The 144,179-nt window shown below is 50.5% G+C and overlaps 1 protein-coding gene across 4 annotated transcripts; it reads right to left on the bottom strand.

The window, feature by feature from the left end:
• Positions 1-77,548: 77,548 nt before the first annotated feature.
• LOC140394210 (interleukin-21 receptor-like) lies at positions 77,549-134,019 on the bottom strand. Of its 4 annotated transcripts, none has more exons than XM_072481204.1 (8): positions 133,871-134,019; positions 126,140-126,233; positions 107,887-108,095; positions 105,445-105,590; positions 104,419-104,593; positions 101,831-101,927; positions 84,622-84,706; positions 77,549-82,907 (listed from the first exon to the last, which is right to left on the bottom strand). In XM_072481204.1, exons 2-8 carry the CDS (start codon positions 126,196-126,198, stop codon positions 82,266-82,268), a joined length of 1,413 nt encoding a protein of 470 aa, XP_072337305.1. In that variant the 5' UTR covers positions 126,199-126,233; positions 133,871-134,019; the 3' UTR covers positions 77,549-82,265. The 4 variants fall into 4 exon arrangements, with proteins under 4 accessions (XP_072337305.1, XP_072337301.1, XP_072337303.1 ...); XM_072481200.1 differs by having other exon boundaries at positions 133,897-133,997; XM_072481202.1 differs by having other exon boundaries at positions 104,419-104,584; positions 133,897-133,997.
• Positions 134,020-144,179: the final 10,160 nt, after the last annotated feature.

The raw sequence follows: 144,179 nt of genomic DNA, 5'->3' as shown, positions 1-144,179 counted from the left end.
TCTCCTGTACTTATCTCCTCACTGGGGTTCAGTCACTCTCCCATACTAACCTCCTCACTGGGATACAGTCACTTTCCTGAACTGACTTTCTCACTGGGATACAGTCACTCTCCTGAACTGACTTTCTCACTGGGATACAGTCACTCTCCTGTACTTATCTCCTCACTGGGATGCAGTCACTCTCCCGTACTAACCTCCTCACTGGGATACAGTCACTCTCCTGTACTGACCTCCTCACTGGGATACAGTTACTCTCCTGTACTGCCTTCCTCACTGGGCTACAATCACTCTCCTGTACTGACCTCCTCACTGGGATACAGTCACTCTCTTGTACTTACCTCCTCACTGGGATACAGTCACTCTCCCGTACTAACCTCCTCACTGGGATACAGTCACTCTCCTGAACTGACTTTCTCACTGGGATACAGTCACTCTCCTGAACTGACTTCTTCACTGGGATACAGTCACTCTCCTGAACTGACTTTCTCACTGGGATACAGTCACTCTCCTGTACTGACCTCCTCACCGGAATACAGTCACTCCCCTGAAGTGACTTTCTCACTGGGATACAGTCACTCTCCTGTACTTACCTCCTCACTGGGATACAGTCACTCTCCTGTACTTACCTCCTCACTGGGATACAGTCACTCTCCCGTACTAACCTCCTCACTGGGATACAGTCACTCTCCTGAACTGACTTTCTCACTGGGATACAGTCACTCTCCTGAACTGACTTTCTCACTGGGATACAGTCACTCTCCCGTACTAACTCCTCACTGGGATACAGTCACTCTCCTGAACTGACTTTCTCACTGGGATACAGTCACTCTCCTGTACTGACTTTCTCACTGGGATACAGTCACTCTCCTGAACTAACTTACTCACTGGGATACAGCCACTCTCCCGTACTAACCTCCTCACTGGGATACAGTCACTCTCCTGTACTTACCTCCTCACTGGGATACAGTCACTCTCCCATACTAACCTCCTCACTGGAATACAGTCACTCTCCTGAACTGACTTTCTCACTGGGATACAGTCACTCTCCTGAACTGACTTCCTCACTGTGCTACAGTCACTGTCCTGTACTGACCTCCTCACTGGGATACAGTAACTCTCCCGTACTTACCTCCTCACTGGGATACAGTCACTCTCCCGTACTAACCTCCTCACTGGGATACAGTCACTCTCCTGAACTGACTTTCTCACTGGGATGCAGTCACTCTCCTGTACTTATCTCCTCACTGGGGTTCAGTCACTCTCCCATACTAACCTCCTCACTGGGATACAGTCACTCTCCTGAACTGACTTTCTCACTGGGATACAGTCACTCTCCTGAACTGACTTTCTCACTGGGATACAGTCACTCTCCTGTACTTACCTCCTCACTGGGATGCAGTCACTCTCCCGTACTAACCTCCTCACTGGGATACAGTCACTCTCCTGTACTGACCTCCTCACTGGGATACAGTTACTCTCCTGTACTGCCTTCCTCACTGGGCTACAGTCACTCTCCTGTACTGACCTCCTCACTGGGATACAGTCACTCTCCTGAACTGACTTTCTCACTGGGATACAGTCACTCTCCTGAACTGACTTTCTCACTGGGATACAGTCACTCTCCCGTACTAACTCCTCACTGGGATACAGTCACTCTCCTGTACTGACTTTCTCACTGGGATACAGTCCCTCTCCTGTACTTACCTCCTCACTGGGATACAGTCACTCTCCCGTACTAACCTCCTCACTGGGATACAGTCACTCTCCTGAACTGACTTTCTCACTGGGATACAGTCACTCTCCTGAACTGACTTCTTCACTGGGATACAGTCACTCTCCTGAACTGACTTTCTCACTGGGATACAGTCACTCTCCTGTACTGACCTCCTCACCGGAATACAGTCACTCTCCTGAAGTGACTTTCTCACTGGGATACAGTCACTCTCCTGTAAATACCTCCTCACTGGGATACAGTCACTCTCCTGTACTTACCTCCTCACTGGGATACAGTCACTCTCCCGTACTAACCTCCTCACTGGGATACAGTCACTCTCCTGAACTGACTTTCTCACTGGGATACAGTCACTCTCCTGAATTGACTTTCTCACTGGGATACAGTCACTCTCCCGTACTAACTCCTCACTGGGATACAGTCACTCTCCTGAACTGACTTTCTCACTGGGAAACAGTCACTCTCCTGTACTGACTTTCTCACTGGGATACAGTCACTCTCCTGAACTAACTTACTCACTGGGATACAGCCACTCTCCCGTACTAACCTCCTCACTGGGATACAGTCACTCTCCTGTACTTACCTCCTCACTGGGATACAGTCACTCTCCCATACTAACCTCCTCACTGGAATACAGTCACTCTCCTGAACTGACTTTCTCACTGGGATACAGTCACTCTCCTGAACTGACTTCCTCACTGGGCTACAGTCACTCTCCTGTACTGACCTCCTCACTGGGATACAGTCACTCTCCCGTACTTACCTCCTCACTGGGATACAGTCACTCTCCCGTACTAACCTCCTCACTGGGATACAGTAACTCTCCTGAACTGACTTTCTCACTGGGATACAGTCACTCTCATGAACTGACTTTCTCACTGGGATACAGTCACTCTCCTGTCCTTACCTCCTCACTGGGATACAGTCACTCTCCTGTATTGACTTCTTCACTGGGATACAGTCACTCTCCTGAATAGACTTTCTCACTGGGGATACAGTCACTCTCCTGTACTGACCTCCTCACTGGGATACAGTCACTCTCCTGAACTGACTTTCTCACTGGGATAGTCACTCTCCTGAACTGACTTTCTCACTGGGATACAGTCACTCTCCCGTACTAACTCCTCACTGGGATACAGTCACTGTCCTGTACTGACCTCCTCACTGGGATACAGTCACTCTCCTGTACATACCTCCTCACTGGGATACAGTCACTCTCCTGAACTGACTTTCTCACTGGGATACAGTCACTCTCCTGTACTTACCTCCTCACTGGGATGCAGTCACTCTCCCGTACTAACCTCCTCACTGGGATACAGTCACTCTCCTGCACTGACCTCCTCACTGGGATACAGTTACTCTCCTGTACTGCCTTCCTCACTGGGCTACAGTCACTCTCCTGTACTGACCTCCTCACTGGGATACAGTCACTCTACTGTACTGTCTTTCTCACTGGGCTACAGTCACTCTTCTGTACTGACCTCCTCACTGGGATACAGTCATTCCCCTGTACTGACCTCCTCACTGGGATACAGTCACTCTCCTGATCTGACCTCCTCACTGGGATACAGTCACTCTCCTGAACTGACTTCTTCACTGGGATACAGTCACTCTCCTGAACTGACTTTCTCACTGGGATACAGTCACTCTCCTGAACTGACTTTCTCACTGGGATACAGTCACTCTCCTGTACTGACTTTCTCACTGGGATACAGTCACTCTCCTGAACTGACTTTCTCACTGGGATACAGCCACTCTCCCGTACTAACCTCCTCACTGGGATACAGTCACTCTCCTGTACTTACCTCCTCACTGGGATACAGTCACTCTCCCATACTAACCTCCTCACTGGAATACAGTCACTCTCCTGAACTGACTTTCTCACTGGGATACAGTCACTCTCCCATACTAACCTCCTCACTGGAATACAGTCACTCTCCTGAACTGACTTCCTCACTGGGATACAGTCACTCTCCTGAACTGACTTTCTCACTGGGATGCAGTCACTCTCCTGTACTTATCTCCTCACTGGGGTTCAGTCACTCTCCCATACTAACCTCCTCACTGGGATACAGTCACTCTCCTGAACTGACTTTCTCACTGGGATACAGTCACTCTCCTGTCCTTTCCTCCTCACTGGGATACAGTCACTCTCCTGTATTGACTTTTTCACTGGGATACAGTCACTCTCCTGAATAGACTTTCTCACTGGGGATACAGTCACTCTCCTGTACTGACCTCCTCACTGGGATACAGTCACTCTCCTGAACTGAATTTCTCACTGAGATACAGTCATTCTCCTGAACTGACTTTCTCACTGGGATACAGTCACTCTCCCGTACTAACTCCTCACTGGGATACAGTCACTGTCCTGTACTGACCTCCTCACTGGGATGCAGTCACTCTCCCGTACTAACCTCCTCACTGGGATACAGTCACTCTCCTGTACTGACCTCCTCACTGGGATACAGTTACTCTCCTGTACTGCCTTCCTCACTGGGCTACAGTCACTCTCCTGTACTGACCTCCTCACTGGGATACTGTCACTCTCCTGTACTGACTTCCTCACTGGGCTACAGTCACTCTCCTGTACTGACCTCCTCACTGGGATACAGTCACTCTCCTGAACTGACTTTCACACTGGGATACAGTCACTCTCCCGTACTAACTCCTCACTGGGATACAGTCACTCTCCTGTACTGACTTTCTCACTGGGATACAGTCCCTCTCCTGTACTTACCTCCTCACTGGGATACAGTCACTCTCCCGTACTAACCTCCTCACTGGGATACAGTAACTCTCCTGAACTGACTTTCTCACTGGGATACAGTCACTCTCCTGAACTGACTTCTTCACTGGGATACAGTCACTCTCCTGAACTGACTTTCTCACTGGGATACAGTCACTCTCCTGTACTGACCTCCTCACCGGAATACAGTCACTCTCCTGAAGTGACTTTCTCACTGGGATACAGTCACTCTCCTGTACTTACCTCCTCACTGGGATACAGTCACTCTCCTGTACTTACCTCCTCACTGGGATACAGTCACTCTCCCGTACTAACCTCCTCACTGGGATACAGTCACTCTCCTGAACTGACTTTCTCACTGGGATACAGTCACTCTCCTGAACTGACTTTCTCACTGGGATACAGTCACTCTCCCGTACTAACTCCTCACTGGGATACAGTCACTCTCCTGAACTGACTTTCTCACTGGGATACAGTCACTCTCCTGTGCTGACATTCTCACTGGGATACAGTCACTCTCCTGAACTGACTTTCTCACTGGGATACAGCCACTCTCCCGTACTAACCTCCTCACTGGGATACAGTCACTCTCCTGTACTTACCTCCTCACTGGGATACAGTCACTCTCCCATACTAACCTCCTCACTGGAATACAGTCACTCTCCTGAACTGACTTCCTCACTGGGATACAGTCACTCTCCTGAACTGACTTCCTCACTGGGCTACAGTCACTCTCCTGTACTGACCTCCTCACTGGGATACAGTCACTCTCCTGAACTGACTTTCACACTGGGATACAGTCACTCTCCCGTACTAACTCCTCACTGGGATACAGTCACTCTCCTGTACTGACTTTCTCACTGGGATACAGTCCCTCTCCTGTACTTACCTCCTCACTGGGATACAGTCACTCTCCCGTACTAACCTCCTCACTGGGATACAGTAACTCTCCTGAACTGACTTTCTCACTGGGATACAGTCACTCTCCTGAACTGACTTCTTCACTGGGATACAGTCACTCTCCTGAACTGACTTTCTCACTGGGATACAGTCACTCTCCTGTACTGACCTCCTCACCGGAATACAGTCACTCTCCTGAAGTGACTTTCTCACTGGGATACAGTCACTCTCCTGTACTTACCTCCTCACTGGGATACAGTCACTCTCCTGTACTTACCTCCTCACTGGGATACAGTCACTCTCCAGTACTAACCTCCTCACTGGGATACAGTCACTCTCCTGAACTGACTTTCTCACTGGGATACAGTCACTCTGCTGAACTGACTTTCTCACTGGGATACAGTCACTCTCCTGTACTAACTCCTCACTGGGATACAGTCACTCTCCTGAACTGACTTTCTCACTGGGATACAGTCACTCTCCTGTGCTGACATTCTCACTGGGATACAGTCACTCTCCTGAACTGACTTACTCACTGGGATACAGCCACTCTCCCGTACTAACCTCCTCACTGGGATACAGTCACTCTCCTGTACTTACCTCCTCACTGGGATACAGTCACTCTCCCATACTAACCTCCTCACTGGAATACAGTCACTCTCCTGAACTGACTTCCTCACTGGGATACAGTCACTCTCCTGAACTGACTTCCTCACTGGGATACAGTCACTCTCCTGTAGTGACCTCCTCACTGGTATACAGTCACTCTCCTGAACTGACTTCTTCACTGGGACACAGTCACTCTCCTGAACTGACTTTCTCACTGGGATGCAGTCACTCTCCTGAACTGACTTCCTCACTGGGATACAGTCACTCTCCTGTCCTTACCTCCTCACTGGGATGCAGTCACTCTCCTGTACTTATCTCCTCACTGGGATTCAGTCACTCTCCCATACTAACCTCCTCACTGGGATACAGTCACTCTCCTGAACTGACTTTCTCACTGGGATACAGTCACTCTCCTGAATTGACTTTCTCACTGGGATACAGTCACTCTCCTGTCCTTACCTCCTCACTGGGATACAGTCACTCTCCTGTATTGACTTCTTCACTGGGATACAGTCACTCTCCTGAATAGACTTTCTCACTGGGGATACAGTCACTCTGCTGTACAGACCTCCTCACTGGGATACAGTCACTCTCCTGAACTGACTTTCTCACTGGGATGCAGTCACTCTCCCGTACTAACCTCATCACTGGGATACAGTCACTCTCCTGTACTGACCTCCTCACTGGGATACAGTTACTCTCCTGTACTGCCTTCCTCACTGGGCTACAGTCACTCTCCTGTACTGACCTCCTCACTGGGATACAGTCACTCTCCTGTGCTGACTTCCTCACTGGGCTACAGTCACTCTCCTGTCCTTACCTCCTCACTGGGATACAGTCACTCTCCTGTACTGACTTCTTCACTGGGATACAGTCACTCTCCTGAATAGACTTTCTCACTGGGGATACAGTCACTCTCCTGTACTGACCTCCTCACTGGGATACAGTCACTCTCCTGAACTGACTTTCTCACTGGGATACAGTCACTCTCCTGAACTTACTTTCTCACTGGGATACAGTCACTCTCCCGTACTAACTCCTCACTGGGATACAGTCACTCTCCTGTACTGACTTTCTCTCTGGGATACAGTCACTCTCCTGAACTGACTTCTTCACTGGGACACAGTCACTCTCCTGAACTGACTTTCTCACTGGGATACAGTCACTCTCCTGTACAGACCTCCTCACCGGAATACAGTCACTCTCCTGAAGTGACTTTCTCACTGGGATACAGTCACTCTCCTGTACTTACCTCCTCACTGGGATACAGTCACTCTCCTGTACTTACCTCCTCACTGGGATACAGTCACTCTCCCGTACTAACCTCCTCACTGGGATACAGTCACTCTCCCGTACTAACCTCCTCACTGGGATACAGTCACTCCCCTGAACTGACTTTCTCACTGGGATGCAGTCACTCTCCTGTACTTATCTCCTCACTGGGGTTCAGTCACTCTCCCATACTAACCTCCTCACTGGGATACAGTCACTCTTCTGTACTGACCTCCTCACTGGGATACAGTCATTCCCCTGTACTGACCTCCTCACTGGGATACAGTCACTCTCCTGATCTGACCTCCTCACTGGGATACAGTCACTCTCATGAACTGACTTCTTCACTGGGATACAGTCAATCTCCTGAACTGACTTTCTCACTGGGATACAGTCACTCTCCTGTACTGACTTCCTCACTGGGCTACAGTCACTCTCCTGTACTGACCTCCTCACTGGGATACAGTCACTCTCCTGAACTGACTTTCTCACTGGGATACAGTCACTCTCCTGAACTGACTTTCTCACTGGGATACAGTCACTCTCCCGTACTAACTCCTCACTGGGATACAGTCACTCTCCTGTACTGACTTTCTCACTGGGATATAGTCACTCTCCTGTCCTTACCTCCTCACTGGGATACAGTCACTCTCCCGTACTAACCTCCTCACTGGGATACAGTCACTCTCCTGAACTGACTTTCTCACTGGGATACAGTCACTCTCTTGAACTGACTTCTTCACTGGGATACAGTCACTCTCCTGAACTGACTTTCTCACTGGGATACAGTCACTCTCCTGTACTGACCTCCTCACCGGAATACAGTCACTCTCCTGAAGTGACTTTCTCACTGGGATACAGTCACTCTCCTGTACTTACATCCTCACTGGGATACAGTCACTCTCCTGTACTTACCTCCTCACTGGGATACAGTCACTCTCCCGTACTAACCTCCTCACTGGGATACAGTCACTCTCCTGAACTGACTTTCTCACTGGGATACAGTCACTCTCCTGAACTGACTTTCTCACTGGGATACAGTCACTCTCCCATACTAACTCCAGACTGGGATACAGTCACTCTCCTGAACTGACTTTCTCACTGGGATACAGTCACTCTCCTGTACTGACTTTCTCACTGGGATACAGTCACTCTCCTGAACTAACTTACTCACTGGGATACAGCCACTCTCCCGTACTAACCTCCTCACTGGGATACAGTCACTCTCCTGTACTTACCTCCTCACTGGGATACAGTCACTCTCCCATACTAACCTCCTCACTGGAATACAGTCACTCTCCTGAACTGACTTTCTCACTGGGATACAGTCACTCTCCTGAACTGACTTCCTCACTGGGCTACAGTCACTCTCCTGTACTGACCTCCTCACTGGGATACAGTCACTCTCCCGTACTTACCTCCTCACTGGGATACAGTCACTCTCCCGTACTAACCTCCTCACTGGGATACAGTCACTCTCCTGAACTGACTTTCTCACTGGGATGCAGTCACTCTCCTGTACTTATCTCCTCACTGGGGTTCAGTCACTCTCCCATACTAACCTCCTCACTGGGATACAGTCACTTTCCTGAACTGACTTTCTCACTGGGATACAGTCACTCTCCTGAACTGACTTTCTCACTGGGATACAGTCACTCTCCTGTACTTATCTCCTCACTGGGATGCAGTCACTCTCCCGTACTAACCTCCTCACTGGGATACAGTCACTCTCCTGTACTGACCTCCTCACTGGGATACAGTTACTCTCCTGTACTGCCTTCCTCACTGGGCTACAGTCACTCTCCTGTACTGACCTCCTCACTGGGATACAGTCACTCTCCTGTACTTACCTCCTCACTGGGATACAGTCACTCTCCCGTACTAACCTCCTCACTGGGATACAGTCACTCTCCTGAACTGACTTTCTCACTGGGATACAGTCACTCTCCTGAACTGACTTCTTCACTGGGATACAGTCACTCTCCTGAACTGACTTTCTCACTGGGATACAGTCACTGTCCTGTACTGACCTCCTCACCGGAATACAGTCACTCTCCTGAAGTGACTTTCTCACTGGGATACAGTCACTCTCCTGTACTTACCTCCTCACTGGGATACAGTCACTCTCCTGTACTTACCTCCTCACTGGGATACAGTCACTCTCCCGTACTAACCTCCTCACTGGGATACAGTCACTCTCCTGAACTGACTTTCTCACTGGGATACAGTCACTCTCCTGAACTGACTTTCTCACTGGGATACAGTCACTCTCCCGTACTAACTCCTCACTGGGATACAGTCACTCTCCTGAACTGACTTTCTCACTGGGATACAGTCACTCTCCTGTACTGACTTTCTCACTGGGATACAGTCACTCTCCTGAACTAACTTACTCACTGGGATACAGCCACTCTCCCGTACTAACCTCCTCACTGGGATACAGTCACTCTCCTGTACTTACCTCCTCACTGGGATACAGTCACTCTCCTGAACTGACTTTCTCACTGGGATACAGTCACTCTCCTGAACTGACTTCCTCACTGTGCTACAGTCACTCTCCTGTACTGACCTCCTCACTGGGATACAGTAACTCTCCCGTACTTACCTCCTCACTGGAATACAGTGACTCTCCTGAACTGACTTTCTCACTGGGATACAGTCACTCTCCTGAACTGACTTCCTCACTGTGCTACAGTCACTCTCCCGTACTAACCTCCTCACTGGGATACAGTCACTCTCCTGAACTGACTTTCTCACTGGGATGCAGTCACTCACCTGTACTTATCTCCTCACTGGGGTTCAGTCACTCTCCCATACTAACCTCCTCACTGGGATACAGTCACTCTCCTGAACTGACTTTCTCACTGGGATACAGTCACTCTCCTGAACTGACTTTCTCACTGGGATACAGTCACTCTCCTGTACTTACCTCCTCACTGGGATGCAGTCACTCTCCCGTACTAACCTCCTCACTGGGATACAGTCACTCTCCTGTACTGACCTCCTCACTGGGATACAGTTACTCTCCTGCACTGCCTTCCTCACTGGGCTACAGTCACTCTCCTGTACTGACCTCCTCACTGGGATACTGTCACTCTCCTGTACTGACTTCCTCACTGGGCTACAGTCACTCTCCTGTACTGACCTCCTCACTGGGATACAGTCACTCTCCTGAACTGACTTTCACACTGGGATACAGTCACTCTCCCGTACTAACTCCTCACTGGGATACAGTCACTCTCCTGTACTGACTTTCTCACTGGGATACAGTCCCTCTCCTGTACTTACCTCCTCACTGGGATACAGTCACTCTCCCGTACTAACCTCCTCACTGGGATACAGTAACTCTCCTGAACTGACTTTCTCACTGGGATACAGTCACTCTCCTGAACTGACTTCTTCACTGGGATACAGTCACTCTCCTGAACTGACTTTCTCACTGGGATACAGTCACTCTCCTGTACTGACCTCCTCACCGGAATACAGTCACTCTCCTGAAGTGACTTTCTCACTGGGATACAGTCACTCTCCTGTACTTACCTCCTCACTGGGATACAGTCACTCTCCTGTACTTACCTCCTCACTGGGATACAGTCACTCTCCCGTACTAACCTCCTCACTGGGATACAGTCACTCTCCTGAACTGACTTTCTCACTGGGATACAGTCACTCTCCTGAACTGACTTTCTCACTGGGATACAGTCACTCTCCCGTACTAACTCCTCACTGGGATACAGTCACTCTCCTGAACTGACTTTCTCACTGGGATACAGTCACTCTCCTGTGCTGACATTCTCACTGGGATACAGTCACTCTCCTGAACTGACTTTCTCACTGGGATACAGCCACTCTCCCGTACTAACCTCCTCACTGGGATACAGTCACTCTCCTGTACTTACCTCCTCACTGGGATACAGTCACTCTCCCATACTAACCTCCTCACTGGAATACAGTCACTCTCCTGAACTGACTTCCTCACTGGGATACAGTCACTCTCCTGAACTGACTTCCTCACTGGGCTACAGTCACTCTCCTGTACTGACCTCCTCACTGGGATACAGTCACTCTCCTGAACTGACTTTCACACTGGGATACAGTCACTCTCCCGTACTAACTCCTCACTGGGATACAGTCACTCTCCTGTACTGACTTTCTCACTGGGATACAGTCCCTCTCCTGTACTTACCTCCTCACTGGGATACAGTCACTCTCCCGTACTAACCTCCTCACTGGGATACAGTAACTCTCCTGAACTGACTTTCTCACTGGGATACAGTCACTCTCCTGAACTGACTTCTTCACTGGGATACAGTCACTCTCCTGAACTGACTTTCTCACTGGGATACAGTCACTCTCCTGTACTGACCTCCTCACCGGAATACAGTCACTCTCCTGAAGTGACTTTCTCACTGGGATACAGTCACTCTCCTGTACTTACCTCCTCACTGGGATACAGTCACTCTCCTGTACTTACCTCCTCACTGGGATACAGTCACTCTCCAGTACTAACCTCCTCACTGGGATACAGTCACTCTCCTGAACTGACTTTCTCACTGGGATACAGTCACTCTGCTGAACTGACTTTCTCACTGGGATACAGTCACTCTCCTGTACTAACTCCTCACTGGGATACAGTCACTCTCCTGAACTGACTTTCTCACTGGGATACAGTCACTCTCCTGTGCTGACATTCTCACTGGGATACAGTCACTCTCCTGAACTGACTTACTCACTGGGATACAGCCACTCTCCCGTACTAACCTCCTCACTGGGATACAGTCACTCTCCTGTACTTACCTCCTCACTGGGATACAGTCACTCTCCCATACTAACCTCCTCACTGGAATACAGTCACTCTCCTGAACTGACTTCCTCACTGGGATACAGTCACTCTCCTGAACTGACTTCCTCACTGGGATACAGTCACTCTCCTGTAGTGACCTCCTCACTGGTATACAGTCACTCTCCTGAACTGACTTCTTCACTGGGACACAGTCACTCTCCTGAACTGACTTTCTCACTGGGATGCAGTCACTCTCCTGAACTGACTTCCTCACTGGGATACAGTCACTCTCCTGTCCTTACCTCCTCACTGGGATGCAGTCACTCTCCTGTACTTATCTCCTCACTGGGATTCAGTCACTCTCCCATACTAACCTCCTCACTGGGATACAGTCACTCTCCTGAACTGACTTTCTCACTGGGATACAGTCACTCTCCTGAATTGACTTTCTCACTGGGATACAGTCACTCTCCTGTCCTTACCTCCTCACTGGGATACAGTCACTCTCCTGTATTGACTTCTTCACTGGGATACAGTCACTCTCCTGAATAGACTTTCTCACTGGGGATACAGTCACTCTGCTGTACAGACCTCCTCACTGGGATACAGTCACTCTCCTGAACTGACTTTCTCACTGGGATGCAGTCACTCTCCCGTACTAACCTCATCACTGGGATACAGTCACTCTCCTGTACTGACCTCCTCACTGGGATACAGTTACTCTCCTGTACTGCCTTCCTCACTGGGCTACAGTCACTCTCCTGTACTGACCTCCTCACTGGGATACAGTCACTCTCCTGTGCTGACTTCCTCACTGGGCTACAGTCACTCTCCTGTCCTTACCTCCTCACTGGGATACAGTCACTCTCCTGTACTGACTTCTTCACTGGGATACAGTCACTCTCCTGAATAGACTTTCTCACTGGGGATACAGTCACTCTCCTGTACTGACCTCCTCACTGGGATACAGTCACTCTCCTGAACTGACTTTCTCACTGGGATACAGTCACTCTCCTGAACTTACTTTCTCACTGGGATACAGTCACTCTCCCGTACTAACTCCTCACTGGGATACAGTCACTCTCCTGTACTGACTTTCTCTCTGGGATACAGTCACTCTCCTGAACTGACTTCTTCACTGGGACACAGTCACTCTCCTGAACTGACTTTCTCACTGGGATACAGTCACTCTCCTGTACAGACCTCCTCACCGGAATACAGTCACTCTCCTGAAGTGACTTTCTCACTGGGATACAGTCACTCTCCTGTACTTACCTCCTCACTGGGATACAGTCACTCTCCTGTACTTACCTCCTCACTGGGATACAGTCACTCTCCCGTACTAACCTCCTCACTGGGATACAGTCACTCTCCCGTACTAACCTCCTCACTGGGATACAGTCACTCCCCTGAACTGACTTTCTCACTGGGATGCAGTCACTCTCCTGTACTTATCTCCTCACTGGGGTTCAGTCACTCTCCCATACTAACCTCCTCACTGGGATACAGTCACTCTTCTGTACTGACCTCCTCACTGGGATACAGTCATTCCCCTGTACTGACCTCCTCACTGGGATACAGTCACTCTCCTGATCTGACCTCCTCACTGGGATACAGTCACTCTCATGAACTGACTTCTTCACTGGGATACAGTCAATCTCCTGAACTGACTTTCTCACTGGGATACAGTCACTCTCCTGTACTGACTTCCTCACTGGGCTACAGTCACTCTCCTGTACTGACCTCCTCACTGGGATACAGTCACTCTCCTGAACTGACTTTCTCACTGGGATACAGTCACTCTCCTGAACTGACTTTCTCACTGGGATACAGTCACTCTCCCGTACTAACTCCTCACTGGGATACAGTCACTCTCCTGTACTGACTTTCTCACTGGGATATAGTCACTCTCCTGTCCTTACCTCCTCACTGGGATACAGTCACTCTCCCGTACTAACCTCCTCACTGGGATACAGTCACTCTCCTGAACTGACTTTCTCACTGGGATACAGTCACTCTCTTGAACTGACTTCTTCACTGGGATACAGTCACTCTCCTGAACTGACTTTCTCACTGGGATACAGTCACTCTCCTGTACTGACCTCCTCACCGGAATACAGTCACTCTCCTGAAGTGACTTTCTCACTGGGATACAGTCACTCTCCTGTACTTACATCCTCACTGGGATACAGTCACTCTCCTGTACTTACCTCCTCACTGGGATACAGTCACTCTCCCGTACTAACCTCCTCACTGGGATACAGTCACTCTCCTGAACTGACTTTCTCACTGGGATACAGTCACTCTCCTGAACTGACTTTCTCACTGGGATACAGTCACTCTCCCATACTAACTCCAGACTGGGATACAGTCACTCTCCTGAACTGACTTTCTCACTGGGATACAGTCACTCTCCTGTACTGACTTTCTCACTGGGATACAGTCACTCTCCTGAACTAACTTACTCACTGGGATACAGCCACTCTCCCGTACTAACCTCCTCACTGGGATACAGTCACTCTCCTGTACTTACCTCCTCACTGGGATACAGTCACTCTCCCATACTAACCTCCTCACTGGAATACAGTCACTCTCCTGAACTGACTTTCTCACTGGGATACAGTCACTCTCCTGAACTGACTTCCTCACTGGGCTACAGTCACTCTCCTGTACTGACCTCCTCACTGGGATACAGTCACTCTCCCGTACTTACCTCCTCACTGGGATACAGTCACTCTCCCGTACTAACCTCCTCACTGGGATACAGTCACTCTCCTGAACTGACTTTCTCACTGGGATGCAGTCACTCTCCTGTACTTATCTCCTCACTGGGGTTCAGTCACTCTCCCATACTAACCTCCTCACTGGGATACAGTCACTTTCCTGAACTGACTTTCTCACTGGGATACAGTCACTCTCCTGAACTGACTTTCTCACTGGGATACAGTCACTCTCCTGTACTTATCTCCTCACTGGGATGCAGTCACTCTCCCGTACTAACCTCCTCACTGGGATACAGTCACTCTCCTGTACTGACCTCCTCACTGGGATACAGTTACTCTCCTGTACTGCCTTCCTCACTGGGCTACAGTCACTCTCCTGTACTGACCTCCTCACTGGGATACAGTCACTCTCCTGTACTTACCTCCTCACTGGGATACAGTCACTCTCCCGTACTAACCTCCTCACTGGGATACAGTCACTCTCCTGAACTGACTTTCTCACTGGGATACAGTCACTCTCCTGAACTGACTTCTTCACTGGGATACAGTCACTCTCCTGAACTGACTTTCTCACTGGGATACAGTCACTGTCCTGTACTGACCTCCTCACCGGAATACAGTCACTCTCCTGAAGTGACTTTCTCACTGGGATACAGTCACTCTCCTGTACTTACCTCCTCACTGGGATACAGTCACTCTCCTGTACTTACCTCCTCACTGGGATACAGTCACTCTCCCGTACTAACCTCCTCACTGGGATACAGTCACTCTCCTGAACTGACTTTCTCACTGGGATACAGTCACTCTCCTGAACTGACTTTCTCACTGGGATACAGTCACTCTCCCGTACTAACTCCTCACTGGGATACAGTCACTCTCCTGAACTGACTTTCTCACTGGGATACAGTCACTCTCCTGTACTGACTTTCTCACTGGGATACAGTCACTCTCCTGAACTAACTTACTCACTGGGATACAGCCACTCTCCCGTACTAACCTCCTCACTGGGATACAGTCACTCTCCTGTACTTACCTCCTCACTGGGATACAGTCACTCTCCTGAACTGACTTTCTCACTGGGATACAGTCACTCTCCTGAACTGACTTCCTCACTGTGCTACAGTCACTCTCCTGTACTGACCTCCTCACTGGGATACAGTAACTCTCCCGTACTTACCTCCTCACTGGAATACAGTGACTCTCCTGAACTGACTTTCTCACTGGGATACAGTCACTCTCCTGAACTGACTTCCTCACTGTGCTACAGTCACTCTCCCGTACTAACCTCCTCACTGGGATACAGTCACTCTCCTGAACTGACTTTCTCACTGGGATGCAGTCACTCACCTGTACTTATCTCCTCACTGGGGTTCAGTCACTCTCCCATACTAACCTCCTCACTGGGATACAGTCACTCTCCTGAACTGACTTTCTCACTGGGATACAGTCACTCTCCTGAACTGACTTTCTCACTGGGATACAGTCACTCTCCTGTACTTACCTCCTCACTGGGATGCAGTCACTCTCCCGTACTAACCTCCTCACTGGGATACAGTCACTCTCCTGTACTGACCTCCTCACTGGGATACAGTTACTCTCCTGCACTGCCTTCCTCACTGGGCTACAGTCACTCTCCTGTACTGACCTCCTCACTGGGATACAGTCCCTCTCCTATACTGACTTCCTCACTGGGCTACAGTCACTCTCCTGTACTGACCTCCTCACTGGGATACAGTCACTCTCCTGAACTGACTTTCTCACTGGGATACAGTCACTCTCCTGAACTGACTTTCTCACTGGGATACAGTCACTCTCCCGTACTAACTCCTCACTGGGATACAGTCACTCTCCTGTACTGACTTTCTCACTGGGATACAGTCCCTCTCCTGTACTTACCTCCTCACTGGGATACAGTCACTCTCCCGTACTAACCTCCTCACTGGGATACAGTCACTCTCCTGAACTGACTTTCTCACTGGGATACAGTCACTCTCCTGAACTGACTTCTTCACTGGGATACAGTCACTCTCCTGAACTGACTTTCTCACTGGGATACAGTCACTCTCCTGTACTGACCTCCTCACCGGAATACAGTCACTCTCCTGAAGTGACTTTCTCACTGGGATACAGTCACTCTCCTGAACTTACCTCCTCACTGGGATACAGTCACTCTCCTGTACTTACCTCCTCACTGGGATACAGTCACTCTCCCGTACTAACCTCCTCACTGGGATACAGTCACTCTCCTGAACTGACTTTCTCACTGGGATACAGTCACTCTCCTGAATTGACTTTCTCACTGGGATACAGTCACTCTCCCGTACTAACTCCTCACTGGGATACAGTCACTCTCCTGAACTGACTTTCTCACTGGGATACTGTCACTCTCCTGTACTGACATTCTCACTGGGATACAGTCACTCTCCTGAACTGACTTTCTCACTGGGATACAGTCACTCTCCTGAACTGACTTTCTCACTGGGATACAGTCACTCTCCCATACTAACTCCTGACTGGGATACAGTCACTCTCCTGAACTGACTTTCTCACTGGGAAACAGTCACTCTCCTGTACTGACTTTCTCACTGGGATACAGTCACTCTCCTGAACTAACTTACTCACTGGGATACAGCCACTCTCCCGTACTAACCTCCTCACTGGGATACAGTCACTCTCCTGTACTTACCTCCTCACTGGGATACAGTCACTCTCCCATACTAACCTCCTCACTGGAATACAGTCACTCTCCTGAACTGACTTTCTCACTGGGATACAGTCACTCTCCTGAACTGACTTCCTCACTGGGCTACAGTCACTCTCCTGTACTGACCTCCTCACTGGGATACAGTCACTCTCCCGTACTTACCTCCTCACTGGGATACAGTCACTCTCCCGTACCTACCTCCTCACTGGGATACCGTCACTCTCCTGAACTGACTTTCTCACTGGGATGCAGTCACTCTCCTGTACTTATCTCCTCACTGGGGTTCAGTCACTCTCCCATACAAACCTCCTCACTGGGATACAGTCACTCTCCTGAACTGACTTTCTCACTGGGAGACAGTCACTCTCCTGAACTGACTTTCTCACTGGGATACAGTCACTCTCCTGTACTTACCTCCTCACTGGGATGCAGTCACTCTCCCGTACTAACCTCCTCACTGGGATACAGTCACTCTTCTGTACTGACCTCCTCACTGGGATACAGTTACTCTCCTGTACTGCCTTCCTCACTGGGCTACAGTCACTCTCCTGTACTGACCTCCTCACTGGGATACAGTCACTCTCCTGTACTGACTTCCTCACTGGGCTACAGTCACTCTCCTGTACTGACCTCCTCACTGGGATACAGTCACTCTCCTGAACTGACTTTCTCACTGGGATACAGTCACTCTCCTGAACTGACTTTCTCACTGGGATACAGTCACTCTCCCGTACTAACTCCTCACTGGGATACAGTCACTCTCCTGTACTGACTTTCTCACTGGGATACAGTCCCTCTCCTGTACTTACCTCCTCACTGGGATACAGTCACTCTCCCGTACTAACCTCCTCACTGGGATACAGTCACTCTCCTGAACTGACTTTCTCACTGGGATACAGTCACTCTCCTGAACTGACTTCTTCACTGGGATACAGTCACTCTCCTGAACTGACTTTCTCACTGGGATACAGTCACTCTCCTGTACTGACCTCCTCACCGGAATACAGTCACTCTCCTGAAGTGACTTTCTCACTGGGATACAGTCACTCTCCTGTACTTACCTCCTCACTGGGATACAGTCACTCTCCTGTACTTACCTCCTCACTGGGATACAGTCACTCTCCCGTACTAACCTCCTCACTGGGATACAGTCACTCTCCTGAACTGACTTTCTCACTGGGATACAGTCACTCTCCTGAATTGACTTTCTCACTGGGATACAGTCACTCTCCCGTACTAACTCCTCACTGGGATACAGTCACTCTCCTGAACTGACTTTCTCACTGGGATACTGTCACTCTCCTGTACTGACATTCTCACTGGGATACAGTGACTCTCCTGAACTGACTTTCTCACTGGGATACAGCCACTCTCCCGTACTAACCTCCTCACTGGGATACAGTCGCTCTCCTGTACTTACCTCCTCACTGGGATACAGTCACTCTCCCATACTAACCTCCTCACTGGAATACAGTCACTCTCCTGAACTGACTTCCTCACTGGGATACAGTCACTCTCCTGAACTGACTTCCTCACTGGGCTACAGTCACTCTCCTGTACTGACCTCCTCACTGGGATACAGTCACTCTCCTGAACTGACTTCTTCACTGGGACACAGTCACTCTCCTGAACTGACTTTCTCACTGGGATGCAGTCACTCTCCTGTACTTACCTCCTCACTGGGATACAGTCACTCTCCCGTACTAACCTCCTCACTGGGATACAGTCACTCTCCTGAACTGACTTTCTCACTGGGATGCAGTCACTCTCCTGAACTGACTTCCTCACTGGGATACAGTCACTCTGCTGTCCTTACCTCCTCACTGGGATGCAGTCACTCTCCTGTACTTATCTCCTCACTGGGATTCAGTCACTGGCCCATACTAACCTCCTCACTGGGATACAGTCACTCTCCTGAACTGACTTTCTCACTGGGATACAGTCACTCTCCTGAACTGACTTTCTCACTGGGATACAGTCACTCTCCTGTCCTTACCTCCTCACTGGGATACAGTCACTCTCCTGTATTGACTTCTTCACTGGGATACAGTCACTCTCCTGAATAGACTTTCTCACTGGGGATACAGTCACTCTCCTGTACTGACCTCCTCACTGGGATACAGTCACTCTCCTGAACTGACTTTCTCACTGGGATGCAGTCACTCTCCCGTACTAACCTCCTCACTGGGATACAGTCACTCTCCTGTACTGACCTCCTCACTGGGATACAGTTACTCTCCTGTACTGCCTTCCTCACTGGGCTACAGTCACTCTCCTGTACTGACCTCCTCACTGGGATACAGTCACTCTCCTGTACTGACTTCCTCACTGGGCTACAGTCACTCTCCTGTCCTTACCTCCTCACTGGGATACAGTCACTCTCCTGTACTGAGTTTTTCACTGGGATACAGTCACTCTCCTGAATAGACTTTCTCACTGGGGATACAGTCACTCTCCTGTCCTGACCTCCTCACTGGGATACAGTCACTCTCCTGAACTGACTTTCTCACTGGGATACAGTCACTCTCCTGAACTGACTTTCTCACTGGGATACAGTCACTCTCCCGTACTAACTCCTCACTGGGATACAGTCACTCTCCTGTACTGACTTTCTCACTGGGATACAGTCACTCTCCTGAACTGACTTCTTCACTGGGATACAGTCACTCTCCTGAACTGACTTTCTCACTGGGATACAGTCACTCAGCTGTACTGACCTCCTCACCGGAATACAGTCACTCTCCTGAAGTGACTTTCTCACTGGGATACAGTCCCTCTCCTGTACTTACATCCTCACTGGGATACAGTCACTCTCCTGTACTTACCTCCTCACTGGGATACAGTCACTCTCCCGTACTAACCTCCTCACTGGGATACAGTCACTCTCCCGTACTAACCTCCTCACTGGGATACAGTCACTCCCCTGAACTGACTTTCTCACTGGGATGCAGTCACTCTCCTGTACTTATCTCCTCACTGGGGTTCAGTCACTCTCCCATACTAACCTCCTCACTGGGATACAGTCACTCTTCTGTACTGACCTCCTCACTGGGATACAGTCATTCCCCTGTACTGACCTCCTCACTGGGATACAGTCACTCTCCTGATCTGACCTCCTCACTGGGATACAGTCACTCTCCTGAACTGACTTCTTCACTGGGATATAGTCAATCTCCTGAACTGACTTTCTCACTGGGATACAGTCACTCTCCTGTACTGACTTCCTCACTGGGCTACAGTCACTCTCCTGTACTGACCTCCTCACTGGGATACAGTCACTCTCCTGAACTGACTTTCTCACTGGGATACAGTCACTCTCCTGAACTGACTTTCTCACTGGGATACAGTCACTCTCCCGTACTAACTCCTCACTGGGATACAGTCACTCTCCTGTACTGACTTTCTCACTGGGATACAGTCACTCTCCTGTACTTACCTCCTCACTGGGATACAGTCACTCTCCCGTACTGACCTCCTCACTGGGATACAGTCACTCTCCTGAACTGACTTTCTCACTGGGATACAGTCACTCTCCTGAACTGACTTCTTCACTGGGATACAGTCACTCTCCTGAACTGACTTTCTCACTGGGATACAGTCACTCTCCTGTACTGACCTCCTCACCGGAATACAGTCACTCTCCTGAAGTGACTTTCTCACTGGGATACAGTCACTCTCCTGTACTTAACTCCTCACTGGGATACAGTCACTCTCCTCTACTTACCTCCTCACTGGGATACAGTCACTCTCCTGTACTGACTTTCTCACTGGGATACAGTCACTCTCCTGAACTAACTTACTCACTGGGATACAGCCACTCTCCCGTACTAACCTCCTCACTGGGATACAGTCACTCTCCTGTACTTACCTCCTCACTGGGATACAGTCACTCTCCCATACTAAACTCCTCACTGGAATACAGTCACTCTCCTGAACTGACTTTCTCACTGGGATACAGTCACTCTCCTGATCTGACCTCCTCACTGGGATACAGTCACTCTCCTGAACTGACTTCTTCACTGGGATATAGTCAATCTCCTGAACTGACTTTCTCACTGGGATACAGTCACTCTCCTGTACTGACTTCCTCACTGGGCTACAGTCACTCTCCTGTACTGACCTCCTCACTGGGATACAGTCACTCTCCTGAACTGACTTTCTCACTGGGATACAGTCACTCTCCTGAACTGACTTTCTCACTGGGATACAGTCACTCTCCCGTACTAACTCCTCACTGGGATACAGTCACTCTCCTGTACTGACTTTCTCACTGGGATACATTCACTCTCCTGTACTTACCTCCTCACTGGGATACAGTCACTCTCCCGTACTGACCTCCTCACTGGGATACAGTCACTCTCCTGAACTGACTTTCTCACTGGGATACAGTCACTCTCCTGAACTGACTTCTTCACTGGGATACAGTCACTCTCCTGAACTGACTTTCTCACTGGGATACAGTCACTCTCCTGTACTGACCTCCTCACCGGAATACAGTCACTCTCCTGAAGTGACTTTCTCACTGGGATACAGTCACTCTCCTGTACTTAACTCCTCACTGGGATACAGTCACTCTCCTGAACTGACTTTCTCACTGGGATACAGTCACTCTCCTGAACTGACTTTCTCACTGGGATACAGTCACTCTCCCGTACTAACTCCTCACTGGGAAACAGTCACTCTCCTGTACTGACTTTCTCACTGGGATACAGTCCCTCTCCTGTACTTACCTCCTCACTGGGATACAGTCACTCTCCCGTACTAACCTCCTCACTGGGATACAGTCACTCTCCTGAACTGACTTTCTCACTGGGATACAGTCACTCTCCTGAACTGACTTCTTCACTGGGATACAGTCACTCTCCTGAACTGACTTTCTCACTGGGATACAGTCACTCTCCTGTACTGACCTCCTCACCGGAATACAGTCACTCTCCTGAAGTGACTTTCTCACTGGGATACAGTCACTCTCCTGTACTTACCTCCTCACTGGGATACAGTCACTCTCCTGTACTTACCTCCTCACTGGGATACAGTCACTCTCCCGTACTAACCTCCTCACTGGGATACAGTCACTCTCCTGAACTGACTTTCTCACTGGGATACAGTCACTCTCCTGAATTGACTTTCTCACTGGGTTACAGTCACTCTCCCGTACTAACTCCTCACTGGGATACAGTCACTCTCCTGAACTGACTTTCTCACTGGGATACTGTCACTCTCCTGTACTGACATTCTCACTGGGATACAGTGACTCTCCTGAACTGACTTTCTCACTGGGATACAGCCACTCTCCCGTACTAACCTCCTCACTGGGATACAGTCGCTCTCCTGTACTTACCTCCTCACTGGGATACAGTCACTCTCCCATACTAACCTCCTCACTGGAATACAGTCACTCTCCTGAACTGACTTCCTCACTGGGATACAGTCACTCTCCTGAACTGACTTCCTCACTGGGCTACAGTCACTCTCCTGTACTGACCTCCTCACTGGGATACAGTCACTCTCCTGAACTGACTTCTTCACTGGGACACAGTCACTCTCCTGAACTGACTTTCTCACTGGGATGCAGTCACTCTCCTGTACTTACTTCCTCACTGGGATACAGTCACTCTCCCGTACTAACCTCCTCACTGGGATACAGTCACTCTCCTGAACTGACTTTCTCACTGGGATGCAGTCACTCTCCTGAACTGACTTCCTCACTGGGATACAGTCACTCTGCTGTCCTTACCTCCTCACTGGGATGCAGTCACTCTCCTGTACTTATCTCCTCACTGGGATTCAGTCACTGGCCCATACTAACCTCCTCACTGGGATACAGTCACTCTCCTGAACTGACTTTCTCACTGGGATACAGTCACTCTCCTGAACTGACTTTCTCACTGGGATACAGTCACTCTCCTGTCCTTACCTCCTCACTGGGATACAGTCACTCTCCTGTATTGACTTCTTCACTGGGATACAGTCACTCTCCTGAATAGACTTTCTCACTGGGGATACAGTCACTCTCCTGTACTGACCTCCTCACTGGGATACAGTCACTCTCCTGAACTGACTTTCTCACTGGGATGCAGTCACTCTCCCGTACTAACCTCCTCACTGGGATACAGTCACTCTCCTGTACTGACCTCCTCACTGGGATACAGTTACTCTCCTGTACTGCCTTCCTCACTGGGCTACAGTCACTCTCCTGTACTGACCTCCTCACTGGGATACAGTCACTCTCCTGTACTGACTTCCTCACTGGGCTACAGTCACTCTCCTGTCCTTACCTCCTCACTGGGATACAGTCACTCTCCTGTACTGACTTTTTCACTGGGATACAGTCACTCTCCTGAATAGACTTTCTCACTGGGGATACAGTCACTCTCCTGTCCTGACCTCCTCACTGGGATACAGTCACTCTCCTGAACTGACTTTCTCACTGGGATACAGTCACTCTCCTGAACTGACTTTCTCACTGGGATACAGTCACTCTCCCGTACTAACTCCTCACTGGGATACAGTCACTCTCCTGTACTGACTTTCTCACTGGGATACAGTCACTCTCCTGAACTGACTTCTTCACTGGGATACAGTCACTCTCCTGAACTGACTTTCTCACTGGGATACAGTCACTCAGCTGTACTGACCTCCTCACCGGAATACAGTCACTCTCCTGAAGTGACTTTCTCACTGGGATACAGTCCCTCTCCTGTACTTACATCCTCACTGGGATACAGTCACTCTCCTGTACTTACCTCCTCACTGGGATACAGTCACTCTCCCGTACTAACCTCCTCACTGGGATACAGTCACTCTCCCGTACTAACCTCCTCACTGGGATACAGTCACTCCCCTGAACTGACTTTCTCACTGGGATGCAGTCACTCTCCTGTACTTATCTCCTCACTGGGGTTCAGTCACTCTCCCATACTAACCTCCTCACTGGGATACAGTCACTCTTCTGTACTGACCTCCTCACTGGGATACAGTCATTCCCCTGTACTGACCTCCTCACTGGGATACAGTCACTCTCCTGATCTGACCTCCTCACTGGGATACAGTCACTCTCCTGAACTGACTTCTTCACTGGGATATAGTCAATCTCCTGCACTGACTTTCTCACTGGGATACAGTCACTCTCCTGTACTGACTTCCTCACTGGGCTACAGTCACTCTCCTGTACTGACCTCCTCACTGGGATACAGTCACTCTCCTGAACTGACTTTCTCACTGGGATACAGTCACTCTCCTGAACTGACTTTCTCACTGGGATACAGTCACTCTCCCGTACTAACTCCTCACTGGGATAAAGTCACTCTCCTGTACTGACTTTCTCACTGGGATACAGTCACTCTCCTGTACTTACCTCCTCACTGGGATACAGTCACTCTCCCGTACTGACCTCCTCACTGGGATACAGTCACTCTCCTGAACTGACTTTCTCACTGGGATACAGTCACTCTCCTGAACTGACTTCTTCACTGGGATACAGTCACTCTCCTGAACTGACTTTCTCACTGGGATACAGTCACTCTCCTGTACTGACCTCCTCACCGGAATACAGTCACTCTCCTGAAGTGACTTTCTCACTGGGATACAGTCACTCTCCTGTACTTAACTCCTCACTGGGATACAGTCACTCTCCTCTACTTACCTCCTCACTGGGATACAGTCACTCTCCCGTACTAACCTCCTCACTGGGATACAGTCACTCTCCTGAACTGACTTTCTCACTGGGATACAGTCACTCTCCTGAACTGACTTTCTCACTGGGATACAGTCACTCTCCCATACTAAATCCTCACTGGGATACAGTCACTCTCCTGAACTGACTTTCTCACTGGGATACAGTCACTCTCCTGTACTGACTTTCTCACTGGGATACAGTCACTCTCCTGAACTAACTTACTCACTGGGATACAGCCACTCTCCCGTACTAACCTCCTCACTGGGATACAGTCACTCTCCTGTACTTACCTCCTCACTGGGATACAGTCACTCTCCCATACTAAACTCCTCACTGGAATACAGTCACTCTCCTGAACTGACTTTCTCACTGGGATACAGTCACTCTCCTGAACTGACTTCCTCACTGGGCTACAGTCACTCTCCTGTACTGACCTCCTCACAGGGATACAGTCACTCTCCCGTACTTACCTCCTCACTGGGTTACAGTCACTCTCCCGTACTAACCTCCTCACTGGGATACAGTCACTCTCCTGAACTGACTTTCTCACTGGGATGCAGTCACTCTCCTGTACTTATCTCCTCACTGGGGTTCAGTCACTCTCCCATACTAACCTCCTCACTGGGATACAGTCACTCTCCTGAACTGACTTTCTCACTGGGATACAGTCACTCTCCTGAACTGACTTTCTCACTGGGATACAGTCACTCTCCTGTCCTTACCTCCTCACTGGGATACAGTCACTCTCCTGTACTGACTTCTTCACTGGGATACAGTCACTCTCCTGAATAGACTTTCTCACTGGGGATACAGTCACTCTCCTGTACTGACCTCCTCACTGGGATACAGTCACTCTCCTGAACTGACTTTCTCACTGGGATACAGTCACTCTCCTGAACTGACTTTCTCACTGGGATACAGTCACTCTCCCGTACTAACTTCTCACTGGGATACAGTCACTCTCCTGTACTGACTTTCTCACTGGGATACAGTCACTCTCCTGTACTTACCTCCTCACTGGGATACAGTCACTCTCCCGTACTAACCTCCTCACTGGGATACAGTCACTCTCCTGAACTGACTTTCTCACTGGGATACAGTCACTCTCCTGAACTGACTTTCTCACTGGGATACAGTCACTCTCCTGTACTTACCTCCTCACTGGGATCCAGTCACTCTCCTGCACTAACTTCCTCACTGGGATACAGTCACTCTCCCGTACTAACCTCCTCACTGGGATACAGTCACTCTCCTGAACTGACTTTCTCACTGGATACAGTCACTCTCCTGTACTTACCTCCTCACTGGGGTACAGTCACTCTCCCGTACTAACCTCCTCACTGGGATACCGTCACTCTCCTGTACTGACTTTCTCACTGGGATAAAGTCACTCTCCTGTACTTACCTTCTCACTGGGATACAGTCACTCTCCTGAACTGACTTCTTCACTGGGATACAGTCACTCTCCTGAACTGATTTTCTCACTGGGATACAGTCACTCTCCTGAACTGACTTTCTCACTGGGATACAGTCACTCTCCTGAATTGACTTTCTCACTGGGATACAGTCACTCTCCTGTACTTACCTCCTCACTGGGATACAGTCACTCTCCTGAGCTGACTTTCTCACTGGGATACAGTCACTCTCCTGAACTGACTTCTTCACTGGGATACAGTCACTCTCCTGAATTGACTTTCTCACTGGGATACAGTCACTCTCCTGTACTTACCTCCTCACTGGAATACAGTCACTCTCCTGAACTGACTTTCTCACATGGGATACAGTCACTCTCCTGAACAGACTTTCTCACTGGGGTACAGTCTCTCTCCTGTACTTACCTCCTCACTGGAATACAGTCACTCTCCCGTACTAACCTCCTCACTGGGATACAGTCACTCTCCTGTACTGACTTTCTCACTGGGATACAGTCACTCTCCTGAACTGACTTTCTCACTGGGCTACAGTCACTCTCCTGTACTGACTTCCTCACTGGGCTACAGTCACTCTCCTGTACTGACCTCCTCACTGGGATACAGTCACTCTCCTGAACTGACTTCCTCACTGGGCTACAGTCACTCTCCTGTACTGACCTCCTCAGTGGGATACAGTCACTCTCCTGAACTGACTTTCTCACTGGGATACAGTCACTCTCCTGAACTGACTTTCTCACTGGGATACAATCATTCTCCTGAACTGACTTTCTCACTGGGATACAGTCACTCTCCCGTACTAACCTCCTCACAGGGATACAGTCACTGTCCTGAACTGATTTCTTCACTGGGATACAGTCACTCTCCTGTACTGACTTCGTCACTGGGATACAGTCACTCTCCTGTACTTATCTCCTCACTGGGGTTCAGTCACTCTCCCATACTAACCTCCTCACTGGGATACAGTCACTCTCCTGAACTGACTTTCTCACTGGGATACAGTCACTCTCCTGTACTGACCGCCTCACTGGGATACAGTCACTCTCCTGAACTGACTTTCTCACTGGGATACAGTCACTCTCCTGAACTGACTTTCTCACTGGGTACAGTCACTCTCCTGTACTTACCTCCTCACTGGGATACAGTCACTCTCCTGAACTTACCTCCTCACTGGGATACAGTCACTCTCCTGTACTGACTTCTTCACTGGGATACAGTCACTCTCCTGTACTTATCTCCTCACTGGGGTTCAGTCACTCTCCCATACTAACCTCGTCACTGGTATACAGTCACTCTCCTGAACTGACTTTCTCACTGGGATACAGTCACTCTCCTGTACTGACCTCCTCACTGGGATACAGTCACTCTCCTGAACTGACTTTCTCAAGGGGTTACAGTCACTCTCCTGTACTTATCTCCTAACTGGGATACAGTCACTCTCCTGAACTGACTTTCTCACTGGGATACAGTCACTCTCCTGTGCTTACCTCCTTACTGGGATACAGTCACTCTCCTGTACTGACCTCCTCACTGGGATACAGTTACTCTCCTGTACTGCCTTCCTCACTGGGCTACAGTCACTCTCCTGTACTGACCTCCTCACTGGGATACAGTCACTCTCCTGTACTGACTTCCTCACTGGGCTACAGTCACCCTCCTGTCCTTACCTCCTCACTGGGATACAGTCACTCTCCTGTACTGACTTTTTCACTGGGATACAGTCACTCTCCTGAATAGACTTTCTCACTGGGGATACAGTCACTCTCCTGTCCTGACCTCCTCACTGGGATACAGTCACTCTCCTGAACTGACTTTCTCACTGGGATACAGTCACTCTCCTGAACTGACTTTCTCACTGGGATACAGTCACTCTCCCGTACTAACTCCTCACTGGGATACAGTCACTCTCCTGTACTGACTTTCTCACTGGGATACAGTCACTCTCCTGAACTGACTTCTTCACTGGGATACAGTCACTCTCCTGAACTGACTTTCTCACTGGGATACAGTCACTCAGCTGTACTGACCTCCTCACCGGAATACAGTCACTCTCCTGAAGTGACTTTCTCACTGGGATACAGTCCCTCTCCTGTACTTACATCCTCACTGGGATACAGTCACTCTCCTGTACTTACCTCCTCACTGGGATACAGTCACTCTCCCGTACTAACCTCCTCACTGGGATACAGTCACTCTCCCATACTAACCTCCTCACTGGGATACAGTCACTCCCCTGAACTGACTTTCTCACTGGGATGCAGTCACTCTCCTGTACTTATCTCCTCACTGGGGTTCAGTCACTCTCCCATACTAACCTCCTCACTGGGATACAGTCACTCTTCTGTACTGACCTCCTCACTGGGATACAGTCATTCCCCTGTACTGACCTCCTCACTGGGATACAGTCACTCTCCTGATCTGACCTCCTCACTGGGATACAGTCACTCTCCTGAACTGACTTCTTCACTGGGATATAGTCAATCTCCTGCACTGACTTTCTCACTGGGATACAGTCACTCTCCTGTACTGACTTCCTCACTGGGCTACAGTCACTCTCCTGTACTGACCTCCTCACTGGGATACAGTCACTCTCCTGAACTGACTTTCTCACTGGGATACAGTCACTCTCCTGAACTGACTTTCTCACTGGGATACAGTCACTCTCCCGTACTAACTCCTCACTGGGATACAGTCACTCTCCTGTACTGACTTTCTCACTGGGATACAGTCACTCTCCTGTACTTACCTCCTCACTGGGATACAGTCACTCTCCCGTACTGACCTCCTCACTGGGATACAGTCACTCTCCTGAACTGACTTTCTCACTGGGATACAGTCACTCTCCTGAACTGACTTCTTCACTGGGATACAGTCACTCTCCTGAACTGACTTTCTCACTGGGATACAGTCACTCTCCTGTACTGACCTCCTCACCGGAATACAGTCACTCTCCTGAAGTGACTTTCTCACTGGGATACAGTCACTCTCCTGTACTTAACTCCTCACTGGGATACAGTCACTCTCCTCTACTTACCTCCTCACTGGGATACAGTCACTCTCCCGTACTAACCTCCTCACTGGGATACAGTCACTCTCCTGAACTGACTTTCTCACTGGGATACAGTCACTCTCCTGAACTGACTTTCTCACTGGGATACAGTCACTCTCCCATACTAACTCCTCACTGGGATACAGTCACTCTCCTGAACTGACTTTCTCACTGGGATACAGTCACTCTCCTGTACTGACTTTCTCACTGGGATACAGTCACTCTCCTGAACTAACTTACTCACTGGGATACAGCCACTCTCCCGTACTAACCTCCTCACTGGGATACAGTCACTCTCCTGTACTTACCTCCTCACTGGGATACAGTCACTCTCCCATACTAAACTCCTCACTGGAATACAGTCACTCTCCTGAACTGACTTTCTCACTGGGATACAGTCACTCTCCTGAACTGACTTCCTCACTGGGCTACAGTCACTCTCCTGTACTGACCTCCTCACAGGGATACAGTCACTCTCCCGTACTTACCTCCTCACTGGGTTACAGTCACTCTCCCGTACTAACCTCCTCACTGGGATACAGTCACTCTCCTGAACTGACTTTCTCACTGGGATGCAGTCACTCTCCTGTACTTATCTCCTCACTGGGGTTCAGTCACTCTCCCATACTAACCTCCTCACTGGGATACAGTCACTCTCCTGAACTGACTTTCTCACTGGGATACAGTCACTCTCCTGAACTGACTTTCTCACTGGGATACAGTCACTCTCCTGTCCTTACCTCCTCACTGGGATACAGTCACTCTCCTGTACTGACTTCTTCACTGGGATACAGTCACTCTCCTGAATAGACTTTCTCACTGGGGATACAGTCACTCTCCTGTACTGACCTCCTCACTGGGATACAGTCACTCTCCTGAACTGACTTTCTCACTGGGATACAGTCACTCACCTGAACTGACTTTCTCACTGGGATACAGTCACTCTCCCGTACTAACTCCTCACTGGGATACAGTCACTCTCCTGTACTGACTTTCTCACTGGGATACAGTCACTCTCCTGTACTTACCTCCTCACTGGGATACAGTCACTCTCCCGTACTAACCTCCTCACTGGGATACAGTCACTCTCTTGAACTGACTTTCTCACTGGGATACAGTCACTCTCCTGAACTGACTTTCTCACTGGGATACAGTCACTCTCCTGTACTTACCTCCTCACTGGGATCCAGTCACTCTCCTGTACTAACTTCCTCACTGGGATATAGTCACTCTCCCGTACTAACCTCCTCACTGGGATACAGTCACTCTCCTGAACTGACTTTCTCACTGGATACAGTCACTCTCCTGTACTTACCTCCTCACTGGGGTACAGTCACTCTCCCGTACTAACCTCCTCACTGGGATACCGTCACTCTCCTGTACTGACTTTCTCACTGGGATAAAGTCACTCTCCTGTACTTACCTTCTCACTGGGATACAGTCACTCTCCTGAACTGACTTCTTCACTGGGATACAGTCACTCTCCTGAACTGACTTTCTCACTGGGATACAGTCACTCTCCTGAATTGACTTTCTCACTGGGATACAGTCACTCTCCTGTACTTACCTCCTCACTGGGATACAGTCACTCTCCTGAGCTGACTTTCTCACTGGGATACAGTCACTCTCCTGAACTGACTTCTTCACTGGGATACAGTCACTCTCCTGAATTGACTTTCTCACTGGGATACAGTCACTCTCCTGTACTTACCTCCTCACTGGGATACAGTCACTCTCCTGAACTGACTTTCTCACATGGGATACAGTCACTCTCCTGAACTGACTTTCTCACTGGGGTACAGTCTCTCTCCTGTACTTACCTCCTCACTGGAATACAGTCACTCTCCCGTACTAACCTCCTCACTGGGATACAGTCACTCTCCTGTACTGACTTTCTCACTGGGATACAGTCACTCTCCTGAACTGACTTTCTCACTGGGCTACAGTCACTCTCCTGTACTGACTTCCTCACTGGGCTACAGTCACTCTCCTGTACTGACCTCCTCACTGGGATACAGTCACTCTCCTGAACTGACTTCCTCACTGGGCTACAGTCACTCTCCTGTACTGACCTCCTCAGTGGGATACAGTCACTCTCCTGAACTGACTTTCTCACTGGGATACAGTCACTCTCCTGAACTGACTTTCTCACTGGGATACAATCATTCTCCTGAACTGACTTTCTCACTGGGATACAGTCACTCTCCCGTACTAACCTCCTCACAGGGATACAGTCACTGTCCTGAACTGATTTCTTCACTGGGATACAGTCACTCTCCTGTACTGACTTCGTCACTGGGATACAGTCACTCTCCTGTACTTATCTCCTCACTGGGGTTCAGTCACTCTCCCATACTAACCTCCTCACTGGGATACAGTCACTCTCCTGAACTGACTTTCTCACTGGGATACAGTCACTCTCCTGTACTGACCGCCTCACTGGGATACAGTCACTCTCCTGAACTGACTTTCTCACTGGGATACAGTCACTCTCCTGAACTGACTTTCTCACTGGGTACAGTCACTCTCCTGTACTTACCTCCTCACTGGGATACAGTCACTCTCCTGAACTTACTTCCTCACTGGGATACAGTCACTCTCCTGTACTGACTTCTTCACTGGGATACAGTCACTCTCCTGTACTTATCTCCTCACTGGGGTTCAGTCACTCTCCCATACTAACCTCGTCACTGGTATACAGTCACTCTCCTGAACTGACTTTCTCACTGGGATACAGTCACTCTCCTGTACTGACCTCCTCACTGGGATACAGTCACTCTCCTGAACTGACTTTCTCAAGGGGTTACAGTCACTCTCCTGTACTTATCTCCTCACTGGGATACAGTCACTCTCCTGAACTGACTTTCTCACTGGGATACAGTCACTCTCCTGTGCTTACCTCCTTACTGGGATACAGTCACTCTCCTGTACTGACTTCTTCACTGGGATACAGTCACTCTCCTGAACTGACTTTCTCACTGGGATACAGTCACTCTCCTGAACTGACTTTCTCACTGGGATACAGTCACTGTCCTGTACTGACCTCCTCACTGGGATACAGTCACTCTCCTGTACTTACCACCTCACTGGGATACAGTCACTCTCCTGAACTGACTTTCTCACTGGGATACAGTCACTCTCCTGTACTTTCCTCCTCACTGGGATGCAGTCACTCTCCCGTACTAACCTCCTCACTGGGATACAGTCACTCTCCTGTACTGACCTCCTCACTGGGATACAGTTACTCTTCTGTACTGCCTTCCTCACTGGGCTACAGTCACTCTCCTGTACTGACCTCCTCACTGGGATACAGTCACTCTCCTGAACTGTCTTTCTCACTGGGCTACAGTCACTCTTCTGTACTGACCTCCTCACTGGGATACAGTCATTCCCCTGTATGACCTCCTCACTGGGATACAGTCACTCTCCTGATCTGACCTCCTCACTGGGATACAGTCACTCTCCTGAACTGACTTCTTCACTGGGATACAGTCACTCTCCTGAACTTACTTTCTCACTGGGATACAGTCACTCTCCTGTACTGACTTCCTCACTGGGCTACAGTCACTCTCCTGTACTGACCTCCTCACTGGTATACAGTCACTCTCCTGAACTGACTTTCTCACTGGGATACAGTCACTCTCCTGAACTGACTTTCTCACTGGGATACAGTCACTCTCCCGTACTAACTCCTCACTGGGATACAGTCACTCTCCTGTACTGACTTTCTCACTGGGATACAGTCACTCTCCCATACTTACGTCCTCACTGGGATACAGTCACTCTCCCGTACTAACCTCCTCACTGGGATACAGTCACTCTCCTGAACTGACTTTCTCACTGGGATACAGTCACTCTCCTGAACTGACTTCTTCACTGGGATACAGTCACTCTCCTGAACTGACTTTCTCACTGGGATACAGTCACTCTCCTGTACTGACCTCCTCACCGGAATACAGTCACTCTCCTGAAGTGACTTTCTCACTGGGATACAGTCACTCTCCTGTACTTACCTCCTCTCTGGGATACAGTCACTCTCCTGTACTTACCTCCTCACTGGGATACAGTCACTCTCCCGTACTAACCTCCTCACTGGGATACAGTCACTCTCCTGAACTGACTTTCTCACTGGGATACAGTCACTCTCCTGAACTGACTTTCTCACTGGGATACAGTCACTCTCCCGTACTAACTCCTCACTGGGGTACAGTCACTCTCCTGAACTGACTTTCTCACTGGGATACAGTCACTCTCCTGTACTGACTTTCTCACTGGGGTACAGTCACTCTCCTGAACTGACTTTCTCACTGGGATACAGCCACTCTCCCGTACTAACCTCCTCACTGGGATACAGTCACTCTCCTGTACTCACCTCCTCACTGGAATACAGTCACTCTCCCATACTAACCTCCTCACTGGAATACAGTCACTCTACTGAACTGACTTTCTCACTGGGATACAGTCACTCTCCTGAACTGACTTTCTCACTGGGATACAGTCACTCTCCTGAACTGACTTCCTCACTGGGCTACAGTCACTCTCCTGTACTGACCTCCTCACTGGGATACAGTCACTCTCCTGAACTGACTTCTACACTGGGACACAGTCACTGTCCTGAACTGACTTTCTCACTGGGATACAGTCACTCTCCTGTACTTACCTCCTCACTGGGATACAGTCACTCTCCCATACTAACCTCCTCACTGGGATACAGTCACTCTCCTGAACTGACTTTCTCACTGGGATGCAGTCACTCTCCTGTACTTATCTCCTCACTGGGGTTCAGTCACTCTCCCATTCTAACCTCCTCACTGGGATACAGTCACTCTCCTGAACTGACTTTCTCACTGGGATACAGTCACTCTCCTGAACTGACTTTCTCACTGGGATACAGTCACTCTCCTGTCCTTACCTCGTCACTGGGATACAGTCACTCTCCTGTACTGACTTCTTCACTGGGATACAGTCACTCTCCTGAATAGACTTTCTCACTGAGGATACAGTCACTCTCCTGTACTGACCTCCTCACTGGGATACAGTCACTCTCCTGAACTGACTTTCTCACTGGGATACAGTCACTCTCCCGTACTAACTCCTCACTGGGATACAGTCACTCTCCTGTACTGACTTTCTCACTGGGATACAGTCACTCTCCTGTACTTACCTCCTCACTGGGGTACAGTCACTCTCCCGTACTAACCTCCTCACTGGGATACAGTCACTCTCCTGAACTGACTTTCTCACTGGGATACAGTCACTCTCCTGTACTTACCTCCTCACTGGGATCCAGTCACTCTCCTGTACTAACGTCCTCACTGGGATACAGTCACTCTCCCGTACTAACCTCCTCACTGGGATACAGTCACTCTCCTGAACTGACTTTCTCACTGGATACAGTCACTCTCCTGTACTTACCTCCTCACTGGGGTACAGTCACTCTCCCGTACTAACCTCCTCACTGGGATACAGTCACTCTCCTGTACTGACTTTCTCACTGGGATAAAGTCACTCTCCTGTACTTACCTTCTCACTGGGATACAGTCACTCTCCTGAACTGACTTCTTCTCTGGGATACAGTCACTCTCCTGAACTGACTTTCTCACTGGGATACAGTAACTCTCCTGAATTGACTTTCTCACTGGGATACAGTCACTCTCCTGTACTTACCTCCTCACTGGGATACAGTCACTCTCCTGAACTGACTTTCTCACTGGGCTACAGTCACTCTCCTGTACTGACCTCCTCACTGGGATACAGTCACTCTCCTGAACTGACTTTCTCACTGTGATACAGTCACTCTCCTGAACTGACTTTCTCACTGGGATACAGTCACTCTCCCGTACTAACTCCTCACTGGGATACAGTCACTCTCCTGTACTGACTTTCTCACTGGGATACAGTCACTCTCCCGTACTTACCTCCTCACTGGGATACAGTCACTCTCCCGTACTAACCTCCTCACTGGGATACAGTCACTCTCCTGAACTGACTTTCTCACTGGGATACAGTCACTCTCCTGAACTGACTTCTTCACTGGGATACAGTCACTCTCCTGAACTGACTTTCTCACTGGGATACAGTCACTCTCCTGTACTGACCTCCTCCCCGGAATACAGTCACTCACCTGAAGTGACTTTCTCACTGGGATACAGTCACTCTCCCATACTAACCTCCTCACTGGGATACAGTCACTCTCCTAAACTGACTTTCTCACTGGGATACAGTCACTCTCCTGAACTGACTTTCTCACTGGGAGACAGTCACTCTCCTGAACTGACTTTCTCACTGGGATACAGTCACTCTCCTGAACTGACTTTCTCACTGGGATACAGTCACTCTCCTGTCCTTACCTCCTCACTGGGATACAGTCACTCTCCTGTACTGACTTCTTCACTGGGATACAGTCACTCTCCTGAATAGACTTTCTCACTGGGGATACAGTCACTCTCCCGTACTGACCTCCTCACTGGGATACAGTCACTCTCCTGAACTGACTTTCTCACTGGGATACAGTCACTCTCCCGTACTAACTCCTCACTGGGATACAGTCACTCTCCTGTACTGACTTTCTCACTGGGATACAGTCACTCTCCTGTACTTACCTCCTCACTGGGGTACAGTCACTCGCCCGTACTAACCTCCTCACTGGGATACAGTCACTCTCCTGAACTGACTTTCTCACTGGGATACAGTCACTCTCCTGTACTTACCTCCTCACTGGGATCCAGTCACTCTCCTGTACTAACCTCCTCACTGGGATACAGTCACTCTCCCGTACTAACCTCCTCACTGGGATACAGTCACTCTCCTGAACTGACTTTCTCACTGGATACAGTCACTCTCCTGTACTTACCTCCTCACTGGGGTACAGTCACTCTCCCGTACTAACCTCCTCACTGGGATACAGTCACTCTCCTGTACTGACTTTCTCACTGGGATAAAGTCACTCTCCTGTACTTACCTTCTCACTGGGATACAGTCACTCTCCTGAACTGACTTCTTCTCTGGGATACAGTCACTCTCCTGAACTGACTTTCTCACTGGGATACAGTAACTCTCCTGAATTGACGTTCTCACTGGGATACAGTCACTCTCCTGTACTGACCTCCTCACTGGGATACAGTCACTCTCCTGAACTGACTTTCTCACTGGGCTACAGTCACTCTCCTGTACTGACCTCCTCACTGGGATACAGTCACTCTCCTGAACTGACTTTCTCACTGGGATACAGTCACTCTCCTGAACTGATTTTCTCACTGGGATACAGTCACTCTCCCGTACTAACTCCTCACTGGGATACAGTCACTCTCCTGTACTGACTTTCTCACTGGGATACAGTCACTCTCCCGTACTTACCTCCTCACTGGGATACAGTCACTCTCCCGTACTAACCTCCTCACTGGGATACAGTCACTCTCCTGAACTGACTTTCTCACTGGGATACAGTCACTCTCCTGAACTGACTTCTTCACTGGGATACAGTCACTCTCCTGAACTGACTTTCTCACTGGGATACAGTCACTCTCCTGTACTGACCTCCTCACCGGAATACAGTCACTCACCTGAAGTGACTTTCTCACTGGGATACAGTCACTCTCCCGTACTAACCTCCTCACTGGGATACAGTCACTCTCCTGAACTGACTTTCTCACTGGGATACAGTCACTCTCCTGAACTGACTTTCTCACTGGAATACAGTCACTCTCCCGTACTAACTCCTCACTGGGATACAGTCACTCTCCTGAACTGACTTTCTCACTGGGGTACAGTCACTCTCCTGAACTGACTTTCTCACTGGGATACAGCCACTCTCCCGTACTAACCTCCTCACTGGGATACAGTCACTCTCCTGTACTTACCTCCTCACTGGGATACAGTCACTCTCCCATACTAACCTCCTCACTGGAATACAGTCACTCTCCTGAACTGACTTTCTCACTGGGATACAGTCACTCTCCTGAACTGACTTCCTCACTGGGCTACAGTCACTCTCCTGTACTGACCTCCTCACTGGGATACAGTCACTCTCCTGAACTGACTTCTTCACTGGGACACAGTCACTCTCCTGAACTGACTTTCTCACTGGGATACAGTCACTCTCCTGTACTAACCTCCTCACTGGGGTTCAGTCACTCTCCCATACTAACCTCCTCACTGGGATACAATCACTCTCCTGAACTGACTTTCTCACTGGGATACAGTCACTCTCCTGTACTGACTTTCTCACTGGGATACAGTCACTCTCCTGTCCTTACCTCCTCACTGGGATACAGTCACTCTCCTGTACTGACTTCTTCACTGGGATACAGTCACTCTCCTGAATAGACTTTCTCACTGGGATACAGTAACTCTCCTGAATTGACTTTCTCACTGGGATACAGTCACTCTCCTGTACTGACCTCCTCACTGGGATACAGTCACTCTCCTGAACTGACTTTCTCACTGGGCTACAGTCACTCTCCTGTACTGACCTCCTCACTGGGATACAGTCACTCTCCTGAACTGACTTTCTCACTGGGATACAGTCACTCTCCTGAACTGATTTTCTCACTGGGATACAGTCACTCTCCCGTACTAACTCCTCACTGGGATACAGTCACTCTCCTGTACTGACTTTCTCACTGGGATACAGTCACTCTCCCGTACTTACCTCCTCACTGGGATACAGTCACTCTCCCGTACTAACCTCCTCACTGGGATACAGTCACTCTCCTGAACTGACTTTCTCACTGGGATACAGTCACTCTCCTGAACTGACTTCTTCACTGGGATACAGTCACTCTCCTGAACTGACTTTCTCACTGGGATACAGTCACTCTCCTGTACTGACCTCCTCACCGGAATACAGTCACTCACCTGAAGTGACTTTCTCACTGGGATACAGTCACTCTCCCGTACTAACCTCCTCACTGGGATACAGTCACTCTCCTGAACTGACTTTCTCACTGGGATACAGTCACTCTCCTGAACTGACTTTCTCACTGGAATACAGTCACTCTCCCGTACTATCTCCTCACTGGGATACAGTCACTCTCCTGAACTGACTTTCTCACTGGGGTACAGTCACTCTCCTGAACTGACTTTCTCACTGGGATACAGCCACTCTCCCGTACTAACCTCCTCACTGGGATACAGTCACTCTCCTGTACTTACCTCCTCACTGGGATACAGTCACTCTCCCATACTAACCTCCTCACTGGAATACAGTCACTCTCCTGAACTGACTTTCTCACTGGGATACAGTCACTCTCCTGAACTGACTTCCTCACTGGGCTACAGTCACTCTCCTGTACTGACCTCCTCACTGGGATACAGTCACTCTCCTGAACTGACTTCTTCACTGGGACACAGTCACTCTCCTGAACTGACTTTCTCACTGGGATACAGTCACTCTCCTGTACTAACCTCCTCACTGGGATACAGTCACTCTCCCGTACTAACCTCCTCACTGGGATACAGTCACTCTCCTGAACTGACTTTCTCACTGGGATGCAGTCACTCTCCTGTACTTATCTCCTCACTGGGGTTCAGTCACTCTCCCATACTAACCTCCTCACTGGGATACAATCACTCTCCTGAACTGACTTTCTCACTGGGATACAGTCACTCTCCTGTACTGACTTTCTCACTGGGATACAGTCACTCTCCTGTCCTTACCTCCTCACTGGGATACAGTCACTCTCCTGTACTGACTTCTTCACTGGGATACAGTCACTCTCCTGAATAGACTTTCTCACTGGGGATACAGTCACTCTCCTGTACTGACCTCCTCACTGGGATACAGTCACTCTCCTGAACTGACTTTCTCACTGGGATACAGTCACTCTCCCGTACTAACTCCTCACTGGGATACAGTCACTCTCCTGTACTGACTTTCTCACTGGGATACAGTCACTCTCCTGTACTTACCTCCTCACTGGGATACAGTCACTCTCCCGTACTAACCTCCTCACTGGGATACAGTCACTCTCCTGAACTGACTTTCTCACTGGGATACAGTCACTCTCCTGAACTGACTTTCTCTCTGGGATACAGTCACTCTCCTGTACTTACCTCCTCACTGGGATCCAGTCACTCTCCTGTACTAACCTCCTCACTGGGATACAGTCACTCTCCCGTACTAACCTCCTCACTGGGATACAGTCACTCTCCTGAACTGACTTTGTCACTGGATACAGTCACTCTCCTGTACTTACCTCCTCACTGGGGTACAGTCACTCTCCCGTACTAACCTCCTCACTGGGATACAGTCACTCTCCTGTACTGACTTTCTCACTGGGATAAAGTCACTCTCCTGTACTTACCTTCTCACTGGGATACAGTCACTCTCCTGAACTGACTTCTTCTCTGGGATACAGTCACTCTCCTGAACTAACTTTCTCACTGTGATACAGTCACTCTCCTGAATTGACTTTCTCACTGGGATCCAGTCACTCTCCTGTACTTACCTCCTCACTGGGATACAGTCACTCTCCTGAACTGACTTTCTCACTGGGATACAGTCACTCTCCTGAACTGACTTTCTCACTGGGGTACAGTCACTCTCCTGTACTTACCTCCTCACTAGAATACAGTCACTCTCCCGTACTAACCTCCTCTCTGGGATACAGTCACTCTCCTGTACTGACTTCTTCACTGGGATACAGTCACTCTCCTGAACTGACTTTCTCACTGGGCTACAGTCACTCTCCTGTCCTTACCTCCTCACTGGGATACAGTCACTCTCCTGTACTGACCTCCTCACTGGGATACAGTCAGTCTCCTGAACTGACTTCCTCACTGGGCTACAGTCACTCTCCTGTACTGACCTCCTCACTGGGATACAGTCACTCTCCTGAACTGACTTTCTCACTGGGATACAGTCACTCTCCTGAACTGACTTTCTCACTGGGATACAATCATTCTCCTGAACTGACTTTCTCACTGGGATACAGTCACTCTCCCGTACGAACCTCCTCACAGGGATACAGTCACTCTCCTGAACTGACTTTCTCACTGGGATACAGTCACTCTCCTTTACTGACCTCCTCACCGGAATACAGTCACTCTCCCGTACTAACCTCCTCACAGGGATACAGTCACTCTCCTGAACTGACTTCTTCACTGGGATACAGTCACTCTCCTGTACTGACTTCGTCACTGGGATACAGTCACTCTCCTGTACTCATCTCCTCACTGGGGTTCAGTCAATCTCCCATACTAACCTCCTCACTGGGATACAGTCACTCTCCTGTACTTGCCTCCTCACTGGGATACAGTCACTCTCCTGAACTGACTTTCTCACTGGGATACAGTCACTCTCCTGTACTTACCTCCTCACTGGGATACAGTCACTCTCCTGTACTGACCTCCTCACTGGGATACAGTCACTCTCCTGAACTGTCTTTCTCACTGGGCTGCAGTCACTCTTCTGTACTGACCTCCTCACTGGGATACAGTCTCTCTCCTGATCTGACCTCCTCACTGGGATTCAGTCACTCTCCTGAACTGACTTCTTCACTGGGATACAGTCACTCTCCTGAACTGACTTTCTCACTGGGATACAGTCACCCTGCTGTAATGACTTCCTCACTGGGCTACAGTCACTCTCCTGTACTGACCTCCTCACTGGGATACAGTCACTCTCCTGAACTGACTTTCTCACTGGGATACAGTCACTCTCCTGAACTGACTTTCTCACTGGGATACAGTCACTCTCCCGTACTAACTCCTCACTGGGATACAGTCACTCTCCTGTACTGACTTTCTCACTGGGATACAGTCACTCTCCTGTACTTACCTCCTCACTGGGATACAGTCACTCTCCCGTACTAACCTCCTCACTGGGATACAGTCACTCTCCTGAACTGACTTTCTCACTGGGATACAGTCACTCTCCTGTACTGACCTCCTCACTGGAATACAGTCACTCTCCTGAAGTGACTTTCTCACTGGGATACAGTCACTCTCCTGTACTTACCTCCTCACTGGGATACAGTCACTCTCCTGTACTTACCTACTCACTGGGATACAGTCACTCTCCCGTACTAACCTCCTCACTGGGATACAGTCACTCTCCTGAACTGACTTTCTCACTGGGATACAGTCACTCTCCTGAACTGACTTCCTCACTGGGCTACAGTCACTCTCCTGTACTGACCTCCTCACTGGGATACAGTCACTCTCCTGAACTGACTTTCTCACTGGGATACAGTCACTCTCCTGAACTGACTTTCTCACTGGGATACAATCATTCTCCTGAACTGACTTTCTCACTGGGATACAGTCACTCTCCCGTACTAACCTCCTCACAGGGATACAGTCACTCTCCTGAACTGACTTTCTCACTGGGATACAGTCACTCTCCTGTACTGACCTCCTCACCGGAATACAGTCACTCTCCCGTGCTAACCTCCTCACAGGGATACAGTCACTCTCCTGAACTGACTTTCTCACTGGGATACAGTCACTCTCCTGTACTGACCTCCTCACTGGGATACAGTCACTCTCCTGTACTTACCTCCTCACTAGGATACAGTCACTCTCCTGAACTGACTTTCTCACTGGGATACAGTCACTCTCCTGTACTTACCGCCTCACTGGGATGCAGTCACTCTCCCGTACTAACCTCATCGCTGGGATACAGTCACTCTCCTGTACTGACCTTCTCACTGGGATACAGTTACTCTCCTGTACTGACCTCCTCACTGAGCTACAGTCACTCTCCTGTACTGACCTCCTCACTGGGATACAGTCACTCTCCTGAAATGTCTTTCTCACTGGGCTACAGTCACTCTTCTGTACTGACCTCCTCACTGGGATACAGTCATTCCCCTGTACTGACCTCCTCACTGGGATACAGTCACTCTCCTGATCTGACCTCCTCACTGGGATACAGTCACTCTCCTGAACTGACTTCTTCACTGGGATACAGTCACTCTCCTGAACTGACTTTCTCACTGGGATACAGTCACTCTCCTGTACTGACTTCCTCACTGGGCTACAGTCACTCTCCTGTACTGACCTCCTCACTGGGATACAGTCACTCTCCTGAACTGACTTTTTCACTGGGATACAGTCACTCTCCTGTTCTGACCTCCTCACCGGAATACAGTCACTCTCCTGAAGTGACTTTCTCACTGGGATACAGTCACTCTCCTGTACTTACCTCCTCACTGGGATACAGTCACTCTCCTGTACTTACCTCCTCACTGGGATACAGTCACTCTCCCGTACTAACCTCCGCACTGGGATACAGTCACTCTCCTGAACTGACTTTCTCACTGGGATACAGTCACTCTCCTGGACTGACCTCCTCACTGGGATACAGTCACTCTCCTGAACTGACTTTCTCACTGGGATACAGTCACTCTCCTGAACTGACTTTCTCACTGGGATACAGTCACTCTCCTGTACTTACCTCCTCACTGGGATACAGTCACTCTCCTGAACTGACTTTCTCACTGGGATACAGTCACTCTCCTGTACTTGCCTCCTCACTGGGATACAGTCACTCTCCTGAACTGACTTTCTCACTGGGATACATTCACTCTCCTGTACTTACCTCCTCACTGGGATACAGTCACTCTCCTGAACTGACTTTCTCACTGGGATACAGTCACTCTCCTGTACTTACCTCCTCACTGGGATGCAGTCACTCTCCCGTACTAACCTCCTCACTGGGATACAGTCCCTCTCCTGTACTGACCTCCTCACTGGGAAACAGTTACTCTCCTGTACTGCCTTCCTCACTGGGCTACAGTCACTCTCCTGTACTGACGTCCTCACTGGGATACAGTCACTCTCCTGAACTGTCTTTCTCACTGGGCTACAGTCACTCTTCTGTACTGACCTCCTCACTGGGATACAGTCACTCTCCTGATCTGACCTCCTCACTGGGATACAGTCACTCTCCTGAACTGACTTCTTCACTGGGATACAGTCACTCTCCTGAACTGACTTTCTCACTGGGATACAGTCACTCTCCCGTACTAACTCCTCACTGGGATACAGTCACTCTACTGTACTGACTTTCTCACTGGGATACAGTCACTCTCCTGTACTTACCTCCTCACTGGGGTACAGTCACTCTCCCGTACTAACCTCCTCACTGGGATACAGTCACTCTCCTGAACTGACTTTCTCACTGGGATACAGTCACTCTCCTGAACTGACTTTCTCACTGGGATACAGTCACTCTCCTGTACTTACCTCCTCACTGGGATCCAGTCACTCTCCTGTACTAACCTCCTCACTGGGATACAGTCACTCTCCCGTACTAACCTCCTCACTGGGATGCAGTCACTCTCCTGAACTGACTTTCTCACTGGATACAGTCACTCTCCTGTACTGACCTCCTCACTGGGGTACAGTCACTCTCCCGTACTAACCTCCTCACTGGGATACAGTCACTCTCCTGTACTGACTTTCTCACTGGGATAAAGTCACTCTCCTGTACTTTCCTTCTCACTGGGATACAGTCACTCTTCTGTACTGACCTCCTCACTGGGATACAGTCACTCTCCTGATCTGACCTCCTCACTGGGATACAGTCACTCTCCTGTACTGACCTCCTCACTGGGATACAGTCACTCTCCTGAACTGTCTTTCTCACTGGGCTACAGTCACTCTTCTGTACTGACCTCCTCACTGGGATACAGTCACTCTCCTGAACTGACTTTCTCACTGGGATACAGTCACTCTCCTGTTCTGACCTCCTCACCGGAATACAGTCACTCTCCTGAAGTGACTTTCTCACTGGGATACAGTCACTCTCCTGTACTTACCTCCTCACTGGGATACAGTCACTCTCCTGTACTTACCTCCTCACTGGGATACAGTCACTCTCCCGTACTAACCTCCTCACTGGGATACAGTCACTCTCCTGAACTGACTTTCTCACTGGGATACAGTCACTCTCCTGGACTGACCTCCTCACTGGGATACAGTCACTCTCCTGAACTGACTTACTCACTGGGATACAGTCACTCTCCTGAACTGACTTTCTCACTGGGATACAGTCACTCTCCTGTACTTACCTCCTCACTGGGATACAGTCACTCTCCTGAACTGACTTTCTCACTGGGATACAGTCACTCTCCTGTACTTGCCTCCTCACTGGGATACAGTCACTCTCTTGAACTGACTTTCTCACTGGGATACAGTCACTCTCCTGTACTTACCTCCTCACTGGGATACAGTCACTCTCCTGAACTGACTTTCTCACTGGGTTACAGTCACTCTCCTGTACTTACCTCCTCACTGGGATGCAGTCACTCTCCCGTACTAACCTCCTCACTGGGATACAGTCCCTCTCCTGTACTGACCTCCTCACTGGGATACAGTTACTCTCCTGTACTGCCTTCCTCACTGGGCTACAGTCACTCTCCTGTACTGACCTCCTCACTGGGATACAGTCACTCTCCTGAACTGTCTTTCTCACTGGGCTACAGTCACTCTTCTGTACTGACCTCCTCACTGGGATACAGTCACTCTCCTGATCTGACCTCCTCACTGGGATACAGTCACTCTCCTGAACTGACTTCTTCACTGGGATACAGTCACTCTCCTGAACTGACTTTCTCACTGGGATACAGTTACTCTGCTGTACTGACTTCCTCACTGGGCTACAGTTACTCTCCTGTACTGACCTCCTCACTGGGATACAGTCACTCTCCTGAACTGACTTTCTCACTGGGATACAGTCACTCTCCTGAACTGACTTTCTCACTGGGATACAGTCACTCTCCCGTACTAACTCCTCACTGGGATACAGTCACTCTCCTGTACTGACTTTCTCACTGGGATACAGTCACTCTCCTGTACTTACCTCCTCACTGGGATACAGTCACTCTCCCGTACTAACCTCCTCACTGGGATATAGTCACTCTCCTGAACTGACTTTCTCACTGGGATACAGTCACTCTCCTGTACTGACCTCCTAACCGGAATACAGTCACCCGCCTGAAGTGACTTTCTCACTGGGATACAGTCACTCTCCTGTACTTACCTCCTCACTGGGATACAGTCACTCTCCTGTACTTACCTACTCACTGGGATACAGTCACTCTCCCGTAATAACCTCCTCACTGGGATACAGTCACTCTCCTGAACTGACTTTCTCACTGGGATATAGTCACTCTCCTGAACTGACTTCCTCACTGGGCTACAGTCACTCTCCTGTACTGACCTCCTCACTGGGATACAGTCACTCTCCTGAACTGACTTTCTCACTGGGATACAGTCACTCTCCCGTACTAACCTCCTCACAGGGATACAGTCACTCTCCTGAACTGACTTTCCCGCTGGGATACAGTCACTCTCCTGTACTGACCTCCTCACCGGAATACAGTCACTCTCCCGTGCTAACCTCCTCACAGGGATACAGTCACTCTCCTGAACTGACTTCTTCACTGGGATACAGTCACTCTCCTGTACTGACTTCGTCACTGGGATACAGTCACTCTCCTGTACTTATCTCCTCACTGGGGTTCAGTCACTCTCCCATACTAACCTCCTCACTGGGATACAGTCACTCTCCTGAACTGACTTTCTCACTGGGATACAGTCACTCTCCTGAACTGACTTTCTCACTGGGATACAGTCACTCTCCTGTACTTACCTCCTCACTGGGATACAGTCACTCTCCTGAACTGACTTTCTCACTGGGATACAGTCACTCTCCTGTACTTGCCTCCTCACTGGGATACAGTCACTCTCCTGAACTGACTTTCTCACTGGGATACAGTCACTCTCCTGTACTGACCTCCTCACTGGGATACAGTCACTCTCCTGTACTTACCTCCTCACTGGGATACAGTCACTCTCCTGAACTGACTTTCTCACTGGGATACAGTCACTCTCCTGTACTTACCGCCTCACTGGGATGCAGTCACTCTCCCGTACTAACCTCCTCACTGGGATACAGTCACTCTCCTGTACTGACCTCCTCACTGGGATACAGTTACTCTCCTGTACTGCCTTCCTCATTGAGCTACAGTCACTCTCCTGTACTGACCTCCTCACTGGGATACAGTCACTCTCCTGAACTGTCTTTCTCACTGGGCTACAGTCACTCTTCTGTACTGACCTCCTCACTGGGATACAGTCATTCCCCTGTCCTGACCTCCTCACTGGGATACAGTCACTCTCCTGATCTGACCTCCTCACTGGGATACAGTCACTCTCCTGAACTGACTTCTTCACTGGGATACAGTCACTCTCCTGAACTGACTTTCTCACTGGGATACAGTCACTCTCCTGTACTGACTTCCTCACTGGGCTCCAGTCACTCTCCTGTACTGACCTCCTCACTCGGATACTGTCACTCTTCTGAACTGACTTTCTCACTGGGATACAGTCACTCTCCTGAACTGACTTTCTCACTGGGATACAGTCACTCTCCCGTACTAACTCCTCACTGGGATACAGTCACTCTCCTGTACTGACTTTCTCACTGGGATACAGTCACTCTCCTGTACTTACCTCCTCACTGGGATACAGTCACTCTCCCGTACTAACCTCCTCACTGGGATACAGTCACTCTCCTGAACTGACTTTCTCACTGGGATACAGTCACTCTCCTGTTCTGACCTCCTCACCGGAATACAGTCACTCTCCTGAAGTGACTTTCTCACTGGGATACAGTCACTCTCCTGTACTTACCTCCTCACTGGGATACAGTCACTCTCCTGTACTTACCTCCTCACTGGGATACAGTCACTCTCCCGTACTAACCTCCTCACTGGGATACAGTCACTCTCCTGAACTGACTTTCTCACTGGGATACAGTCACTCTCCTGAACTGACTTCCTCAATGGGCTACAGTCACTCTCCTGTACTGACCTCCTCACTGGGATACAGTCACTCTCCTGAACTGACTTCTTCACTGGGATACAGTCACTCTCCTGAACTGACTTCTTCACTGGGATACAGTCACTCTCCTGAACTGACTTTCTCACTGGGATACAGTCACTCTCCTGTACTTACCTCCTCACTGGGCTACAGTCACTCTCCTGTACTGACCTCCTCACTGGGATACAGTCACTCTCCTGAACTGACTTTCTCACTGGGATACAGTCACTCTCCTGAACTGACTTTCTCACTGGGATACAGTCACTCTCCTGTACTGACTTTCTCACTGGGATACAGTCACTCTCCTGAACTGACTTTCTCACTGGGATACAGCCACTCTCCCGTACTAACCTCCTCACTGGGATACAGTCACTCTCCTGTACTTACCTCCTCACTGGGATACAGTCACTCCCCCATACTAACCTCCTCACTGGGATACAGTCACTCTCCTGAACTGACTCTCTCACTGGGATACAGTCACTCTCCTGAACTGACTTCCTCACTGGGCTACAGTCACTCTCCTGTACTGACCTCCTCACTGGGATACAGTCACTCTCCCATACTAACCTCCTCACTGGGATACCGTCACTCTCCTGAACTGACTTCTTCACTGGGAAACAGTCACTCTCCTGAACTGACTTTCTCACTGGGATACAGTCACTCTCCTGAACTGACTTTCTCACCGGAATACAGTCACTCTCCCGTACTAACCTCCTCACTGGGATACAGTCACTCTCCTGAACTGACTTTCTCACTGGGATACAGTCACTCTCCTGCACTTACCTCCTCACTGAGATACAGTCACTCTCCCGTACTAACCTCCTCACTGGGATACAGTCACTCTCCTGAACTGACTTTCTCACTGGGATGCAGTCTCTCTCCTGAACGTATCTCCTCACTGAGATACAGTCACTCTCCCGTACTAACCTCCTCACTGGGATACAGTCACTCTCCTGAACTGACTTTCTCACTGGGATACAGTCACTCTCCTGAACTGACTTTCTCACTGGGATACAGTCACTCTCCTGTCCTTACCTCCTCACTGGGATACAGTCACTCTCCTGTACTGACTTCTTCACTGGGATACAGTCACTCTCCTGAATAGACTTTCTCACTGGGGATACAGTCACTCTCCTGAACTGACATTCTCACTGGGATACAGTCACTCTCCTGAACTGACTTTCTCACTGGGATACAGTCACTCTCCTGTCCTGACTTCCCCACTGGGATACAGTCACTCTCCCGTACTAACCTCCTCACTGGGATACAGTCACTCTCCTGAACTGACTTTCTCACTGGGATACAGTCACTCTCCTGAACTGACTTTCTCACTGGGATACAGTCACTCTCCTGTCCTTACCTCCTCACTTGGATACAGTCACTCTCCTGTACTGACTTCTTCACTGGGATACAGTCACTCTCCTGAATAGACTTTCTCACTGGGGATACAGTCACTCTCCTGAATAGACTTTCTCACTGGGGATACAGTCACTCTCCTGAACTGACTTTCTCACTGGGATACAGTCACTCTCCTGTACTGACTTCCTCACTGGGGATACAGTCACTCTCCTGAACTGACTTTCTCACTGGGATACAGTCACTCTCCCGTACTAACCTCATCACTGGGATACAGTCACTCTCCTGAACTGACCTTCTCACTGGGATACAGTCACTCTCCTGAACTGACTTTCTCATTGGGATACAGTCACTCTCCTGAACTGACTTTCTCACTGGGATACAGTCACTCTCCTGAACTGACTTTCTCACTGGGATACAGTCACTCTCCTGAACTGACTTTCTCACTGGAATACAGTCACTCTCCTGTACTGACTTCCTCACTGGGGATACAGTCACTCTCCTGAACTGACTTTCTCACTGGGATACAGTCACTCTCCTGAACTGACTTTCTCACTGGGATACAGTCACTCTCCTGTACTGACTTCTTCACTGGGATACAGTCACTCTCCCGTACTAACCTCCTCACTGGGATACAGTCACTCTCCTGTACTTACCTCCTCACTGGGATACAGTCACTCTCCCATACTAACCTCCTCACTGGGATACAGTCACTCTCCTGAACTGACTCTCTCACTGGGATACAGTCACTCTCCTGAACTGACTTCCTCACTGGGCTACAGTCACTCTCCTGTACTGACCTCCTCACTGGGATACAGTCACTCTCCCATACTAACCTCCTCACTGGGATACCGTCCCTCTCCTGAACTGACTTTCTCACTGGGATACAGTCACTCTCCTGAACTGACTTTCTCACCGGAATACAGTCACTCTCCCATACTAACCTCCTCACTGGGATACAGTCACTCTCCTGTACTGACTTCTTCACTGGGATACAGTCACTCTCCTGAATAGACTTTCTCACTGGGGATACAGTCACTCTCCTGAATAGACTTTCTCACTGGGGATACAGTCACTCTCCTGAATAGACTTTCTCACTGGGGATACAGTCACTCTCCTGAACTGACTTTCTCACTGGGATACAGTCACTCTCCTGAACTGACTTTCTCACTGGGATACAGTCACTCTCCTGTCCTTACCTCCTCACTGGGATACAGTCACTCTCCTGTACTGACTTCTTCACTGGGATACAGTCACTCTCCTGAATAGACTTTCTCACTGGGGATACAGTCACTCTCCTGAACTGACTTTCTCACTGGGGATACAGTCACTCTCCTGAACTGACTTTCTCACTGGGATACAGTCACTCTCCTGAACTGACTTTCTCACTGGGATACAGTCACTCTCCTGTACTGACTTCCCCACTGGGATACAGTCACTCTCCCGTACTAACCTCCTCACTGGGATACAGTCACTCTCCTGAACTGACTTTCTCACTGGGATACAGTCACTCTCCTGAACTGACTTTCTCACTGGGATACAGTCACTCTCCTGTCCTTACCTCCTCACTGGGATACAGTCACTCTCCTGTACTGACTTCTTCACTGGGATACAGTCACTCTCCTGAATAGACTTTCTCACTGGGGATACAGTCACTCTCCTGAATAGACTTTCTCACTGGGGATACAGTCACTCTCCTGTACTAACCTCCTCACTGGGATACAGTCACTCTCCTGAACTGACTTTCTCACTGGGATACAGTCACTCTCCTGAAGTGACTTTCTCACTGGGATACAGTCACTCTCCTGAACTGACTTTCTCACTGGGATACAGTCACTCTCCTGTACTGACTTTCTCACTGGGGTACAGTCTCTCTCCTGAACTGACTTCTTCACTGGGATACAGTCACTCTCCTGAATAGACTTTCTCACTGGGGATACAGTCACTCTCCTGAACTGATTTTCTCACTGGGATACAGTCACTCTCCTGTCCTTACCTCCTCACTGGGATACAGTCACTCTCCTGTACTGACTTCTTCACTGGGATACAGTCACTCTCCTGAATAGACTTTCTCACTGCGGATACAGTCACTCTCCTGAATAGACTTTCTCACTGGGGATACAGTCACTCTCCTGAATAGACTTTCTCACTAGGGATACAGTCACTCTCCTGAACTGACTTTCTCACTGGGATACAGTCACTCTCCTGTACTGACTTCCCCACTGAAATACAGTCACTCTCCTGGACTGACTTCCTCACTGAAATACAGTCACTCGCCTGTACTGACCTCCTCACTGGGATACAAGAAATCCGGGTACGACCTCCGCAAAGCCATTCGGAATGCCAAGAGAGAATATCAGACCAAGCTAGAATCACAGACAGACTCTCGGCAGTTGTGGCAAGGAGTAAACAACATAACGGGATACAAAGCGAAGCCGAACAGTATCTCTGGCAGCAGCGCACCACTCCCCGATGAACTCAATGCATTCTATGCCCGGTTCAAGCAGGTGACCAACAATCCGCTGGCGAGTGCCCCAGCAGCCCATAATTCACCCATACCCACCATCACAGCTTCCGAAGTCAGATTGGCCTTCCTGAAAGTGAACCCTCGGAAGGCGACGGGCCCGGACGGGATCCCTGGTCGTGCACTCAGAGCCTGCGCAGACCAGCTGGCAGAGGTATTCGCGGACATCTTTAACCTGTCCCTACTCCACTCCGAGGTCCCCACCTGCTTCAAGAGGACCACCATCATACCGGTACCAAAGAAGAACCAGGCAACGTGCCTCAATGCCTACCGACCAGTGGCCCTGACTTCAGTCGTAATGAAGTGCTTCGAGAGGTTGATCATGAAGCGCATCACCTCCATTCTCCCAGAACGCCTTGATCCACTGCAATTCGCATACCGCTGCAACCGGTCCACATCAGACACCATTTCCCTGGCTCTATACTCATCCCTAGAGCATCTCGAAAACAAGGACTCCTACATTAGACTCCTATTTATTGACTACAGCTCCACCTTCAACACCATAATCCCAGCCAAGCTCATATCAAAGCTCCAAAACCTATGACTTGGCTCCCCACTCTGCAACTGGATCCTCGATTTTCTGACCAACAGACCACAATCAGTAAGAATGAACAACAACACCTCCTCCACAATAGTCCTCAACACCGGCGCCCCACAAGGCTGCGTACTTAGCCCCCTACTCTACTCCCTATACACACATGACTGCGTGGCAAAACTTGGTTCCAACTCCATCTACAAGTTTGCTGAAGATACGACCATAGGGGGCCGGATCTCGAATAACGATGAGTCCGAATACAGGAGGGAGATAGAGAACCTAGTGGAGTGGTGTAGCGACAACAATCTCTCCCTCAATGCCAGCAAAACTAAAGAGCTGGTAATTGACTTCAGGAAGCAAAGTACTGTACACACCCCTGTCAGCATCAACGGGGCCGAGGTGGAGATGGTTAGCAGTTTCAAATTCCTAGGGGTGCACATCTCCAAAAATCTGTTCTGGTCCACCCACGTCGACGCTACCACCAAGAAAGCACAACCGCGCCTATACTTCCTCAGGAAACTAAGGAAATTCGGCATGTCCACATTGACTCTTAACAACTTTTACAGATGCACCATAGAAAGCATCCTATCGGGCTGCATCACAGCCTGGTATGGCAACTGCTCGGCCCAGGGCCGCAAGAAACTTCAGAGAGTCGTGAACACCGCCCAGTCCATCACACGAACCTGCCTCCCATCCATTGACTCCATCTACACCTCCCGCTGCCTGGGGAAAGCGGGCAGTATAATCAAAGATCCCTCCCACCCGGCTTACTCACTCTTCCAATTTCTTCCATCGGGCAGGAGATACAGAAGTCTGAGAACATGCACAAACAGACTCAAAAACAGCTTCTTCCCCACTGTCACAAGACTCCTAAATGACCCTCTTATGGACTGATTTTGTGAACACTACACCCTGTATGCTTCATCCGATGCCAGTGCTTATGTGGTTACATTGTATATGTTGTGTTGCCCTATTATGTATTTTCTTTTATTCCCTTTTCTTCTCATGTACTTAATGATCTGTTGAGCTGCTCGCAGAAAAATACTTTGCACTGTACCTCGGTACACGTGACAATAAACAAATCCAATCCAATCCAATCACTATCCTGTACTAGCCTCCTCACTGCGGTACAGTAACTCTCCTGTACTAACCTCCTCATTGGGGTACAGTCACTCTCCTGTACTGACCTCCTCACTGGGATACAGTCACTCTCCTGTACTGACCTCCTCATTGGGATATAGTCACTCTCCTGTACTGACCTACTCACTGGGATACAGTCACTCTCCTGTACTAACCTCCTCATTCGGGTACAGTCACTCTCCTGTACTGACCTCCTCAGGGTACAGTCACTCTCCTGTACTGACCTCCTCAGGGTACAGTCACTCTCCTGTACTGACCTCCTCAGGGTACAGTCACTCTCCTGTACTAACCTCCTCATTGGGGTACAGTCACTCTCCTGTACTGACCTCCTCAGGGTACAGTCACTCCCCTGTACTAACCTCCTCATTGGGGTACAGTCACTCTCCTGTACTGACCTCCTCAGGGTACAGTCACTCTCCTGTACTGACCTCCTCACTGGGATATAGTCACTATCCTGTACTGACCTCCTCACCGGAATACAGTCACTCTCCTGTACTGACCTCCTCACTGAGATACAGTCACTCTCCTGTACTGACCTCCTCACTGGGCTACAGTCACTCCCTTATACTGACCTCTTCACTTAATAATAATCTTTATTAAGCGTCACAAGTAGGCTTACATTAACACTGCAACAAAGTTACTGTGAAAATCCCCCAGTCGCCACAATCCGGCACCTGTTCGGGTACACGGAGGGAGAATTCAGAATGTTCATTTCACCTAACAAGCACGTCTTTCGGGATTTGTGGGAGGAAACCGGTGCACCCGGAGGAAACCCACACAGACACGGGGAATTGCACCCAGGTTCCTGTCACTGTGAAGCAACAGTGCCAACCACTGTGCTACCATGCGCCTTATAGATGCAGTCACTCTCCTGTACTGACCTCTTTACTGGGATATAGTCACTTTCTTGTCTTGGCCTTCTACTGGCCAACCTTCTGGACCTACGGCGGCCGAAATTTGCGACACTCGGCAGCCGACCTTCACGACCCATACTGACCGACCTTCGCAACACATGTCACATTCTTACCCTTAATGTGAAAGGGAGCTGTTCGGTCGTCACGATCTCACTGCAATCAGGTTCACAGGAGGAGAGGGCAAAGCACATATCAGGTGCAGACTTCAGCCAGTTACTTTGTGCCATCTTTACATTCGTGAGAACGGAAAATTCAACCTCGCACATGTAGGTCGTTGAGAATGGCAATAGCAACAAAATGCTTGTTTTACTTAGCATTGGATATTTTGGGAGATGCTACTCCAGAATTCTGGCGGCACGGTAGCACAGTGGTTGGCACTGTTGCTTCACAGCACCAGGGTCCCAGCTTCGATGCCCGGCTTGGGTCACTGTCTGTGCGGAGTCTGCACGTTCTCCCCTTGTGCGTGGGTTTCCTCCAGGTGCTCCGGTTTTCTCCCACAAGTCCCGAAAGACGTGCTGTTATGTAATTTGGACATTCCGAATTCTCCCTCTGTGTACCCGAACAGGCGTCAGAGTGTGGCGACTAGGGGCTTTTCACAGTAACTTCATTTCAGTGTTAATGTAAGCCTACTTGTGACAATAATAAAGATTAAGATTATTATATTTTGGCTTGTTTTTAATGTGCTGTCACAAACAAGGTACAGCGGCATAGTCTTTTAATTTGGAGTCAACTGTAAGTTAATAACTGACTCTGGCGTCTCAACCTCAACCTCCACCACTTCTCTTTCAAAATCTGAAACCCTTCCTCTCATTTACCATACTTCTCTGCATATAACACACATGGGGCGCGATTCTCCGCTCCCACGCCGGTTTGGAGAATCGCCTGGCGCGCCATTTTTCCCCACGTCGCCGGTCCAACACCCTCCCGCGATGCACCCAAGTGGCGGGAACGGCCCCGTCGAGTTCTGCGCGGAGAAGGCCGGAGAATCGCCCGGGACACCCAAAATGGCGATTCTCCGCTACACCCGCTATTCTCCGGCCCGGATGGGCCGAGCGGCCTGCCCAAAGCGACGGCTTCCCGCCAGCGCCATCCACACCTGGTCGCTGCCGGTGGGAAAAGCGCGGGAACGCTGGGGGGGCGACCTGTAGGCAGGCGAGGGGGGTTCTTTCACCGGGGTTGCACTCAAAAGGGGTCTGGCCTGCGATCGGTGCCCACCGATTGGCGGGCCGGCCTCTCTGAAGGAGGACCTCCTTTCCTCCACCGCCCCGCAAGATCCATCCAACATCTCCTTGCGGGGCGGCCTCGGGGAGGACGGCAACCACGCATGCACGGGTTGACGCCGGCTGGCGCCGGCCAACCCTCGCATGCGCGGGTGACGGCAGCAAGGCGGCGGATGACGTGGCGCCGCTTTAATGCGGCGCCAATGCCCGGTGCGCGCTGACGATGCTGCTTTAGCGACACGCCCCCCCGAGTTTCTCACGGCCCCGATCCTAGCCCATTTTCGGGCCCTGAATCGGTCGACATCGGGGCCGTTTCGCGCCGTTGTGAATCTAGGCGCCGTTCACGACGGCGTGGGCACTTAGTCGTGGGAGCGGAGAATCGCGCCCACTGGCTTTGGATCCTTATTTGCATTGACACAATTGTCAAAATGACACCTCAAGAAATCATCTTTATACTGCTTTGTCGACTGTTAACCAGAGGCCCTCGAACTTTGTACAGAGCTAAACTAGCAGTGCCCTGGACTCTCCTGTGCAGTTCTCGCCAGCAGATTCTGTTGTGAGACCCTGGCCAACAGGTCCACTGCCTATTTGTTTATCTGGCCCTCTCTCTTGTGTAAGAAAATTTGTCTTCACAGTCCTCTTGCCTTGCTTCCCAGCAGCTAGAAAATGGAAGAAGATCTCCGTGATTTGGTGCAAAGAGGATGTAGATACAGGGCGCTGTACGTGCAGGACGCATGACTTGTTCACTGGCCGGAGTGCCGCACACAGCCTCATTTCGTCTCATTTAAATGGCGGCAGCGGCTGCCATTCTCAATAAAAATGCCGGTAGTGGCTGTTGGCTGCTTCTCCCATGATCAGAACCACTGTGGGAATGCCACCACTGATAGCTCTGCCATCCTCCCGACACCTACCCCAACCTACACTTTGAAAAACCCTGCTCTGTAGAATAAGATCAGCAGACACATGGGAACACCACTCTCTGAAAGTTCCCTTCCAAGTCACTCACAGAATCACTGAATTGTTACAGTACAGATGGAGGTCATTTGGCCCATTATGTCCACACCATCTCTCCTAATGAGCGTTATAATCCAAATAATCAACTCACCTCCCAGATTTGGAAATATATTGCCGTTCCTTCACTGTCACTGGGACAAACTCCTGGAACTCTCTCCTTAACAGCACAGTGGGTGTATCTACAGCACAGGGGCAGCAGCGGTTCAAGAAGGCAGCTCACCTTCTCGAGGGCAATTAGAGATGGGAAATAAACGCTGGCCTAACCAGCGACTCCCACATCCCATCAGTGAATTTTTTAAAAATTTGCATCGGCAAAGACAAACAGAAGAGGCATGAAGGGAATGCACAAGGATTATTAGTTTACTTTTGCTTCCTTAAGGCATGTTTTAAGTTAGAATTTTGGACTGGAATGTACAAATGTGTTGTTGGCAAGAGGAATATGTGAAGATCATCAATGAAGGAAAGTTAACGAGTGCGAGACTGTTGGAGAAAAGGGAGTAATTGGCGAAGTTACTTGTATCACTTGTTAATTATTTGATCACATAGAGACTGAATATATTTGCAGTAGTTAAAAAGGTAGCAGTAGTTAGGGACCTCCATGCAAGCTGCTGCATGAAGATGGTCCAGTGTACATCCCATAGGAAGTGCACAAATGCATCTAGCATCCTATTTTTGACTGTGAGGGGGCTGGCAAGTGCCTAAAAAATGGGTGCTACAAAGTGAAATTCCTCCCCAACGTCTCTGAGAAAGAAGCGCAATTCTTCATTGTGCCCTGGATAGAACTAAACTTAGTCTAATCCTTTTGATCCTGTCTCTGAACAAATTGTGAAGGAAAGCCCAAGGTTTTTATAAGTACCTAGCTGCACTTTATCCTTGATGATACATTATGATCCTGATAGTTATTGTGAAATGAGGTAGTTCCTACATAATACCAGGCACCAACCTGTTTACTACAGAGGCATGGAATGAATCATCTTGGTCTATTGTTCCTCTTCATTTTGCTATATTGAGCTTTTTCTATTTCTAAAAATAACGCACAAACAGGAATAAACATCCTGCACTTTCAGAAGAAGTTAAGCAGAGTCAACTAAATTATACCCCATTAAATCAAACCCTAACACATTCTGGAAATCAACAATTTAACATTTTCATTATTTCTGGCTATGGTACACATCCATAAGGCTATTGTAACTTTAAAAAAAGGTTTAAACCATTATCATCATAATTTAAGTCAAATCCTCCCCCAGGTTTATAGTACTCACCACAATGGGTACAGTTACTCTCGAGTACTGACCACAATGGGCACAGCTACTCTTTCATACTGACCGCAATGAGTACAGTCACTCTTTAGTACTGACCATAATGGGTAAAGTCACTCTCGAGCACCGACCACAATGAGTACAGTTACTCTCGAGTACGGACCACAATAGGTACAGTTTCTCACTAGTACTGGCCAAAATCAGCATGGGCACTCTCTAGTACTGACCACAATGGGTACAGTTACTTTTTAGTACTGTCCACAATGGGTACAAATACTCTCTACTATTCGCCACAATGAGCATGGTTACTCTCCAATACTGAGCATATTGGGTACACTGACTCTCTAGTACTGATCACAATGGCTAGAGTTACTCTGTAGTACTGACCACAATGGATACAATCACTTTCTAGTACTGACCGCAATAGGTACAGTTACTTTCTGGTATTCACCACAATGGTTCCAGTTATTCTCTAGTACTCACCAGAATGGGCAGAGCTACTCTTTAATACTGACCATAATGGATAGAGTCACTCTTTACTGGTGACCACAATTGGTACAGCCACTCTCTAGTACTGACCACAATGGTTCCAGTTACTCTCTAGTACTCACCAGAATAGGCACAGCTACTCTTTTGTACAGCCACAATGGATAGAGTCACTCTTTAGTACTGACCACAATGGACACAATTACTCTCTAGTACTGACCACAATGGGTACAGTTACTCTTTATTACTGAGCACAATGAATACAGTCATTCTTTAGTACTGAGCATAGTGGGTAAAGTCACTTTCTGGCACTGACCACAGTTATGTTCTAGTACTGATCACAATGTGTACAGTTACTCTTTAGTACTGACCACAATGGGTACAGTTACTCCCCAGTACTGACCACAATGGGCACCATTCCTCTCCAGTAAGGACCATAATGGCTACAGTCACTCTCTCATACTGACCACAATAGGTACAGTTGCTTTCTAGTACTGATCACAATGGGCAACAGTTGTGTTCTAGTACTTATCACAATGGGTACAGTTACTGTTTGGCACTGACCACAATGGGCACCATTCCTCTCCAGTAAGGACCGTAATGGGTTCAGTCACTCTCTGGCACTGACCACAATACGTACAGATGCTCACTAGTATTGACCATAATGGGTACAATTATCCACTAGTACTGACCACAATAGGCACAATTACCCACTAGTACTGACCACAATGAGCACAGTTACTCATTAGTACTGACCACAATGGGTCCTTTACCCTCTAGTACTAACCACCAAGGGTGCAGTCACTCATTAGTACTGACCACAATGGCCGCAGTTGCTCCCCAGTACTGACCACAATGGGTACCGTTATTCACTAGTACTTCTGTGTTTTTACCCCCCTCCCTCTCTAGTACTAACCACAATGGGTACAGTCACTCTCTAGTACTGACCACAATGGGTACAGTCACTCTCTAGTACTGACCACAAAGGGCATGGTCACTCTCTAGTACTGACCACAATGGGTACAGTCACTCTCTAGTACTGACCACAATGGGCACAGTCACTCTCTAGTACTGACCACAATGGGTACAATCACTCTCTAGTACTGACCACAATGGGCACAGTCACTCTCTAGTACTGACCACAATGGGCACAGTCACTCTCTAGTACTGACCACAATGGGCACAGTCACTCTCTAGTACTGACCACAATGGGCACAGTCACTCTCTAGTACTGAGCACAATGGGCACAGTCACCCTCTAGTACTGACCACAATGGGTACAGTCATTCTCTAGTACTGACCACAATGGGTACAGTCACTCTCTAGTACTGACCACAATGGGCGCAGTCACTCTCTAGTACTGACCACAATGGATACAGTCACTCTCTAGTACTGACCACAATGGGTACAGTCACTCTTCCGTACTGACCACAATGGGCACAGTCACTCTCTAGTACTGACCACAATGGGCACAGTCACTCTCTAGTACTGACCACAATGGGCACAGTCACTCTCTAGTACTGACCACAATGGGTACAGTCACTCTCTAGTACTGACCACAATGGGTACAGTCACTCTTCCGTACTGACCACAATGGGCACAGTCACTCTCTAGTACTGACCACAATGGGCACAGTCACTCTTTCGTACTGACCACAATGGGCACAGTCACTCTCTAGTACTGACCACAATTAGTGCAGTTACTCTCTAGTACTGACCTCAATGGGTACAGTTCCTCTCTAGTACTGACAACAATGGGCGCAATTACCCTAGTACTGACCACAATGACCATAGAATACTCTTTAGTACTGACCACAATGGGTGCCTTTACCCTCTAGTACTAACCACAATGGGTACAGTCACTCATTAGTACTGATGACAACAGTATAGTTACTCTTTTGTACTGACATCGATGCTTACAGTCACTCTCTAGTACTGACCACAATGGGTTATTTACCCTCTAGTAATGACCACAATGGGTGCAGTTGCTCCCCAGTACTGACCACAATGGGTACCGTTATTCTTTAGTACTGATCGCAATAATTACAGTCACTCTCATAAACTGACCACAATGGGCACAGTTACTACTTAGTACTGACCACAATGTTTGCAGTTACTCTTTAGTTACTGACCACAATGATTACAGTTACTGACGACAGTAGGCAAAGTTATTCACGAATACTTGTGGACTTTTACCCCCGCACTTCCTTCTCCATCCCCAGGGGGGAAGAAGATGGTATAGATCTTAACAGGAAGAGGAACCTGGGCAGTATGTTCATCTTGATCGTCTGCACCCTCCCCACCAGGTAGAGTGGGAGTGTGTCCCACTTCTTTACCTCCTCCACCAGACTAGTCAGGTTCCATTTGTGGATCCATGTCCAGTCGTGGGAAATTTGGATCCCCAGGTAGTGGAATTTGTTTTGGGCTTATTTAAATGGCAGTCCCTCCAGCTCTGCCCCGTCCTTTGCGGGTTCACTGGGAAGATTTCACTTTTGCTCAAGTTGAGTTTGCAGCCTGAGAAGGCCCCAAACTCTTTCAGGAGTGTCATGATCCCCTACATGCTGCTTTGGGAATCCGAGACATAGAGGAGCAGGTCAACCGCATAGAGTGAGACTCTGTGCTCTCTGACCCATCTCTAGATCCCCTTCCAATTTTTCACCACTTTAAGGGCGATCATCAATGGTTCGATTGCCAGGTTGAATAGGGATGGGGACAGCGAGAAACCCTGCGTGGTGCCCCTGTGCAGCTGGAAGTATTTAGAGTTGGTGGTGTTGGTCCACATTGTACAGGAGTTTCACTCAAGTGATGAAACCTGCTCTGAGCCCAAACCGCTCTGGTACCTATGAGGTACTTCCATTCGACTCTGCCGAAGGCCTTTTCTGCATCCAGGGAGATGATCACCTCTGGTGTTCTCTCCCCAGATGGGGTCATCATCACGTTTAACAGGCGACTGATGTTTGATGTTAGCTGTCTACCCTTAACAAAGCCCATCTGGTCCTCTGCGACCACCTCTGGCACGCAGTTCTCCAATTGTCTGGCCAAGATCTTGGGCCAGTATTTTCGTGCCTACATTGAGTGGTGAGATGGGCCTGTAGAACCTTTATTCAGTCGGGTTTTTGTCTTTCTTGGGTATCAGCGAGACTGAGGCTTGCGCTAGTGTTGGTGGCAGCGTGCCCCTTGCTAGCGAGTCTGTGAACATCTCCCGCAAGTGCGGGGCCTGTGCTAGTGCAAATTGTTTGTAGAAATCCGCCGGGAATCCGTCTGGTTCCCCCAATTCCCATGCCGTTTCCAGCCCCCATTTTCTAACCTCCCGCATGACTGGCATGTCCAGAACATCGAGGAACTGTTTAATCCTCGAGTCCCCTTTGGCGCGAAGCATAGAATCCAGCCCAGGATCGATCAAGCCAGAGTCCACCTTTGTCTTGCAGGAGCTGAAATTTTAGCACACACCAACTAAAATCAACATAATTAAAATATTAACAGGTGAAGGATAGTTCATGTATAAAAGGCAGATTTCATTTTAAATAGTTGATACAACAAAGATATGCCTCACATATTTACAAGCACTCGCATTACTTCTGCACCAATGGGGGACCACATGTAAACTCACTCTCTTTTTTTCTAGGGTTTCTCATTTCGCATCCAATTATTTTGGCTCCTGAGTCATGTATTACCATAATGATTTAATACCTATTGCTTGACCAGAAGCTCCAGGTTCGAGTCCAATGCCAAGACTTATTTGCCATGGAAGGAGTGTTCATAGCACGGTTCAATGGGCTGATAATCAGAAATTATCTGCTCTGCAGAAATTTTAAAGATAATGGAGTCGGTTCAGCTTTTTGTATGTTGCATGCTCCCAGACCTTTCTGTGAAGTGCCGATGCTTCTGGTAATGGCTGTTTTAGTACTTTGAAGAGGCATTGATCATCTTCGTACCACAGGAAAGGCACGTCCTTTCTCAACAATTTCCTTTTTTGAGTGAAATTGAAAACATAGAGATAAAGAGGCCTAGACATTTCCAAAGATCGTCCTTATCTTGAGGAGTTAGGTTGGTCTTACTATCTGCTATTTTACTTAGATTGGGACATATGCCAGTACTGGAATAAATAAAACCTAGGAAATTGATCTGTTGCACATTGATGTCGCATTTCAGAATACATTATGTGGTGCTTGCATCAATAAGTGCACATTGTGGTCATGTTCTTGTTTTGATCTTCCTACCACGGAGATGTCACTTGTGACACAGGTGCATCCTGGTTCAGTGCATGAATTGTGGTCCATGCGAGCTTGAAAGAGATCCTGGCTAACAGAGAGCTGAAAGGAAATCATTCAAAATAGTGTCAACGGTGTCATCCAAATGGGAATGGGACTTCTCGAGATGCATGATCAGTAACCACACTTGGCATCAAGATTTCAGAAGGGTTCTGCACCTGCAAATCTCAGATTTAACTCTTCTAATGTGGGTATTTTGTAAGGACAGCATATCTTAGGATAGCCCATTTGAATCTTGGCAAATACCTCAGAAAATTGCATCCATGAAAACACTTTTTCTTTTTTTTTTCTAAATTTAGAGTACCCAATTGATTTCTTTCCAATTAAGGGACAATTTAACGTGGCCAATCTGCCTAGCCTGCACATAGAACATAGAACCCTTCGGCCTTCGATGTTGCGCCGACCTGTGAAACCACTCTAAAGCCCATCTACACTATTCCTTATTGTCCATATGTCTATCCAATGACCATTTGAATGCCCTTAGTGTCTTTGGGTTGTGGGGGCGAAACCCACGCAAACACGGGGAGAATGTGAAAACTCCACATGGACAGTGACCCAGAGCCGGGATCGAACCGGGGACCTCGGCGCCGTGAGGCAGCAGTGCTAACCACTATGCCATCATGCTGCCCCTCATCCATGAAAACACAAAGAAAAATCAAGAAACCATTGTTCTGTACACTGTTTGAATATTTTGAATTTGGATAGTAGTGCAGCTGCATCCCAATTCAAACTAAAACAATTTGTGGACATTCTGACAATATCTATTCCTTCGAACTTCCTCTTTTGTATTACTTGGGATGAACATAGAACATAGAACATTAGACTTCCGGTTGCGGTGATGCCTTGCTAGCTGCACGTTTCGGCGGCTCCAGCTCCGACGGACCTTCGGGCTCTTTTAAGAGCCCCAACGGGGAATTTTTTGACCACGCAACCCGGTGTAGGGTGTGTGAGAAGGGATTCCCCCCCCAACGAAGGAGGAAAAAACCGGCGGCGGCGGCTGCAGGGCGAGGAATCGCCGACCAAAGGGTCAGAAAGAGAGAAGTACAAGATGGCGGCGGAGAAAGTGCAGGCGACATGGGGGCCTGAGCAGGATGAAATTGTGAGACGGTGCGTGGAGCTGCTGAAGAGGGAGGTGCTGACCCCGATGCTAGAGGCAATTGAGGGGCTCAAGGAGACACTAAAGACCCAGGAGACAGAGCTCCGCGTGGTGGAGCAGAAGGTGACAGATATTGAGGACGAGATCCTGGGCCTGGCGGTTAAGACACAGACGCACGAGACACTTCATAAAAAGTGTACTGAAAGGATCGAGGCCCTAGAAAACGGAGCGCGAAGGAAGAACCTTCGGATACTGGGTCTCCCTGAGGGTGTGGAAGGAGTGGACTGTGGAGCGTATGCAAGTACGATGCTGAGCTCACTGATGGGCCCCTTGGAGGTGGAGTGGGCAAATCGGATTCCGGCGAGAAGACCAAAAGCAGGAGAACCACCCAGGGCGATAATCGTGCGATTTTACCGCCTTAAGGATAGAGAAGAGGTCCTGAGTTGGGCTAAAAAGGTGCGGAGTAGCAGATGGGAGAATGCAGTGGTACGGGTGTACCAGGATTGGAGTGCGGAGGTGGCGAGAAGGAGGGCGAGCTTTAACCGAGCCAAAGAGGTGTTGCATAAAAGGAAGGTGAAGTTCGGGATGCTGCAGCCGGCAAGACTATGGGTCACGTATCAGGAGAGACACCATTATTTCGAGACTGCGGAGGAAGCATGGACCTTCATCAAAGAGGAGAAATTGGATCAGAACTGAGGGACTGATGCTGCAGGAAATGTTATTATTAATGTTATGGTTGAAGTTAATTGAGAAGTAAATTGGGAAGGGGGGAGACATTGGGGAAATGTGGGCGCCGGTGAGGGGGGAAAGACGGGACACAGTTGGAGAATGGAGAAGGGGAGGGGGAGGGGAAAGGGAGCTGCACCATAAGAGGCGGGTCAGGTAAAGGGATGTTCCCGCGCCAGAAAGAATAAGGCGGGAAGACAGGCGCAAGGCGGATTGGAGTTCCCCACACGGGGGGGTCGAGGAGTGAGCAGGAGAAGCCGGGGTCAGTTGAAGTCAGCTGACTTACGGAAGTAATATGGGGGGAGCAATCACGCTAGAAAGAGATCTAGCGGGGGGGGGGGGGGCAACTGGGTTGCTGCTGCGGAAATCCAAAAGGAAATGGCTAAAGAGTGGGTGGGCGGGGATGGTGTGCGACGCTGGGGGAGCGAGCGGGAGCGCGGAGGCGGGATATGGGACTGGCCTAGAGAAGGTAATGGCTAGTCGACACGGGAGGGGGGTAGGTAGCCCCCTAGTGAGGCTGATCACGTGGAACGTGAGAGGCCTGAACGGACCGATAAAAAGGGCCCGAGTGCTCGCGCATTTGAAAGGACTAAGGGCAGACGTGGTTATGCTCCAAGAGACGCACCTAAAGGTGGCGGACCAAGTTAGGTTAAGGAAAGGATGGGTGGGACAGGTGTTCCACTCAGGACTGGACGCAAAGAATAGAGGGGTGGCCATTTTGGTGGGGAAACGGGTAGCATTTGAAGCAAAGAACATCGTAGCAGATAGCGGAGGTAGATATGCAATGGTGAGTGGCAGGCTGGAGGGAATGGAGGTCGTGTTGGTTAATGTGTATGCCCCAAACTGGGACGATGCGGGATTTATGAGACGGATGCTGGGGCGTATACCGGACCTGGAGGTAGGAAACTTGATTTTAGGAGGGGACTTTAATACGGTGCTGGACCCGGGGCTAGATAGATCCAGCTCAAGGACCGGAAGAAGGCAGGCAGCGGCCAAGGTACTTAAGGGGTTTATGGACCAAATGGGGGGAGTGGATCCATGGCGATTTCTTATCCTAGGGCTAGGGAGTTCTCCTTCTTCTCCCATGTCCATAAAGTGTACTCCCGGATAGATTTTTTTGTTTTAGGAAGGTCGTTGATCTCTAGGGTGGAAGAAGCTGAGTACTCAGCCATAGCGGTTTCGGATCATGCCCCACATTGGGTGGACCTGGAATTAGGAGAGGAAAGGGAGCAGAGAACACTCTGGCGATTAGATGTGGGACTGATGGCGAATGAGGGAGTGTGTGCAAGAGTGCGGGGGTGTATTGAGAGATACCTGGAGGTCAATGACGACGGCGAGGTCCCTGTGGGAGTGGTATGGGAAGCACTAAAAGCGGTGGTCAGAGGAGAGCTGATCTCCATTGGGGCCCACAAAAGGAAAACAGAGGCCAAGGAAAGGGAAAGAGTACTGGGGGAGATTTTAAGGGTGGATAGGGAATTTGCAGAGACCCCGGAGGAGGAATTGTACAGGGAGAGGAGACGACTCCAGACGGAGTTTGACCTTCTGACCACCAGAAAGGTGGAGGTACTGTGGAGGAAGGCACAGGGGAGGAGGTATGAATATGGGGAAAAGGCTAGTCGCCTGTTGGCTCATCAATTGCGAAAGAGGGCAGCAGCGAGGGAGATAGGAGGAATTAGAGACGAAAGGGGAGACACGGTGCGAAGGGCAGGAAAGATAAATGAGGTGTTCAAGACCTTCTGTGAGGAACTGTATAGGTCTCAACCCCCAGGGGGAGAGGAGGGGATGCGGCAGTTCCTGGACCAATTGAGGTTCCCGAAAGTGAAGGAGCAGGCGGTGGCAGGCCTGGGGTCACCGATTGGGGTGGACGAGGTTATCAAGGGACTGGGAAGCATGCAAGCAGGGAAGGCCCCGGGACCAGACGGGTTCCCGGTGGAATATTACAGAAAATATGTGGACTTGCCATATGATGGTGAGGACGTTCAATGAGGCCAGGGAAGGGGGGACTCTACTCCCGACGATGTCGGAGGCGACGATATCGTTAATTTTGAAGAGGGATAAAGATCCGTTGCAGTGCGGGTCCTATAGACCTATTTCATTATTGAACGTGGACGCCAGATTGTTGGCAAAGGTACTGGCTTCGAGGATAGAGGACTGTGTCCCGGGGGTAGTGCACGAAGACCAGACAGGGTTCGTAAAAGGGAGACAACTGAATGTTAACGTGCGACGACTACTGGGGGTGATAATGATGCCCCCAGTGGAGGGGGAGGCAGAGATAGTGGCGGCAATGGACGCAGAGAAGACATTTGATAGGGTGGAGTGGGAGTATTTATGGGAAGTGTTAAGGAGGTTTGGGTTCGGGAACGGGTTTATTAGCTGGGTTAGACTTCTTTATGGGGCTCCAACGGCAAGTGTAGTTACAGGTCGACATAGATCGGAGTATTTCCAACTATATAGGGGAACAAGACAGGGATGCCCGCTGTCTCCATTGTTGTTCGCGTTGGCAATTGAACCTCTGGCCATGGCATTGAGAGACTCCAGGAAATGGAGAGGGGTGATTAGAGGGGGAGAAGAACACCGAGTCTCGTTATACGCAGATGACCTATTGTTATACGTGTCGGACCCAGCGGGGGGGGGATGATAGAGGTTATGCGAATGTTGAGGGAGTTCGGGGATTTCTCGGGGTATAGGCTAAACATGGGGGAAGAGTGAATTATTTGTGATACATCCAGGGGACCAGAGTAGAGAGATAGAAGGCCTGCCTCTAAGGAAAGTGGAAAGAAACTTCCGATACCTGGGGATTCAGATCGCTAGGAGCTGGGGAACCTTGCACAGACTTAATCTGACACGGCTGGTAGAACAAATGGAGGAGGACTTTAAGAGGTGGGACATGCAGCCTCTGTCGCTGGCAGGCAGGGTGCAGGCAATTAAGATGATGGTCCTCCCGAGGTTCTTATTTGTATTTCAATGTCTCCCTATACTAATCACCAAGACCTTTTTTAATAAAATAGACAGGAGCATCACGAGCTTCGTGTGGGCAGGGAAAGTTCCGAGAGTAAGGAGGGGCTTCCTTCAGCGTAGTAGGGACAGAGGAGGATTGGCACGACCGAATTTGGGCGATTACTATTGGGCCGCCAATGTGGCAATGATACGTAAATGGATGATGGAAGGTGAGGGAGCGGCGTGGAAAAGACTGGAGAGAAAGTCCTGTAAAGGAACGAGTTTAGAGGCGCTGGTGACGGCGCCGCTACCGATCTCACCTAAAAAGTTTACCACGAACCCGGTGGTGGCGGCAACTTTGAATATCTGGGGACAGTGGAGGCGACAGAGAGGGGTGCGGGGAGCCCTGGTGGGGTCCCCAATCAGGAACAACCATAGGTTCGCCCCAGGAAGAATGGATGGAGGATTTCAGAGCTGGTACCAGTTGGGAATTAGGAGGGTGGGAGATTTATTTATAGATGGGACTTTTGCGAGCTTGGGAGCATTGGAGGAAAAGTATAAGTTGCCCCGGGAAAATTTCTTGAGATATATGCAGGTGAGGGCGTTTACTAGACAACAGGTGAGGGAATTTCCGTTGCTCCCGACGCAGGGGATACAGGACAGAGTGCTTTCAGGGGTGTGGGTCGGAGAGGGCAAGGTGTCAGAGATTTACCGAGAGATGAGGGACGAGGGGGAGGAATCGGTGGGCGAACTAAAAGGAAAGTGGGAAGAAGAACTAGGGGAGGGGATAGAGGAGGGTATGTGGGCTGATGCCCTAAGCAGGGTAAATTCCTCTTCCTCATGCGCCAGGCTTAGCCTGATTCAATTTAAGGTGCTACATAGAGCACATATAACGGGAGCAAGATTGAGCAGGTTCTTTGGAGTGGAGGACAAATGTGGGAGGTGTGGAGGGAGCCCGGCAAACCACGCACATATGTTTTGGGCGTGCCTGGCACTGGAAGGGTATTGGAAAGGAGTGACGGGAGTGATTTCGAATGTGGTGAAGGCCCGGGTCAAACCAGGCTGGGGGTTAGGACTATTTGGAGTTGCGGATGAGCCGGGAGTGCAAGAGGCGAAAGAGGCCGACATTGTGGCCTTTGTGGCCCTAGTAGCCCGGCGCAGGATCCTACTCATGTGGAAGGAGGCGAAACCCCCCGGACTGGAGGCCTGGGTCAATGATATGGCAGGGTTCATTAAATTGGAGCAGATAAAGTTTGCCCTGAGAGGGTCGGCTCAAGGGTTCACCAAGCGGTGGCAGCCATTTCTCGACTACCTAGGGGAACGTTAGAGGGAAGACAGATGACCAGCAGCAGCAACCCAGGGGGGAGGGGGAGGGAGGGGGGAGGGGGTGGGGGGGGGGGGGTTTAGTTTTAGTTTAGTTAAGGTCAAAAGATAATGGGGTTTTGTTATTTGTGTATTGTTAAAAATTTCTGTATTGTTACGTTTGTTTTGTAAGAAGGGAAAAACTGTTGTTTGGGAAAAAAAATTCAATAAAATATATATTTTTAAAAAAAGAACATAGAACATTACAGCGCAGTACAGGCCCTTCGGCCCTCGATGTTGCGCCGAGCTGTGAAACCACTCTAAAGCCCATCTACACTATTCCCTTATCGTCCATATGTCTATCCAATGACCATTTGAATGCCTTGGTGTTGGCGAGTCCACTACTGTTGCAGGCAGGGTATTCCACGCCCTTACTACTCTCTGAGTAAAGAGCCTACCTCTGACACCACTCTTATATCTATCTCCCCTCAATTTAAAGCTATGTCCCCTCGTGCTAGACATCACCATCTGAGGAAAAAGGCTCTCACTATCCACCCTATCCAATCCTCTGATCATCTTGTATGCTTCAATTAAGTCACCTCTTAACCTTCTTCTCTCTAACAAAAACAGCCTCAAGTCCCTCAGCCTTTCCTCATACGATCTTCCCTCCATACCAGGCAACATTCTGGTAAATCTCCTCTGCACCCTTTCCAATGCTTCCACATCCTTCCTATAATGCGGCGACCAGAATTGCACGCAATACTCCAAATGCGGCCGCACCAGAGTTTTGTACAGCTGCAACATGACCTCATGGCTCCGAAACTCAATCCCTCTACCAATAAAAGCTAACACACCGTACGCCTTCTTAACAACTCTCTCAACCTGGGTGGCAACTTTCAGGGATCTATGTACATGGACAATGAGATCTCTCTGCTCATCCACACTGCCAAAAATCTTACCATTAGCCCAGTACTCTGTCTTCCTGTTATTCCTTCCAAAATGAATCACCTCACAATTTTCTGCATTAAACTCCATTTGCCACCTCTCAGCCCAGCGCTGCAGCTTATCTATGTCCCTCTGTAACTTGTAACATCCTTCTGCACTGTCCACAACTCCACCGACTTTAGTGTCATCTGCAAATCTACTCACCCATCCTTCTACACCCTCCTCCAGGTCATTTATAAAAATGACAAACAGCAGTGGCCCCAAAACAGATCCTTGTGGTACACCACTAGTAACTGGACTCCAGTCTGAACATTTCCCATCAACCACCACCCTTTGTCTTCTTCCAGCCAGCCAATTTCTGATCCAAACTGCTAAATCACCCTGAATCCCATGCCTCTGTATTTTCTGCAGTAGCCTACCATGGGGAACCTTATCAAACGCTTTACTGAAATCCATATACACCACATCAGCTGCTTTACCCTCATCCACCTGTTTGGTCACCTTCTCAAAGAACTCAATAAGGTTTGTGAGACACAACCTACCCTTCACTAATCAAATTATTCCTTTCCAGATGATTATACATTCTATCTCTTAGAAACCTTTCCAAGATTTTGCCCACAACAGAAGTAAGGCTCACTGGTCTATAGTTACCTGGGTTGTCTCTACTCCCCTTCTTGAACAAGGGGACAACATTTGCTATCCTCCAGTCTTCTGGCGCTATTCCTGTAGACAAAGATGACTTAAAGATCAAAGCCAAGTGTTACTGTAGCTGGTTTTGCACGCTTTTCCAAAGCTCTGCCCATGAAGACGAGTTGTGGTCGGAAAGCACCACAGAGTAATGGCCTCTTTGTTTTTTTTATTCAGTTTATTGTTCAGCAACTCCCAAAGCTACCTGTTTTAATTTCAACCTTTCCTGGCCTTATTTTTATGACCGTTTTTTGTTTTTGTTTTTTGTAACACTCTGTATGAATGTGGCCCACACCCTGGTCACTTGCCTTTCCCGGTGCTTGTCCTCTCGATGTGCTTTCCCACAATGAATTGACAGGCTACATGCTGCTATTACGATCCAAGACCAGACCCCAACAGTGGCTAGGATACTTTAAGACTATGGAAAGAATTATTCGCTCCAGGAGTGATTATATGAAAAAATAGGGCTTTGGTAATTCTAAAATAAAACTTTGTTATAAATACAATATTAAACTTTTAACTTCACACCCGAAAAAGAACAGCTTACAATTACCCCTCAACTCTACTACTCAATTTCCCATTAAACACCAAGAAAAGCAACAGACAGCTCTCAATCCAGCTTAAAAATCAGCAGGGCATATAGCAATGCTTGTTTCACAGAACAGGTTCTGGCTCAGATTGGAACCCTTCAGACTCTGGCTGAATATCTTCAAATAGTTGCTTCAACTGGGTTGTTTCAGCCTCTTCCTTGTCTGTAGACAAGACTGCTCTGCTTTTAAAATATTAGTACCCTTATTTTTAAACTATCCCACTGGGAAAGAAAACTGCCTTCACCTGTGATCTAAAAACAAGGGTTGCCAGATCAGAGGTCAGCCTTCACTTCCAAAACCTTTCTCCAAAACATCTCTCTCCACAGCTTTTTCCTAAACTGCATCTCCCCACAGCTTCTCAAAATGCCTCTCTAGCTCCACCCAGCACTGACTTCATCTCCCCAAGCTAAAATTTTTTTTTCCAGGGATTGAAATCACATTAACTCTCCAGGCATTTCCTCAGGCAAACCACTATGCATTAGCATAGTGACTGAAAAGTATTCATTCACCAATTTCACCTGCTGGCTGCTAAAACCACCAGGCCTTGCAGGACAGAATTATTTTTTTAAAAAAAGATCATTGCAGTCAAACACATTCTAACCCCAGGCTTTTAACCCTTAAATTGCCCAATTTTGGATTATAATGTCCAAATTATAATCCAATTTTCCTAAAATCATCCAATCATCACACTGCAATCTCACTACAAGAGATCCATCTGCTTACAAGCTTTTTACTTGAGCACCAACTTGGTACTGTGTCTTCAAAGCTTTTCTTTGCTGTCTACGCTGCCTTTTTAACACTCTTTGATGCTACGACTTTATGGCAGTCTGACCAAAATGTCATGGGTTTTCTCAGGCCATGGAGCACAATCTAACACTGTTTACCATGATCTAAATCTGTCACAGCTGCACTTAATCTTGCTACCACAGTCCTGGTGGCAAAGAATCCCAGAATGGCTGGTTTAGCACAGTGGGCTAAACAGCTGGCTTGTAAATCAGAACAAGGCCAGCAGCATGGGTTCGATTCCCGTACCATCCTCCCTGAACAGGCGCCGGAATGTGGCGACTAGGGGTTTTTCACAGTAACTTGTGACAATAAGCGATTTTCATTTCAATGTCCCTTCTCTGACCTCTTTAAATGGTATGGTGGACCCTGGCAAGATTGGAATAGCAACAATGAGTATTATGTAATCCCCTGCTGTTCCTGTCTTCAGTGTTCGTTTATTTCCATCTGTATAACACAAAGAAGATCAGAGTCTCTGCTCTGTTCTCAGAGACCTGCTTCAACACCAGAAACTGTTCAAATATTGCCAGACAGAAGACTGTTCCATCCGGAGAGAGCCTTGCTTGTTTTTCTCTTTGCACAAATTCCCATCTTCTGAACTGCCAAACAAGAAAACAAGCGAAAACAATGAGCTTTCTATTTAACTGTTGCTCCTTAAACTGTTCTTTCCCACGGCAATCACATGTCACAAGGGCATTTCGTATAAACTAATCATGTCATCATCAGCAAGCCAATTATCTCTCTGACAAAATACTCCCCAATTTTGTTCTAAAAGCCATCTACAGACGCTGAAAGATGCCCTCGTACGAACGGGATATGGCGCTCGACTCATCGATCGACAGTTCCAATGCGCCACAGCAAAAATCTGCACCAACCTCCTCAGAAGACAAACACGGGACACAACCAACAGAGTCCCCTTCGTCATCCAGTACTTCCCCGGAGCGGAGAAACTACGACATCTTCTTCACAGCCTTCAACATGTCATAAATGAAGACGAACATCTTGCCCAAGGCCATCCCCATACCCCCACTACTTGCCTTCAAACAACCGCACAACCTCAAACAAACCATTTTTTGCAGCAAACTACCCAGCCTTCAGAACAGCGACCACGACACCACACAACCCTGCCATGGCAATATCTGCAAGACGTGCCAGATGATCGACATGGGTACCACCATTACACGTGAGAACACCACCCACCAGGTACGCGGCACATACTCGTGCGACTCGGCCAACGTTGTCTACCTCATACGCTGCAGGAAAGGATGTCCGGAAGCGTGGTACATTGGCGAGACCATGCAGACGCTGCGACAACGGATGAACAGACATCGCGCGACAATCGCCAGGCAGGAATGTTCCCTTCCAGTCCGGGAACACTTCAGCAGTCGAGGGCATTCAGCCTCTGATCTTTGGGTAAGCATTCTCCAAGGCGGCCTTCAGGACGCGCGACAACGCAGAATCGCCGAGCAGAAACTTATAGCCAAGTTCCGCACACATGAGTACTGCCTCAACTGGGACCTTGGATTCATGTCTCATTACATTCACCCCCCACCATCTGGCCTGGGCTTGCGAAATCCTACCAACGGTCCTGGTTTGAGACAATTCACACCTCTTTAATCTGGGGTTACCCCTCTCTGTGGTTCTGTAAAGACTTAATTACCTGCAAATGCTCGCATTCAAAGTATCATCTTGCATCTTTGACTTTGTCTATATAAATGTTTCTGGAATCTACCTCTTCATTCACCTGAGGAAGGAGCAGTGCTCCGGAAGTTAGTGATTTGAAACAAACATGTTGGACTTTAACCTGGCGTTGTAAGACTTCTTATTGTGCTCACCCCAGTCCAACGCCGGCATCTCCACATCATGTTCTAAAAGAGACATCGCAAAAGAAAATACAGCTTTTCTCAGACCACAGATGTGTTATGGCAAAGAGGAGGTCATGTGGCCCTTCGTGTCTACACAGGCTCTTCAAATGAACATTGTGACTTAGTTCCATTCTCTTCCTTTTCCCCATTCCCTTGCACACTGTTTCTATTCAAATACTCATCCAATGGCCTCTTGAATGCTTCGATTGAACCTGCCTCCGCCACACTTCCAGGTAGAGCATTCCAGTCCCAAACCACTCGCTGTGTGAAAAGGTTTTCTCTCACATCATGGGTGAGATCTTCCGGTCGCTCACACCGGCGGGATATTCCAGTCCTACCGACGGTGCACCCCCATTGTGTCTTTCCCAGAGGTGAGGGGTGGATTCAATGGGAAATCCCATTGACAGCGGCGGGACCAGAAAATCCCACAGCCGGCCAACAGCGACTGTCTCCCACCGCTGAGAAACAAGCTGTGGGGAGGCCCGAGAATCCCACGCTGTATTTCTTTTGCTAATCACATTAAATCCGTGCCCTCTTGTTCTCGACCGTTTTACAAGCGAGAACAGTTTCTCCCTATCTACTCTGGTCAGCGATGCCTATATCCCATATATGAATCTTTAAAATTCTCTTCTTGGTCTGCTTCTCTCCAAGGAGAACAGTCCCAACCTCTCCAATCTATCCAACTCAAGTTTCTCATCCCTGGAACCATCCTTGTAAACCTCTTCTGCACTCTCTCCAATATGTTCACACCCTTCTTATCGTGTGGTGCCCAGAACTGTGCACAATACTCCAGCTGAGGTCTAACCAGTGCCCTATACAAGTTCAACATAACCTCCTCACTCTTATACTCTATGCCACTATTAATAAAGCTCAGGATACTGTATGCTTTATTAACTGCCCCCTCCACCTGTCCTGCCTTATATACACCCGAGTCCCTCTGCTCCTGAACTCGCTTAGGAATTGTACCCTTATTTTATACTGTCTATCCATGTTTGCCCTACAAAAATGCATCACCTGACACTATTCCCCATTGAACTTCATCTGCTACCTATCTGCCCATTCCACTAATTTTTATAAAGATCTAAACTGTCCTCACAGTTTACAATATTTCCAGATTTCGTATCATTCATAAACTTTGAAATTGTTCCCTGCCCACCAAGGTCAAGATCATTAATATACATCAAGAAAAGAAAGGTACCTAATACCGACCCCTGGGGAACGCCACAAAAAACCTTCCTCCATCTGAAAAATATCCATTAACCATTACTATACTCGGCCAATTATGTAACCTCATTGCTACTGTCCCTTTTATTCCATGGCCCATAATCTTTCTCACACGCCTGTTGTGTGGCACTGTATCGAATGCCTTTGGAAAGTCCATGTGCGCCATATCATCAGCAGTACCCTCATTGATCCTTTTTGCTACCTTTTCAAAACACTTCAGCAAGTTAGTTAACCACCTTTAGAAATCCATGCTGGGGCAGCACGGTGGCACAGTTGTTAGCACAGCTGCCTCACGGCGGTGAGGTCCCAGGTTCGGTCCCGGCTCTGGGTCACTGTCCGTGTGGAGTTTGCACATTCTCCCCGTGTTTGCGTGGGTTTTAACCCCACAATCCAAAAAGATGTGCAGGGTAGGTGGATTGGCCAGGCTCAATTGCCCCTTAATTGGAAAAAATGAATTGGGTACTCTAAATTTAAAAAAAAAATAGAAATCCCTGCTGGCACTTCCTAATTAACCCATGTTTTTCCATGTGACTAATTCTATCACAAATAATTGTTTCCCCACCACTGAAGTTAAACTGACTGGTCGGGAAATGTTGGCCTTATCCTTGCAACCTTTTTTAAACAAGGGCATGATGTTTGCAATTCTCCAGTCCTCTGGCACCTTCACTGAGTCTACAGAAGTCTGGAAGTTTATGGATGCCAGTCTTTTCTCATTATGCCTCTTTGATTCTCTAATGAGCTTTTTCACTTCCCCTCTGAACCTCCTGCATTCCTCTTGGTTCTCAATTGATTTTCTACCTGACTCCCGTCATAATCACACTTTTTCTTCTTCATTTTAATTTCTATTTCCCTTTTCATCCTAGGAGCTCTGGATTTCTTTGCCCTACCTTTCCCTTTTGAGGAAATATATCTTGACTGTGCCCGAGCCATTTCATTTTTAAAAGTAGCCTGTTGCTCAGCTACAGCTTTTCCCGCCAACATTTGATTCCAGTCTAACCTGCCCCGCTCTGTTTTTGCCCCACTGAAGTCGGCTCTCCCCCAGTTAATTATTCTTGCTCTGGATTGTCCAATGTCCTTTTCTACAATCATCCTAAACCTTGCAATACAATGATCACTGACTCCTAAATGTTCCTACTGACACTTCATCTACTTAGCCCACCTCAATACCAGCAAGTCATTTCCAATAAGCAGGTCCAACTCTGCATCCTTTCTGATGGACTGGAGACATTCTGCTGTAGGAAATTCTCCCGAACACAATCTAGGAATGCTTGCCCTTCTTGCAGTGGGCGCCAGGTTAGCTCAGTTGACTGGACAGCTGGTTTGTAATGAAGAGCATAGCCAGCAGGGCAGTTTGAATTCCTGTACCGGCTGAGGTTATTCACAAAGACCTCACCTTCTCAACCTTGCCCCTCGCCTGAGCTATGGTGATCCTCAGATTAAATCACCACCAGTCAACTCTTCCCCCTCAAAGGGAAAAGCAGCCTATGGCCACCTGGGTCCATAGCGACTTTACTTACTTTAATTTTTGCATGTCTCTGTAATTTCCCTGCAGATTTGTTCCTCTACATCCTTCCCACTAATTGGTGGTCCATAGACTATCATAGGGATCCTCACAATGGGCATGGTCACCCTCCAGTACTGAACTCAGTGGGTACATTTAATTCCCAGTATTGATCTGACTGGATTAGTCATTCTCCAAGGGATGTGCATCTGGGTCCTTTGCTCTTCAGTGATATTTTAGGATTGAGTTATGTTTAAAGGTTCTGTTTTAAGCAACAAAGTGAACACAACCAGTCTCAAATCAGCCAGAGGGCAGTTTGATGTGTTACCCTTATCCTTGTTTACAATCACTGGTGACATTGCACGATTTGTATCTCTGTCTCCAATCATATGACAATTAAAAATACAAACAACCATGCCTTTTATGGGAATGATTTTAACAATGGGTCAGGTGTTTGCTGAGAATATGCTTTTCATAGTAGGGCTTGCCAGTTATTTGGTTGACAGACCCAGTGGCAAATACTGTGAACAGTGAAAGGATTCATTGCCCTGCCGTGTTTGGGGTTGTGGAGGTGTATGTCCAGTCTCACCGGCAGGACAAACTTACTATACACTGTCGGGAGGAAGTGGCTCTTGAAGTTCTCAACATTGACTCCAAACCCCACGAAATGGTGAAATTTTATTCTGTATCTGGCCTGTGCTGTACCCACTCTGTGATAGGGGCCTGAGAAGATAAAAGGTGGGAAACATTATTTGGCGAGATTGTCCGTTGGCTGTTGCCAAAATTGCAGAACGTGGTTGGGCGGAGAATAGGCTCTGACGGTAAAATGATTTGATGCCAAGCCGCAATTCTCCGTCACCTCGGCAGCGGCGTAAATTTGGTCCGGAACGCATGTACGGTAAACACAGTTTGCATGTCATTAGTGGGCCCGACCCGGCATTCTCTGGGGCCTCCGCGATGCTCCGCATCCGATGGGCCGAGTTCCCGATGGCGTGGCTCACTTGTGTTTTTAAAAATCATGAAACTGCCGTTGTGGTTGCTGAGGGAGAGGGGGCATGGAAAGTTTCCAACATCGCCACAGTTTTCTGAGAGTTGTGCCGCTCGCCGGGCATTGGGCTGTGGGGTCGGGGTGGACGGGCACGGAACACCATTGCCACAGCCGGCAAGGCAGCCATGCAGCTGCGCATGGCGCTAACAGCCCACTGTGAACCTAGGGTCATGGGTCGTATAGGTGTCCTCCCAGGCCACCCCCCTAGGTGCCCTCTGGCCCCAGCCGACCCGTCAGCTGTATGGATGCGCTCCAGCACAAACAGTGCTATCGTGTTGGCTGGGATGAGTGTGTGTGGGGAGTGTAATGTGTATTTGCGGCTGCAGCTTGTCAGCCTCCCGAGTGTCAATCACAGACCCAGCGAATCCCGCACCTTTTTTCATTGGAATCGATTGAGTTCCACATGGCACCGGTGCTAACCTACCACATTCGCTGAATCGATCCAGATTCGGTGCCAGTTTGCTGTCGTGAAAGTCTACACAAATTCTGCCCCGGCATCAACACGGGAACGGAGAATCCAGCCCCCTTATGTTTGCTCCTCCATTGTATGTGCACACTAAAAGCAGTAATTTTATGAATTTGTGCTCCGTTCTGACAACATAATTTTGTGAATTCCCTGGAGTAAAATAAATAATTCATAACTCAAGAAAGAAACCAGACACTGTATATATGTGAAGATCTTTATTTGTGGTAATGGGATGCATAATTAGCAGCAACATTCGTCTTGCATACATAAACCCCAATAGTAGAAATTATGCAGATATCTTAGATACAACAACTCGGCTAAAATGTGGTTCGGTAAATATAGTGAGACTGTAAATGAAATACTTGCAAAACTATCAATAATAATGATCACTGTAACACTTTAGCTGAGAAAGGTGCACAAGCTCTAAATAACACTCCTAATATCCTTCCATGGGACCATGTACAAGCCTGATCACCCTTCCATTGAGAATAATTCGGTAGGGTGTCCCTCCTCCACTGTTCATTGGACACAGCTGCCCCAGCTATGACTGGGCAAGCTAAGCAGTAATGACATCAGGCAGCAGAAAACTTGCTGATTTTAACCTCGGGGCTGATTTAGACATGGCTGGCTGACTGCTAGCCAAAATGGCCATAGAGTTAGTCTGTGGTAAGAGGTAGAGGGTTGTGGAGTCAGGAGACTGCCTGTCGTGTCTGTGCATCAGGAGGAGACAAAATTCCACTTAGGCAGGGGCCTGCGAGCCGTTCCTTTTGAGGCCTGATGGAGTGACTTACTGCCGGTGGGTCACTTCAGTGGTATGACCAGGTTTTGGTGTCAGGGTAAATTCTATGGGCCCGAGAGCGTTTGCTTTCTGGTTAAAATACTGTCAGGGTTCTAGTGGGTGGCACGGTGGCAGAGTGGTCAGCACTGCTGCCTCACAGCGCCAGGGACACGAGTTCAATTCTTGCCTTGGGTGACTGTCTGTGGAGTTCACATGTTCTCCCCATGTCTGCGTGGGTTACCTCTGGGTGCTCCGGTTTCCTCCCACAGTCCAAAAATGTGCAGGTTAGGTGGATTGGCCATGCTAAAATTGCCCCTTAGTATACATTTTAGGTGGGGTTACGGGGGAGACAGGAGTCGGCCTCTTTCAGAGGGTCAGTGCAGACTTAATGGGCCAAATGGCTTCTTTCTGCACTGTAGGAATTCTATTAATGTAATATGATGCCAATTAGCATATATATCTGAGGGTCCCACTTGACTCAGGTGGGCTCCTCACATGCCTGGAAAGTCAGACATTTACAAACCTCAGCGTGGGATTCTCCGTTGGCCGACGGCGGAAACGGGAAAGGCGATTGGGCATAGAATCGGTTCTGATACCGAAATTGGATGGCACGGTAGCATAGTAGTTAGCACTGTTGCTTCACAGCGCCAGGGACTGGATTCGATTCCTGGCTTCACTGCCTGTGCGGAAGCTGCACGTTCTCCACGTGTCTGCGTGGGTTTTCTCCGGGTGCTCCGGTTTCCTCCCACAAGTCCCGAAAACCGTGCTTGTTAAGTGAATTGGACATTATGAATTCTCCCTCTGTGCACCCGAACAGGCGCCGGAATGTGGCGACTAGGGCTTTTCGCAAGGGGCGGGAGTCTCCACCAGCGGGATGCTCCGTTTTGCCAGCGCTCAGGGGTTTCCCGACGGCGTGGGGCTGCCCCACAATGGGAGACCGGCCTGTGTAACGGAGCATCTCACCGACATGGTGAGGCAGAAATGTGGTGCGGTGGGACAGAGCATCCCGCCCAGTAACTTCATCGCACTGTTAATGTAAGCCTACTTGCGACACTAATAAAGATTATTGTTATTATTAAATCGCGGCGGGCACCAATTTGACGGCAAATCACAATTCTCCAACACCGGTGTCAATGCGGCCCAAAACGCACGTACAGTAAACGCCGTATGCATATCATTAGCGGGCCTGCCCCAGTATTCTCCGGGTCCTCCGCGATTCTCCCCTCTGATGGGCTGATTTCCCAATGACGCGGTCCACTTGTGCTTTTCACCGGTCAGGGGTGCGGAGGTGGGGGGGGGCGGTGCATGTGGGGGCAGAGCGCACAGTGCCAACCGGGGTCCCACCCCGAGAAGAAAGGAATCGTCAAGACGGCCCTCAATAGGGCGCCCTGGGAGGGAAGGCCGACCCCTCTTCCCCGGCATCAGGGGACCCTCCTCACCAACTGGGCCCACCCAGGGGAAAAGCCAGCGGTATCGCAAAACGAACACTCAGTGGACTTGCTCCTAAACAACTAGAGCACTGATACCCAACCAATCTCAACATACATCAGATCTAAACTTCACAGGGGAAAGGCAAAGGCAATGTGAGACACCCAGCAGAGGATTCAACCTTCGGGGCCTCCCAGAAGAGAAAAAGGAAAAAAGAGCAAGAACCATCAGAACTAATCACTTGGATAACAGGAGTCAGCATCCAAGTCAAACCCCAACATCTCGGGCAGCCTCCTGGCACATGCTAAGATTGAGGCGAGCCAGGCAACAAGCGAGCGTCATATCTACCCCAGGGAAAAAATAGGATATCTATTAAGTACAGCGCTAAACCCATCCCCAAATCTCCATGCACCTTGAAGCCAAACCCAGCCTCTCTGGACCCCCCAACGGTGCCCTCGAGGCACCCGCAATCCACAGGGACCCTCGGGGACAACACCATACCAGCCAGGCCTCGCCCAACCCAGCACCGTCCAAGAAAAAAACTCAGCAAGTTATATCCCCCGGACCTTCCACACAACCCCAAAACCTACACCCTAAAAAGCCTGCACATACCCAACCCCATCCAGGGCAATGCACCACTTCCACTCCCACAAGGAAGGCAACGTTAATCGCTCTAACCCTAGCCAGGATGGATCCCAGTCCTTGAGAAGAAGAACCGTCAAGACACCTATCAATAGGACCTGTCCTCCCCCATCCACCACCTGAGACCCTTCACCCGCTCTACCTGGCCAGACCAGAACCAGTACAATGCTCGTCCAGATGAGTGAAGAAAAAAAGAAACACTCAGTGGACTCATTCCTAAACAACTAGGGCACTGATACCCAACCAGTCTTAACAAATTAATTGCAGGGCAGTCCTCAGGATAAAGACTTCTTCCCAGACACACAAAGAAACAAAGACCAAGTATAAAACAGGATCAGTGAGCAATCTTCAGGATCTTCATGGATTCCAATGATTGATGCAAGAGACCATTACTTCTGCCATGTTGTCCCACCAAAGCTCAGATGGTCTACAGCCTAGGGTGAGGGGAGATAACTCGACTGGTACTTCCAACCCCTCACAACGAGCATCAGGAACAGGACAATATAGGATCAGTGATTGGTGGGCCAGCCCCATCCCTGGCCTCAAAGCAGGATATCTTGTGCTCTATCAAATCTGATACACCAGCCTCCAAGTCAAGAAACCATGGCAGCCAATTTTCAAACTCATTCAGGAACTCTCCTACCACCTCTTGCCAGGGACCGGGTCCAGGGATACATCCCGCTCGGTCCCCTTTTTCTTCTCTCGAACCTATCAGGATGGACGACAGGTCATGTAGCAGGATCTCCACAGCATGAAGGTGGGCTCCCACCAGGGAAAGTGCTCTCTCAAACGTAAGAACCTCCTCGTACACCTCCATAAAAGTACCCCGCAACTCTTGGAAGTGAGCCCTGACGACATGCACCACAGATCTGAGACTTTCAGCCAAATCAACATCTCCATTGGCAGCCAAATCAACATCTCCATTGACAGCCATCATCCGACACACACAACACTGCCAGGGTGAGAACTTGCTCAATAGCAACTCTGTCACTGAAAACAGGGCCCCATACCCAGGCCACTCCTGCCGCCTTGAACAAACGAGGACTTCTGCATTTTATCTCGGCTCTTTCCCGCAAAGACACCGACCAAACACTTTCCGGGACATAGCACATGCCATGCAACCCAATAAAAGACAAATATGAAATGTGCACAACGATGAAAAGATGGATTAAAAGATGAGCAGAGCAGGGGCTCACGAAATTGTAGCCACTCCTGTGCTCACATCAGGTAATCTCCCATAAATTTCTTTTAAAATGTTGCTGTTACTACAACCCTATAAAAGTATCAGTCATTCAGACCTTTAATGCAGTAATAGAAACTGTAAGAACTTAACACATCGTTATTTTGTGTAAATAAAGATTAGACCACTGACAAAATAGATCTAAGAAACAAAAGGTATTAATCAAGCATGACATTCCTGTTTCAATAAGCTAATGGAAGTTTGGGTTCTCAGCCAAGCATACATAATGAGGCATGGTTGAGAGCCCTGACTTCCATTAGCTTGTTGAAACAGGTGCACACAAGGAATACATTGCTTGATTCACAGCTTTTTTCTTAGATTTATTTTGTCAGAGATGATTTTATACTAGGGGAATGGACGTGGAAGTCCTGAGATGGTATGACGGCTTTAAGGGGCCATTTGGGGTGGATGGGGGAATATGTGTTGGCATGGGGCCATGGGCCAGACCTTTTGAAGTTACCTTTCACGACTATGGTTCACAGGACCTTTGAGGGAGGTGAAACAACAAGTCCTTGAGAAGTTATCCTAACTTCACAAAGATTGTGGGGGGTTAGGAACTGGCCTGGTTTAGAAAAAGAAACAAAATGCGACACAGGTTGCAGTCTAAGATGTTTGAAATTGTGTTGAGTTCATATGGCTGTAAGATGCCTGAAAGATGAGGTATATGCACTTATCAGAAACTCTGTTTCTCCCTCCACAATTGCTGTTTGATCTGTTGAGTATTTCCAGCATTTTCTATTTTTTATTTCAGATCTCCATCATCTGCAGTATTCTGTTTCTCAAATAGTTAATACTGGCTCCAGTTGACATGCTCCATCCTAGGACATGGTCATAGTGCACCTGGAGTCTCGGTGTAAGCTGCTGCTTCTGTATTGTTGCTCGACAAACAGAGGCTGTCATCAACCTCAATTCCATTGGAACCCATGGACATTTCTCTCTCCTCTGTCTGGCATTGATTGGCTGCATTGAGCCGGAGCCCGATCTTTGCAGGCACCAGGCCATGGTTGGTATCAGATTGAGAGAGAGTGCAGTATTCATCGCTGTAACTGTACCCACTGTCCGGATCCTGGGGCATCATGGACAAGGTGGCATTTGCCAGGTCCTCAAACAGCAACCAACTTTCAGTCCTATGCTGACCCTCAGCAGACACTATGGACAGGTTCCCACTCAAACCAGAAATGCTATTGCAATATTCCAGCATTGAAGTGGAATAAAAACGTTTGCAGGACTCAGTGTGCCAATTCCTCTTTCCATAGATGGCATCTGAATCAAAGTTTTGCTTGGTGCTGTCTGGGTTAAGGGGTGACAGGTGATTGATTGGGATGGGCTTTAGGTAGGAGATGTTAGAAACAACTTCAACCCTGGGATTCACAATCACTATGTCAGCTTCACCTTCGAGCGGCCTCTTCATCCCCTTGGCTGGGCTTCCACCAGGGTACTGAAAGATTGGTTGAACATTGTGGATCCATTCCTAAAAGACAGAGTCAAAATTAGACAGTATTTCTACATCTTAGTTCTTCCCTTCTCTTACAATGTTGCACAGCCCTGCCCATCATCTTATACTCATTGCTGCTGCTATTGAGTATCTAAGCTCCCCATTTTCATCCCGTTCGAAGTTGCCTCCTACCCTATGGGAAAAATGTCTAATCCCTGCTCCATGTACCACATCACTGTCACCCCCTCTTTCACCCCCCAAGTCACACACCACCCATAAAAACAGGAATACAAAATGTTCCTTTCTTTACGCGAACAGATGAACTGCAACACAATCATGCAGCACCAGGATGCCAATACTCTGCATCTCGATGTTAGCCTCTAGGACGGTTTGATATGTACTGTTTGACTGACAACCCCTCACTTTCTCTTGCTGTCCTCAATTTTAAAACCTCCTTGGCCTTTTTTCTCATCACTATAACCTCTTCCTCCCTTGCAACTCTGCGAGATAGCTACACGCACCACGCAATTCTGGCCTCTTGTGCCCTCCCAATTCCTTCCCTCCACCACTGGCCCTACTTTCAGTGGCCCTAACTCTAAGCTTTGGAATTCCTCCGTAAACATTTTCTCCGATTTACTTATTTGATTAAACCTTGACCTAATATATGTCTTCTGTGCTTGGTGTCAAAACATTTTTTTTGATTTGATCATGGGATGTAAGAGTCTGCCAAGGCCCAGCACCTACTGTGCATCTATAACTTCCCTTGAATTGGTGTTGCGGAGCTGCATTCTTGAACTGCTGCAGTCCAAGGTGGTGTAGGAACACCCACAATCCTGTTAGGAAGGGAGTTCCTGGATTTTGGTAATACATTTGTTCAGTAACTTAGATTTTCTGCTGGGTTAAAGGTGCTCTATAAATTTAAGTTTTTGTTGTTGTCCTGACCTCTGCAACCATGAGGTGTTTCACTGACCAGCCTGACTGCCCCCATCTGCAACCTACACATACAGGGGTTATTTGGCAATGAACAGAAGTAGAAATTATAGGTGATTTTGTTCCCTATTTGGGGCGGACCGACGCCGAAATGATTCACGCCACTTCTCGGCGCCGGAACCCCCGCCCCGCTGGGTAGGGGAGAAACCCACCCATGATATCCTCGACTCCTGTTCCCACCTTACTCCATAACCCTTGATTTACTTACTGATGAAAAATCTGCCCATCTCAGCCTTGAACATAATTAACGACCCAGCCTCTAAAGCTCCTACGGTAAAGAATTCCACAGACTCACTACCCTCAATGAAGAAAATCCTTCTCATCTCTGTCTTAAATGGCTGACCCTTTATTCTGAGATTATGTCCTCTGGCCCTCGACTCTCCCACAAGAGGAAACAACCTCTCAGCACCTACCCCGTCAAAGTTCCTGTGAATGATATGTCTCAATATTGTCACCTCTCCGTCTTCTAAGCCCCAATGAGTATAGGCCCAACCTACTCAACCTCTCCTCATGAGAAACTCCTCTATACCTGGGATAAACCAATTGAACCTTCTCTGGACTGCCTCCAATCCCAATATATCTTTCATTAGATAAGGGAACAAAACTGTTCACAGTATTCCAGATGTGATCTGACTCATGTCTTGTATAGTTTTAGCAAGACTTCCTTACTTTTATACTCCATATACCCAATATGCTATGGGGTCTGGGAGAAGGTAACCTCAGTTCTGAGTGTAATTCTCTTGAGTATTGCTGTCTTTACCTTGAAGTTTCCATTGTGTTCACTGTAGAGTGGCTGGAAAAAGGTAGCTGGATTTGGAACATGAATCCACACCTTATTCACAACACTAGAAATAGATAGAAATTAAAGCAGAAATTAAAATATTCAATTTATATTGTTTGGACAAAAGGTATAAAATATTTATCAAATACTGAGAGTGGGCATGCGGGTGGTAAAAAGGAAGTTTTGGTACTGACAAGGTTGGAAGATGCAGAAAATGTGTTCTTAAATGAAAAGAGCAAATGGAAAAAAACACAAAATCAAAACAGAATGAGAGTGAGAATGAATGACCTACACAAACAGTGACTCGAGTATAGGATCCTTTACCCTAAAATTGCTAACTAGCTCACTCTTCAGATATATCTTTATTAAAGGGAACTCTACACATTCTCCAGTAAATCCCTTAACCAGCACATTGGCAGTAAATCTCCATCTCCTGCCACAAACAAAGTTTACAAGCAAACATTGGCCGAAATTCTCTGGTTGTTGCAATTTACTTTTCCCGGCGGCAGCACACCCCCGCCAGCGGGTTTACCAGCAGAGTGGGGTGGCTACCGTGGGAAATCCCATTGACAAGCGGCAGGAGAATAGAATCCCGCTACCAGCAAATGACGTGCCGCCTAGAAACCCCGTGGCTGGCGGACTGGGGAATCCCACCCATTATCTCTGAAATGGTTAATTCTCTTTTCGGTGACTGGGAAAAGCTGGGGATCATTTTCTCTTTGAACACAAATTCCCGTCAGACGTTTGGGTCAGTTGATGTAACATTTGAGCATAGATTGGTCACTTTCATAGCTACAGCCATGGGTTTAACTGCAGAGCTCCCTGTAATGCCAGCAGTCTATCCTTACATGTCTGGGATTGCTACAATGGAAGCAAGGTGGACAAGCCCCTTCCTGACTCCTCCTTTTAATAATCAGGGAGCGTTTTGACTTTTCTACCCCATTCTCCTTTTTAAAGTTTTTCTCTCAGTTTCCTTCTACCCTTTCACTACCGTCCCATTTCTCATTGTTCTTTCACCTTTTGTCTTTCCCAGACCTCTGGTGATTATTTGGGAAAGTTTTCCTACATTAAAAGGTCCATGTGTCATCTCATAATAATCTACCATGAGAGCAGCATCTCTCACTCTTCTTTCTTTTTGTTCCTCAATATGAGACCTTATATTAACTGGGACACTGGGCGTCATTCTCCGACCCCCCGCCGGGTTGGAGAATCTCCGGGGGCTGCCATGAATCCCGCCCCCGTGGTTGCCGAAGTCTCCGGTACCGGATTTCGGCGGGGGCGGGAATCGGGCCGCGCCGGTTGGCGGGCCCCCCCGCTGGATTCTCCGGCCCGGATGGGCCTAAGTCCCGCCGATAAATTGCCTGTCCCGCCGGCGTGGATTAAACTACCTTTTGAACGGCGGGACAAGGCGGCGTGGGCGGGCTCCGGGGTCCTGGGGGGGGGGGGGGGGGGGGGGCGCGGGGTGAACTGGCCCCGGGGGGTGCCCCCACGGTGGCCTGGCCCGCAATCGGGGCCCACCGATCCGCGGGCGGGCCTGTGCCGTGGGGGCACTCTTTCCCTTCCGCTTCCGCCACAGTCTCCACCATGGTGGAGGCGGAAGAGACTCCCTCCACTGCGCATGCGCGGGAAACTGTCAGCGGCCGTTGACGCTCCCGCGCATGTGCCGCCCCGATATGTCATTTCCGCACCAGCTGGCGGGGCAACAAAGGCCGTTTCCGCCAGCTGGCGGGGCGGAAATCCCTCCGGCGTCGGCCTAGCCCCTCAATGTTGGGGCTCGGCCCCCAAAGATGCGGAGCATTCCGCACCTTTGGGGCGGCGCGATGCCCGTCTGATTGGCGCCGTTTTGGGCGCCAGTCGGCGGACATCGCGCCATTTGGGGAGGATTTCGCCCACTATTTTAATTCCGGCATTAAAATTATTTTGCTCAAGTTTTCATATGTGGGGTGTAAGCAGGGCAGCATGCTAGCACAGTGGTTAGCACTGTGGCTTCACAGCGCCAGGGTCCCAGGTTCGATTCGCGGCTGGGTCACTGTCTGTGCGGAGTCTGCACGTTCTCAACGTGTCTGCGTGGTTTTCCTCCGGGTGCTCCGGTTTCTGCCCACAAGTCCCGAAAGACGTGGGGTGGGATTCTCCGACCACCCCGGCGGGCCGGAGAATCACCGGCGCAGCGGTAAACCCCTACCACCATGCGACTCACCACCCCGCCGGGTTCCTTTTTAACAAGGGGTGAATGTGGTGGTATGTATTCGGGGTAGTACGGTACCTGTGATGCCGAGAGGCTATTGGTAGACAGACACTAGGTCCTGATTGGATCTGCCGCCTGCTGGCTCCACCCAGTAAGGTGGAGTATAAGAGCCCGGGTTCTCCCAGCAGCCGCATTCTGTAACTGAGCTGCTGGGGAACAAGTCTTGCTTAATAAAGCCTCGATTGACTTCATCACTTCTCGACTCGTGAGTAATTGGTTGCGCCACAGCTCCTTCTAGGAGTCGCTGGCGTATGAGATCTGACCCAATTCCAGTCACAAAAGCGTCCCACATAAAGAGGTCTGAGTGTTCCATGGCCGTAACGGCCTGACAGTCACAGTCCCGGACTAGTGGGATTTCGGCCCGCCAGAAGTCTTCTATGGACTCACCAGGGAGTTGAGAGCGAGTGGCGAGTGCGTGCCTGGCGAAGAGCGTGTTCGTTTCCTGTGCGTAGTTGTCCTTGAATAGAGTCATGGCTTCGGCGTAGTTCGGCGCGTCCTGGATTAACGGAAAGACTTTGGAGCTCAACCAGGAATATAAAATCTGAATCTTCTGAGCCTCCGGAACAGGGGTTGGTGCCACGTTGATATACGCTTCAAAGCAAGCTAGCCAGTGCTGGAAGTTGTTTCTGGCATCACTTGAGTGCGGATCGAGTTGCAGATGATGAGGTTTGATACGGAGGTCCATCCTTAGAAACTGATAGCAATAAATTGAGGCACGATCAATTGGACAAAGACGATAGTTGAATCCAACTGAGGCTTTATTCCTGTCAGATGTGTGGCGTCCCATAGCAGCTGGCGAAATGGCTGCTAGCTGGAGGACACGCATATTTATACCCCGCCTCTTGGGCGGAGCCAGCAGGCAGGGACTACAGGCGAACCTGTAGTACAGGTCCTATCATACATCACCTCATACAGGTGCAACAGTGGTTTACCACACCGAGGTGAGTGTCTGCGATGGTAGAGGGTGAAGGACATTGCAGTGGCGTAATGGCGTGCTCCTCATCCGACCCGAAGTCCGGGGTCCCCTGGAATGGTGATTCCTGTCCATCTGTCCCCTGTGTGTGGGTGTCGTGTGCGTCGGTGTCCTGTGCGTCAGTGTCCTGTGTGTCAGTGTCCTGTGCGTCAGTGTCCTGTGCGTCAGTGTCCTGTGCGTCAGTGTCCTGTGCGTCGGTGTCCTGTGTGTCAGTGTCCTGTGCGTCGGTGTCCTGTGTGTCAGTGTCCTGTGCGTCAGTGTCTTGTGTGTCGGTGTCCTGTGTGTCAGTGTCCTGTGCGTCGGTGATCTGTGTGTCAGTGTTCTGTGCGTCGGTGTCCTGTGCGTCAGTGTCCTGTGTGTCGGTGTCCTGTGCGTCAGTGTCCTGTGTGTCAGTGTCCTGTGCGTCAGTGTCCTGTGCGTCGGTGTCCTGTGTGTCAGTGTCCTGTGTGTCGGTGTCCTGTGCGTCGGTGTCCTGTGTGTCAGTGTCCTGTGCGTCAGTGTCTTGTGTGTCGGTGTCCTGTGCGTCGGTGTCCTGTGAGTCAGTGTCCTGTGCGTCAGTGTCCTGTGCGTCAGTGTCTTGTGTGTCGGTGTCCTGTGCGTCAGTGTCCTGTGCGTCGGTGTCCTGTGTGTCAGTGTCCTGTGTGTCGGTGTCCTGTGCGTCGGTGTCCTGTGTGTCAGTGTACTGTGCGTCAGTGTCTTGTGTGTCGGTGTCCTGTGCGTCAGTGTCCTGTGCGTCAGTGTCCTGTGCGTCGGTGTCCTGTGAGTCAGTGTCCTGTGCGTCAGTGTCCTGTGCGTCGGTGTCCTGTGCGTCGGTGTCCTGTGAGTCAGTGTCCTGTGTGTCGGTGTCCTGTGTGTTAGGGTCCTGTGTGTCGGTGTCCTGTGTGTTAGGGTCCTATGTGTTAGGGTCCTGTGTGTTAGGGTCCTGTGTGTCGGTGTCCTGTGCGTCAGTGTCCTGTGAGTCAGTGACCTGTGTGTTAGGGTCCTGTGTGTTAGAGTCCTGTGTGTCGGTGTCCTGTGCGTCTGTGTCCTGTGCGTCAATGTCCTGGGTCGGCTGTGACGGGGGCCTGTTGATCTGGCTGCCCTCCACGTCGCTGGGTGTGGTCCGCCGGCGTCACCGCACGTGCACTAGATGTGGGCTGCGTCCACCTGGTGCTTCGGGTCTGTCCCTGGCTCGTGGCCACCCTGGAATGTCCTGGGGGCGGCGTCCGCCTGGTGCTCCGGGTCTGTCCCTGGCTCGTGGCCACTCTGGAACGTGCTGGGGATGTCGTATGCCTGATGGTCCGGGTATGTCCCCCTTTCCCCATAATCCCCCCTCCCCCCAAATCCCCCCTCCCCCCATATCCCCTTCCCCCATATCTCCCCTCCCCCATATCCCCCTTCCCCCATATGTCCCATATCCCCATCCCCCATATCCCCTCTTCCCCCATATCCCCCCTTCCCCATATCCCCCTTCCCCTATATCCCCCATATCCCCATCCCCCATGTCCTCCCTTCCCCCATATCCTCCTTCACCCATATCCCCCCGGACCCCATATCCCCCTTCCCCATATCCCCATCCCCCATGTCCTCCCTTCCCCCATATCCTCCTTCACCCATATCCCCCTGGACCCCATATCCCCCCTTCCCCCATATCTCCCCATACCCCCATATCCACCTTCCCCCATATCCCCCTTCCCCGATATTTCCCTTCCACCATATCCCCATATCCCCTTACCCCCATATCCCCTTCCCCCATAATCCCCCCTTCCCCATATCCCCCTCCCCATATCCCCCCTTCCCCATATCCCCCTTCCCCCATATCTCCCCAATCCCCCTTGCCCCATATCCCCTTCCCCCATATCCCCTTCCCTCATATCCCTCTTCCACCATATCCCCATATTCCCCTACCCCCATATCCCCCCATCCCATATCTCCTCATATCCCCCATATCCCCCTCCCCCATATCCCCCCTTCTCCATATCCCCCTTCCCCTATATCCCCTCTTCCTCCATATCCCCCTTCCCCCATATCCCCTTCCCCCATATTCCCCTTCCCCCATAAGGTGGAAGGGGGATATGGGGGAAGATGGGGGAAGGGGGGATATGGGGAAGGGGGGATATGGGGGGATATGGGGGAAGGGGATATGGGGGAAGGGGATATGGGGGAAGGTGATATGGGGATATGGAGGAAGGGGGGTGTGGGGGGATATGGGGGAAGGGGGATATGGGGGAAGGGGGAATATGGGGAAGGGTGAAAGGGGGGCAGGCAGTGGGGGGTCTGACTTGGCGCTGTGCGGTGGGCGGCCATTTTGCCGGGTCTCCGGGGGGTGGTGGTGTCTTTTATGCAGTGACGCCACGTGGCGTCACTGACGGTGCGCGCATCCGTGACGGGTGACGCCGTCGCGAATGGCGTCACGCCGCTACTAGCCCATTCCCAGCCGGAGTATTCGTGACGTTTCGGGGGGCCCGACGCCGGAGTGATTTGCGCTGTTTTTGGCACCGGGTTCGGGCCATCGCGCCGATTCACGGAGAATCCCGCCCGTGTTGTTCGGTAATTTGGACATTCTGAATTTTCCCTCTTTGTCCCCGAACAGGTGCGGAATGTGGCGACTAGGGGCTTTTCACAGTAACTTCATTGCAATGTAAGCCTATTTTTGACAATAAAGATTATTATTATACTTTTAGGGATCTTACCCAGCGATGAAATGCCATGATACGTTTCTCTCTTTAAAACTCAATATAGGTGTGGGTTGATTGTTTTTGGTACTAGCTCACAGGCATTAGAAATGGCAGTTTTAATTTGTTCATAATTAAGAAAGCTCTCTTCTGATAACATGGAATAATTTTAGTCAGCTCTTGCAACTAATGGAGTAGTAAATCCAATTTTGTCATTTTCTCAAAGCAAATGAAGCAGGATTTGTCTTTTTCTCTCCACTGAATTTGGGTATTAACCATAAATGCTTCAGGAAATCAAAACTTTGCCCTGAGTCCGAGAGCATCAGAATTTCTAGTGGCACCCTCACTATCCAATCTCAGCTTCGTCTTTTCCAATTCAAATTGCCTGATTTCTCTCTCCCGCTGAATTCTCTCTCCCTTTACCTTTCCTCTCGCTGCTGCCCTTTTTCCCTTTGCATTTCGAATTTTCACTCCATCTTTCCTTTGTCAATTTCCCTCTCCATTTGGATTTCAGCTAACACTATATTGTCAGTTTCTGGATCTAGGCTTGTTTCATCTGCCTCCCGCTCAATATCAAAGTGAATAGCTGGGATTTCGGCGATTTGGGCTTTTTTTACTTTAGGTTTTATGGTGACGTCTATCTGCTTAACTATAGTCCTTAAATTTCTATATTTAATGCTTTTAATGTAGTCCAAGATACCACGGCCTGATCTATAAAGGTTTTAGCATCAAATGCGATCATCTTAAATACTTAGTGCAGTGGACCTACAAGAAAACTTACTGGTTGATTTTTCCCTTTGTTTTAAATTTTAAAGGTTCCCACTTCCAATGTAGTTTCCAGCAAATCCCCCCCCCCCACCCCCCGCAATCTGTTACAGTTGGGTAGAGGTGATGGGATAACATTTCCTCTTTTCCCTCACCCCTCAGTTGTATGCAACAAGATGCATTCCAGAGGGAACATTTTAAACCATTTTGTTGTGATTTTCAGTAATAAACACAAAGCAGGCTTTCGGGTACATTTAAATCGAAAGGAAGGATAACATTTATTCACACAATACACCAAAATGTAACTGCAATGAAACATACTCACTCCCCCCCTGCACACAAGTAAAAATGGATTCCAGAAGTGAAGCATGCGTTTAAGAAGTAATCACATGTCCAAATCTCAGCCTCTTAAAAATGCAGATACAGCAGAGCTGGGGTGGAATTTCCCATTCTGGAGACTAAGTCTGGTGACAGGCAGAAAAGTCGGTGTGATTCCTGCTGGTTGGTGGAATGGTTGGATATGCACAACCTTCCGCTCTTTAGCTCATTAATTATGCATCAGCAAGAAGCTCGGCAAATCTTGTGGCAGGGTGGGCAGGGACTTGTCTGCATTCCTGTTACGTCATGGGGTCGAAGGTCATGATCATATTTAAATGGCACCCAGACAGATATTCACTCACTGTAGGCCAGTTGCTGTTGTGGAGAGGAAAGCAATGGCCTGAAGAGGAGCAAACCCTATGCCCCACAGTTCAATGAAGGCTCCCTGGGGATTCTCCTCCAGGCCTGTGGTGATACACCACTGTACCTCCCTACCATTGTACATAGTATATAATAGTTGTGCGTAACGTGGCCCTGTAATATTGTGTATTGTAGTGTAACTCTGCAGAGGTTCGGTCACTGGTAGGTAACCCGACCTGACCACGGAGAGCTCCGCCTTAGCCACTCCCCCGGGAGTCAGTATAAGAACCTCTTCTGGCACAGGCCCCATTCTGTCTGGGGTCGTCTGTGTCGGGTAAGCCTCCCATGTAGTATATTAAAGCCTGAGTTAAAGTCTCACATGTCTTCGTGGTTCTTGACGCTTAGCGCATCAATTTAATATACTACAGTTATAATGGAGGCTGCTCTGAAACCCGACAAGCTCTCGCTCGACCCCCACGCTCCACGCGCGGACCACCTTTTCAACTGCTGGCTCCGGTGTTTCGAGGTGCCGACCGACTCAATCTCCTGTGCTCACGGCTCGACTACGGGCTTTTCGACCTCATCACGGGAACAACGACCTATGCCGAGGCCATCGTGAAGCTCAAAAGCCGGTATGCACGAACTGTTAATTCTATTTACGCCCGCCACCGCCTCGCCTCCCGGCACCAGCAGCCGGGTGAACCCCTATCCGTGTTTGTTTGGGACCTCCGTGCCCTCGCGCTCACCTGCAACGCGCCAGCAGTCTCCGCTGAGCAGAACACTGAGGCCCTGGCGCTTGATGCCTTTGTAGCTGGCATCGCTTCCGTCCCAATTCGCCAACTCCTTCTGGCACAAACTACCCTGACTCTGGACACGGCAGTCACTATGGCAGAGGCCCAACAGGCAGCCTACGACAATAATGCGTCCTACACGCCTGCACAAACTTCCTATGCTCCTGTCCACGCTCCCTACATGGCCGCTACCTCCCAGCAACAACCCCTGCAAGTCACGGCCCACCTTGCCACTCCAGCAGTAAAAATGCCTGGGCCCCAGTGTTACTTTTGTGGCCAGGCAAAACACCCCAGGAAACGTTGCCCTGCTAGAGATGCTACCTGTTCAGCCTGTGGCAAGAAAGGCCACTTTGCAAACGTCTGCCGCTCCACTGCTGCCTCGGGGTCCATCGCCGCGGTCTGCTACTCCGGGGTGCCGCCGTCCTCCGTTCCCGGCTCGCTGTTCAACATGTGCGACGCAAGGGCGCCGCCATCTTTGATCATCCCCGGCCCGGCTCACTTCACTCCCGGTTCGCCGATCGTCACTTCCGGTTCGCCGATCGTCACTTCCGGTTCGCCGATCGTCACTTCCGGTTCGCCGATCTTCGCTTACGGTCCGTCGCCGATCGTCGCTTCCGGTCCGTCGCCGATCGTCGCTTCCGGGTCCGCCCCGCCACCGAATTGCGTCACTTCCGGTCCACCGCCGATCGTCACTTCCGGTCCTGCGCACTGGACCGAAATGCTGCAAACAAAGGAGATGCAGCCACCAACAGCAACCTGGCCTCCAGCAGCAGCCTACGACGCCTGGGCGCTGCCACCTTCTCCCACAGGCCGCTCCTCAGATCCGGCACCCTTCTCCAACAGCTCCACCATCGCATCCATCGTCCTCGACCAGGACCGACCGCATCAGCTCGCCAGATCCACCATGGAGGTTCAGGTAAACTGTTTCACTGTTACCTGCCTCTTCGACAGCGGCAGCACGGAGAGCTTCCTCCACCCGGACACCGTGCGCCACTGCTCCCTCAAGGTACTACCCACGCGCAGGCATATTTTCATGGCCTCCAACTCCCAGTCGGCCGAGGTTTTGGGCGACTGCGTCGTCACCCTCTCAGTGAACGGCGTGGTGTTCCAGGATTTCAAATTCATGGTCCTCCCTCACCTCTGCGCCCCCGCGCTCCTCGGCCTGGACTTCCAATGCCACCTGCGCAGCCTCACCTTGCGTTTTAACGGCCCCCTCCCCCCCTCACGGTCTCCAACCCCCAGTTCTTCCCTGATTCCCCCCCGGGTCCCACCTGTAGTCTCTCCACGCTCAGGATTCCCCCCACTTCACTGTTTGCTAATCTCACCCCCGACTGCAAGCCCGTGGCTACTAAAAGTCGGCGTTACAGTTTCGGGGACCGCCAATTCATTCGAGCGGAGATTAAGCGCCTTCTCTCGGAAAATATCATTGCTCCCAGCACCAGCCCCTGGCGAGCCCAAGTGGTGGTAGTCAAGTCTGGTGAGAAACACCGCATGGTCATTGACTACAGTCAGACCATCAACCGGTACACGCTGCTTGATACGTATCCCCTGCCCCGCATATCTGACATGGTCAACCAGATTGCACAGTACCGGGTGTTCTCCACCATAGACTTGAAATCCGCCTACCACCAGCTCCCTATCCGCCAGGAGGACCGTAACTTCACGGCCTTCGAGGCGGACGGCCGCCTCTACCACTTCCTTAGGGTACCCTTTGGCGTCACCAATGGAGTCTCGGTCTTCCAACGGCAGATGGACCGAATGGTGGACCAGAACAGACTGCGGGCTACCTTCCCGTATCTGGACAACGTTCCCATCTGCGGCCACAACCAGCAGGACCATGACGTCAACCTCACGAAATTCCTCCAAACTGCCAAACGCCTCAACCTCACGTACAACGAGGCAAAATGTGTTTTCGGCACCACCCGCCTCGCCATACTCGGCTACGTGGTGGAGAACGGTGTCCTCGGCCCCGATCCCGACCGTCTGCGCCCCCTTCTCGAACTCCCTATTCCCACCTGCCCCAAAGAACTGAGGCGATGCCTCGGACTCTTTGCCTGCTATGCCCAGTGGGTGCCCGAGTACGCTGACAAGGCCCGACCCCTCCTCCGTTCCCCCTCATTCCCCCTCCCGCCCGAGGCCTGCCAGGCCTTCCACCTCCTAAAAACTACTATCGCCAGAGCCGCCATGCATGCGGTAGACGAGTCTGCACCATTCCAAGTCGAGAGCGATGCCTCCGACTTTGCCCTGGGTGCCACCCTCAACCAGGCGGGCAGGCCCATCGCCTTCTTTTCCCGCACACTCCAAGGCCCCGAGATCAGCCACTCCTCTGTTGAGAAGGAAGCACAAGCCATAGTGGAAGCCGTCCGGCACTGGAGGCACTACCTGGCCGGAAAACCATTTACCCTCGTTACTGACCAACGATCAGTTGCGTTCATGTTCGACAACAAACAACGAGGTAAAATCAAAAATGATAAGATATTACGGTGGAGGATCGAACTCTCCACCTACAATTATACTATCTTATACCGGCCAGGTAAGCTCAATGATCCTCCTGTCCCGTAGTACTTGTGCCAACGCACAGGATGACCGGCTGCGGGCACTACATAATGACCTCTGTCACCCGGGCGTCAGGCGGCTCTACCACTACATCAAGGGCCACAACCTACCCTTCTCAGTCGAGGAGGTCAAGGCCATGACTAGGGACTGCCAAGTCTGTGCGGAGTGCAAGCCGCAATTCTACAAGCCAGACAAGGCGCACCTAATCAAGGCCACCCGCCCCTTTGAACGTCTCAGCATTGACTTCAAAGGGCCCCTTCCCACCCACAACCGCAACACGTACTTCCTCAACGTCATCGACGAGTACTCGCGGTTCCCCTTCGCCATTCCCTGCCCCGACACGACCTCCGCCACCGTCATCAAAGCGTTGCACGACCTCTTCATGCTGTTCGGTTATCCCAATTACGTTCACAGTGACCGGGGCTCCTCCTTCATGAGCGAGGAGCTGCGTCGGTACCTGCTCGCCAGGGGCGTTGCCTCGAGCAGGACGACCAGCTACAACCCCCGGGGGAACGGACAGGTGGAGAGGGAGAACGCGACTGTTTGGAAGGCCGTGCTGCTAGCCCTCAAGTCCAAAGGCCTACCAGTCTCCCGTTGGCAGGAGGCCCTCCCGGCCGCACTCCACTCCATCCGGTCTCTTTTGTGTACTGCAACGAATGCTACCCCTCATGAGCGGATGTTTCTCTTCTCCAGGTGATCGGCATCCGTGACATCGCTTCCATCCTGGCTCCTGTCCCCGGGAGACGTCCTGCTCCGCAAGCACGTGCGGACCTCTAAGGCGGAGCCCCTGGTGGAGAGAGTCCATCTCCTCCACGCCAACCCACAGTACGCGTACATAGCGTACCCCGACGGGCGTGAGGAGACCGTCTCCATCAAGGACCTGGCCCCCTCTGGGGCCCCTGCCGCCCCCGCCCCGCAGCCTCCACCCCACTCCCTCTCTGCTCCCGTCGATCCCTCGGTCTGTTACTACTCCGTGCCAGCCGCTGTCATCCCGCAGTTTCGCCTCGAGCCAGCCGAAGCGGTGGGGGAAGTCATGCCGCCTCGCGACCCAGCACCACCGACCGCACGGATACCACCGGACACTACCTCAGCGCCGCAGCTCCGACGTTCAAAGAGATCGACCAAACCCATCGTTCGTCTCGACCTTTGACGACACGGAACCTCCTGATGGACTCTGTTCACTGCTCCAAATTTTCACCCCGGACTTCCTTCTAAACAAGGGGTGAATGTGGTGATACACCACTGTACCTCCCTACCATTGTACATAGTATATAATAGTCGTGCGTAACGTGGCCCTGTAATACTGTGTATTGTAGTGTAACTCTGCAGAGGTTCGGTCACTGGTAGGTAACCCGACCTGGCCACGGAGAGCTCCGCCTTAGCCACTCCCCCGGGAGTCAGTATAAGAACCTCTTCTGGGACAGCCCCCATTCTTTCTGGGGTCGTCTGTGTCAGGTAAGCCTCCCATGTAGTATATTAAAGCCTGAGTTAAAGTCTCACATGTCTTTGTGGTTCTTGACGCTTAGCGCATCAAGGCCATCCAGGAAAAGTGGGAGGACCACTTTCCGAGGGAGCAGGAGGTCTTCTCACCTAACCACGCAAGCCTAGGAAGAGGTCGCCAGCGAGGTTAGTACCTGTGACACTCAGAAAAGAACCATTCTGTAACATCGCTAACGCACAAATGACCTCTACTCCACCAGGGTAAGTGAAATTTCTACTCACTCCAAACTCACACTCTCATCAGGGCAGCAATCTAAGGGTTAGAGCCCATGGGTGGGATTCTCCGACCCCCCGCCGGATCGGCGAATCGCCGGGGGGGGGCGCGTGAATCCCGCCCCGCCGCTCCGACGCCGGCTGCCAAATTCTCCGGCACCGATTTTCGGGCGGGGGTGGGAATCACGCTGCACCAGTCGGGAGCCGTTGGTAGCGCCCCCCCCCCCCCCCCGGCAATTCTCTGGGCCCGGATGGGCCGAGTGGCCACCCGTTTTCGGCCAGTCCCACCGGCGTGAATTGGACATGGTCCGACACGGCAGGACTTGGCTGGTAGGCCATCTACTGGAGTCCTCGGGGGGGTGCGGGAGGATCCGGCCCTGGGGGGGGGGCCCCCCGCGGTGGCCTGGCTCGCGATCGGGGCCCACCGCTCTGTGGGCGGGCCTGTGCTGTGGGGACACTCCTTCCTTCCGCGACAGCCTCTGTTGGACTCCGCCATGGCCGGCGCGGAGAAGAAACCCCCTGCGCATGCGCAAGAACACGCCGGCCGTTCTGAGCATGCGCGGGACCACGATGGCCCTTCGGCGCCGGTTGGCGTGGTGTCATTCCCTCCGCCGCCGGCCTAGCCCCCGGACGTGCGGAGGATTCCGCAACTTCCGGGTGGCCTGACGCTGGAGTGGTTCGCGCCGTTCTTGGCGCCGGCGTCGGGCCATCCCGCCGATTGCGGGAGAATTCCGCCCCCAAAGTTTATCACACATGACCAGCAGGTGGCGCACCAGCACAAAATATTTGCCAGCCACTTTAAGGTCACCATTTCATGTTTGTTCCTGCATAAATGGCATCTCAGTCAATCCATCTGACTTTACGCAGGACAAGATCTCACATTACAAAAGGTAGACCGGCAGGGGAACCCCAGAGTTGCAGACCCTGTGAGGATAGGGATGGTTCCAGGATGGGTGGCGAATCAGCCTTGCCCCCAACAAACCAGCGAGGGTGCTTCCAGTATACATTGACAATTGCCTGTGAGTGATCTCAAATGAGTGAGTCTGTTTGGTCAGTCACTGATTCTCTCTTCTCTCTATTCCGGGTAGCAGTAAGAAAAGGCAGAAGAAAGAAGACAGAGCCCCAGTTTCCCAGACCACCTCCAAGGAGTGAAGACTTGTCACTGCATTCACTTGCACCCTCCACCAGCACAGAGACATATATTCTACTGGGACCAAATCCTAGAGTGGGCTCGGGCTCACAATCTGATGATCACCTCACAGACATAAGTTTACAGCTGGCGGAGGCAGTGACAGACAAATTCTCTGACTAAAGCTGGAGACCAGACCCCTGCTGAGATCAAGTCTGATGATGAGTCTCTGGAATCCGCCCTAAGAGACATGTTAGAGATGCAAAGACAGTCAGGAAAACATAAGGTAGAATTGACAGAAGCCATCAGCAGATGGTCAAGAAAGTTTGTTACCATAAATACCCAGAAAGTCTTATCCCAATATGCAAAATTGCCTTTCGGTATTTCATTGGCCTGAGCGATATTCCAGCGCACCATGGAGAGCCTTTTGCAGGGAATTCCGAAGGTTGTTGTGTATCTGGACAATGTCTTAGTGACAGGGCAACACCACGTTGACGCTACCACCAAGAAAGCACAACAGCACCTATACTTTTTCAGGAAACTAAGGAAATTCGGCATGTCCACATTAACTCTTACCAACTTTTACAGATGCACCATTGAAAGCATCCTATCGGGCTGCATCACAGCCTGGTATGGCAACTGCTCGGCCCAGGACCGCAAGAAACTTCAGAGAGTCGTGAACACCGCCCAGTCCATCACACGAACCTGCCTCCTATCCATTGACACCATCTACACCTCCCGCTGCCTGGGGAAAGCAGGCAGTATAATCAAAGATCCCTCCCACCCGGCTTACTCACTCTTCCAACTTCTTCCATCGGGCAGGAGATACAGAAGTCTGAGAACACGCACGAACAGATTCAAAACAGCTTCTTCCCCACTGTCACCAGACTCCTAAACGACCCTCTTATGGACTGACTTCATTAACACTACACCGTGTATGCTTCATCCGATGCTGGTGTTTTTTAGTTACATTGTGTACCTTGTGTTGCCCTATTATGTATTTTCTTTTATTCCCTTTTCTTCTCATGTACTTAATGATCTGTTGAGCTGCTCGCAGAAAAATACTTTTCACTGTACCTCGGTACACGTGACAATAAACAAATCCAATCCAATCCAATTCAATGCAGAGGAACACAGAACAAGTTTGGAAGAAGTCCTCAAGAGATTTAAAGAAGCTGGTATTCGGTTAAAATGGGAGAAGTGCAAGTTTTAGGCTGATGAAGTCATGTATTTCGGTTTCAGAGTTGATGCAAAGGGTTTATGCCCGCTTGAAGGTAAGATAAAGGCAATAAAAGGGGTCCTGGAACCAAGGAATACATCGGAATTGAAGTCCTTTCTCGGAATGGTCAATTATTATGGCTGCTTTTTACCCAACCTGTCTACCATTCTGGCACCCCTGCATGGAGTCAATGGATGAGAGGCAAGTTTGTGTGATGCACTGAGCTGTGTTCACGACTCTCTGAAGTTTCTTGCGGTCTTGGGCCGAGGGGCTGGTGTCGGTACATAGGCCGGGTCAGGCACTCCAAGACCTGGGTCGGATCCAAATCGAGGTCGGGGCCACACTTCCGGTTTGAGCCTCATCAGCTTCCAGGTCGGGTCAGATCATCTGGTGTGCAGCCAAGTCAGGTCGAGTCGGGTCAAAAGGTCTCCACGGGCCTCAGAGGATCTTCAAACCTACAAGGGAAGATAGGTTTCCTCCCACAGTCCAAAGATGAGCAGGTTAGGTGGATTGGCCATGCTAAATTGCCCCTTAGTGTCCAAAGGTGGGGTTACTGGTTACGGGGATAGGGTGGAGGTGTGGGCTTAGGTAGGGTGCTCTTGCCAAGGGCCGATGCAAACTCGGTGGGCCGAATGGCCTCTTTCTGCTCTGTAAATTGTATGATTCTATGATTCTAAGACTGACTGCCGTCTCCGGTAAGGACAAAGGGACATAATCGACCTCTCATTTCCAAGGCCCTGGCTTTAATGGCCTAGACAGGCTAGTATTTTCATTTTTTTTAAAACGGGACTATTGCGGCCCTGGCCTGGCGGCCCTCTTGGAATACACATATCTGGGGATTAAAGGCCTGCCTGCCTAACTGTGCCTGCCAGCTGCAGCATTCTGTCTACATGTGGGTTCTGTGAGAAGCCAACTGGAAGTTTCTACACTGATGCTGATACAGTGACCAAGGCAGGGCCACTGCAAAAACATCTAAAACTCTGACGGTGAAAGTTGATCAGCCAGCAGAAGGATTGTAGCTGGAAAAGGAACTGAAATCTCTCAACCAAACTGCAGGACACCTGAACCAAAGAATCAACTATTCGCCAGCGGGAACCAACAATACTGATAACAATTGTTACGGTCATGACGCGTCATCATCTACTTCTCGCAACTCAAGGACTATTCCATGTATCTTTATATTTAGGGCGGCACGGTGGCACAGTGGTTAGCACTGCTGCCTCACAGCTCCAGGGACCCGGGTTCAATTCCGGTCTCGGGTGACGGTCTGTGGACTTTGCACTTTCTCCCGGTGTCTGCGTGGGTTTCCTCCGGGTGCTCCTGTTTCCTCCCACAGTCCAAAGATGTGCAGGTTCGGTGGATTGGCCATGCTAAAGTGCCCCTTAGTGTCCAAAAGCTTAGGTGGGGTTACTGGGTTACGGGGATACAAGGGTGGAGGCGTGGGTTTAAGGAGGTAGCTCTTTCCAAGAGTCGATGCAGATTCGATGGGCCGCATGACCTGCTTCTGCACTGTAGTGATTCTCTCTTTACTTACTCTTGGACTCAATTCTTGCTCCTAATCCAAATGAATGTAGATGCATGTGTTTTACCATTTCTCCTTACCTTTTTAGCAGGTAGTAATTAGGCGCGATCTTCCCCAAGCAAAGTCCCCGAGCGAGTGCATTTAGCTGCGTGTTCCCCGGCTCTCAAAGTGCCGAGAAACACATGGCTATTCAATGTGACTCGCGTTGAAGAAGGGGCCCGAATGGGAAACGCGCGGCCAGGGCCGCAATAGTCCCGTTTAAAAAAAAATGAAAAGCTCCACTGGCCGGAACTCCCCAGTGTAGCGAAGGATGGCTTCCCAATCTTCGAAGCCCCCCCAAAAAATCCCCGATCTCCCCCTCAGCCCGAACGCAATATGGGAGGTTGGATGGTTGAGCAGACTCAGTTGGCTGTATGTTGTTCTCCTGCTTCTATTTCTTATGGGACCGGAATAGAGAGCTGTGATATGAAGGAAGCACATCCTTGGACACTAAGTATCATCTATCAGGGCCAATCTTTGGACCATGGGAAGAAACCAGTGCACCCAGAGGAAACCCACGCAGACTCGGGGAGAACCAACAAACTCCACACGGTCACCCGATGCTGGAATTGAGCCCAGGTCCCTGGCGCTGTGAGGCAGCAGTGCTAACCACTATGCCACCAGTGCTGAGATTTGTGCATTTCTAAAGGATTGGTTACTGACCCCATTAGTCACTCAGCACTGGGAGATTGTTACTGGTTCCAGTCACATTGGAATAGACTGTTGTGGTTACAATGACACTGGGAAAAACTATTACCGACTCCTGCGATATTGGGAAAGACTGTTACTGACTGCATTGACACCTGGATGGACTGTTACCAGTTACATTAAGCACCGGGATTGACTGTAACTGGCACCAGTGGGAAGATGGGAGAGATTTACAGGTTGAATTAAATAGACTTACCACGCATGAATCCTGAAGTACAGAAATGCAAAAATGATGACGGCCAACAAGAGTGGAGCCAGGACAACAAACAACTCTTTGGAAGGACTGTCCAGAGCTTTAAAGGAAAGAACAGAAATAAAGTATTTATTGTTGGGGTAAATCATGAGGCCAACTTTACCGGAGAGAATGGGCTGTAACTTTCTATGGAGTGGCAGTTGAGTCAAATTGCCATTCATCTTATAAGTATTTACCCTGATATGCAGGTGATCCTATCTCCCCCATCCTTCTGACTCAGGCCAGGCAGTGCAGCACAAGCCTGGGGCCTAGCTTCGAAAGGTTGCAGAATTGAAGGGAAGGTAGTCATACCCCCTTAGAGGTTTCGGACCTGGGGTTGACCAGGCCTCGATGGAGAGGGGGAGGGATTAAGCAGGCTGGACCTTGGTGGTTCGGGTCGGCCAAGATGTAGGAGTGTGCCGGGGAATGAGAGCCAGGCCTGGTTGGGGAGTCCCTGTCGGGGGTGGGGGTGGGGGGGGGGGGGGGGGGGGGGGGGGGGCGGGGGGAGGAGTAGACCTATGGGTTCGGAACTATGGGTGGAGTCTTTTGTGGGGGATAGTCAGTGTGGTCTATACAATAGTTACCCAGAGGTTATTGTCATGATATTCAAACATACATCATAACACATACATAATGATAGACAGACCAACAGACCAATTAGCACACATAACACAACAGCCAATCACAGACAAGAGCAGACACAGTATAAGACAAGAAACACGACACTTCCTGGCCAGTCCATCTGGAGACAGCACAGGGCCAGGACCTCATTAGCAAATTCACACAGTCACAACGTGCTGAGTACCAAGTCAGATGTGTAAATAGTTAGTTGGAATAAAACTGCGTTGTACCAATCGCAACCGTGTTGGTTCGTCTGTACCTCAGAGCACCCAACACCTCAGTTATGAGGTTCTAAATCTTCTACCTTTTTCTGGTTAGCTATTGATGTAACACGTCAGAAACATCCAAACTGTGCACACTAGGCTAAATCGCTGGCTTTGAAAGCAGACCAAGGCAGGCCAGCAGCACGGTTCGATTCCCGTATCAGCCTTCCCGAACAGGCACCGGAATGTGGCGACTAGGGGCTTTTCACAGTAACTTCATTGAAGCCTACTTGTGACAATAAGCGATTTTCATTTTCATTCATTTCATTTAAATAGTATTTTTGGATGGTTCTAAATACAGGGAAATTGCTCAGGGGATGTTTGAACTTCCAGGCAATTGCTGTTGATGCGACCATCAATTCACTCGAGACGGGAGTAGGAGTAAACTGTGGCTTTAATCAGCTTAGAACAGTGCCTGCCTGCGACTGAACCAATACTGAGAACCGCCTACAGGTCGACTGTTCTTTATACCACCCTTCAAAGGGAGGAACCATGGGCGGAGCCCATACAGGCCCCAACATGTTCTCCTATGGATAATGCCATACAATAGCCCATAGGAGGAGCCCACAAGGGCAACAGCATAGCACAGATACAGATACAAGGGCAACAGCACAGATACAAATAGAATGGTGGATTATTGGCATAATACATTCACCACAGCTGTGTAAACTGTACTTATGACATTCCTTAGGTAGCACCTACCAATCCCTCCTTCACCTGTCACCATCCTCTCGGGGCCCCCTGCGGTCCTGTCTGGTCTCTGGGCCTACGCGGCCCTGTCTGCTCTTGGGGCCTCCGGCTGCTCTCAGGGGCCTTCTGCGGCCCCAGATCTTCTTGGGTCCCCCCGCGAACCCAGATGCTCTCAGTGCCCCCTGCGGACCCGGCTGTTCTTGGGGTCCCCCACGGACCCAGCTACTCTCGGGCTCCCCGCCGCCCTGGTTGCTCTCGGGGTCCCCGCCGCCCCGGCTGCTCTCGGGGGCTCCCCGCCATCCCAGCTGCTCTTAGGCCCCATGCCGTCTTGACAGAACTTATTATCACAAATGTATACATATAAGACATAGAAAGATCTATTAAGTTTAATTTTGTATGTTTGTAATCATTTTTTGTGGTTTAATTATTCAATGCATTAAGAATGTTTCTCAGGGCTTCCTTCAGTACTCGAGGGAGTTCAAACGGGTTCTGTGCTGAAAAAGTTTGGGGGAACCCTTGGTTAAGAGGTGCACATTTGTCATTTGTATCTTTGTTAGAAAAAGCTTATAAGCATGTAAAGGTTAGGCTCCAGTTCTGTCCTCCACCACCTGCCTACCTGAGATGGAAAAAAGAAAGAGGTGAATGAGGAGGACAGATAAACTGAGTGAAAAAGCAGAACAAGAGAGAGGTAGACAGGGACAAAATGGGGGGGATTCTACGGCCTCCCAGACATGCGTTTCCCGGTGGCGGGAGGCAGCGCGCCAGTCGCTGCCGGTGGGATTCTCTGCTCCCTCCGCTGTCAATGGGAATTCTCATTGAAGCCACCCCACGCTGCCTGGAAACCAGACAACCCCGCCGCCAACCAACAGCCAGAGAATTCTGGCCAAAGAGAGAAAGATAAAATCTGAAGGGATTGAGAGGGAGAGAGAAGCCTGCCTGATAATATTCCAGACTGATACTAGGCACCAGTATACTTGCCAGGGGTTGTCTTCCATTCTATTTCTGGGCTCCACTTGCTCCAGCTGCCCCCATATTTTCCACTTTCTGAAGGTTTGCTGCGGACCCTTGCTGTATAATTAGTGTCTGGTTCCAGTTCTGTTTCCTCAATAACCAGTTGCCGGAAATCGTTACGATCACTTTTTACCTTTACATCCTCGCGAAAAAAAAGAGATTGAATTAGGATCTAAGATGTTACACAGGATAAAAGTTACCTTGAAACAGAGAATGTGGTTATCATAAATGGGAGCTTCTCAGAACGGCGCTGGGAGGTTTAATTACAATGTGGCAAATTTACTTTTTAAAAACATTTAGAGTACCCAATTCTTTTTTCCAACTGAAGGAAAATTTAGCGTGGCCAATCCACCTACCCTGCACATCTTTGTGCGACCCACGCAGCTACGGGGAGAATGTGCAAACTCCACATGGACAATGACCCAGGGCCGTGATCAAACCCGGGTCCTCGGCGCCATGTGTGGCAAATTTACATTGGCATGGGAATTTCTAATGTAAATGGAGGCAAAAGAAAGCTGTGAAGAATATTGACAAGATGGGAAATGGTCTAATAAGTGGCAGATGGAATTCAGTGTCATTAAATGTGTGATTCTGAACTTTCGATTATATTATATTCCTAGGGTACAGTGGGAGGTGAATGCAGATTTACCAGGATGCTGCCCAGTGCGAGGAGACAGAAATGAAAAGAAAGACCTGAAAAATTGTTCCTGTTTTTGCAATGCAAATTAATGGGCAATATAATATATTTTGAAATTATGACATGATAGGGGCTTCTAGTGGTTGAGGACCATCGAATCATAGATACATGATACCTTAGAGAATATTTAGAATAGAGAGCAGGAGCGGCTTCTTCAGAGTTTCGGGACTGGAATTCATATCCAGGGTTAGGAGTTGGGGCAGAAGCTGCCCAGATTTCAGATGAAACTGGATGCCTGAAGGAAGAAGGATTCAAGGGATGGTGATTGTCAGTGGGCAGCAACCAGAGCCACCCACCTCTGTTGTCTTTCTGCTCCAGTACTCCAGTTCATGCTCCAGATTGTTGTTCAAAAAAGGTACTGCATCGTTCTGCCATGTGATGCTAACCTTCCGTGAGGTGGAGTTCACTATTGCAGTCAGTTGCTGAGGAGCCTTTAGCTGGACTGCAAGGTAGGAGTGAACCAACAATTAGGCAACGAGATAACAGGGGCGGGATTCTCCATTCCCGCGCCGAAGTGCCCACACCGTCGTGAACGCCGTCGAGGTTCACGACGGCGCGAAACGGCCCCGATCCCGACCGATTCAGGGTCCGATAATGGGCTAGGAGCGGGGCCGCGTCATCTACACGCGCCAGGCCTTGTCGCCGTGTAAAGGCGGTACCGCATACATGACGCGGCCGGCGCCGCATAACTGGCGGCAACCCGCGCATGCGTGGTTGCCGTCCTCTCCGAGTCCGCCCTGCAAGAAGATGGCGGACGGATCCTGCGGGGCTGTGTCTGAAGGAGATCCTCCTTCAGAGAGGACGGCCCGACGATCGGTGGGCACCCCACATTTGAGGTACCCCCCGGTGCAGGATCCCCCCCCCCCCCCCCCCGCAGGCCGCCCCCCCCCCCCCCCCCAGCGTTCCCGCGCTGTTCCCGACAGCAGCGACCAGGTGTGGACGGTGCTGGGGGGGAAACCACCATTTTGGGCTGGCCGCTCGGCCCATCCGGGCCTGAGAATAGCAGGGGTGCCTGAGAATCGCCATTTTGGGTGTCTCGGGCAATTCTCCGGCCTGCGGCCCGCGGAACTCGACGGCGCCGTCCCCGCCGCTTGGGAGAATCGCGGGAGGGCGTCGGACCGGCGTCGCCGGAAATTTTGGCGGCCCAGGCAATTCTCCCAACCGGCGCGGGAGTGGAGAATCGCACCCCAGATATTGTCACAAGAAGAGGAGAAGATCCTGGTAAGAGTGAAATGGAGAAAAAATAACTTTTCTATGTCTTCTGGAAACAGTTGATAACACTGAGAGATAAAGCTGTTCCACTACAGACATCCTGCTCTAGCATTAAACACATTAAATATAGAAAATAAAGATACAAATCAACTTTAAATATACCACGTAATAGTCATAGGGGAGTAATATAAACACTTATGGAGGGAGTATTGCTCGGCAGTAAATACACACAATTTAATGGAGGGAGTACCCTTTTAACACACATTTACTATTAAGGAAAGAGTCACCTTAAATTACACACAACAGGATTTTCCAGCAACCCCCTCCCCCGCGTCTTCTGGTAGCAGAGGTGGCGAGATAAAGCAAAATGTGCAGAGCATACAGGAAGTCTGCAGAGAGATTTGGGTAGTTTAAGTGAATGGGCTAGGGTCTGGCAGATGGAATACAATGTTGACAAATGTGAGGTTATCCATTTTGGTAGGAACAACAGCAAAAGGGATTATTATTTAACTGATAAAGTATTAAAACATGCTGCTGTGCAGAGGGACCTGGGTGTCCTAGTGCATGAGTCGCAAAAAGTTGGTTTACATGTGCAACAGGTGATTAAGAAGGCAAATTGAGTTTTGTCCTTCATTGCTAGAGCGATGGAGTTTAAGACGAGGGAGGTTATGCTGCAACTGTATAAGATGTTAGTGAGGCCAGACCTGCAGTATTGTGTTCAGTTTTGGTCCCCTTACCTGAGAAAGGATGTACTGGTGCTGGAGGGTGTGCAGAGGAGATTCACTAGGTTAATCCCAGAGTTGAGGGGGTTGGATTACGAGAAGAGGTTGAGTAGACTGGGACTGTACTCGTTGGAATTTAGAAGGATGCGGGGGGGGATCTTATAGGAACATATAAAATTATGAAGGGAATAGATAGGATAGATGCGGGCAGGTTGTTTCCACTGGCGGGTGAAAGCAGAACTAGGAGGCATAGCCTCAAAATAAGGGGAAGTCGATTTAGGACTGAGCTTGGGAGGAACTTCTTCACCCAAAGGGTTGTGAATCTATGGAATTCCCTTCCCAGTGAAGCAGTTGAGGCTCCTTCATTAAATGTTTTCAAGATAAAGATAGATCGTTTTTTGAAGAATAAAGGAATAAAGGGTTATGGTGTTCGGGCGGGAAAACGGAACTGAGTCCGCAAAAGATCAGCTATCATCTTATTGAATGGCGGAGCAGGCTCCAAGGGCCAGGTGGCCTCTTGCTTCTACTTCTTATGTTCTTATGATATTCCAGTCCTGCTGTAGTCTACGGTATTTTACAAGGCTCGCCCACCTGTCATTGGGGAATCCGTTGCAGGGGGACGCCTTCAGCAAGAAAGGTTGGAAAATCCCACCCAATGTTATGGAGGGCGTAACCCCTTTCAATACATGCTCATTCTCGTGGAGGGAGTACTTTTTAAACACACATTTACAGTTATGGAGGGAATGCCCCTTTAAATAATCAGTGACTGATATAGAAGGAGTGCCCCATTAAATTAACACTTACTGTTCTGAGCTGGAACAAATGCCTTAATGGTACAAGTGTATGATGTGTTGGCCTGGCTGTTTGACTCAAGAACCAGAATGAAATTGTAACTCTTGATGAACATCCTGAATTCCATGGTACAAGTGTAGCTGTGAACGCATTCCTCCTCCTCTGTTGGCAGCACTGATCTTCGTGTGAAAGTACAACTATTCTTCGGAATAGGTTTAAGCCTGTTTGGAAATGATCGATGAAAAAGCAAATGTCCGTCAATGCTGATAATATGACCCAGAACATTTGGCCAACTGTCCATCAGCTTCCATCATGTGGCCTTAGAAATGTAAATATTCGTTCCCTCCACCCCTGGCACACTTTAGCTGTAGTTTGTGCTATCTGTATGGTGCACTTTAAAAAAATTATTTCATAGGATGTGGGCTTTATTGGGTAGGCCAGCATTTGTTACTCATCCCTAATTTCCCTTGGGAAGCTGGTGATGAGCCGCTACCTTGAATCACTGCGGTGGTCCACGTGATGTAGGTACACCCACAGTACTATTAGGGAGGGTTGCTGTTTGCGCTGGCCATAGAGCCGTTGGCGATGGTTCTCAGGGGGTCGGCAAAGTGCAGGGGATTATGAAGGGACAGAGGGAGCATCGGCTGTCGCTCTACGCCGATGACCTCTTGCTGTATGTTTCGGATCCATGGTCCTGCTGGGGAGAATTGGAGAGTTCTTGGGGTACAAACTGAATGTAGGGAAAAGCGAGGTATTCCCGGTGAATGAGCTGGGACAGCGGGCTAATTTAGGGGGGGATGCCATTTACAGTAGCGAGGGATAGGTTTAGGTATTTGGGGATTCAGATAGAGAGGGAATGGACGGGGCTCCATAAGTGGAACTTAACGAAGCTGGTAGAAGAGCCAGGGAGGATCTTAAGAGGTGGGATACACTGCATTTAACGTTGGCGGGGAGGGTCCAAGTGGTGAAAATGAATATTCTGCCAAGGTTCTTGTTTATCTTTCAGGCTCTCCCGATCTTTATACCAAAGGTCTTCTTTCGGAAAGTGGACACAATCATCTGTGACTTTGTATGTGCGGGGAAGGTGCCGAGGGTGGGGAGGACCCTGCTACAGAGGCAGAGGCAGCAGGGGGGGTTGGCGTTGCCAAACTTGCTTCATTATTATTGGGCGGCGAATGTGAACAAGGTGCGGCAGTGGTGGGAAGGAGAAGGGGTAGAGTGGGTCAGGATGGAGGAGGAATCTTGTAAAGGGGCTAGTTTGAGGGCTATGGTGACGGCAGCATTGCCAATGGCTCCGAGTAGGTATTCAGGGAGCCCAGTGGTGCAGTCCACGGTGAAGATATGGAATCAGCTGAAAAGGCATTTTAGGGTGGAAGAGATGTCGGTGCTAACGCCACTGTGCGAGAATCATGGGTTTGAGCCGGGGGGATGGATAGTGTATACAGGAGGTGGAGGGAAGTGGGGCTGGTCAAGGTGAGGGATTTGTATTTGGAGGAAGGGTTCGTCAGTCTGGAGGAGCTAAGGGAGAGGGTAGAGCTGCCGAGGGGGAATGAGTTCAGGTATCTGCAGATTAGGGACTTGATGCGAAAGGTCTGGAGGGGATTCCCTAGGTTGCCGGGATGCACCCTGCTGGAGTGACTGCTGCTTCCGGATGTGGAAGGGGAGGGAAGAATTGGGATATAAACAAGTGGTTGGGGGAGTGGGGAGGCGAGTGGGTGGTGAAGATCAGGGAGAAATGGGAAGTGGAGTTGAGGGAGGAGATCAATTAGGGAGCATGGAGTGAGGCACTGCGTGGGGTAAACGAGACCTCCTCTTGTACAGGATGAACTTGATACAGGTTAAGGTGGTGCACAGGGTGCATATGACTCAGGCGAGAATAAGTGGGTTCTTTCAGGGGTTAGCAGATGAGTGTGAGAGGTGTGGGCGGGGCCAACGAATTACGCGCACATGTTTTGGGGTTGTGAAAAATTGGGAAGATTCTGGGCGGGAGTGTTCATGGTCTTAGCCAGGATAGTGGAGGAGGAAGTGGACCCGGACCCTTTCGTGGCGATATTTGGGGTTTCAGAGAAGCCGGAGCTCATGGAGAGGAGGAAGGCCGATGTTGTGGCCTTCACCTCTCTGATTGCACGGCGGCGGATTTTACTGGAGTGGCGGTCAGCATCGCCACCAGGGGTAGCGGCTTGGTTGGGCGACTTGTATGACTTCCTGCGGTTACAGAAGATAAAGTATGTGTTAAGGGGCTCTGCAGGGTGGTTTGAGAAAAGGTGGGCGATGTTGGTGACCGTGTTTGAGGGCTGTTCATCGCGGGGGTGCCGGAGACTTCGGCAACCGGCGGGGGCGGGATTCACGCCAGCCCCCGGCGATTCTCCGACCCGGCGGGGGGTCGGAGAATGTCGCCCCAGATTCGGCTGAGGAAGGGATGTCTGGGACTAGTATTCCATGTGGGGTTTGATTCGAGGCACGGGGTGTGTCCATTTTGATGAATGTGAATGGGGTTTGTGGGAGCTAGGGAGGTACGAGACCTGGGAGGGAGGTATATAATAGTGAGTGCTGTGTTAGATGGAACGCCGGTGGTGCTAGTCAACGTATATGCAGGTTGTGCCCCAAGTCAATGTAAATGGGGAAAATTCTGTACGGACTGTATAGTTGATTGTTGGGAAGTATGTTACCCGGGGTGTTTATTTGCTATAACCTGTTTTGATACATGTTTGTAACAAAATACATTTTAAAAAAATTAGGGAGGATGTCATGATCTTGATCAAACAACAGTGAAGGAATGGTGATATAGTTCCAAGTCAGGATGGGATGTGGCTTGGAGGTGTACTGTAGGCAGTGGGTTTCCCATACATCTGCTGCCATTGAACTTCTAGGTGGTGAGATGGTGAGTTTGTAAGGTGTTGTTGAAGGTAATTTGCAGCATTGTATATTGTAGATGGTACTCACTGATGCCACTGTGCATCAGAGGTGAAGGGAGTGAGTGCTTAAGGTGGTGGATGGAGTGTCAATGAAGCAGGCTGCTTTATCCTGGATGGCATTGAGCTTCTTGAGTGTACATTCATCAAGGTAAGTGAAGGTTCTATCACACTCCTGACTTATGCCTTGTACATGGTGGACAGGCTTTGAGGTGTCAGTTACTCCATATTAATCCCTGCAGAATTCCGATTATAGGGCGGTATTAGGAGAAGCTGAGCTGAATGAGGATGAAGGCGGATGATAGAGGGGAATTGAGGCGTAGACGATTTGTTTCATAGATTATCATAGATTATCATAGAATTTACAGTGCAGTTTTGTGGAATGTTCGGTGGTTAAATGGGCCGATTAAGAGATCCCGGGCCTTTGCACACCTGAATAGTTTGAAGGCTGAGGTGATCTTCCTACAGAGACGCACCTGCGAGTCAAAGATCTGAGGCGAAATTCTCCCGAAACGGCGCGATGTGCGCCGACTGGCGCCCAAAACGGCACCAATCAGACGGGCATCGCGCCGCCCCAAAGGTGCGGAATGCTCCGCATCTTTGGGGGCCGAGGAATTTCCGCTCCGCCAACTGGCGGAAAAGGCCTTTGTTGCCCCGCCAGCTGGCGCGGAAATGACATCTCCGGGCGGCGCATGCGCGGGAGCGTCAGCGGCCGCTGACAGTTTCCCGCGCATGCGCAGTGGAGGGAGTCTCTTCCGCCTCCACCATGGTGGAGACCGTGGCAGAGGCGGAAGGAAAAGAGTGCCCCCACGGCACAGGCCCGCCCGTGGATCGGTGGGCCCCGATCGCGGGCCAGGCCACCGTGGGGGCACCCCCCCCGGGGCCAGATCGCCCCGCGCCCCCCCCAGGACCCCGGAGCCCGCCCGCGCCGCCTTGTCCCGCCGGTAAGGTAGGTGGTTCAATTTACGTCGGCGGGACAGGAAATTTATCGGCGGGACTTTGGCCCATCCGGGCCGGAGAATCGAGCGGGGGGGCCCGCCAACCGGCGCGGCGCGATTCACGCCCCTGCCGAATCTCCGGTGCCGGAGACTTCGGCAACCGGCGGGGGCGGGATTCATGCCAGCCCCCGGCGATTCTCCGACCCGGCGGGGGGTCGGAGAATGTTGCCCCAGTTTCGGCTGAGGAAGGGATGTCTGGGACTAGTATTCCATGTGGGGTTTGATTCGAGGCATGGGGTGTGTCCATTTTGATGAATGTGAATGGGGCTTGTGAGAGCTAGGGAGGTACGAGACCTGGGAGGGAGGTATATAATAGTGAGTGCCGTGTTAGAGGGAACGCCGGTGGTGCTAGTCAACGTATATGCACCAAATTGGATGATGTAGGGTTTGTGAGCAGACTGCTGGGTGTGATTATGAGTGGAGAGTTCAATTGTGTGATGGAGCCGAGGGTGGACAGGTCGTGCCCCAAGTCAATGGAAAGGCTGAAGATAGCAAAGGAGCTGGGAGGGTTTATGGAACGAATGGGAATGGTTGACCCCTGGAGGTTTAGGAATCCGGAGAAGAGGGAGTACTCCTTCTTCTCACATGTGTATAAGGCATACTCGAGGATTGATTTCTTCGTGGTGAGCCGGGCAGTGCTTTTGGGGATGGTGGAGGCAGAGTATGTGGGAATCGTAGTATCTGACCATGCACCGCATTGGATGGAGGTGAGGTTTAGCGAGAGGTGGGTGCAGAGACCTGGTTGGAGGTTTGGCTTTTGAAAGACAAGGGTGTTTGTGAGAAGGTGAGTATGTGGAGAACCAGAACCGGTGAGGTGTCAGCGGCCACAATTTAGGATAGTTGAAGATCACTATTGGTCCGAGGGGGACCAATCTCATTTAAAGCGCATAGAGACAGGAGGTTGAGGGAAGAGTATGGACGGATGTTGGAGGAGATAGTTGAGGTGCACAAAAAATATGCAGGGGCCCCTACAAAGGAGCTGCTGGCGGTGAGAAAGTGGTTGCAGGGACAGTTTGATAGGCTGACGACAGGGAAGGCAGTGGGGTAGTTAAGAAGAGTGAGAGGAATGCAAGACGAGTATGGGGAGAAGGCAAGCTGTATGTTGTCCCACCAGCTAAGGAAGCAGGCTGCATCCAGAGAAATTTTAAAAGTAAGAACGAAGAGGGAAGAAGTAGTATCAGAACTGGGGGAGATAAATGATGCGTTCTGGAGATATTACGAGAAGTTATATAGGGTAATACCATATGGAACGGGAGAGGACATGGGTAGGTTCCTAGAAAGCTTGGAGTTCCAGAGGCTGAAGGAAGAGATGAGGTAAGCATTGGAAGAACCATTGGGCTTGAAAGAGATAATTGAAAGTATTTGGGAAATGAAGTCAGGGAACGTGCCGAGGGCTGATGGCTTTCCAGCGGAATTCTACAAGGCGTTTGCAATAGAACTGGCACCGCACTTATTGATGATGTTTAATGAAACTGTGTAGAAGGGGGGAGTTACCAGAGACATTAACTCAGATGTTGATTGCATTAATCCCGAAAAATAGGAAGGATCTGTTGGAGTGTGGATCGTATAGGTCCATTTCATTGTTAAATACTGATGTGAAGGTGCTGGCCAGGGTGTTGGTGGGAAGGGTGGAGGGATTTGTTCCAGAGATGGTAGCAGAAGACCAAATGGGTTTTGTAAAAGGCAGACAGCTCTACAATAATATCAGGAGGCTATTGAATGTGATAATGACACCGTCGAAGGGGCAGGTGCTGGAGGTTGTTGTCTCCATGGATGTGGAGAAGGCCTTTGAACAGGTGGAATGGAGGTATTTAATTGAAATTCTGGATAGGTTTGGATTTGGACCGAAGTTTGTGGCGTGGGTCCACTTGTTATATGCAGCTCCAGTGGCATGCGTTGCCACGAACAGAATGAGCTCACAAAGTTTTGGGTGGTACAGAGGTACGAGGCAGGCATGTCCACTGTCATCGTTGCTATTTGTGTTGGCGATTGAACCGTTGGCGATGGCACTTAGGGGATCTGCGGAGTGGAAGGGGATTGTGAGGGGGAGTTGGGAACATTGGGTATCGGTTTATGCGAATGACCTGTGTCAGATCCGTTGGAGAGTATGGGGAGGATCATGGGAACAGTAACAAATACAGCTACACAATCAACAACCTACAGTTTGTACAAGAAACCCCAGAGTGCAGCGGCATATCCACATGACGGATGCACAGTTGACGGCCATGTTGGGTGGCCTCTGGACAAAGGGAAACCCCGACCGCATGGGGAGAGCAGTGACAGTGGCCATCTTGGACAGCCCCCTAACAAAGGCAAACCCCGGAGAGCAGGGACCCGACTGCATGGGGAGAGCAGTGACAGCAGCCATCTTGGACAGCCCCCTAACAAAGGGAAACCCCGGAGCGCAGGGACCCGACGGCATGGGGAGAGCAGTGACAGTGGCCACCTTGGACAGCCCCCTAACAAAGGCAAACCCCGGAGAGCAGGGACCCGACTGCATGGGGAGAGCAGTGACTGCAGCCATCTTGGACGACCCCCTAACAAAGGAAAAATAACCAAAACGGATAGATCTCACCCTCCACGTTCTGGGAGGTGCAGAAGGCCATGATTAGAGGGGAAATTATCACCTTTAAAGTGCGAAAAGACAGAGAGGACAGAGCGGCTAGGCAGCAGCTGGTCGACTCCATACTGGAGATAAACCGTAAATACTCCGAAGCCCCGACCGTAGAGCTCTTGGCGGAGAGGAAAAAGCTACGAATGGACTTTGACCATCTCGTCACGAGGAAAGCGGTACACCAACTCCGCCAGGCACAGGAACCCTATACGAACACGGAGACAAAGCCAGCCACCTGCTGGCACACCAGCTGAGAAAGCAGGCAGCCTAGAGAGATTGCGCAAATTAGGAATAACAGAGGAATTAGGGATAACAGAGGCGCACCATAGACAGATCCAGACAAGGTTAACAAAACCTTTGAGGCCTTTTACCAGGGACTGTATACTTCAGAGCCCCCAGCAGGGGACTCGGGAATGAAACAGTACCTCGACGGCCTGGACATGCCAATTGTGGGGGAGGACAGAAAACAGGGCCTGGAAGCACCACTAGAACTGGGAGAGATCATGGAAAGTATAAGCTCCATGCAGGCGGGGAAGGCATGGGGACCAGACAGGTTCCTGGCAGACTTCTACAAAACATTCCCGACAGCACTGGCCCCGCACCTGCGGGAGATGTTCACAGACTCGTTGGCAAGGGGCACACTGCCACCCACGCTAGCACAAGCCTCAATCTCGCTAATAATTAAGAAAGACAAAGACCCGATGGACCCATCTCACTACTAAACATAGACACCAAAATATTGGCCAAGATCCTTGCCAAAAGGCTGGAGAACTGCGTTCCAGAGGTGGTCGCAGAGGATCAAACGGGCCTTGTCAAAGGTAGACAGCTAACATCGAACATCAGACGCCTGCTGAACTTGATTATGACCCCATCTGGGGAGAGAACACCTGAGGTGATCGTCTCCCTGGACGCAGAAAAGGCCTTCAACAGAGTCGAGTGGAAGTACCTCATAGAGGTACTAGAGCGGTTCAGGCTCGGAATAGGATTCACCTCATGGGTGAAGTTCCTGTACAACGCTCCCATGGCGAGCGTACGGACAAACATCACCAGCTTCCAGCACTTTCAGCTGCACAGGGGCACCAGGCAGGGATGCCCATTGTCCCTGTTGCTGTTCGCCCCAGCGATCGAACCATTAGCGATCGCTCTCAGAACAGCAAAGAACTGGAGGGGGATCCAAAGAGGAGGCAGAGAGCTCAGAGTCGCGCTCTATGCGGATGACCTGCTCCTCTACATCTCGGACCCACAAAGCAGCATGGAAGGAATCATCGCGCTCCTGAAAGAGTTTGGTGCCTTCTCGGCTACAAACTCAACATGAGCAAAAGCGAGATTTTCCCGGTGAACCCGCAAGGGGGAGGGCAGCACTGGTAGGACTGCCGTTTAAACCGGCCCAGCACAAATTCCGCTATCTGGGGATCCAAATCGCTCATGACTGGGCGGGGGTTCACAAGTGGAACCTGACCAGTCTGATAGAGGAAGTCAAAAAGAACCTGCAGTGATGGAACACACTCCCACTCTCCCTGGCGGGGAGAGTACAGACGTTCAAAATGAACGTACTGCCCAGGTACCTCTTCCTACTTAGATCCATCCCGATCTACATACCCAAGGTCTTATTTTAAACAAAATTAATCATTGCACTTGTATGCGGGGGGGAAGAATGCTAGGATCCCAAAGAAGGTTCGACAGAAAACAAAATCCAGGGGAGTGCTAGCCCTCCCAAACCTACAATACTACCAGTGGGCAGTGGCAGCGGAAAGAGTGATGGGATGGATAAAGTAGCCGAAGCCGAGTGGGTGCAAGGGGAGGAGGCCTCCTGCATGGGGACCTCGCTCCGGGCCCTCTCCAGGCTGGCACTACCATCCCCACCCAAGAAACACTCCAGCAGCCCAGTGGTGGTAGCCACCCTCCAGACTTGGGACCAACTACGGCAGCAATTCAGACTGACCGACAAAGCCCCCAGATGCAGTAATGACATGTTCACGCCAGCACTCACTGACGCCACCTTCAAAAGGTGGAGACAGGACGGGGAGACACTGACAGAGAGGGACCTATATATTGACGGTAGAATCACAACACTGGACGAACTGACAGAGCGATTTCAGCTAGCAAAGGGCAATGAACTCAGATATCTGCAGTTGAAAAACTTCCTACGGAAGGAGACAAGGACATACCTGCGATCACCACGGCAGATACTATTAGAAGAGCTACTGGACGCAGACATCGTAGGCAGAGAGAACTGTAGTGACATGTACGAACGACTGATAGAGAGGGCCGACACCAAACTGGACATGACAAGGAGGAAATGGTAGGAAGACTTGGGGTTTGAAATAGGATGGCGATTCTGGAGCAAAGCAGTGCACAGGGTCAACTCCATCTCCACATGCTCGAGGCTCGACCTAACGCAGCTAAAAGTGGTACATAGAGCCCACTTAACAAGAACGCGAATGAGTAAGTTCTTCCCGGAAGTGGAGGATAGATGTGAACGGTGCCAAGGAGGCCGGGCCACCATGTCCATATGTTCTGGCCTTGCCCCAGACTTGCTGGGTACTGGATAGCCTTCTTCGAGACAATGTCCAAAGTGGTGGGGATGAGGGTGGAGCCATGCCCGAAAGTGGCAGTCTTCGCTGTATCAGACCAGTCAGATGTCTTCATGGGGAGGAGGGCGAACCTGTTTGTGGCCAACACATAACTAAATAATTAGCCAAAAGCCAGGGATAAATAGCCAGGACAAGATAGAAGAGAGAAAAGTGAGGGAAGACTCGGGGGACGAGCAAAGCCAAATCCAGCAGGAAAGAAAAGGGAGCCGCAGTAAAGAAGGGGGATGGGGGGAAGAAGGGGGGAGAGCAAAAGAGGGGAGCCAGAAGGGGGAAAATATAAGAGAACACAAACCGGGGTGGGGGAGAGCACAGCGGAAGACTACAGCTGCAACAACCACAGCACGGCGAGAGAAAGTAATGAAGAACGGGAAGGAGAAGTGGGGGAGTTACCTAGATACTTTGGTCTAGGAGATAGTCAAGCCTCTTAGTGGTACAGGTCTGGTCACTGGTCATGGACAGAAGGATGTGACGGCGAGTCAGAGGGATACACAGACTCCAGGTCAATTGCTGGATGAGCCTCAGGTACGAGGTTCTTGGTTTCTTTGTGAATGAGGGAAACGTCTGTCAGGTGGAGCAACCTGCCCATGGCACCTCAGTGAAGGAGGTAATTGAAATGGAGATAATTCTTGGAGAACATTCCCAAACTTGGCAGGCATTTGCTGCTGCTGAGTAGCACAGGGCAAAGGCAGTTGTTCAGAATGTTTTTGGGGCAGATCCCCATTTAGAGGTAACAAGTTGCTTATGACCGCCAGCTTCACCTTTACTTTTACAACATGAAATGGGTGCGATCAAATATTATTCTAAGGTATATGGCCTTGGCACTAATTCTAGGGAAAGCTGGAGCTGTTCCACTGGGACAGACCCCACTTAAATCAGACATGGTTCAGTGTCCTAGTGGATTAAATAACGAGGGTTGTAGGTAGGGATTTAAATGAATAGGGTCTAATGGGAGGATTCCAAAAAGAGTAAAAGGGCCAATTCAAAAACAATATAGGAAATGTTGAGGCTGTAGAGCAGAGTAGCAATTTGGATAAAAATCAGCTCGTGGGTCAAGAAGGGTCAACATTGTACACTTTTTGACTCATTGATGAATCTTAAGATTTCTTTAAAGAGCTGTGCAGGGGTCTGTTCACATTGAGTTTTATTTTAAGCATAAATGGAAGATTTTGGGGGCAATGTTTCATGAATTAGCGTTGCTGGTACCAAGCAATAGGAGGCTATGTTTGTAACGTGATACAAAGACATTTTGGGTTGTGGAAATTAGCTCAGTAACCAAGTTGTGATACGCCTAGTTGTGTGCTGGAAATACTAAGCTCCCACACTCAAATTGTTCTCTACGCCTGTCCTCACCTCGGCTTGGGTTGGATTCTCCGTTTCAGCGGCTAATTGCCGGCTCAAACGGAGAATTTGTGGGAGGTCGACGACGGAAAAACAGCGGCGATCCTTCACCAATTCGGAACCGGTGAGGGGATAGCAACAGCATCGGGTGAAACCTCCCACTTCCGTGCTGAAAACGGCCAGAGAATGGTCGGGTCCCTGGCCACGCATGCGCATGACTGACAAGCTGCAGCGATCGCGCCGTACAACATGGCGCCGGTCGTGCGCGGACCAGACCCGCCATCTGCAACCACACAGGCCACCCCCCATCAGTCCCCCCAGCCCTACGGAAGCCTCCTCCAGCCAGTAGCACGGATTCCGGCTGAGTGCGGTGGCGCTGGACACAGTCCGCAGCCACCACGACGGGCGCCCGACCGCTGAGACCCCACGTGTCCTGCGCCGTCGGGAACGCGGCCCATCGGGGGCAGAGCATCGCGGGAGGGCCTGCCGATGACGCGCCAATGGCATTTCAGAGGGGGCAGACCATGGCTGACTGGTGTCAAACCGGCGCTGGCCCCATTTTGGGTGTCGGAGTCGATTCTCCGCCTGATCGCCGATTACGATATCGGCGTCGGGCAAAGGAGAATCCAGCCGCATAAGACCATAAGACATAGGAGCAGAATTAGGCCACTCGGCCCATCGAGTCTGCTCCGTCATTCAGTCATGGCTGATATTTTCTCATCCCCATTCTCCTGCCTTCTTCCCATAACCCCTGATCCCCTTATTAATCAAGAACTTATCTATCTCTGTCTTAAAGACACTCAGTGATTTGGTCTCCACAGCCTTCTACGGCAAAGAGTTCCACAGATTCACCACCCTCTGGCTGAAGAAGCTCCTCCTCATCTCTGTTTTAAAGGATCGTCCCTTTAGTCTGAGAAGGTGTCCTCTGGTTCTAGTCTCTCCTACAGGTGGAAACATCCTCTCCATGTACAGTCTATCCAGGCCTCGCAGTAACCTGTAAGTTTGAATAAGATTCTCCTTCATCCTTCTAAACTCCAACGAGTACAGACCCAGAGTCCTCAACCGTTCCTCATACGACAAGTTCTTCATTCCAGGGACCATACTTGTGAACCTCCTCTGGACATTTTCCAAGGCCAGCACATCCTTCCTTAGATACGGGGCCCAAAACTGCTCACAATACTCCAAATGAGGTCTGACCAGAGCCTTACACAGCCTCAGAAGTACCTCCCTGGTCTTGTATTCTAGCCCTCTTGACATAAATGCTAACGTTGCATTTGCCTTCTTAACTGCCAACTGAACCTGCACGTTAACCTTAAGAGAATCATGAACAAGGACTCCCAAGTCCCTTTGTGCTTCTGATTTCCTAAGCATTTCCCCATTTAGAAAATAGTGCCTAAATTCCTCCTTCCAAAGTGCAGAACCTCACACATTTCCACATTGTATTTCATTTGCCACTTCATTGCCCACTCTCCTAGCCTGTCCAAATCCTTCTGCAGCCCCCTTGCTTCCTCAATACTATCTGTCCCTCTACAGATCTTTGTATCATCTGCAAACTTAGCAACAGTACCTTCAGTTCCTTCTTCCTGATCATTAATGTATATGGTGAAAAGTTGTGGTTCCAGCACAGGCCCCTGAAAAAGACCCCTTTATCCCCACTCTCTGCCTTCTGCCTGTCAGCCAATCCTCTATCCTTACCAGGATTTTACCCTTAGCACCACGGGCTTTTAACTTATTTAACAATCTCCTATGTGGCACCTTGTCAAAGGCCTTCTGGAAATCTAAATAAATCACATCCACTGGTTCTCCTTTGTCTAACTTCCTTGTTACCTCCTCAAAGAACTATGAAGCAAGGACGTTATGCTAGTTATAAAACACTGGTTCGATCCCAGCTCAAATATTGGGGGCGATTTTCCGGCCCTCTTCGCAAATCCCCTTTCATGAAAGGGTCATAACAGGATATTCACCGGCGAGATCTCACTTTGAGATCTTCCCCGCCACTGCCGAGAACATAATCAGATTAGCACCCATGTTACCATGCTTTTGCATGGCTTTTAATGTTCAAATATGGCTTCATGCCTTTGCTTCTGAGTCTGCCGAATGTTCCCCATCACTGCCGATGTGATGTCACACTGGCAGGAATCACTCCTGGTTTCCAAAAATGAAACCACGTCCGGGGCTCGGAGGTGAGTATTGCCCCGGGTGGCGAGGGACATGGCTGGCACCCTGGCAGTGCAAACCTGACAGTGCCAACCTGGGTTGGCACTGACAGGTTGGCACTGCCAGGGGTGGGACCTCCAGGAAACCTCATTGGGGGCTTCCAATTATGTGTGGGGGGGGGGGGGGGGTGATGGTCGGTGGGGGTGAGGGGGGCTGGAGAAGATGGGATTATTCTCTTTACAACGGAGAAAGTTCAGGTGAGATTTGATATAATTGTTTGAAAGTATAGCAGGTTTTGATGGAGTAAAAAGGGATAAATGAGGGTCAATAACCAGTGGAAACAGACTTAAGATAATCACAAAGGAATCAAGAATGGAGGCAGATGAGGAGAATGGAGGCAGATGAGGCTGGCAACGCTATTCAATGTAAATTAGTCCACTTAATGAGGCCTCGTGGGCTTCACGTCGCAAATGGAGGCTCACCAGCCAATTCGCCGGGACCGCGCTCGCCAGCTCTCTGCTAACAAGGTCGAGAAGCACTTAAACAGCACATGCACAGCCAACCGCACTCAGCTCGCAGCCATGGCGCTGAGACGACCGGTGCCAAGGTTTGGAAACGTGAACCTGGGGAGGATCATAGATGCAGTGGAGGCCAGGAGGGATGTCCTGTCCCCCTGAGGGTCCCGGAGGGTGAGCCACAGGGCAGCGGCTATAAGCATGGCTTCCAGTGCAGCAAGGTCAATGACCTGAACCATGCAGCACAGGTGAGTTGACACCACCCCCCAACGTGACCAGCCCCCCCACCCCACCCAAGACCTTCCATCTGCCCCACACCCCCCCTCCCTTCACCCCAACCCTCCCTTCAAACCCTCCCCTGCCAGCACTGTGAACCATGCGTGTGGCTAATAATACCTTCTATGTGTCTCCACAGAAGAAGCTCTCCCACAATCGACGGGAGAGGGTCCAGATGGCGGAGGGGTGCCGGACATAAGAATTCTCATGATATTCGAGGAACAGGCCCTGGAGGTGACGACAGTGGCAGAGGACAGAGTAGTCACCAATGCGGAGGTCGGCGACGCCGCAGAGGTGGGGATCCACCGGGCCCCACCCGGATGGACTGTCACACGTGAGTTGTTATTGTCATACAGACTGACCACTCCCTCCCACGGACCAAGGGCAGTGTAGCACTGGGGGGCACTGGGGGGCATGGTGGGACATAGGTTAACACAGTTGCTTCACATCTCCAGGGTCCCAGGTTCGATTCCCAGCTTGGGCCACTGTCTGTGCGGAGTCTGCACGTTCTCCCCGTGTCTGTGCGGGTTTCCTCCGGGTGCTCCGGTTTCCTCCCACAGTCCAAAGATGTGCAGGTTAGGTGGATTGGCCATGCTAAATTGCCCTTAGTGTCTAAAAAGGTTAGGTGGGGTTACTGGGTTACCGGGATGGGGTGGAGGTGTGGGCTTGGGTAGGGTGCTCTTTTCAAGGCCGGTGCAGACTCGATGGAAATGATGGCCTCCTTCTGCACTGTAAATTCTATGATTCTATGATTCTATGATAAGTGTTCATTCTCCCGCAGGTCCACCAGCCGACAGCGCCGGCCCATCCGTGGTGGCCTCTCCCCTGCCTCCCATGAGAGGATGGAGAGCTCCGAGGGTTCCACAGTCGATGCTTCACAGCTGTCATCCCCACCCTCCACTCACGCAGATCCACGCACCTCGTTAGGCAGCCTTCTGGGGGCACAATCTGGTGAGCACCACACAACTGCCGATGTACATCAGGTGGAGGCAGGAACTCCCAGGCAAGACACAGTCAGAGGTCTGCTGGGTCCCAGGACCCAGCTGGGTCCCAGTCAGATGCTGAGCCTCTGGAACAGGATTACCCGGAGCTGATGGAGATGTTAGGGAGCAGCTGGGACATCCAGAAGAAGATGTCAGCGACACTCCTGCAGCTCCATAGTCAATTTGAAGAGTCCCAGAGGCTACGGGCGCAGGAGATGCCGTCAGCAATGCATGGCACCGAGGCCAACACTGCTAGGGTAGCGACCGCATTGGAAAGCTTGGTGCATGATGTCAGCACCATTAGTGAAGGTGTCCAAGGCATGGCGCAGTCAGCGATAACCATGGCTGAGTGCCTTGGCAGAATGTCTGTCTCGCTGGAGGACGTGACTCAGTACCAGGCTGATGAACTGTTGCGGGACATGTCCCGCTCTCAGATGTGAATAGCCGAGGCGCGGCTTGTCCCAGTCGCAGGTGGGTATTGCCGGGTCACTACAGACCATGGCCCGATCACTGAGGAGCATCGCTGAGGGTGTTGACATGATGGTGCAGACATTGGGGAGCCACAAGGGTTGGCAGGGCCAGATGAGACAGGGGCAGTCAGCGCTCAAGCCAGCTGCACCTCTGCCCCAAGGTGAACCCTAGGTCCTATGGGCACCCCCCGGGAGGAAGGGGCGCTGAGTGGCATCCAGGGCCCATCCTAGGGACTGGCAACAGTGGCCACCAGCTCCCCCGGGTTCCACCTCTCTGATGAGGATGCATCTCATTGCCAGCAAGCCAGCATCCGGAACAGGGCGGCACAGCTGTACATATGCCATTGACAAGTGCGCCGGGGCCCTCTGACCCCAGAGGATGCCCACCATCGAAGGCCACAGGACGAGGTAAGCAGCTGGCTGCCTCTACCTCTGATATGCATCCTGGGTATACATCTCGACGTAGCGTGAAAGCAAAGAAGGCAAAGGGAGGGGGCGGGGGGGTAAGGAGTGCGGTGTGTATTGGGGAGGGGGCTTTGTGCCGGATTTGAGGGGGAGAGTGGGGATAGCGAGACGGCACCATCGGGATAGTGGGGCACTGGTATACACTTGGATGAGGAATATTAAAATACCCTCAACATGACCAATATGCCGCCTCTGCTTCTTTGTTCCATAGTGCGGGCCAACTACCAATCCCATACCCCATCTCCCCAGGCATGTCGTTCCCCCCCCCCCCACCCAACATGCCCTGACCACATGCACCCGGCCACAGACGTGCAGCTGGGGCCCATCCCCTGGGTGTTCGGAGGTTAGCTGCTGCGTCGCTGAATACCCAGGGGATGGTGCTGCCTTCCCCAGTGTTCAAGCACACTGCCCATGCATTAAGGTGTGATTGGGATGCTCGGCAATGAGCCCCACATGCTACACGGCCAGCCCACTCGCGTGGATCCACTTGGGATGTGTGAAGTGCTCACTTAACCATGATTGCCAATTCCCTATTAGGATTAGCCTTCAGCACACGGCCAGAGGCCTTGGCGGTCAGTGGGAGCTGTGGGTGGTCGGTGCAGAAGACAGGCAGGGGTGGGTTGCCCCCAGTACGGGAACACACGGTCCAAGGGTTGGCATGGCAGACCCGCACATGTCTGCACCCCCCCCCCCCCCCCCCCCATAGCCCCCCACGGTAGCCCTTATGGGGTGGCTCCTGTTAATTGTATGGAAATCAGGCTTAAATGGTGATACTTGGTTTCTCACCACGCTATGGCAGGATCCCGATTTTGCCTAAGGGAGGGGGCCAGTTGCATCGCAAACGGTTTGATGCTCAGCACGGTTCCCGTTTTCCGCCTCTCCTGCTATTCACCGGCCTCGTTTCACTCAAGCGAGAGAGCAACGAGGCCGGAGAATCGTACCCTATATATATGCTTAAAGATGAGCGTTTTGGGGAACGGGCAGGTGAGTAGGCCTAATGGGACATCTCCTTCAAAGAACAGGCATGATGGGCAAATGGCTTCCTTCTGCACTTTTTGATTCTATTCTCTGATTCGAACTTAGAAATAATAATTGGGCATCAGTGACGAGGGTGACAACAGGAAAGACAAAAATTTATTAAACCAAAGGTGCTATATTTGAAAACATAAAGCATTCACAACAAAATAAATGCATTAATAACACATTTATAAGTTAGTGGGTTGGATCTAGTGACCATTAAGGAGATGTGCTTGAGAGATTCCAAGGTACTAGACGTTTAGAAGATCTCGGCAAGCTGGTAAAGTGGAGAGGTTATCCTGGTAATAAAGGATTGGATAAAGACATGAGAAAAAAACAGGATGGGTGGGGTGCTTGTGTAGGTGTAGTTGACACTTCAGTGATTCACAAAGGTAGCCACACCTGTAAAGTGCCTCTGGCTTTAAATAGATCCAATTTTCGCGAGCGGAATGAACAAAATGTGGCTTGTAGGCTTTATACTTTTCAAGAGAAGCTATAAAGCTGTCAGAGTTATTTGGAGAGGTAAGGTACCCTTTTGGACAGATCTAGGGATACTTTGGGAAGAGGTCAGCTGCTCTTTTTGTGGAGCGGTTAAGTTCCCTTTGGGAATGTTAAAAGTAGGCACGGATGTGCATAAAAAATCGATTAACCTGTTGGAGATGCCAAGGCATTTAATTCCGCTGACCTTTAAATTAAAAAAAATTCTGCTGTTTGAAATTTTCACCCTGTCTGTTGACTTACGCCTTAGGGTTAGCATTATATGATTTGTATGGCTATGGTTGATTTCACAATCTACCACTATAACAGTAGGATTCACTGTTTGATTGAGAGCTCCAAGTGGTGAGATTTCTTGTTTGATGTGGGGTTATGAATACAAATGTTTGTTTCAGCATTTGGATTCAGCATTTGAATAAAATGTTTGTGTTTACACAGGATTAGCTCCTGAATAAATGTAAATGCAGTGTTTTTTTATGAATTAGTGTTTTCTTTAAATTAAATCTGCATTAGATACTTGAACTTTGTTTTAATTCATTTCAGCATGTGTCGTGTGGTCTGCCCATGGTGGATACTGGGTGAGTTTTGGCCTTTTTACTTGTACAGCACAAGACAAAAAAAATCCTGAAGTAGTGGGGAATATGTGTCTATTGACAATATGGGTATGTAGCAGAGGCTTTCTCGACTGATTCCTGGAATAAGGAAATTATCTTATGAGGGGAGATGAAGTAGATTAGCATTCTATTCTCTAGAGTTTGGAAGAATGAGGGGTGATCTCATTAAAACATGCAAAATTTTTAAGGGACTTGATAGTGTCCAGTAGCTGGTCAGAAAATATTTTTCCTGTCGGAAGCCGAGAACGAGGAGGCCACAATCTCTGAATTTAGGACAGTCAGCCATTTAGGACTGAGGTGGGGAGAACTCAAAGGGTTAAAATCTTTTGGAATTCTCTACACCAGCACGCACTGGTGCTCAGTCGTTGAGTATATTCAAGTCAGGGACTGCTAGAGTTTTGGATACTGAGGAACTTAAGGGATATGGGTAGTGCAGGAAGATGTATCATGATTAGAATGGTGAAGAAGATCTGAGGGGCAGAAAGGCCAATTCGTGGTCTGAATCCTTTTGTTCTTCCGCTGCCGATCAAACATTCCTGCTGCGGGTTCAGTATGGACTAGAATAAAGCACCTACTATATCCTTGGAAGCACCCCCAGGACAGGTCGATCAGTTCTCTCACTGGAAATCATGGGAATGCAGGTTGAAACAGCCTAAACTTTTTTCGCAAGGACGGGTTTACTGAGGTCTGTATGGACTGGATTTGAACCCAGGCCTCCAAGGTGAATCTGGCTCATGGCCAGGTACTAATTTCTTGGCACTGAATCTGAATGCTTTGGGATTACACAGGAGCTGGTTTGTCAGTGGAAAGTGCTTACCGATAGACTTTCAGTGTAATGTGGCTGTTGTTGCTTCTCTCCTTCCAAATGCAATCCATTGTATGGTTATAGTCAACATAACAGCTCAGTGGACCTACAAAACAAAAAATATTTCCACTGAAATATGAAGATATGTGATTGGACATTTGATGCATTAGATTAGTGCCCAAAGAAGAAAATATATTTTTTAATAAGTTTAGAGCATCCAATTCCTATTTTCCAATTAAGGGACAATTTAGCATGGCCAATACACCTACCATGCACATCCTTTTAGGTTGTGAGACCCATGCACACACAGGGAGAATGTGCAAACTCCACATGGACAGTGACCCGGGGCCGGGATCGAACCCGGGTCCTCGGCGCCATGAGGCAGCAGTGCTGACACTGTGTCAGCCTGTTGCCCTGGAAGAAAATATTTGTAACCAACCTACACTCAATTAAAGACCTGAAATATGCTTTCTCATGCTCAGCCCCTATCTATGAAATGTCTAAGTCACGTATAACCCTTAAGGAGGTCACAGTTTCACGACAATTAGATTCCAGGTGACCTCCTCTGAATATGAGCTCCCCAAGTAACGAGTGAGCAGGGTTTTCCCCTTAACTGAGGGAAATACAAAAACCCTGGGCGAAATTCTCCATTATCGGCGGAAAGTCCGCCGATCGGCGCAAAAAACGGCGCAAATCCCACTTGCGTCACGTCATAAAAATGGGCCGATAGTCTGCGGCCTGAAATGGGCTAGCAGCGACGTAACGGGATCCGCGCTTGCGCAGTGGTTCACGCCGTGCAGCGTCATACGCGCTGCACGGCGTGACGGCTCATAAGGCCGCGCAGCTCCCCCCCACCCGACCGGAACAGCCGACCGCAACACCCGACTTGATGGCTGGCCGTCGCTCAGCCCCGAGGTTCGAGTCACGCGATGTGGAGGCGCTCCAGGACGCGGTGGAGCAGAGGAGGGACGCCCTGTATCCCGGGCACGGCCGCAGAGTTGCCCCACGCCACAGCCGGCGTCTGTGGAGGGAGGTGGCAGAGGCCGTCACCGCTGTGGCCCTAACACCACGGACAGGCACCCAGTGCCACAAGAAGGTGAACGACCTCGTCAGAGCAGGCAGGGTGAGCCTCCCCCATATCCCCCCTCCCCCAAATCCCCCCCTCCCCCATATCCCCCCTCCCCCATATCCCCCCCTCCCCCATATCCCCCCTCCCCCATATCCCCCCTCCCCCATATCCCCCCCTCCCCCATATCCCCCCCTCCCCCATATTCCCCCCTCCCCCATATCCCCCTCCCCCATACCCCCCCTCCCCCATATCCCCCCTCCCCATATCCCCCCTCCCCCATATCCCCCCTCCCCCATATCTCCCATATCCCCCCCTCCCCCATATCCCCCCTCCCCCATATCCCCCCCTCCCCCATATCCCCCCTCCCCCATATCACCCCCTCCCCCATATCCCCCCCTCCCCCATATCCCCAAGTGAATCCAGCCCTAACCTTAACCTCTGCAATGCACGCGCAACCGATGGCGTGCATTCATATACCTGCCTAACACTGTTGCCTTTTACCCCTGCCACCACCCCCCCCCCCCCAGGAGAAGCGCGCACACAACAATAGGGAGCATGTGAGGACTGGAGGAGGGCCCGCTGATGAGAGGCCACTGACCGTACACGAGGAAAGGGCCCTGGAACTGGCTGGCGGACCTGAGGACCGGGAGGTTGCTGATGCAGAGGTCGGGGCCCCACGAGCAAGTGAGCCACCAACAGCCCGTCCCCATATCCCCCTCCCCCGTATCACCTGATCACTGCCTGATGTCTAACCATGCATGCTTCATTGTGTATCGCAGGACCAAACGTCCAGGCACCCATCCCCGCAGATGCACACCGCCCGCAGGATGCCCCTCGGAGACCACAGGAGACGGAGAGACCCGCACCCTCCAGCATGCGACGCCCGCAGGATGCCCCTCGGAGACCACAGGAGACGGAGAGACCCGCACCCTCCAGCATGCGACGCCCGCAGGATGCCCCTCGGAGACCACAGGAGACGGAGAGACCCGCACCCTCCAGCATGCGACGCCCGCAGGATGCCCCTCGGAGACCACGGGAGACGGAGAGACCCGCACCCTCCAGCATGCGACGCCCGCAGGATGCCCCTCGGAGACCACGGGAGACGGAGAGACCTAGAGCAACAGGGAGACGACACCCCCGTCACGTGCGGGAGCGACCACCCAGCGATGAGGGGGGCAGCCACAGGCCCCCGTCACATCCGAGCCAGGACACCCCTACCCGGGACACCACTACCCAGGACACCCCTACCCGGGACACCACTACCCAGGACACCCCTACCCGGGACACCACTACCCAGGACACCCCTACCCGGGACACCACTACCCGGGACACCACTACCCGGGACAGCACTACCCGGGACAGCACTACCCGGGACAGCACTACCCAGGACACCCCTACCCGGGAAGACGAAATACCGGACAGTGACTCAGAGTGGATGGGTGGAGACGAACCCCCACCCCAAAGTGCCATGGACTCAGAGTGGGACGAAGAGCACGACACAACGCCACTGCTGTCACCAACACCCTCCACCATCGCAGAAACACTCACCACGGTTGGGCACTTTAGTGATGAGGCGTCTGGTACACTCACTGGTGCGCACAACACAGCCGTCCCGGTACAGCAGGTGGAGGTAGGAGCAGCAGAGGGACCGGGCGGTCGGAGGGCAGCCCAGGCCAAGCGAACATCTGCCGCCCAGATGGATCCCGGGTTCCTGCAGTTACCACACCCACACATAGATCCGATGCAACCACCGACACGGAGACGAGCGAAGAGGGTGACGGGTGGCTTGCGGCGGCTGCGGTCGCAGGTGGAGGAGTCCACCCGCGTCCAGGAGCTGGGAGTGGTCCCGGTCATGCGTGCCACCCAGGCCGACACCGCACGGGTGGCGTCCGCGGTGGAGGCAATGGGTGCGACGGTGTCAGACATGGGGAACGGTTTGCGAGGCCTGGGGCCTTCCGTGCAGGCGGCGTCTGTGGCCCAGGAAATGGCTGCCCTCTCACAGGAGGCCATGAGCCAGTGCCAGATGGCAGAGGCGCTCAACGCCATAGCCCAGTCTCAGCAGGCCATGGCCCAGTCTCAGCAGGCCATAGCCCAGTCTCTGCAGGCCATGGCCCAGTCTCTGCAGGCCATGGCCCAGTCTCAGCAGGCCATCGCTGAGGGCATCGGCGCCAGTGGCCATGTGCGAGCTGGCGTCGCACTGTCACAGACAGGGTTCGACAACCCCCTGGGCTCCATGGCTGCAAACCTGCAGACCCCTGTCGATACCAGCACGGGCCTCCAGGACTGGCAGCGCCAGATGTCGGGGGCGCGTCGGATGGCCAGTCCGTTCGCATCCCCCACCCATGTAGAGGCCTGGGGGCCATCGGGCACCCCGAGGGAGGAGGAGGTGGTGTGGTCCATCCCGGCTCCCTCTGTAGGGGAGGTCCCGGTACACCGCGACACCTCGGACTCCCCCCCTTCCGTCCCAGGTGCATCGGGTGGGCAACGGGCAGGACAGGCTGGCAGCTCGCCATCCCAGTCGCCCGGGCCGCAGCCTGGCCCATCTAGGCCAGGACGCCCCAGGAAACGGCCGCCAAAGGGATCCAGTGTCAGAGGGCAGTAATCACAGGAGTCCACCTCCAGTTCTGCTGTACCGTCTGGGGAACCACGTAGACGTAGTCAAAGGGCCCGTAAGGCCAAACAATTAGACACTGAGTAAGTTGGCACGGGTGCAGGGCACAGATGAGTTTTAGGGGCTAGGGCACGTGCATGAACTCCTTTGGTTATTAAAGTCAATGTTACACCTACCGAAGCTGCCTTTGTGCTCTGTCCAAAGTGTGCGGGGGTGTCATGTACGTTGAGCGCAAGTGTGTGTGTGAGGGGTGGTCTTACCTCAGCCCCAGGTGAGTCTGCCCCCTTCCCCCTGGGCCGCCATCAACATCCCCCGGGCAGAGGACGGGACCGTGCGCTGCAGTGTCACAGCCGCATGCAGGGATGGTCCGGGTGGATGGTGGTACTGTGGCCATGGGTCAGACATAGTCCAACGATGTAGAGCCAGGAGCTCATCGGAGGCGGGTTGTCATCATTCTCCATGGCCTGCGATAGACACGCGTCCACCCGCAACTGGGTGAGCCCGGCCCGTTGTGCCGCCGGTGGATCGGCAATTGGGGGTGGGGGGGTGGTGTGCATGCGGGTGGGGTGTGTGGGGTTGGGGAGGGGGGTGAGGGTGCTGGGTGGGTGGATGGGTGGGGGGTGTGGGTGGTCGGCTGTTGTCATGGTGTGCGGTCTGTGGCCATACTACCCGATTCCCACGCCCATCTAGTCAGTGAAGCGGGCGTCTATCAGTCTGTCCCGTGCCCGCTGGGCCAGCCGGTAACGGTGGACAGCCACCCGCCTGTGTCTACCCCGTCTGCCCTGACCATTGCCCCCATCCCCCTCATCTGGGGAGGACTGGGCCTCTTCCTGCTGCTCCTCCACTCCGCCCTCCTCTGCCTGCGGCACATCGCCCCTCTGCTGGGCTATGTTGTGCAGGACGCAGCACACCACAATGATGCGGCCGACCCTATCTGACCGATACTGGAGGGCGCCCCCAGAGAGGTCCAGGCACCTGAAACGCATCTTCAGCACGCCAAAGCACCTCTCGATCACTCCCCTTGTCGCTACATGGGCATCATTGTAGCGGTTCTCCGCCTCATTGCGTGGCCTCCGTATAGGCGTCATCAGCCACGATCGCAATGGGTAGCCCCTGTCGCCCAGCAACCAGCCCCTCAGCCGGGGATGGCGTCCCTCGTACATGCCGGGGATGGATGACCGCGACAACACGAATGAGTCGTGTACACTGCCTGGGTGACGGGCGCAGATGTGCAGGATCATCATGCGGTGGTCGCAGACCACCTGTACGTTCATCGAATAGGTCCCCTTCCTATTAGTGAACACGGCCCTGTTCTCTGCAGGTGGCCGCACGGCGACGTGCATCCCATCGATCGCGCCCTGGACCATGGGGAACCCGGCAACGGCAGAGAAGCCCACGGCCCGGGCATCTTGGCTGGCCCGGTCCACGGGGAAGCAGATGTAGCGGTGCGCCATGGCATAAAGGGCATCTGTCACTGCCCGGATGCACCGATGTCTGCGATATGCCGGACAGGTCCCCACTCGGTGCCTGGAATGACCCCGTTGCATAAAAGTTCAGGGCCACCGTAACCTTGACGGACACGGGGAGAGGGTGTCCCCCGCCAGTGCCACGCGGTGACAGGTGTGCCAGCAGGTGGCAGATGTGTGCCACGGTTTCCCGGCTCATCTGGAGTCTCCTCCTGCATTCCCGGTCCGTGAGGTCCTGGTATGACTGCCGGGGCCGGTACACACGGGGCGCCCTCGGGTGCCTCCGTTGCCGTGGGGCCGCGACGTCCTCCTCCCCCTCCTCTTCCTGTCGGTCAGGTGTCCCTCCAGCCTGGGCGGCTGCCGCCTGCCCCTCTGCGGCAGCATGCGCCGCCTCTCTGGCACGCTCCTCCTCCTCCTCCTCCTCCTCATCCAGGGCAACATAGACATGAGCGGCTCCCACCACGGCGGCCAACATCGCTGGATGGTCTGAAAACATGACGGCCTGGTGGGGGGGAGGGGAACGACGACATGTCATCATTGCCCATATCCCCTCCTCCCCCCAGCCAGGTGGCATGGACCGCATGGGTCCAACTGTTGGAGGCTGGCACCTGGCCAGGTGGACCAACTCATTTGCCCTCCCATCACCCACCCCGGCACGGACCCCAACCCCCAACCTCCACCCCGGCACGGACCCCCCCCCCCAACCTCCACCCCGGCACGGACCCCCCCCCAACCCCCAACCTCCACCCCGGCACGGACCCCAACCTCCACCCCAGCACGGACCCCCCCCAACCCCCAACCTCCACCCCGGCACGGAACCCCCCCCCCCCCCCCCCAACCTCCACCCCAGCACGGACCCCCTCCCCAACCTCCACCCCGGCACGGACCCCCTCCCCAACCTCCACCCCGGCACGGACCCCAACCCCCAACCTCCACCCCAGCACGGACCCCCCCCCCAACCTCCACCCCGGCACGGAACCCCCCCCCCAACCTCCACCCCGGCACGGACCCCCTCCCCAACCTCCACCCCGGCACGGACCCCCTCCCCAACCTCCACCCCGGCACGGACCCCCTCCCCAACCTCCACCCCGGCACGGACCCCCCCCCAACCCCCAACCTCCACCCCGGCACGGACCACCCCCCCCCAACCTCCACCCCGGCACGGACCCCCCCCCCAACCTCCACCCCGGCACGGACCCCAACCCCCAACCTCCACCCCAGCACGGACCCCCCCCCAACCCCCAACCTCCACCCCGGCACGGAACCCCCCCCCAACCTCCACCCCGGCACGGACCCCCTCCCCAACCTCCACCCCGGCACGGACCCCCTCCCCAACCTCCACCCCGGCACGGACCCCCTCCCCAACCTCCACCCCGGCACGGACACCCCCCCCAACCTCCACCCCGGCACGGACCCCCCCCCCAACCTCCACCCCGGCACGGACCCCAACCCCCAACCCAGCACGGACCCCCCCCCAACCCCCAACCTCCACCCCGGCACGGACCCCCTCCCGGCACTCCCCCGGAGCCCAGCCTACTCTAACCACCCCCCCCCCCCCCCCCCGCCGCACACACACACACACAAGCCGAGACACACCTCTCCTCACGCAATCAGTCTGCGGCCACGCCATTTCCTGCCCAGAGCCAACCCCCCAGGCCGTCACTCACCCCCTCGCTGGTCGGCGTGAGCCTGGAGCACCGGGTCACGCCGATGAAAAGGAGGTTTGATTGACGTCGACGTGAACGGTCATCACGTCGACGGGACTTCGGCCCATCCGGAAGGGAGAATATCGGCAGGCCGAAAATCGGCTGCCTTGCGCAGACCCGTGACATCCTCCGCGGCAGCGGCGCCATTAACGCCCCGCCGACTTTTCTCCCTTCGGAGACTTCGGCGGGGGCGGGGGCGGGATTCACGGCGGCCAACGGCCATTCTCCGACCCGGCGGGGGGTCGGAGAATGACGCCCCCTATCTGGGGGCAGGTCGAGAGGGAGACCCTCCGGGGGAATGGAGAGTGTAATATCGTAAATAAATATAATCTTTGTTTTCTACCCAAGTGGTCAATGCGTGCTGCTTTAGCGGATTCTACACTGGCGACGAGAATAAAGTGGAGCTGCCGCCGATGCCAGGTACTACACGCCGGAGCCACTTCATCTAGATCTAGAGAGGCCTCTCATCCGCTGACATGCCGCATATCGGTAACCTCGCGCCTTTTCAGACATGGGTTGATGACTGGGGGACAGTATCTCGAAAGAGTACATTTTTTTTCATACAAACAGAAGCATCGAGAATGGACGGCTGATGATGGTGTTGCTTACAGCTTGCAGGGGGCCCAAATACAGCGTCATAAAGAGTCTCACCCACCCATAGCCACAGGATACCTGGTTGTTTGCCGTGTTTGTGGCCTTAGTAAAGGAACACGCAACCGCCATTAATCATCCAAAGGCTTTAGTTACATATGGCCGCCCAGATCCAGTCGGAATCAATCAACAACATCCTGGCTCGCCTCCGCAAATTAGCAGAAACCTGTGGGTTTGGCGCCATGTTTAACGAATATCTGTGAGACAAATTTGTTTGTGGAATCTGCAATGTCAACATACAAAGAAAACTTCAGGCGGTAACGAACCAAACATTACAATGCACCGTGGAGATAGCCATCTCCCGAGAAAGCGCGGACCAAGGGGTCCAGGAGCTCCGAGGAATGGCGGTGCTGAACCTCGGCCACCAACTGTGCGTCACCCAGTTCCCGTCCCGGAAGCAGAGCCCCGAAAGTGGGACATCCCTCACAGGGACACAGGCCGCCGCTGAGGCCCGGTGCGCCACTGAACACCCTCCCCAACCGCGGCAACCAGGAGTATCATTCCCAGCTGGCGACCCCCGGCAGTACGACACCGGAGTACAGTCGACCTAGAGAGGGACCTCTGCCCCGCAATGTGCGACCGCCGCCCAAGGGACCAGACCCACTATGTGGACGACGAAGAAGAGGCCTATCGCAGGCTGCATTGTGTATCTTCGTCTCGGGTCACCCCATTCAACTTTCGTTACAAATGAATGAACATTCCAACCAAATGGAATTAGATACAGGCGTGGCAGTATCCGTGGTCAGCCGCTAGACCTTCAACCACATTAATTCCGGCCTCCAAATGCCGGCCTTTTGGGACACCAACCCCTGCCTCGCTAGCTACACTGGTGAACCGCTGGCAATAGCAGGTACCTCTATGGTCCTGGTGAAGTACGCTCAATTGACGGCAAACCTCCCATTAGAGGTCAGGTCTGCTGGGTCGTGACTGGCTGCACCACCTTCGATTGCACTGGTCAAAGAGTTTGCTGAATGCACCCACATGGGTGAAGGGGTCCTGGCCAGATTCCCCACCGTGTTCCAAGAGGGGTTAGGCACCATCAGAGGGGTGATGGCCCGCATCAGTATTGACCCAAATGTCCAGCCGAGATATTTCTGTGCCCGGCCTGGCCCGTATTCATTACGTTCCAAAGTGGACGCAGAGCTCGACTGACTTGAAGGGTTAAAAATAATACGCCCTGTCCAGTTCTCCGACTGGGCGGCACCAGTCATGCGGCACCAGTCATGCCGATGCTGAAACCCAACAGCTCCGTCCACCTCTGCGGAGATTATATAATGATGGCCAACCGCGTCTCCCACCTGGATCGCTACCCTGTCCCTCGACTAGAGGACCTACACACAAAACTCAGTGGTGGCCGCATGTTTTGCAAATTGGATATGAGCCATGCGTACCTGCAGCTGCCTTTGGCTCCGGACTCAAGGTAGTTTGTTACCATCAATACACACTGAGGACTATACGAGTACACCCAGCTTCCCTTCAGGGGTTCCTCCCCTTACGCAATCTTCCAGGGGGAATGGAAAACAACCTGCGGACTCCCTAGAGTGGCAGTGTACCTCGGCGATGCCCCAATTACGGACTCATCGGACCAGGGGCATTTGGAGAATTTGGCAGAGCCCGTAAGCATGTTGAGGAAGCAGGGGTCTGCCTCCGCAGGGAGAAATGCGTTTTTAATGCAACCGAGGTTACCTACCTAGGCTATCATATAGACCGCCATGGGTCAGTGGAGGCCATTTGTCAGGCCACGGTGCCACTTCCCCCTAATGGGTCGGGGTGTCCTTGCCCATCAAATGGACAATGGGTCAGAGCACCCCATTGTGTTTGCGTCTTGGACATTGACCAATGCTGAAAAACATTACGCGCAAATCGAAAAGGAAGGCTTGCCAGTGGTATTTGGAGTTTTACAATTACATCAGTACATCTACAGACACCTGTTTGTCTTCTACACCAATAATAAGCGCCTCTTAGGGATGTTTAAGAAAGACTGGGCGATTTCCCCCCATTCAGCCAGCCAGAATCCAGCGGTGCGCTCTGCTGTTGGCAGCATACCAGTACATATTGGAGCACCGTTCCATGTTCGCAATACCTCATGCCGATGCCTCGAGCCCCCCTCCCCCTCCCCACCAGGCTGCCTGCACTGGCATCGGCTGGTGAAGTGATAGCCGCACTTCAATTCAGGGATTCTTTGCCAATTACAGCCTCCCACATCCACAGTTGGACTCAAACGGACTCGCAGTTGTCGCGGGGGCGACACATAATCCAACATGGGGCCCAACACCGCATCTTGCCAAGGGACTTGAAGGCTGTTCACTAATATAATTCCCGAGTTGAGCATCGAAGACGGTGTCATATTGTGGGAAACGTGCGTGCTGGTTCCCGAGCGTGGAAGTGCGCCGCTCTTACAAGACCTCCACAATGGACATTCAGGAGTGTCGAAAATAAAGATGCTGGCCTCCATCTAGATATGGTGGCCAGGAATTGACAGGAATATTGAGAAGGTGGTCCAGCGTTGCACTCCGTGCCAGGAGCACCAGAAGCTGCCACCGGTGGCACCGCTCCACCCATGGGAAAAGCCAGGCCGTCCTTGGGCCTGTGTCCATGCGGACCATTCCAGGAGGTGATGTTCCTCATCATTGTAGATGCCCACTCCAAGTGGATGGAGGTCTATAAAATGCAAAGCATGATGGCTCGAGCCACTATCGACAGACTGCAGCAATCTTTCAGCACACACGGGATACTGGAGGTGCTGGTCTTGGATAATGGGACAGCATTCACAAGTACAGAGTTTGGGGCATTCATGGCCACCAACGGGATACGACACGTACACATTGCCGCTACCACCTAGTCTCACATGTCAGCATTGCTCCATTCATCTTCCTTCACAGTTGAGTAACTCTGAAGGGCTCTAACCGCAATGATTATAAACATCAAATTCTGATTGACAACTCCTGGACCACTTCAAACAGAATTAAATGCTTTCCAATCACTTTCTTTCATAGTTGAGCGATTTTGAAGTGGTCAGCTAGAAATTGACAGCACCTAACTGTGTTTGAAGTGGTCCAGGAGCTGTCAATCAAAGCTTGATGTTTTTAAACATTGCAGCACTACAGAGTTACTCAACCATGAAGGAAGATGAATGGAACAGTGCTGACAGCTGGGGTGTGTGGAACCTGTCAAACGCAGCTACGTAAAATCAATATCAAAGAGAAATGAATGAATGGCTTCAGATCAAAGATCTGAGGGGGTTTAAACACAGTTGATTTTCTCTTTCCAGGAATTTACACAGGTGCTGCTGAGCCAGCAGGTGTATTTACCTAGGTGAGTGCTAAAGCAGTAATTTTTTTCACTGCCTCTGTCTGGACTGCTCGCTAGCTTCCGGGGGGCTTCCTTTCTGGGGGCTTCCTGACAGAGGTTTTCCTCCTCAAGGGCTTCCTGACAGGGGTTTTCCTTCTGGGCGGCTTCCTGACAGGGCTCTCTTTTCTGGCGGGGTTTGTGGGAGTCTGCTTATTTAGGGATCTCTGTGGGTGTCTCTTTATTTAGAGGATCTCTGGGGGGGGGGGTTCCTTACTTAGGAGATCTCTGGGGGGAGCTCCTTATTTGGGATTCTCTGGGGAGGTCTCCCATATTTAGGGGGTCTCTTTATTTCGGGGATCTCTGTCAGGGGGCATTTACCCTGTCCAAACCCCTCATAATCTTATGCATCTCAATCATATCCCCTTTCAGCCTTCTCTGCTCTGAAGGAAACACTGCTGGCCTATCCAGTCTCTCCTTATAACTCAGATGCTCCATCCCAGTAACATCCTGGTGAATCTCCTCTGTACCCCCTCCAGTGCAATCACCTCTTTCCTATAGTGAGATGACAAGAAGTGCACATAGCACTCCAGCTGTGGCCTAACCAACATTCTGTACAGCTCCAACATAATCTCCTTGTTCCTAAATTCTGATATAAGAGCTACGACTAATAAAGGAAAGTGTTCCATATGCCTTTGTAACTACCCTATTCATCTGACCTATTCATTTGCATTGCCGCCTTCAGGGATCTGTGAACAAGTACCCTAAGATCCATCTGTTCCTCTGAGCTTCCTAGTGTGCTACCACTCATTACATAATTCCTTGTCCTGTTTCTCCTTCCAAAGTGCATCAGTCTGCACTTATAAGAACATAAGAACCAGGAGCAGAAGTGGGCCATCTGGCCCTTCGAGCCAACTCTGCCATTCAATGAGATCATGGCTGATCTTTTGTGGACTCAGCTCCACTTTCCCGCCTGAAACCATAACCCTTTATTCTTTAAAAAACTATCTATCTCTATCTTAAAAACATTTAATGAAGGAGCCTCAACTGCTTCACTAGGTAGGGAATTCCATAGATTCACAACCCTTTGGGTGAAGAAGTTCCTCCTAAGCTCAGTCCTAAACCTACTTCCCCTTAATTTGAGGCTATGCCCCCTAGTTCTGCTTTCAGCCGCCAGTGGAAACAACCTGCCCGCATCTATCCTATCTATTCCCTTCTTAATTTTATATGTTTCTATAAGATCCTTCTAAATTCCAACGAGTACAGTCCCAGTCTACTCAACCTCTCCTCGTAATCCAACCGCCTCAACTCTGGGATTAACCTAGTGAATCTCCTCTGCACACCCTCCAGTGCCAGTACGTCCTTTCTCAGGTAAGGAGACCAAAACTGAACACAATACTCCAGGTGTGGCCTCACTAACACCTTATATAGTTGCAGCGTAACCTCCCTCGTCTGAAACTCCATCCCTCCAGCAATGAAGGACAAAACTCCATTTGCCTTCTTAATTACCTGTTGCACCTGTAAACCAACTTTTTGCAACTCATGTACTAGGACCCCCAGGTCCCTCTGCACAGCAGCATGTTTTAATATTTTATCATTTAAATAATAATCCCTTTTGCTGTTGTTCCTACCAAAATGGATAACCTCACATTTGTCAACATTGTATTCCGCCTGCCAGACCCTAGCCCATTCACTTAAACTATCCAAATCCCTCTGCAGACTTCCAGTATCCTGTCCCCTTTTAGCTTTACCACTTATCTTAGTATTGTCTTCGAACTTGGACACATTGCACTTGCCCCCAACTCCAAAACATCTGTGTACATTGTGAACAATTGTGGGCCCAACACTGATCCCTGAGGGATACCACTAGCTACTGATTGCCAACCAGAGAAATACCCATTAATCCCCACTCTTTGCTTTCTATTAAGTAACCAATCCTCTATCCATGTTACTACTTTACCCTTAACGCCATGCATCTTTATCTTATGCAGCAACCTTTTGTGTGGCACCTTGTCAAAAGCTTTCTGGAAATCCAGATATACCACATCAATTGGCTCCCCATTGTCTACCGCACTGTTAATGTCCTCAAAAAAGTCCACTAAATTAGTTAGGCATGACCTGCCCTTTATGAACCCATGCTGTGTCTGGCCAAAGGGACAATTTCCATCCAGGTGCCTCGCGATTTCTTTCTTGATGATAGATTCCAGCATGGTCCCTACTACCAAAGTTAAATTAACTGGCCTATAATTACCCGCTTTCTGCCTACCTCCTTTTTTAAACAGTGGTGTCACATTTGGTAATTTCCAATCTGCCGGGACCACCCCAGAGTCTAGTGATTTTTGGTAAATTATCACTAGTGCATTTGCAATTTCCCTAGCCATCTCTTTTAGTACTCTGGGATGCATTCCATCAGGGCCAGGAGACTTGTCTACCTTTAGCCCCATTAGCTTGCCCATCACTACTTCCTTAGTGATAACAATCGCCTCAAGGTCCTCACCCTGTCATAGCCTCATTTCCATCAGTCACTGGCATGTTATTTGTATCTTCCACTGTGAAGACCGACCCAAAAAACCTGTTCAGTTCCTCAGCCATTTCCTCATCTCCCATTATTAAATCTCCCTTCTCATCCTCTAAAGGACCAATATTTCCCTAAGCCACTCTTTTTTGTTTTATATATTTGTAGAAATGTTTACTGACTGTTTTTATATTCTGAGCAAGTTTACTCTCATAATCTATCTTGCTCTTCTTTATAGCTTTTTTAGTAGCTTTTTGTTGCCCCCTAAAGGTTTCCCAATCGTCTACTCTCCCACTAACTTTGCCACTTTGTATGCTTTTTCCTTCAATTTGATACTCTCCCTTATTTCCTTCGATATCCGCAGTCGATTTTCCCTCTTTCTACCGTCCTTCCTTTTTGTTGGTATAAACGTTTGCTGAGCACTGTGAAAAATCACTTGGAAGGTTCTCCACTGTTCCTCAACTGTTTCACCATAAAGTCTTTGCTCCCAGTCCACCTTAGCTAGTTCTTCTCTCAACCCAGTGTAATCTCCTTTGTTTTTTATCAGGGTTAAATACCATCTGCCACTGCTCTGGCCGTCTAACCAAACCATCTATATCTTCCTGTAACCTACGACCCTCTTCTTCACTGTTAACCACCCTACCAATCTTGGTTGTAGCAGTAACTTTGTTCACTGAGTAAGGAGGGAGCTGATCATTGCCATTCCTGCTCCTGATTACTGGACAAGCTGATCAATTTAGCAGGTCTGAGATCGGAGATGGGCAGGTGCGCAATTCCATGCCACCAACTTACACGTCAATTTTCTGCCACCGTCCTGATCAGATTGGATGCCAGCTGCTTGCCGGCAGGCACCCAATTCAGGGCAATTAATATTTACTATGGAACTATTGTGGCCCCATTTCTGGGCTGTCTGAGATTTTCAGTCGGCAATACGGGCATCCCACATCGTCCTGACATGGTGGACTCATGGTGGGAAGTTTGGGGGGGGGGGGGGGGGGGTGGGCGGCAGTGCAGGGGGCATTGGATCATCGAGGGATCCTCCTTGATCCATAATGGTTACTGAGCCACAGTTGTAGTTGCTGGATGCCACCTGGACGCGTTGCCCCTCCATGATTATGGTCAGGCAACCATGACTGTGTTAAATCACATAAAAACTGACCTGTTCTTCAGAGGCTGCCTCCAAGCATCACTCTTTCAATTACAAATCTGCACCTCGAACGATAGGGTTGTTGATGTGTCAGTGCTGGAAGGCCTCTCATAGGCCCTCAGGTCTCAGGAGCTTGACTGCCGTTCCTAATTGGACAGCGAGCCAGCTCCCTGCCATTAATTAGGGGAGACAGTGGTCTGGTAATCTCAGTGGACTAGTAATCCAGAGACCCAGGACAATGCTCTCGGGACATGCGTTCAAATCCCATGATGGCAGCTTTGGAATTTGAATTCAGTTATTAAATCTGGAATATAAAGCTAGCTCCAGTAATGCTGACCAAGAAGCTATAATCAATCGTTGCAAAAACCCCTTTTGGGAAGGAAATCTACCATCCTTACCTGGTCTGGCCTACATGTGACTCTCCAACCCCACAGCAACATGGTTGACTCTTAACTGTCCTCTGAAATGACCTAGCAAGGTCAGTTCAAGGGCAATTAGGGATGGGAAATAAATGCTGCCCTTGCCGCACAATGCCCACATCCCAAACAAAATTGGTCTGGGCCTTTAAAAATCCCAGTTGGAACCCATTGTGCGGGGTTGAAATCCAAGCTGGACCAGTGGCCAAGTTCTCGAAGCAAACTGAAATTCCCAGCCATAGACTCTCGCTGAAAAGTCAGTATAATACAAGCACAGTAGGCCAGGAGAATGTACTGAACCAGCTAACATTTACTGGCTTAGCTTTCCCCCCACAGGGATAGCACGGAAGCACAGTGGTTAGCACAGTTGCTTCACAGTTCCAGGGTCCCATTCGATTCCCGGCTTGGGTCACAGTCGGTGGAGAGTCTGCACATTCTCCCCGTGTCTGCGTGGGTTTCCTCCAGGTGCTCCGGTTTCCTCAAGTCCAAAGATGTGCAGGTTAGGCGGATTGGCTATGCTAAATTGCCCTTCGTGTCCTAAAAAGGTTAGATGGGGTTACGGGGACAGGGTGGAGGTGTGGGCCCGTAGGGTGCTCTTTACAAGGGCCGGAGCAGACACGATGGGCTGAATGGCCTCCTTCTGCACTGTAAATTCTATGATTCTATGATGTGCCGGTCAGGTGGATTGGCCATGCTAAATTGCCCCTCAGTGACCAAAAGGTCAGGTGGGTTTACTGGATTACATGGAGGTGTGGGCATAAGTGGGGTACTTTGTCCAAGGGCTGGTGCAGACTCGGTGGGCTGAATGGCCTCCTCTGCACTGTAATTTCTACGATAAGAGACTCTCGCCGATTGTCAACACTGAGAGCCACAACTCAAAATGAATCATCGGATTCAGGGAAGACAGGGATCAAAGTTGAAGAGGAAAGGGGAAAAAAACTGGGAAAGAAACCAGTAAACTAAATAAGAACCAATTCTAATGAAGACAAATCTCCAAATACCTACACGCCGTTTGAGCTTTGACAGCGAAACACAGCAGTGGAAGAAGGATTAGCCTCATTTTGATGGTTGCCATGGCAAAAGCAAATCTGCAAAACAAAATGAAGAGATCTTTATAAATGAAAGAGCCTGAAGTGTTGGGTACTCTGATACACAGACAAACCAACACGGTTGCGAATGGTACAACGCAGTTTTATTTCAATGAACTATTAACATATTAAACTCTGGTATTCAGCACATGGTGAACCTCTGAGTGGCTGGCAATGAGGTCTGTGCCCTGAGCCCTCTCCTGCTTGAGTGCCCAGGAAGTGTCGTGTTCCCTGCTTTGTACTGTGTATGCTCTTGTCCGTGATTGGCTGTCGTGTTTTGTGTGTTGATTGGTCCGTTGATCTGTCCATCATTATGTGTGTATGTATGTGCTGTGATGTTCACCTGAATATCATGACAGAGCCTACAATGCAAAGCTGAATTAAATCATCAGTTGACAACCTTACTCTGATACGGCACAGGTCTAGAGTTGAGAATGTCACAGGGGTCCAACCCATACTGTACCTGCCCCGGGACTGTTTGATGGGACAGTGTAAAGGGAACTTTACTTGGTATCTAACCCATGCTATACCTGTCATAGGAGTATTTGATGGAAGTTTTAGTCTGTATCTAACCTATGCTATTCCTGCCCTGGGAGTGTTTGGTGGGACATTGTAAAAGGAGCTTTATTCCGTATCCAACCAGTGCCGTATCTGCCCTGGGATTGTTGATGGGATATCGTTGACTGAATTTTGCTCTGTTTTTAATCTGTGCTGTACCTGCCCTGGGCATGTTTGATGGGACAATGTAGAGTGAAATTTATTCTATATCTAACCTGTGCTTTACCTGCCCTGGGAGTGCTTGATGGGACAGTGTAGAGGGAGTTTTTACCCTGTTTCTAATCTGTGCTGTGCCAGTTCTGGAAGTGTTTAATGGCATGGTGGAGACTTGAGGGAGCTTTACTCTGTACATACCCTGTATGTACTTCATCTGGGACTGTTCAGTGTTAACAAGAGAGTGGAAAACAGTCACCTTTATTTGCAAACTTTCACACACCCCCTAAACAATTCTGCAGAGCCTGAGTTTGATCTTATCTAGGAAGTGCCTGCGCTTTGTATGGGTGGTGGTGATCGATAAGATGGTGATCGATAAGAGTGCATGGGATGACTAACTCTGATTAATCATTGTCAGCTATGAGTCTCAGAAGTGAGATGCTGTTGCTGCTTATTGCAGCATGCAGATCAGCAATTAATGTGTCGAGATCGGACTCTGTCGAACATTCTTGTCAAGGATTGGCTGTGAATTCCAGCTTCTCATTGAGGCATCACATGGGGCATCACATGGAATAAATAAATTAAGTCAGTTTTGCAATTCTCTTGGAATGTGGATCTAATTTAAAGCTGCAGTTTTCAGAACAACATTTCTAACAGTGCTGGTTGAGGATAAAAGATGGGGTCCTATTATCTCTGGTGTATCTGTGACCTCCTTCAGCAGTGTTGAGGAGAGATAGTAAATCTGATTCAGGCACGGCACCATTGCTGCTGTGGGTATCTTGGTGGTCAGTTCTATTGTACATTTTCTCAGAGTTGAGTTCCTGTGAGGAGGATGCAGATCGAAATTATCTAAATACCTTTCCACTCTCCCCCCACCCCTTTCTGCCAACATCCTCCCAGAGTTACTCTCTTTTAGTTCAGAATTTGTGCGTGGACTTTATTGTATTTTGTAAATAAGGTTGAATTGTAACAATGATATCATGCAGGATAAAATGCTCCATATTTAGTAATAGATATTTACTCCCTTCTGGTAACATATGGCCCATGTGTGTCTCAATGTCAGCTCCTACGCATGTATAGTGCACAGCAACCACTAATTGAGAGTAATTGTATTGTTGCTGTTGGGTTCCAGTAGAACACGATATTCTGTTGACGGATCGCAGGTGAAGCTACTCTGTTAAAATATAAGCACGCTGTGGTCATTTGATGATGATGATTTGATTTATTGTCACATGTACCGGAGTACAGTGAAAAGTATTTTTCTGTGGCCGAGGAACGTACACAGTACGTACATAGCAGACACAAGAATAATCAACAGAGAACATTGACAAACGGTACATCAACAGAACAGTGATTGGTTACAGTGCGGAACAAGGGTCAAACA

Source organism: Scyliorhinus torazame, chromosome 17, assembly GCF_047496885.1.
Source record: "Scyliorhinus torazame isolate Kashiwa2021f chromosome 17, sScyTor2.1, whole genome shotgun sequence".
NCBI lineage: Eukaryota > Metazoa > Chordata > Chondrichthyes > Carcharhiniformes > Scyliorhinidae > Scyliorhinus > Scyliorhinus torazame.
Note: the sequence above shows the minus strand (reverse complement) of the source record. Positions and strands in the feature narration are given on the sequence as shown.

Bases quoted from the DNA above. Each gene is read 5' to 3' on its own strand.
- LOC140394210 (XM_072481200.1), bottom strand. The intron at 84,707-101,830 runs GTAAGTCTATTT...ATCTATTTCTAG, and splicing joins TACTTCAGGATTCATGCGTG to TGTTGTGAATAAGGTGTGGA. The intron at 82,908-84,621 runs GTAAAGACAGCA...TCTGTCTTTTAG, and splicing joins AACACAATGGAAACTTCAAG to GAATGGATCCACAATGTTCA.